The 130,997-nt window shown below is 61.0% G+C and overlaps 5 protein-coding genes across 6 annotated transcripts in view; 1 reads left to right on the plus strand and 4 right to left on the minus strand.

Moving 5' to 3' along the window:
- Nucleotides 1-10,598: 10,598 nt before the first annotated feature.
- ELF3 (E74 like ETS transcription factor 3) lies at nucleotides 10,599-13,448 on the minus strand (the record flags this gene model as incomplete). The annotated part of the gene is made up of 8 exons (XM_084302115.1): nucleotides 10,599-10,719; nucleotides 10,839-11,034; nucleotides 11,202-11,318; nucleotides 11,823-11,912; nucleotides 12,056-12,175; nucleotides 12,271-12,357; nucleotides 12,569-12,790; nucleotides 13,286-13,448. 8 exons carry the CDS (start codon nucleotides 13,446-13,448, stop codon nucleotides 10,599-10,601), a joined length of 1,116 nt encoding a protein of 371 aa, XP_084158241.1.
- A 9,173-nt stretch (nucleotides 13,449-22,621) lies between these two features.
- On the minus strand, nucleotides 22,622-50,911 carry KIF21B (kinesin family member 21B; the record flags this gene model as incomplete). 2 transcript variants are annotated; one of them, XM_084302106.1, is made up of 35 exons in its annotated part: nucleotides 22,622-22,714; nucleotides 23,866-24,065; nucleotides 24,524-24,694; nucleotides 25,247-25,364; nucleotides 25,623-25,787; nucleotides 26,064-26,244; nucleotides 26,475-26,611; nucleotides 28,106-28,144; nucleotides 28,630-28,743; nucleotides 28,910-28,984; nucleotides 29,403-29,608; nucleotides 30,007-30,064; nucleotides 30,344-30,404; nucleotides 30,594-30,759; nucleotides 30,869-30,970; nucleotides 31,462-31,656; nucleotides 31,729-31,876; nucleotides 32,155-32,384; nucleotides 32,749-32,817; nucleotides 33,143-33,250; nucleotides 33,428-33,627; nucleotides 34,114-34,305; nucleotides 34,574-34,691; nucleotides 35,051-35,129; nucleotides 35,378-35,584; nucleotides 36,014-36,077; nucleotides 36,172-36,361; nucleotides 36,825-37,020; nucleotides 37,159-37,274; nucleotides 37,695-37,862; nucleotides 38,185-38,319; nucleotides 38,539-38,688; nucleotides 39,389-39,571; nucleotides 39,843-40,065; nucleotides 50,874-50,911. In XM_084302106.1, the coding sequence occupies 35 exons, from the start codon at nucleotides 50,909-50,911 to the stop codon at nucleotides 22,660-22,662; spliced, it is 4,857 nt and encodes a 1,618-aa protein (XP_084158232.1). In that variant the 3' UTR covers nucleotides 22,622-22,659. The 2 variants fall into 2 exon arrangements, with proteins under 2 accessions (XP_084158232.1, XP_084158233.1); XM_084302107.1 differs by lacking the exon at nucleotides 28,106-28,144.
- Nucleotides 50,912-53,236: 2,325 nt separating this feature from the next.
- CACNA1S (calcium voltage-gated channel subunit alpha1 S) lies at nucleotides 53,237-86,946 on the minus strand. The gene is made up of 44 exons (XM_084302007.1): nucleotides 86,658-86,946; nucleotides 82,944-83,049; nucleotides 78,160-78,299; nucleotides 77,513-77,646; nucleotides 76,988-77,140; nucleotides 76,502-76,707; nucleotides 75,856-75,959; nucleotides 74,366-74,514; nucleotides 73,315-73,396; nucleotides 72,572-72,732; nucleotides 71,970-72,195; nucleotides 71,431-71,638; nucleotides 70,995-71,115; nucleotides 70,322-70,436; nucleotides 70,114-70,207; nucleotides 69,696-69,765; nucleotides 69,342-69,474; nucleotides 69,037-69,166; nucleotides 68,052-68,111; nucleotides 67,357-67,463; nucleotides 66,985-67,072; nucleotides 66,605-66,712; nucleotides 66,171-66,223; nucleotides 65,795-65,941; nucleotides 65,292-65,493; nucleotides 64,825-64,983; nucleotides 64,454-64,564; nucleotides 64,227-64,310; nucleotides 62,111-62,167; nucleotides 60,932-61,060; nucleotides 60,695-60,760; nucleotides 60,084-60,175; nucleotides 59,492-59,651; nucleotides 59,046-59,173; nucleotides 58,490-58,586; nucleotides 57,643-57,745; nucleotides 56,637-56,738; nucleotides 56,412-56,536; nucleotides 55,854-55,982; nucleotides 55,115-55,305; nucleotides 54,388-54,452; nucleotides 54,066-54,175; nucleotides 53,817-53,897; nucleotides 53,237-53,683 (listed from the first exon to the last, which is right to left on the minus strand). The coding sequence occupies exons 1-44, from the start codon at nucleotides 86,816-86,818 to the stop codon at nucleotides 53,429-53,431; spliced, it is 5,502 nt and encodes a 1,833-aa protein (XP_084158133.1). The 5' UTR covers nucleotides 86,819-86,946; the 3' UTR covers nucleotides 53,237-53,428.
- Nucleotides 86,947-87,068: 122 nt separating this feature from the next.
- LOC311219005 (lysozyme C-like) lies at nucleotides 87,069-92,293 on the minus strand (the record flags this gene model as incomplete). Its single annotated transcript, XM_084301951.1, is given in 5 exon segments — nucleotides 87,069-87,324; nucleotides 90,965-91,043; nucleotides 91,615-91,773; nucleotides 92,140-92,206; nucleotides 92,210-92,293. Coding segments are annotated over 5 exon segments (645 nt in total).
- A 35,537-nt stretch (nucleotides 92,294-127,830) lies between these two features.
- The window catches only part of PIM1 (Pim-1 proto-oncogene, serine/threonine kinase), a 4,050-nt gene continuing 883 nt past the window's right edge, over nucleotides 127,831-130,997 (plus strand). Inside the window, exons 1-6 of the mRNA XM_084301900.1 lie at nucleotides 127,831-128,034; nucleotides 128,158-128,264; nucleotides 128,384-128,434; nucleotides 128,982-129,348; nucleotides 130,132-130,308; nucleotides 130,498-130,997. The exon at nucleotides 130,498-130,997 is cut by the window's right edge and continues 883 nt beyond it. Of these exons, the coding sequence (XP_084158026.1) occupies nucleotides 127,953-128,034; nucleotides 128,158-128,264; nucleotides 128,384-128,434; nucleotides 128,982-129,348; nucleotides 130,132-130,308; nucleotides 130,498-130,655 (942 nt within the window). The 5' untranslated portion in view covers nucleotides 127,831-127,952 and the 3' untranslated portion in view covers nucleotides 130,656-130,997. The remainder of the gene's footprint in view (nucleotides 128,035-128,157; nucleotides 128,265-128,383; nucleotides 128,435-128,981; nucleotides 129,349-130,131; nucleotides 130,309-130,497) is intronic.

The following is a 130,997-nucleotide window of genomic DNA, read 5'->3' on the forward strand; positions in this document are numbered from 1 at the left end:
GGCCCCGTCTGATGGACCCACGCGGGTTCACAGGAGAGGGGGGAGAGCTCTCCGAGCTACGGACAAAGGTTGCAGGAGAAGTGTCCGGGAGTGTCTGTGGCCTTATTTCAGCTGGGAAAGAGAAAGTTCCCAAGCAGCGGGGCAGGGAGGAGCTGTGTGTTTCCCAGGCTGGAGCAAGGGCACTGCAGTTGTGGGGCAGCCGTGGGGCAGCCGTGGGGCAGCACAGCATCGGCAGGCCCCCAGGGCATCCTCACCTCTCCATGTGCCCCACTCCCCAGGCACTCCGGAGGGCTGAGGCTCTGGTTACCGAAAGCTTCGACCTTTCCAGCCCAAACCCCTCCAAGGGGACCCCCTGGGGCAGGTCCAAGACCCCCTCCAACACCCGAGCCACCAGCCCAAGGGGCAGAGCCGGGGGGGAATTTGTGGGGGGCACTGTAGTAACTGGGGTGCTCCCTCCCTCTTTTTCCCTTATTTATATGAATTTTATTTCAGAGAAGAGGCTCAGGCTTGCAGAAACCCACAGGGAGCTGCTTCGAGCTGCCCTGCCTAGGGCTGGACCCCCGACCCACGGACCCCGAGGGGGGGAAGTGGGAGCCCAGGGGTGTTTTTTTGGGGCTTTGTGCTGTTCCCACCCGGGCCAGCTCTCCAGATCTGACCCGAATGTGACCCCTCCTGACCCCAACCTGCTTTTTCCGGCCCGGGACGATAATTACGCCCCGCAAAACTGCTCAGCTCGGCCACACCTCACAGGTGGGGACCTCATCCTGCTCCCCCCATCCTCACCCCACGGCTGTGCCGCGCTGCCCGGGCTGGGGGTCCCGAGCAGAGCCGGGGAGGGGTGGGGGTCTCCCCGGGGCAGAGCCCTGGGGGTCCGCACGCTGCCTGCCTGCCCTGCACCCTCCAGCTTGCCCTGGGCCAGGCAGACCCAGCACAACCTGTTCCCACTCCTCCTGCCTCGTGACGGAGCAGCTGGCAGTGAGCAGGGAACCGCAGCACGCTGAGCTCAGCCCGGGGACAGCGGGGACAGCCCTGGGGGCAGGGGAGCTGCGGCCACCGGCCCCTCCACCTCGCCCCGTCCCCAGCGTGCTTTTGGTGCCTCTTTCCTCGGGATGAAATGGGGTTTGCTCTCGGTGTTTGGGGACGGTCAGGGTAGAGGCTGCTGTGGGGTCTACACCAGGATTCCCAAAGAGCGCCTGGCCTCCCCGCTCCTTGCACCACGCTTCATCCTAAAACTGCAGAATCACAGGACGGGTGGGTGGGAAAGGACCTCGAGGACCGTCTGAGGTTGGGTAGGAAGGGACCCTGAGGTCTCCATCTAATTCCAACCCCTGCCACGGGCACAACACCTCCCGCTGGAGCAGGCTGCCCGGACCACATCCAGCCCGATTTCAGATTCCAGAATTTCGGATTTCAGACCGCTTCACCCTTTGCTGCACCCCCAGCTCTCCTCAACTCCCCGCTGCAGCCACTTGCACCACGACGCAGAGCTGCTCGCTGCTCTCATCCATGCCAGCTCCATCACCAGGCTCCAGGACCCCTGTGCCCCACAGGACCCCCGTGTCCCACGGGACCCCCATGCCACCCTGTGGCTTCAGCAGCCTTCAGGCTGCTGGGGTGCCCAATGACCCCCTAAAAAAGGCTTCCATGCTGCTACCATGCAACGATGCAAGTGTGTCCGTGCACGCTTGCTCCACACCCGTGTGCCTGCACCGTGCTGCGCGTGCACCTGCTGAGCATCTGTGTTTGGGACTGTTCAGCAGCACAACACCCCGTGCACGTCCCTGCCTGCACCTCTACCCGTTCGTGTGCACTTATATCAGTGCAACACGCTGTGGGTAACACCCATAGGTGCAGAGGATCCGCGCCCCGCAGCCCCCAGGCTTCCCCCCCGGTGCCCTTTGGGGTGGCAGTGCTGTTCGGGGGCCCTGCTCCTGGCGTCCCGGTGCTGGAGCAGAGCCTGGCAGGGCGCGATGGGGCAGGGCAGATCCCGTCGGGTGCCAGCAGCCTGCCCCCACCCCTGCTCTACCTGTCGGGCAGGTGGGGCTGGCCGCCTGCCACCGTCACTTCTGGGAAGGGAGGATGCGAGAGGGATGGGTCCCTGTGCCGGCAGGCAACGGCTGGGCTCGGAGCGACCCTTGGGCTCTCCGCTCCCTCGGGGCTGAGGCCGCTGCGGGGTGCACCGGGGACAGCTTGGAAAGGGGTCCCGGCACCCAGGAGCCCCCTGGAGAGCTTCAGGGCTTGGAGGGGGCTCAAGGAAAGGGGGGCTGCAGCCCACAGACAGCCCCTCCGTGAGCACCTCTCTTCTCCTGCTGTGTCCCAAACTGAGCCACATCGCCAGCCCCCGGGGTGACCCAGGAGCGGGGTCTCCCATGGGGAACCCCCCTGCACTCAACGCCCAGCACCCTGTTGGGGTGGGGAGGGTGAAGGGCTGCAAGGTCAGTGCCCATCCACCCCTGCAGGCCCTATCCTGACCATCCCAGCCACCAGCAGAGGCTGACTCAGGACCAGACACCTTCTGTCCATCCCGCTGGACCCCGTGCCCGCTCTGACCCTGCTCCCTTCGACGGGGGCAGCACCTCGGGAAGGACCCAGGAAGAGCCTGGTGCCAGACAGGGCCAGGTCTGGTGCCCACTGGGGACACTGGGATTTGTAGAGGAGAGAACTGGGACACCCAGCAGCTGGAAGCTGGTGAAGATCTGCCAGGCTCTGGCCGTGCTGCAGCTTTTTGCTGTGCCAGGCTGTTCGTGTGCGGAGCCTCCAGCACGGATTTTGCCCTCGGTGTGGGTGCAGGGTGCCCCACCTGGGGCAGCACAGCTCCAGGGTCTCATCCTGCAGGTCCTAGCCCCCAAATCCTCATCTCCCCTGCAAGCTCAGCAGCACATCCCCAGGGCTCGGGCCGATGCCACCTCCAGCCTGCTGGCCCCAAAGCTGCGTCATGCCTGGTGGCTCCCTCAACGCGTGCTCTGAAACCCGGCTGATTTCAGAAAGCCCTGGAGCGATGAGATCCTCTCGTAGGACCCACCCTTTGCCCGAAAACAGGCTCAGGTCTGGACTTGCTCTCCTGCAGTCCTGAAAGCAGAAACCAGAGGAGCGCCCGCTGCCTGGGGAACCTGCAGATCCCACCGGGGGTGCCACCAGCGTGACCCCACCGTGACGGCACCGGGGCCAGCTGGGTGCGTCCCCGCTGGAACTGGGCACAAAAAAGCACCACGGCCACCCGAGCATGCCGGCAGGAGGGGCCCCCCTGCCCCGTTGTGTGCCCTGCCACCTTGGGGACCCAAATACCCCAGAGGGGGAAAGCCTCTGCAAGGGGATTTGCCCCCACAGGCAAGCTCAAAGAGAAGGGGCACCATAAAGGTTTGGTGTTGGGTTGACCGAGACTGAACCCACAGCTCGTCTCGGCCAGGACCTCCATCACCCTGTGTCACCCCAGCCTTTGGAAGCCGATGGAGCTGTGCCACCCCCACCCCGGCCGACCTTTGCTCTGGGGCTCGGCTGCCGCCGGCGCACACCAGGAGCTGGAGGTGTGCCGTGCTCGGCAGGGCACCACCAGCCCCGACCCCGAGGCACATAGGACACCCCATGTGCAGCAGGTTGGGCACTTCACTGTACGTCTGCCATCCTTCAGCAGCCCCCTGAGCCCTCCCAGAAGCAGCCAACAGGGGGTGGTGGGTGATGTCCCCTTCCATCCCCTGTCCTGACCGCCCTGGTCCACTGCAGATGACAGTTTCCACGTCCATCCTGTGGACCCTTACACCATCGGTGGCCACCAGCTGCCCCAAGCCACATCTGGCTGGTGGTGAGGAGCTGGTGCTGGAGTCCAGAGCCCCCCAGAGCAATTTTGGGGTCTCGCAGAGAGATATTGCGCTCTTCTTCCAGGTACAGTGGCCAAGACAAAACACTCAGCAAATCATCCCGTTTGGCTTCTGCAGACACCCAAGAATATGGCATTGCACTGGGGCAGCCAGCTTCTGCCCCCCAGTCATCTTCTGCCCCCCACTCCCATCTTCTCTCCCTCTCCAACATCTCTTTCTCCTCCTCCTTCCCCTCAGACTGCACATGGTTGGGGCACAGGGACGGCAGCAAGGCAAGGCCAGGCTGGGAGAAGAGGGGCTCAATGACCACCGCCTTGCTGAACAGGGGACCAGGACACAGCCAAAATAATTTTGTGGGCTCAAAAACCTTAATTTACTACTGGGTTCTCAGCTGAAAGCTTAGAGGGTGAGCATGAGGCCAGGGTAGGGAGATGAGCAACGAGTGGATCAGGGTCAGTGGGGACCTCTCCATGAAATGAATCTGCTCAAGGTGGAGGAAGGAAAATAGGGGCTGGGAGCTGCAGCCCATGAGTTACCACATCTCCATCCCCAAAATCCCGCAGCTGAAGAGGCTGCAAGTGGCCCCATATGAGCCCTTGGGGGACTCGAGACTTTGGGAGTTGCCTTGGCAAAGTTGGCTCAGCAGGAAACGGGGAGAAGAGCTGGAGGTGTGGGAGAAAGTAGGAAACCTCATCATGTCGAAGCGAAACACACGTGAGATGTGAATCGAGCTGCAGCAGCCCTGGGATGAGGTTTTTGTGTGTGCCATTCTGGTCCCAGAGCCTGGATGGGGCCGCGGGTCCCTGGGCTGCCCGGTGACCCCGCGTGCGGGCTGGTGCCGCGCCAAGCTCCGCGCGGTGCTCGGTGGATAACAAAGGGTAGAGCTGGCCGGGAAACAAGAATGCAGTGAAAATCTTGTTTTGCTACACAATGGAACAGAACTGGGGGGTTTGGTGGCAGTGGTGGAGGGAGGGGAAGGGAGGAAAATAGGGGACATCGGCCCAAAAAGGGCCACCAACGCTGCTCTTTTGGGGCCGCCAGGCTAAGGGTTGAGCATCCGTCCCCTCCTGGGGACTCTGGGCATTTTCTGCAGGAGGGGAAGTGTCTGAGCAGGGAAAGGAGCCGGGGAGGATGCAGGGGTGCAGTTTTGCCAGTCCTGGGTGGGAGCACATCCCACATCTGTGCCTGAGAAGCATGGCCCAGGCCCTGTGGTGAGCTGGAGACATTCACTTGTGGCACGGCTGAGCCATGGAGCAGCGAGCAGGGCACAGGACAGAGCACAGGACGGACAGACAAACCCCCAGGAGCTTGGGCTGGGGGCAAGGGATGGAGCAGCTTGGCACAACACGGGGCACAGCAAAAAATAAAAAAAAAAAAAAGGGGAAGGTGGGCACAGGGTGACGGAGACGAGCCGGCTGCCTCTGGTTCCAGGCAGCCACCGCTGCGGCTTCCCCGTTCCGACAGCGGGAACAGCCGCCCTCTTGTTTAACAACCAAACAGCCCAGGGTTTTAACAGAGCAGTTACCATCAGCGGGCAGCTCTCCTGGGTGAGCCAGACACCCCCGGGGCAGCGGCTGCTGGAGGCGGTTAGCAGGAGGAAGCGTGGGGCCGCGAGGCAGGGGGGAGCGTGGTGCGGGCACCCCGGTGACGGCGGCAGCCCCAAGGAGAGGGACGCGGCCCCGGGGACCTGCCCAGCCCCAAGCTGCCAGCCCAACCCCGATACCGGGCTGGGTTCGCTCCTGCCATGGCACAGCCCCCAGCAGCAGGTCCCCCCAGCCCCTACAGAACGCGCATCCCCTGGGCAATAAATATATTTTGTCTCCGTGTCACCCTAAATGTTTTTTTTTCTATTTAAAAAATAAATAATTACACAAATAATAAAAAATATAACCATTCGACGTCCTTACAGCGTGTTTCCCCTTCCTGCCCCCGGCACAGCCCCTAAAGCTGCACCCATCAGACCCCTCCCAGGACGCAGCCCTGCACCCCTTCCCTCCCCGCACACTTCTCCACGCACATTGATGCCAGCTGAGCTTTTCACCCTGCCAGAAATGCCCCCCAAAGCAGCTGGGCAGCCCAAACGGCACCCTGCTTTTGCCCTCAGGCAGTTCTCTCAGGGAACATCTGCAGTTTCTCGAGAAAATCTGGCAATTTTCTTGGGTGCTCCGGAGCCTGGTTCTGCCCGTGCCAAACCGTGCGCGGCTCCTCCAGGTACAGCCTGTCCTGGGAGGTTTTTGCCTGGGTTGCACGAAGCAAGCCCGGGGCTGGTCGGGGCCTGGGGAGGGCAGCGCTGGGTGAAATCCAGCAGGAAGAGTGTTTCTTATCACAGCTGGACAGGTCGAGCTGCAATAAATGTCTCTCACAGGTTTCCAAGGTTTTTTTCCCCTGCGTGCTTCCAGCAGGACCAACCCCAGTGCGTTACACGCCTTATTGCTTCTGTTCCCAGGGTCTGAAGGGCTGAATTCCCCCCGGATCAGGACCCTAGGGAGAAACACACCAAAGGAACATCCCACCAAAGGAACGTCCCACCAAATAACTGCTAAGCAGACATTTGGGGCTTTGGGCTTTTGGGTTTTGGGCCAGGTGCCGCCCTGGGCCACGGACCTGGGCCAGTCTCCGTCCCTGCACTACTGGGAGCTCCCTGGCACGTTGCAGGGGGAAGGCAGACGGGACCCCACAGCCTCCCCATTCCTCCCAGCACGGTTTCAACCCTCTCCTCTCCTCGTGCTGAGCCAGGGCCAAGAAGCTGGGAGAGGATGAAAGCCAGCAAAGGCTGCGGGGAACGCGGTGATGGGGCAGAGGGAGGCAGGGTTAAGGTCCCCAGGGGTCTGTCCCAGCCTCCCACAGGCTGTCCCCGTCCCCACCACGTTCCCCCCGGCCCTGATCCTCTCTGCAGGTGGCCACGGTCCGGCTGGGCTGGAAAATCAGGTCGTGCTGCTGCGCTCGGGGCCGCTTCATGGGCTGGTGCACGGGATGTGGGACAAAACCTCTGCCCTCTCCCCATTCCTCTGCCCCCGCGCTCGCCCCCTTTCAGCCACAGCAGCCGGCTTTGGGGACTCGGGGCCAGGCAAGAGCTGGCCAGGGCAAGCCGCCCTCCTTTTCCCCAGCTGGGATTTGGGGTCAGCACTGGCCCCTGCGCCCCTCTGGGAAGGTCTCAGGGCACAGAAAACCCATTTCCATGCACAAACATGAAGGGTGATGAAGGTATTTCTGTGGAAAATGGGTGCCAGAACCACGTTCAGCTCGGGACCACCTGGTAGGAAGGATCCCCGGGCGTCCCTCGGTGAGGTGAGGTGGCAAAGCTGCTTCTCCATTTTCTGCCAGGGCTTGCCACAGCCACGGGATCCAGGCACCTCCAGGGAGATTAAGAAAACAAATAAATCATCCCTTTTTGGTGCCAGGGTGCCGGGAGGCTCCGCGGGGTTGGCTCAGCACGGGCACGGACGTCACCGGGGAGGTCACCATGAGTGTGTTTGCACGCGTGTGTGTGTGGCCTTGCACACCCTGCTCCTGGCCCCCAAAGCCTCTTCCACACACACCAGCCCCACAGGAGGCTGCAGGACCCTGTCCCCAGCCCCTACCCGCACTCCCCTGCCTCCATCTCCTTGATCCCTGCCTTGGCACGGGGAAGATGTAGCCGGGGAGGGGGGGACATGGACCCCTGGTCTCCACCCTGAGCCTCCCAGCCAGCGGTGGCAGCGGTGGGGACACTGGGGGCACGGCGAGGCGATGGGGTTCCTGCTGCTGCCAGAGCTGGTTAAACATTGTCCCGGGCTCGTTAGGTAACCCAAACCGCAGCGGGGAAGAAATGAAACTGCTTGTGCAAACACGGCGCGCTTGGCAGGGCAGCAGGCTGCGTGACAAAGTGCTGCGCGCTCCCTGCCAGCCTGCTGGGGTTATCTATTGACGGAGAGCAAACACCTCGCCCTCAGCCCCAAACCCTGAGCGAGGGACGGCCGCCAGCAGCTCGGGGACTCCTGCTTGACCTGGCCCCTCTGCGGGCACCAGCCCCGGGTCCCTTCTCGCGCACACGGTGCTTGCGTGGGCACCCCGAGCATCTCGGCACGGCCCCCGAGCAGCCTCCGAGCAGCCCCGGGAGGTCAGGGATGGGCTGCAGCACCCTCCGCTCGCCGGAGCCAGCAGACTCCAGCCGGGAAAACCTGTTCCCAGGGGAGGTTACGCAAGGAGCGTGACAGGGCTCTGGCTGCTGCCCAGACCCGGGGCTGGCTCCCAGCTCACGCCCAGGGGCCGGGACCTCTCCTCGCACCACCGGGGAGCCCCGATGGCCACGGCTCAGCCGGGAGCGGCGCAGGTGCAGGGGAGGGATGGAGGGCTGGGCTAGGATGGGGTCAGCCTCGGGATTTTTGTGTGAGAGCAGGTTCCCCTGTGCAAGCTGCCTTGCTGGACCACAAGGGTGCACATGGCACGGCACAGCATGGTACGGCACAGCATGACAAGGTGTAGCATGGCACGGCGTGGCATGGCACAGCATGGCACAGCACCAACATGGCATGGCACAACACATCAGCAGGAGCCAGGCGTCCCAGCAAGGCACGTCCCTTTGTAAGCAGTGGCTGAGCACCCCCAATGAGGTTGGACGTGGCCCAAGGGTCCCTCCTGCCCCCCCAGCACAGCCTCCTGCCGGAGCTCTGGGCCCCTGCCGCATCTCCAGGAGGACACTGGGGGGTCCTTGGAGGGCTGCGGGCAGAGAATTGGGGTGCCAGGGCTACGGCCATCAGGGGGTTGGAAGAGAAAAGGGCTGCACCCTTGCGAGTGTCGGATGGGTGATTTTTCACCAAGCCACACCTCTGGCAGCAAGGAGGGCAGGCAAGGAACTGAAGCTTGGTCTCCCTGCCAAAAAAGCTTCTCTGGGGCTTTGCAGGGCAGCCTTACCGCCTAAGGCAGCCCAAAACCTACCCTCACCCCTGCTCCTGGGCTGGCCCCTTCCCTACAGCCTCCCTACCCCATAACCTGTCCGCAGGATGCTGCGTTGCTTCTGCCTGGGCATCCCAAAACTGGTCAAGCTCCAAGCTTGGCGTAGGGTTCCCAGATAAAACCTGGAGGGCGAACAGGAGCTGGGCACCCCCATCCTCTGCATGCCCTCGTCCAGGAGTGTTCTGTACACCAGCAAGGTGGCAACGAGCCCTGTGGTGCCCGGGAGGCTTCGGAAAGCTTTGCCATGAAGCATGCTGATGGGGAGTGAGGCACAGCCTCATATCTGCCAAGCTCGTGGTGGAAACACCCCGAGAGCCTGCCCAGCCTCCAGCCCACCGTGCTCCCTTCTGGCTGCCCCACAGACACAGCCCAGGGGTCAGGGACCCCCCCCCCAGAGCCCCTGGGTTCCCTCCGTGCCTCCCCACGGCCGGGGCTGCAGGGGAGGGTTGGTGTTGGCACTGCGCATGTGTGGGGTCCCCGCTGCCAAACCCAATGCTGAAGATTTGGCCCCCTTGGGAAGCCCCCAGATACCAGACTGGAAGACAAGCAAGCCTTAAAAAAAATAAAATAAGATAAAATTGCCGTGCCTTCTGCCTGCCTCAACCACCAGCCTGGCCGGGGACCTAATTATGGAGGGTGCTGAGGGACCTTTCACCAGCGACCGCTGCACGGGGGGCTGTGGGGCCAGGATTTTGCCCCACAAGATTTTTGGAACAGGGTTGGGGAGCTGGTGTAGGGTGCCCCTGCCCCGCTGGCTTGGGGACACGGCCTCCAGCTCTCGCTCTCAGCACGGGGACAGGCAGAGCCCAGGAGGACCCTGCCACCCCGTGCCACGGTGGCCAGCGGGTCTGGATCAGTGGGGCCAGCGAGTCCAGGTCACGGCAAGCAAGAGGGACGGTGGCAGAAGGGGATCAGCACGGGGACATCCCAGGTAACACGCGTCCGGCCCGAGGAAAAGCAAGCACAAGGAGACGGAGGTACAAAAACCCAGACAAACAATTTATTCCTTTTATCCTCCCGAGCTCAAAAGGAGGAATCCACTCGCCCCTGCCGGGCGCCCGCTGGGCTGGCAGCCCCCTCCTGCTGCGGGGCACAGAGCCAGTCTGCGCCCCCGGGACGTGGCCTCAGGCCAGCTGAGCATCACCGCCTGCCGCAGGACAGGGAGCACGCTGCCAGGCAGAACATCTTCCTCGTGAAAAAATAAATCTGTACATTCACTCCTTGCTGTTTTGTTGTTGTTTTTTTTTACATAAATTAGAAGCCACCCTCGGGGAAACGGCCTGTTCCTAGGCTGCTGGTGACACGGACAGACCCTGGTGCCCCGAGCGTCCCCTCTGCGGGCTCTGCGGGGTCGGGAGTTGCTCTCTGCTGTGCTCCCGTCGTCTCCTGGCAGGCGCTGCTGCTGCTGCTGCAGAGGGGCCCCGCTCACCCCACAAAGGGCATCCGGGGCAGCAGCACCTTCACGGCACCAGCAGCGGTGGGGAGAGAGCTGGTGGCTCCCATCCGATGGGCGGCGAGGCGCTGGGTGACAGCAGGACACCCACTCGGTGCCACCTCAGACTTTTTTTTTTTTTTTTCCCCCTTTTCTCCTGTCCAGGCTTTCAAACAGCCGAAGTCACTGCCTCTCCGAGTCGGAGGTACAAATCCAACGAGGGAAATAATGGTTTACAATAACCTACTGAAGCCAAAATATTAGCTTTAAACACCTCGGTGCCAGCGGTCGCCAGCACTCGTGAGCATGTTGGAGTTTCACAGGCTGCGTGGGGCAGCAGCTGCCGAATTTTCCTGCCGGGAGCCAGGCTCGGGGCTGGCCCAGGAGGGCTCCACGGCCCCCTGCGTCCGGGGCTCCTACAGCTCCTTGTTCCTGTTGAGCACCTCCTCCTCCTTCCAGCCGCTGGAGTTCTTCCCAAACTTGTACACCAGCCGGCGCCCGTCGACCCTCTCCAGGATTTCACGTTTGTAGTAATACCTGGGGGTGGGGGGATAAGCGTTGGGGTCAGGGCTCTGGGTGCAGCCCCGTTGGATGCGGGGGTCAAGGCTGAGCCCTGGGGGGGAGCAGGACCCCCGTTGGGGACGGGGGGCACTCACCGCATGGCCCGGCTCAGCTTCTCGTAGGTCATGCTGCTGTTCTTCTTCTTCTGGCCCCAGAGCTGGGCCACCGCCTCGGAGCGCAGGAACTTGAAGACGCCCTCCCGCCGGTCCTCCCACTTCATCAGCCCCTCGTTCAGCTCCGGGTGGATCAGGATGTCCCGGATGAACTCCCACAGGTGGGTGCCTCTCGGGGCTGCAAGGGGAGACGGAGCCGTCAGGGCACGGAAACTCCTGCCCGCGGCTCTGCCCAGCCTCCTGCCAGCGGACACGGTCCTTCCCCAAATTTCCCCAAAGCCCCGAGGACCAGGCTGGGGCAGGCATTCCCCCTGGGAGGCCGGAGGTGTTTGGAGGTGTACGTACAGTGCTTGCTCTTCCGGCCCTCCAGGCAGTCTCTGTTCTCCTTGCTGAGCTTTCGGGGCCGTCCCCGTTTCCTCTTGCCGTGTTTGCCGTCCCCTTTCTTGCTCCCAGCAAAGCCGTCTGCGCACACCGACAAGGGGATGGATGTGTTATCCCACCTGCAGGGTCTTCCAGCGTGCAGCCCCCTCCCCAGACAGAGACATCTCCCTCGGGAGCAGGGCAGAGCTGGCTGGGGGTGTCAGGGGCTGCGCCCACTTTTCAAGCCCAAGCACCAGGGACCCATCCCCGGAGAGCAGAGTCTGCCCCTTCCCTCCCACATCATCCCCCCCCGACACAGGGGAGCCTCGGTTTTTAGGGCAGCACACAGCTCCTTCCCCAAATCCCACTGCCTCCCTGCATCCCCAGTGTCCCCAGTCCCACCACCAGTTGGGCTCGATGCTTCCAGCACCCGGCACCTCCGGCTTCAGCCCTCACCCCGCTGCCATCGCCTGCCCCTTCCCACCCAGCCGCAGCTCAACGGGGAGAAAAGGGCCCAAAAATACCCATTCTGAGGTTGGGGATGGGTGTTTAGGTCTTGTCCCTAAACAGCTGGCACAAGCTCTGGGGGGGATGCCCGCAGCTCACCGTCAGGGAAGAGCTTCGCTTCCACGGGGTCGAGGTCGAGGTCGCTTCCACCGGAGTCCTGGGAGTTGGGGCTGTGGGACATGGCAGGCCCTGGGGGGCAAAGGGACTGGGCTCAGACCTCGAGCGATTTGCACCCGGAGGTGTTTCCCCTTTTTTTTCCGCCCCACCAGGCCCCCGGGGTCAGCCAGGTACCGGCCCCAAACCCGCCCGTGGTTCCCAGTGAAACCACTGACCTGAGACATCGGAGCTGCCTGGGGACATGGCATCGGGCGAGCAGGTGATGTCCGTGAAGAGGAAAGGGTTTGTGGGCTTCAGGTCCTCCAGGGAATCCTTGGCACAGGGGTTTGCCAGCTCTGGAAGGGGCAGAGAAGGGGACAAGGGGGTTAGCCCTGCCCGTGCCCACATTTTGGCCCCTGGGGGGTAGCCGTGGCCGATGCCCCTCTCGTACCCATGTGGCTGGTGTCCAGGAAGGTCTCTTGGGAATTGGCATCCTCTTTCTCCAGCAGGTCGATGATCCAGTTCAGCTCGTCAGAGGCTGTAGAGGTGAGGGGACTGCGATTAGTGATCCTATTTTGGTGCAACGGGGAACGGCGCCCGCCAGGAGCTGAGCCCAGCCCTGCTGCACGCTGCTCCCCGTGCCACCCCGAGCAGCTCCGGGGGTCCCGTTCTGGCACGGGGCGGGGGGGTCTCAGCCTTTCTCTGGGAGCTGCCAGGCCTGGGGACAAAGGGGACATTGGGACACTCACTGATCTCGTGCAGGCGGTCGTAGAGCTCGTCCCCCAGGGGGCCAAAGATGTGGCGCATCTGGTCCCGGCTGCAGTGGCAGAGCGTGTGCCCGTCCATGTTGCAGCAGGAGAAGTCGATGATGCTGGCGTCGTACTTGTTCTTCTCCACGTGGTAGCTGATCCACTCCAGCACCTGCACCTTGGTCCAGAAGTACGGGAGCTCACTGAACCACTCTGGCGTTTCTGCAAGGGACGGAGAGTGGGGCTCAGGGGCTGGGATTATGGGGCTGGGGCCGTGGGGGGTTCGGATGATGGGGTTGGGGTTTTGGGGCTAGGGTTATGGAGCTGGAGTTATGGGGCTGGGGTTGTGGGGCTGGGTTTATGGGGCTGGGATTATGGAGTTATGGGGCTGGGTTTATGGGGCTGGGGTTGTGGGGCTGGGATTATGGGGCTGGAGTTATGGGGCTGGGTTTATGGGCTGCAATTATGGGGTTGGGTTTATGGGGTTTGGATTATGGGGCTGGGGTTATGGGGTTCGTATCATGGGCCTGGCACCTGGTGCCACCCAGCACATCCTCTGGCAACCTTCCAGCCAACACCCCTGGGGAAACTGAGGCACGGTGCAAACCATCGACCTGCCCCCCTGGGACCCTGGGGGTGCTCTTCCAAGGCTGCCTCACTTCTCCCCTCCATGGGGGCTCCCCCCAAACATCCCACCACCGCTTCGCCCCATCCTACCTGTGGTGTCTACCGGGGGCAGGCTGGGGGGGAAGCTCAGCCCCAGGCTGCCGTCGTCCCCAGGGTGTCCCAGCACATCCAGGGCCAGCTGCGGCTCTTCCTGCTGGTACATGGTGCTGTTGTACTTGGACAAAATGTTGCTGATCTCGCAAGATCCTGCCATCAAGCTCTGTGCCGAGAGACCACAGTGAGCCCCGGTCCTGAACCCACAGCACCCGCGGGAGCCCCGGGACGGGGCTGGGTGAGGCCGGGCTCCCCCTCCCTCCGTGCGCCGCCGCCTCTCGGGTCACCTCTGCCGAAACGCCCGCCCGGTGGCCTCAATCCCTGCCACCCCGAGGCAGGGGACAAGGTGGCCTCGTGCTTGCTGCAGCCCCTTCCCCAGCCCTGCCAGCCCCTCTCACAGTAAGGGGGCTGTCGGGCCCACGGCACGGCCCCTGTGGGACCCTCGGCCACCAAATGTGCCCCCAGCCCCACGGGTGGGCGCATCCCCTGCCCCCTGCCCACGGGCAGGGCTGCTGGCAGCTCCCGTCCTCCAAAAAGCACATCCCGGTGACTCGGCAGCCCGTGGTAGAAAAGCCAAATCTTGCCGATCGCTGGACAAAGCCCAGGGGCCGGAGGGGGACCCCTCTGTGGGTCCCCAAAAGGGGCCGGTGGCCGCGCTGGGACAGCGGGCGCGCGGCGAGCGAGGACCAACCGAGCACATCCCCGACGGGAGAGGAGATGCAGAGGGAAGGGAGCGAAGCCGGGGGCACGTCGCCAGCGGGGAGCAGGTCCCGAAGGAAAAAGCTTTGGTACCTTCTGCGATGGCACTCGCTGGGCGGCAGCTAATCCAAAGGGGGGAGGCGAGGGGAGCCCTGCCCGGCCGCTAACCACGGCTGCGGGCCCGGCCAGGCTGTGCCGATGGGCAGCTCCTGCCCACGTCTCCTCTTTTATAGCACGGGGCGGCGTAACGCGATCTGGAGGCCCGAGGGGAATTCCAGGCTGAAACGTTCATGCTCCCAGATCCAGGTGATTTGCATAATATGAACCACCGGGTCCCAGCCCAGCGCTGCCTTGCCGGGAAATCTGGGTTGGCCAGTTTAATCATTGTCAGAGCCCTTGCCCTGCCGGTGCCCAGAGTTTCACCCGCGCCGGCCTCGCGGGGTGTTTTCTTCGCCGCCGTTTAGCCCGGCTCGTGTTTGTTTGCTCGCAGCAGCAGGTTCGCTCGGCTCCCGCTGCCAAGAAAACATGCCCAGGAGGGCCGGAGCAGCCCCGGGGGCCGAGCATCCATCCCGGGGGCTCTTCCAAGGGGGAAAGTGGCCGGGAAGGCTGCCCCAGGTGCCCCCAGGAGGTGCAGATTTCCCCTCTCCGAGCCCTGCTCCGAGGGGCAGCGCAGTGCTCGTGGCAGGGGGGCTCTCGGAGGGGTCCCCAGCTGCATTCGGAGCCCTGCCCGGGTCACCCACCCCGCGGGCACTGTCCCCGGGAACACGCGTGGCAGAGGCTGTGATGATCTGTCTGTGCAGGTGCCCTGCTCACCGTTTCGGGATGGGGCATTGTTTTTGCCCAGGGGTGGCCGGGGCAGGCTGCAGAGCCCATCCCCGGCCATGTCACAAGCGCCACTGCACGGACACACACGGATGCACGCAGGGACACACACCTAGGGGTAAAGCAAGGGATGCATTTGGGGAGTTGTTTTCTGCTGCCCCTCTGGCTGTTGGGCAGGATTTGGGACTCTTTTCTGGGTCTGTTTGTGCTGGTTTTTTAGCCCTGGGCCCATCCAGGCCAAGAGCCCAGCACCATTTACCCAAGGCCACCTCTTTGCTTCCCCAGCCACATCCAGGGGCAGGAGCAATCCCCCGGCACTGCGTGACTGCAGCTGACCCCAGCATCACCTCTAGCTCCTGCCTGGCACCAAACCAGCTGCTGTGGCTCGGTGCCGACCCAGGGTGCAGACGTGGATGCTGTGGCCCCATCCCTGCGGTCAGGTCCCTGTGGGGCCATGCGGTGGCCCCGGGGCCAACCTGCTCTCCGGGAGGCACCGGGCCGTGCGAGCTGCTCACCTGCCCCAGCTTCATTCCTGCATGGCACCGTCACGAGTGCTGGGTGCTGCCAGGCCCTTTTGTTTCCCGGGCACAGCATCCTGCAGCGCGCAGGGACGTCCCCACGCCAGGGAGCAGCCCCTGCCAGCTCCATCCTTTGGTAAACCAGCACCACCGGGGGATACGCCGGTGCTGGGCGCACGCAGAGCCTGAAACCCTGCATGCTGTGACCCCACAGTGCCCAGGGACCCCGCTGCCAGGCTGGGTTTCCAGTGTTGTGCTTAGAAACCTGCCCCTGGGGGAGCTTTTTCAGCAGTCCCAGAGCAGGGACACAGCGGGTCTGCGGTGCCCCGAGCCGGGGGGAGAAGGGGCAGGCACTGAGCACCAGGAGCCCTCAGGAGCTCCGAGCAAATGGGGGTGGTTTGGGGGGTGACCAGGCTGAGCATCCTCAGTTAGCCCAGTGGCCACCACTGCAGGTGGCCACAAGTGGCTGGATGGTGGCCACAGGACCCCCCGCCCCGGTGCAGCACTGATGGGTGCTGAGCGGTTCCTCCCCGAGCCTCCCTCCTGGGGTGGTGCCGGCGCCCTGCGCGGGGGCTTTTCACACAAATTCCCCCTTGCAAGGATTTCTCGGGCCCGGTCTGGCTCCTTCATGGTGACAAGGTGCACCCGGTAGGCAGGAGGGGGGTGCCACTGGTGCCACCAGCCCTGCTGGGGGGGAGAACCCAGACCCACATTTATTATTGAACCCCAGATCTGTGACCCCGCAGATCCCATCACCAGCAGCAGCAGCACGGGTGTGCACAGGACACGGGGCTGGAGCAGCTCCGGGCACCCTCCTGAGACCCAGCCAGGACCAGAGCAGCACCCTGTGCCCCCCGCCTGCTGTCCCCCCGTCCCCCACACTTCTTGGGGCCTCGTGGAGGGCACTCAGCACCGCCTCAGCCCCCCAGTCCCAGGGTAGCTGTAACATCACCCCCCAGTGCAGCCCCCCCAGAGCTGGCACCGCTCTCGGGACAAGCTGTGTCGGGCCACCCATGGCCAGGAGGGACCCCCAGCCCCCACGGGGTGCCCCATGGAGGGTGCAGGATGGGTGCCAGGAGGGGCTGCTCCCAGGCTGGGGGGTGCGGGCACAGCCCAGCACCAGCACCTCCCAGCACCCGGCTGCTCCATTCGACCAGTCTAACCAGTGCCACTGGGAAAGAGAAAGTGGAGGCTGCTGGGGCTGAGGTGCTGCCCTGAACATTTCGGGGTGCAGCTCGCAGCCCCCTCTCCCTGCCCTGGGGGGGGTTGGCTGCCCAACAGCCTCAGGGGGCACAGCTTGGTGCCACCATCCGTCACCTCCACAGGCACTGCAGGCTGGCGCTGGGGTCACCTCCTGCCCTGTGCCACCCCCAGGTCTTGCCTTCATCCCCTTGCCCCAGGGGACAGGGACACAGCTTGGGGACAAGACGCCAGCTTGGGGACACGACCCCAGCTCCAGGGACAAGATCCCAGTTTGGGGACATGGTCCCAGCTTGGGGACACCATCCCAGCTCCAGGGACACGATCCATCTCCATCCCCTCCCTGCAGCCACTTCTCCTCCCCACCTCCCGGAGCAACCTCTGACCCCCCAGAGGGGTTCCCCAAATTCATCCCCATCCCCTCCCTTTGCCCGCAGCCCCCTCCCCAACCCCCCCCAACCCCCGGGGCCGGGCGAGGACCCCTCTGACCCCAGCCCCAGCAGCTCCGCCGCGCCCCGCGGTCCCGCAGCCGGGGCTGCCACCTGCCGGCTGTCCCCAAAGCCACCCGCTCCTGGGGACACCGGGCTCGGGGAGGTGGCCCTGGGCAGCCGGGATGGGACACAGGGGTCGTGCCACGGCTGCCCGGTGTCCTGGGAGAACTGGGGTTGGGGCAGGTGAGGCGGAAGGGATGCGCAGAGCTCGCCAAGTCCCCCTGCGCACTGCGGGGCTAACAGCAGCTGAAGCAGGTTATCAATGCTGCCAGGATATCAACCACGGCGCTAGGAAGCCTCTTCCAGCATCTCACCACCCTCAGGGTAAAGATTTTTTTTCCTGTTGTCACGTCTGAACCCCCCCGTGCAGCTCGGTGCCAGCATCGGTCCCAGGGAGGAGAGCACCGAGGGCGCTCGGAGCCACCTCACCTCCAGCCCAGACCCCCCCAGCACCTCCAGCCTCTTCTTCCAGGACACATCTTCCACACCTTCCAGCTTTTACCAGCTGTGTAGTAAATAACAATCCCCTTAACATCCCCTTTACATTGTGCACACCTGCCAGGGCACGCTGCAGGCTGGTGCTGAGCACCCCCAGGTCCCTCCCGCTGAGCTGTGCCTGTGCCCAGCATCGCCCTGTGCCGGGTGCAGCACCCGACGGCCTTTTCCTTTGGTGCTTTTAATGCTAGATCCTCCTGCAAAGCCTCTTGTCCCTCCAGAGCTTTGTTCCCTGTCCCCCAGGACCCCCTGGAATGGGCAGGACCATGGGGACCAGCACAGGCTGAAGGCACCCGAGATGCTGCCCATAGCCATGGGGACATCCCTGTGTGCTGGCGCTTGGTGCCACCTCGTCCTGCCTTCCTGGGGACCTGCAGCAGGACAAGGAGGTGCTCCCATCCTCCTCCTCCTCACCAGGGAGGTGCTTCCTCCAGCTTGAGGTCCTGGGGGAGAACCAAGGGAGCCCCACAGCACCCACACTGTGCCCCTGAGCACTCGGTGCCCCTGAGGACGCAGGAGCTGGGCAGGAGCAGAAGGGCCCCAGCAGCACCCCTGCACCCCAGGGGCCCTGCACCCACCAGCCCAACTCCCTCATCCCCTGGGAGGCTTCGCCCCGGTGGTTTCAGAACACTTTATTCGTGAAGACAAAAAGGCCAGGAACAAACACATCCTTTGAAAAAAAAAACAAAAACAAAACAGAAAAAAAACAAAAACACAAAACCAAACCAACATGTACATCATGAGACCGAAATAACTTACACTATTTACAGGAACACATCGAGGTACAAAATATATACACGCGCCTTGTCCTCCGACAAACCCAGACCCCAGGGCTGGGCCGCACAGCTCAGCAGAGAGGAAAAAGAAAAAAAAAAAAAAGAAGCCTTCAGGAGAGCTGGGCTCAACGACAGCTCCGAGCAAGAAAAGGCACCTGCTGCTCGTGATTTGTGCAGCGGGAAGGGGCGATGGAGCAGGCGCAGGGCTGGGAGCCAGGGCTGGCCCCGTCCTGGTGCAGGTCCCGGGGGAGATGGGGTCGAGCCCCCCAGGGCAGGAGGAAGGCGCAGGGCAATGGGGTTTTTTAGGAACAAGGCCTGGGAGGGGGTGTCAGTGCTGTGCTGGGCTCCCTCCTGCTTACAGCTGGAGCAGCACGGGGGGGTTGGGGCTGGGGGACCCCTTCCCTGCTCCCCACAAAGGGAGAAGGGGGCTCTGGGGGGGGCTCGGTGCCTGCAGGATGGAGCAAAGCAGCAGCGACAAGGCAAGTGCTCCGTGGGATCGTACCTGGGCCCCATCCCAACAAGGGATGGGGAAGGGGGGCACGGGGAGGACACCCTGGGGGCAGGCGGTGGCTCTGTGGGACCAGGGCTGGGACCCCAAAAGCTGGGAGGTGGTGGGGAGCAGCCCCAGGCTGGGACACAGCACCCCAAAGCCCCCCAAAATTTGTGCCGTAAGAGCTGCGGGTGCTGGGCAGGGAGATGGGGTCCGGGCTCCCCGAGGGGGGGGGCTCACAGTGGTTTGGGGGCCTGGCATTTTGGGGCTCCTGCGTCATCTCCATCCCTGCTGTGCAAAGCTCAGCTCCAGGCCGGAGCTGGAGCCGGCCCCTGTGTGCTGGAGGGAGGAGATCCAGGAGCGAGGCGCAGAGCCCGGGACCAGCAGCACCCAGCTCCCCCCCCCCGGGCAGGGATCAGCCTGGCACAAACCAAGGCACCGAGGGAGAAGCAGCACGAGGAGGGTGGTGTGAAGGCAGCTCCGAGCTGGCCCCGCGATGGAGGGGCTGGGGGAAGGCTCAGAGACCCCCACAGACCCCCAGGGGAGCACCCAGCGATGTGCAAAGGGATTAAAAAAAAAAGGGGGGGTCGCTGGCTTCCTCCACCCCTCACCTGCAGCCCTGTCCTTACCCGACACACCCGGTGTATCCAAAACCACGGCCCCAGCCTGAGCCTGCAGGCACCGTCCCCCGGGACCAGGACAAGGTGGTGAATTTGGGAACGTGCACCCCAAAACCCGGCGGTGCCCGCAGGGACGCTGCCCACGGGCAGAGCTGAAGGAGCAAAGGGCAAGAGCTCCCCCCCGCCAGACCCCCAGCAGGGTGGGACCTTGTGCTTTAGGGTTTGGGGGACCTGCCCCCCAAAGCTGGGGGTAGGGCTAGGAGCCACGAGCCCCCCCCAAACCCCATGGGGCAGGGAGTGGGGCAGAGCCCTGGTTTGCGTTCAGTGCCTGGGACGGGATCTAGGCTCAGCTACATTTTGGGGAGGGAAACAATAAAATAGACATTACACAGGGGGCTCCCCCTCTCTCGCAGACCACCTCCACCCTGGGCAGAGGTGAAAGCACCGCTCCCTGCACCCAGGGCTCAGGAAAAGAGGGACGAGGAGCAGCTTGTTCCTACCCTGTGCTTTGGGTGCCATCACCCCACGGAGAGCTTTGCACCCCCAGAACCTAGCTGCGAGCACAGGGGCGGGGATGGAGGCTGCTTAGCCCTGCAGAGGATGCTCTCCATCCCCCAAAGGGACAGGAGGGACCTGTGCCAGGCTGCAGATCAACCCCAAAACTAATGGGATCGAGCATCCTCCAGCATCCAGAGCCGGATCTCAGCAGGAAAGCTGCAGCAGAATGGGGAGCTGGGGGGGGGGTTGGGTGCTGAGCTGCCCAGGGAGGGGGCTCAGAAACGCAGTGAGGTGCAGGTGAGGGCACACGTCTTTGGGACAAACTCAAGCATCAAAATCAGACCGACGAGGACGGAAGGCAGAGAAATCCAAACTTCAACCCCCCCCCCCCCCCCCACCCCCCCACCCCATCACCCCCCCCCCGACGAAACCCAACGACGACAGCACCCAGCTTGCACCGTGAGGTAGCTAAACCAGATCAACACCCCAAAAATCACTGCCCTGCCTGGGCAGCACCAACCCACGCAGGGACTACGACACAGACACACACACGGTATGGGATCACGGTCACCTCCTGCTTCACAGACCCCCCCCTCTGTGCCATGCTCCCCAGCTCCCCGCACCTCCAGGCTGCAGCCGGGGGGGCTCAGCATCAGCCAGGATCCAGCCCCCCAGCCCTGGGAAGCCAAGCAGGCACCCACAGCCTACGTGGAGGGGGAAACTGGAGAGAAAGGCGAGGCAGATCTGACCCCAAATGGCCCCAACAGGGTGGCCCTTCACTGATTCCAGCAGCGCGAGGTTTTAGGGCAGGCGCTGGCAGATCTTGGCACCGATGCACCGAGCTGCAGCCACACAGACACACACATCCCAAAAAAAAGTATCAAGGAGCAGGGAAACCCTCTCCGAGACAGGCTTAGAGGGCATCACCACCTCCAGCTCCGTACCTCTGTGCGCTATGGGGTGGCCGTGGGGCCCTTGTGCCTCTTGGCACTGTCCTGGGCAGGGTGGCACGGCATCGTGCCCTCCACCGAGGCATGCCAGCAGGATTGTTTTGTTGCTTTTTTTTTTTTTTCCCCAAAAACCCACAAAAAAAATCCCTATCAAGTCAGTAGAGATGCTCCTGTGCTTCGGGATGAGGAGGAATTGCCACGCTCCACCTGGAGAGGTTTCAACGAGGGCTGGTGGCAAAGGACTCGGGGCTGGCCCAGGAGTGGCTGTGGTTGCAGAAAGGAGAGGGAAAATGGTCTGTGCTTTATGGGGCAGGTCCTGGAGCCCCTGGCCTCCGAAATCCCAGTTCAGCACTGGTGGGATCACGTACAGAAATCCGTAAGTCCGAGTCCAAAAGCTGCTTCTTCTGCGACAAAAGTGAGGTGAGAGCAGGGGAGGAGAGGGCACCGCTCCTGGGGTCTCCTTGGCCATCCCACAAAACCTGGCATGGGGCAAGGGACGGCCCAAGGGACCAGGGGAGGGAGAAATCAAAGCTCCAGCATGGGACCGGAGCCTGGCCGACCCTTAAACCAGGGGAGGAGGAGGAGGAGGGTGGCTGCAGAGGCTGAATCCTCAGGATCACACTCCTGGATGGAGCAAACTGTGCAAGATCAGCCCCTGCAGGATTGTCCTTCAAGTGTGCAGGGAGTGGGGGATTTGTGCCAGCCCCAGCAGCCGACTCCATCCTCACCCCACTCCTGGTACTGAGCCCCATTGCCGGCACCCCAGGGCTCACGGGGAAAAACCGAGCTGGTCCCTCCCCAGGAAAGGGGCTGAGAGCGAAGCGTTGAGAGCCTCCAGCCCCCAGCTGTGCCAAAATGAGACGGGCCATCGGGGCACCAAACCCAGCCTCGGCTTCTTCAGCCAGGAACTTCTGGTCTCGCTTGGGGTCCTGAGCTCGAGAGGGGTTAAAAGGCTTCAGGGACGCACCAGAAACGCCTGCTGAGACCCGAGGTGCCAGCAGCAGGGCCGAGCAGCCCGTCCTGGCCCCGCCGCAGAGCGGAGCTGGGGTCTGCTGATTTGGGCTCAGAGATTTTCACAGATCACCACGAGGAAACGCAGCAGGTGGGGCTGGAAGTCGTGCGATGGATGGAGAGCTGCCCGGGCTCACCAGGCACAGCAGAGATGCTCAGGGCGAGCCGGGTCGGACAGGCTGAGGCTGGGGGATGATGGAGCTGCCTGGAAATCCTCCTGCAGACCCCATCGCAGCACGGGGGCCATCCCACAAGTACCGTCTCCGAAGAAGCAGCCCCTCCGTGCTCTGGTCCTGGCCAGCAGACCCCAAACGGCCTCGAGACTGGGGAATGGAGAACGACTCCTGCAGGAACCAGCCCTGGAGCCAAGAGGGACCAAAGGAGCACATCCAGGCGGAGGCTGCGGGAAGCCACAGGGACAGGAGGGAATTTGGCATCTCCAAATTCCTTTGGGAAGGAGCCAAGGAGCTCAGCCTGGACTCCAACCCCTCAGAGTCCTGACAGCAGGAGTACAGCAGGGTGGGCGAGAAGGGCGACGAAGTTTCCTGGTCAGTGGAAAAACCATCGAGAAACCGCAGCAGGAGGGGAGGTGGAGCTGCCGGTGCTCCACGGAGCTGCCTCTTCACAGGGAAAAAAAAAATCAGTGCTCAAAGTACCAGGTGGGGCCTCATCCACCCCGGCGGGCCAGCCACAACAAATCCCATCCCTGGGCTGAGCTCCTGTCGATGATGAGGTCTCGATAGCAAGGGCGAGGTACCCGGCTGTCGCCCTCCTGTCCCACCTTCCAGTCCTTGGCAGCCCCTAGTTGGACCCAGCGGGCAACCTCCTCCCGCTCCAGAGCTTCACTGTCAGGTCGCTGGGAAATAAAGGGCGAGAGGGGCGGCGTGAGAGGGGCAGGGGGCTCGGCACAACGAGGAGAACGTCCTCCACCCCCAGCCCCTGGCAGCATGCAGCCCCCAGGGCTCCCCCAAGCTCCTTCCCCTCGGCGCGAGGATGCCCGGGTTGGGTTGGGGAGCAGGCAGACCCGGTGGGGCTCAGCCTCCAGCTCACCCCACGGGCAGGGACCGGGGACAAAGGGGAGTGGGGACCCTGACAGCGGGACCCCTGCACCCCTCGGATGAGCTCTGACTAGGTTGATGCTGCAGGGAGCTGCTGAGCTGGGTGTCCCCCGGGCACGGGTTTGCTTCGGGGTGGCCCCGTCTCCATGCAAGGGTGCGGGCAGGCCGTGGCTGCCACAGGAGATGTGGGCACCGGGCGAGAGAAAAAGGTAAAAAGAAACCAAAAAACAAAAACAACGCAGGGGCACGATGGGGACCAAGGGGCCGAGTCACTCCTAGCAAAGATTTATCAAGTGGGGAAAAACGCAAAAGAGTTTCATACCGTCAAGAAGCAGCTCAGACCAGAGAGAAAGAGAGAAAGAGAGAGAGGAGCAAAAGCAAGCAACAGCGAGAAAGAGATGGAGAGAAAGGAAAAGACAGAAGAAGAGTGCATGAGCAAGAGAGAGTCAAGAGAGAGCAGGAGGGTCAAGGCAGACTAGTAGCACGGCCCTTTATGGCAAGGACGCGTCGTGGAAGGCAAGGGGTGAGCCCAGGCACGTAATTCCATAACTTTACCCGGCAGTCACTGTGGCACAGATGGGAGGTGGGGAGGAGGAGAGACAGAGAGAGACAGAAAAAGGAAGGGAGAAAAGGGACATGGTCGAAAAGAGGACATCAGAGTCTTGCTGCCAATTTGCTCCCCGAGAGCAGCTTGGGGTGCCCAGCCCCGGGGAAGAGGGGTCCCTGCGCGGGGGATAACCCAGGGCAGCGCCGGCACGCGGGCAGGGGACGGACTAAGACGGGCAAGATGAGATGAGGAGTGCAGGGACTGGAAAGCTGCGAGACCCCCCCCTTCCCTCCCTCCCTGCTCCCTGCAGCCCCCTCCCACCAAGGCCCGGGGATGCCAGGTCAACCCAGGGGGCTCCCACCTCCCCGGGGGCTGCGGGGGCGCAGAAAGCCCGCGGCTCACCTGGAGGCGGTGAAGATGTGCTTGGAGTTGGTGCAGATGGCATTGATGGGGCTGTCGTGCCCCTTGATCTCCCCCACCGGGGTGAAGTTATCCACGTTCCACACCTTGATCACGCCTCCTCGGCAGGCGCTCAGCACCATGGGGCGGCCGGGGATGAAGGCCAGGGCGCAGACCCAGTCCTTGTGCGCGTTGGGGATTTGCTGCACGCACGGGGACAGAGCGGAGGGGACGATCAGCATCACCTGCAGCCCCCGAAAAAGCCTCGTGCGCCCAGCTTGAGGGGCTCCGACCAGCATCGCCCCAGGGCTGACCTCCACAGGATGCCAAGGGGCTGGATCCGAGACCCAGAGCTCGGTTTGCCCCCTGGGCAGGGGGCACTAATCCTGTTTTCAGAGTGCAACCCAGCTCCCAGGGGCTCAGCACAGCAGCTGAGGCTGCAAAGCCTGCGTGCCGAGGGGAATTGGCAATGCTGGGTGCCAATCCACACACATAGGTGTTTTTGGGGGTACAGAGCCACCTGGCACAGGCACTGCCATATTCCAGGGGTGCCCTCCAGGTGCGTTCAGCACAGGACACCAGCACCATGCCCCGAACCTTCCCCCAATCCCCCCCCCAGCACTGCTGCTCTGCCCCACGTCACCCTGAGGACCCCCCAGACCTGGATAAGCTCCTGCTGCTCCAGGTCCCATTTCTTGATGCCGTTGTCCCTGGAGCCACTGAAGAGGACGTCCCCCTGGATGGCCAGGCACTCGATGCCGTCGTAGTGAGGGGGCTCGAAGTTGTGAGTGGGGCCGATATTGCCCACCATGCCCTCGGCAATCTCAAACACCTGGGGGGAAAAAAAAACAGCGGGTGAGGGACCCCAGGTGGATGCGGAAATAAACGGAGGTCACCCTGCCTTGGAGAACTTGGCATCGTCCTCTGAGGTGGGCAGTGAGGAGCCATTTCTGCTCAGACAGAGCGGGCAGGCGTTGGGACGGGTTGCCCAGGGAGGTGGGGGAGTCCCCGTCCCTGGGGGGGCTCCAGGAGAGGTTGGGGCTGGTGCTTGGGGACACGGCTCAGTGGGGACAGTGGGGGGGGGTGCTTGGAGCAGGTGACCCCAGAGGGATTCTCCACCCCTGATGACTCTGGGATCTCACTCAGGGTGAGCTTTTACACCTCTCCACAAGCCGAGCCAAGAGCTCACAGCTGTCAGAAGAGCAGGACCCTGCCTCCCTCCCCATCCCCCACACCCAAAGCTGCACCCCTACCATGGACAAAAGGCAAAATTCGAGGTGTGGAGATGCACAGAAAGCCACACACAGCGGTGAAAATAGAAATCTGGGCACGGAGGCACCGGGGGGTTGCCAAGACCCGGGCTCCCCGAGGTGCCAGGGCCCACCTTGACGTAGTGATCCTTGGAGCCCGTCACCACCAGGTCGTGGTTGCTCGCCGTCTGGTTTACTGTCAGACACATCACGGGCCCGATGTGGCCGCTCAGCTTCCCAACGGGCTGCAGCCTACAGAGACCGGGGGCTGGGGTCAGCTCTCCCAAAAAGCTCCCCAAAAAGCCTCCCCCAGCAGGCAAAGGTCTCCCCTTCTCCTGCGCTCACACCCCGAGGAGCCCCATCACTGTTCATCACCCCTTGGGTGCCAAAAGCCCTTATTATTATTCCAGGCACCTTCCGCTGCTAACGAGGCTTTCCCTTTCCCCGGGGGGTCCTTTTGGGTGCCTCCGAGCAGACAGCAGCCCCTCTGGAGAGCCGTCCTGCCCTCACCTGCTCAGCTCCCAGATGCGGACGGAGTTGCCGGTGGCGGCGTAGAGCGTGGTGCCGGTGGGGTTGAGCGCGATCTGGTTGATCTGGTGCTCCCCCTGCACGCTGGTGACCGTGCGGGTGGTGGTCCCGGCGCACGCGTCCCCAGAGATCACCTGGCCAGAAGATCTAGGGGAGGGAGAGGAGGAGGATGGATGGATGGATGGGGCACGGTCAGGGACCGGAGGCAGAGATCGGGGCTGCTGGGTGCCAGATCCCACATTGGGAAAGGCCCTATGGGTATCATCGACTGTCTGACCACCACGGGACCAGCAGGACCTTCACCTCCTAGAGGATCCCCTCCATCCTTGCACCCCAGCCCCCTCCTGGGACCAGCTTCTGCTGAGCCAAAGACACCCCCGGCGCCCAGGGACCCCCCCGGGACTCCCCCAACCTGCTACGTACGTGAGGGTGCGGATGCAGCGGGCCGAGTCCCGGATGTCCCACACCTTGATGTACGAGGTGGACACGGTGAACACCAGCCCCGTGTGGCTGCAGTACTTGATGGACACCACGTTGTTGGGGTGCCCCTTGAGGGAGGCGATCTCCTGCCCCGTCACCAGGTTCCACATCTTGCAGCTGCGGTCTGCGGGAGGACGAACGTGCCCATGGGGGGGGTCTCCCAAGGGGCATGGACGAAGCACAGCCCCCAGGGACCCCCCCAGGGCAAAAAAAAGCCAACCTGGGCAGCACGAGCTCGATGCTGAGGGCAGGAGGGTGGCCCAGGAGGGAGCGTCCCCGCGGTGCCCACCGCACCACCCATTCCCCCGTGCCGACCTGCTCGCAAGGCAGCGCCCTCCTCGCCCCCTCACGCACCTTTGGAGCCGGTGAAAAGCAGCTCATCGGTGGCATCCAGGCAGAGCACGGGCTTGGTGTGTCCTTCTGCCACGGAGACGCACTGCAGCGGGGCCGTCCGGGCGTTCTTGGTGCCCCCCACCGGGTTGATGACGCCCCTTGCGCGGGAGAGAAAGGAGAAGCGTGGTGGGGTGCGTGTGCGTGCAGGGGGGCACCACGTGTCCCCAGGGGCACCCCAAGCATCTTCCACCACCCTGCAGGGCGATGGGCCCCCTGTCCGAACCCGGCACATCCGAGGAAGTGTCTTTATGGAAACCCTGGGAATCTCCCCACTGCCTGGTGCCCCCGTCCTGGTGCCCAGGGCTGGGTGAGGGGGTGCCCAGCAGCCTCTGCCCTGCTCCTGAGCCTCTTGAGCCCGGCCAGCGGCGAGCTGGGGAGCCAGGAGACCCAGCTCACCATCCCTCGGGGCATTTCGGGACAAACTGCACCTTGTATGGCCTGAAGCTCTGCCATAAACATTTCAGGATGCTAATAGCCAGCACCTTGCTTCCTTACAGCCTGTCAGGGCTCCTTTTAAAACCTCAAGGGTGGCAGAGGGCAGAGCATCAGAGGTGCTCGGGGTGCTGAGATCCAACAACCCTACAGCTCCAGCCCTGTCCTGCACGGCCACCAACATCTCCTCCCCGCTGCCACCCCAAAACGTGGCCCCGAGCTGCGCTGCTCTCTTCTTACAGACAGGGAAACTGAGGCACGGGGCTGGGGAAGGGCAGGCCCGGGGCCACGGAAGGCTCGCGTTAGCCAGGATGGCTGCGGGCTCGTTCATCGGGGTTTGGGAATCACACGGGTGTGATCTTCCTTTCCCAATTAGCAGGCGCAACCACAAACTCTAATTAAGCAGCTCTCCCCTGACCCCTGGTGCCCCTGCCAGCCTGGAGGTGACAAATGGGTGGAAACCCCAAATCCCCGGGGCGAGAGGGTGTCAGGGGGCTTCGCGCCTGGCTGCAGAGCACCCACGGTGACAAAGGGTCTGGTGTCACCCCTCCAGCACCCGTGGGCGCTCAGGGCAGGGTGCTGGGGAGCCGCTACTCCTAAAGGGTGAGGGAAAGGTGATCCTGGTTCTGGGAAACCCCTCGGTGGATGGGAGGTGGCACGGGGACAAACCCAGCAGCACCTCGCTCCCATCCGGGCTGTGTTCCAGGGCAAAAAGCTCTGCCCCGGAGCCCGGCGCTGGAGATGCAGGGCCAGGCACGGGGAGATGTTTCCCGGAAAGCCGCTCGCAAGAAAAACCATGCCGGCAGCGTGCGGGATGATCGGCCCCTTCCCCAGCACCGCGCGGTCCTGCTGGAGAGCCGGGGGACGGGACGGGGCACGGGGGCATCGGGCAGGTGGCACGGAGCATGCTGCCACCGCAGCACGGTGCGATCCGGAGCAGGAACGGGGCGGATCGAGGTCCCGAGCCAGGGGACGGCGCCGTGCCCAGAGGGGACACGGCACGGGGACAGCAGGCACGGGCTGGGAGATGGGGCAGAGCAGCGAGGTGCAGGCGGAGCATGCAGGGACAGGGGAGAGCGACCTCAGGAGAGAGAGAGAGAGAGGAGGAGGAGGAGGAGGAGGAGAGGAGGGAGGGGTAATAAATAGAAAGTTGTCTATACCTCAGCACCTCCGAGACAGAGGAATCGCTGTCATCAGACCTAGGGGCAGAAAATTAGCAGGATTACGGGAGAGAAAACCCAGACTAGAAGAGGCAGCGGAGGAGTCAGAGGTGGAAGGGTTGTTATTGCATCCAAGCCAGCGCAGGGCGTAGAGGAGGAGGAGGAGGAGGAGGAGGGGAGAGAGGGAGAGAGAAGCACACACGGAGAGGGCAGAGGAGCAGGAGGGCACTGAGGGTCGGACAGATCTCCGTCAGGACACGGCGCTGCCGGCAGCTCTCCGAGACGTGGGCAGCCACCTGGAGCAGCTCTGGGGGGTCCGTGCCAGCCCCTGAGCATCCCGCAAGCCCCCAGCCCACCTCCCCCCTGCTGGGGGCAGCCGGGGACAAAACGGTGGCAGGAGGCCAGCAGGGAGCCCACCCGGGTGCTGCGCTCCCGTGCCCCGCTCTGGGACCCGGTAGGTGCCGCCGGTGCCACGGCACGGGTCCGCACCATGCAGCGCCCCCAAAAAAAAACCCCACACTCACTTGTCCAAGGCTGAGCCCTGGCTCTGGTTGCTCGTGAGCCGAGAGAAGACGTTGCGGTCGTTGCGCGGGCGGGTGGGGGGGGACGAGGGGGGCGTGAAGCCGACGTCTGGAGGCCTGAGGCAGGAAGGATTAGAGGGACGCGTGATTTGGGGACTACTCATGTGGCACCTGCCAAACTCCTCTTCCTCATACCGGCACCCCAGGGCCTGGAGAGCATCCCTCCCGGCTTGTCCGGGCCACCCAGCCTCCCCCTGACCGAGTCCCTGGCTCCCGAGCTCACCTGGCGGGTTGCCCACGGTCGTAGGATTTCCTCCGTGTGAGTGGCGACGTGTCCGAGACGCGAGATTGCCTGGGGCTAGGGGAAGCAGAACGGCACGGTGGGTGCCTGCTCTCCTCCCCGTCGGGGGGAGCTGCTCCGTGCTGAGCCCCTCGTCCTCCCCCGGCAGAGGAAACGGGGAAGGGGCTGCCCTGGTGTCCCCGGGGCACCATCAGAGTCATCCGGTGGGCACGGACACTTCTGGCAACCCAAGAAGCCTCCGTGAAGGATGGGAAGCCAGGGGGACCAGGATGGACCAGGATGGACCAGGGGGACCGGGATGGGACCCCCAGCATGAGGGGGTCCTTCTGGAGAGACCCACCACCGCGGGCAAGCCTGGATGGATGCAGGCTTTGGCTCGCCCTCGTTGCTCTGCCAATGTCACAGCTTCCCCCCCACCAGCCCCGACCTCCAGGAGCCCCCCACAGCCCCCCCAGATCCAGCACCCCCTGCTCACAACGTGCTGCCTCGCGTGGGCAGGCTGACGGTGCGCGACACCTTCTCCTTGTAATAGGGGTCTCGGATGGAGAAGCTGATCCCGTCCTCCTTGATCTCCATGAGGGACGCCAAGGACTTGGTGATGTTCTTGGTGGAGATGTCCAGCGTGGGACCCAGGCACTCGGCCGACACCGCCTTCATCTGCCCGGAGAGCTTGGGCTCTCCCTAGGACGGGACACGGGGCTCAGGGGAGCTGCGGGGCCAGCAGCTCGTGCACCCCGGCCACAGGAGGATGGACGAATTCCCAGTTTTCCATACAAATCTGACAGCCTGCACAGGGCAGCGGGCTTCCCTCCACCTTAGCCCACAAAGGATCCAGCACAGGGACACCCCGCTGGGTGCCCACCCAACCTGGAAGCCATCCCTGCATCTCTGTGCCCAGGGGACCACAGATCCAGGAGGTTATGGAGAGCTGACCCCATCCAGAGCCCAAGCCGTACCCCAAGGCTGGCTCCCCGAGGGCCAGGCTGCAGAGCAGACCCCAAAGCCGAGCCCCACGGCCCTATAAACAACGCCTCCCCCCATCCCTCCTCCCACGGCCGGCGGCAGGAAGGCCAGCTCACCTTGAACTTGAAGTCATCCTGGCTCGCTGAGCCCTTCATGGTGAAAGACTGGGAGAAGCTGCGAGGAGAAGGTGGCAGAGCTGGATCCTCAGGTCTGAACCCCTTTCAGAGAGACTGCTGCAGCCCCCCCAAGACCCCTGAGTCCCTGAGGTCCCCCCCCACTCCCCAGCTCCCTCTCTCCAAAGAGCAACCCCATCTTCGCTCCCACTGGGGGTCTACGAGACATCTGCGCTCCCCAAGGGCTAAGAGCCACAGGAAAGCTCAGGAGGGGACTTCTTCATCAAAACCCACCCGTGAGAGGCCCCGGACATCCCACCCCATGGGGCTGGGTGCTCACCTCCCATCCGAGGCCAGGCTGAACTCGGAGACCTCCTCATCCGTGCTGGTGTAGCCGTTCTCTGCGCACAGGGGAGAGGGCACGTGAGCGGTGTGAGGGGGGCCACGTCCCACCACGTCCCACCAGAACAGCACCAAGGGGCACGACGATGCCAGTGGTGGCACCTCCGGGTGCTCCCTGGCACTGGAGGCCCGGCCTCACCCCACAGAGAGGACCCCAACCCCAAGGGAGGCCCCGGGCTCGTGCCCACCTTGCTGGACGTTGTGGATCAGCGCCTGCAGCTCGGGGTGGGACTCAGCCTTCTCCCGCAGGGCATCCAGGATGAGGTGGTTCTGCGAGGAGCCGGTCACATCCGTCTGCCTCAGGCGCCCCTCCAGCAGCCGGATTTGGGCCTCCTTCTGCGCCACCTGCAGCCCCTGGAGGATGGGGAAAGCCACAGCCACCTCAGCATCATCACGCTGCTCGGGAGAAACCCCCAAGGTGGGGGACGAGACCCCTCCCAAGGAGGCGGCGCGGCGCCCGCACCTTGTCAATGGATGCCTTCAAGAAGTTGTCCAGCAGGAGCCGGGCTTCGGCCAGGGAGCAGGAGCTGATCACCACCGAGGTGTCCGTGGAGTCCAGCTCCTCCTGGGAGGGGAGGAGAGGGAACGGGATGGGACCGGGGAGCATCGCAGCCAGGTAGGGTTGGGTGATGTGGGCACCACGGGTGGCACAGGCACCACGGGTCCTGCACCAGCACCACCCCGTCCTGGCTCATGCCACAATCAGGGACAATTTGGCACAGCCAGGGACAGGCTGGGCACAGCGCAGAGCCTCCAGCCCAGGCTGCAGCCGCTAGAGGGGGCGAGGAGCCGCGCATCTCCCCGCCGTGCTCGGTGCCAAAACCGGACACCAGAACCCGTGGGGTTTCTCTGGGAAAAGAAGCCGGGTTTCCCAGACATTTTCCAGCATCCCACACATGTTTGCAGACGCCCACGGAGACCAGAAACCGGCAACCCCATGGGAAGGCTGCGGCTTTCCCATGTCCTGGGGCAGGATGCTCTGGGGTGCCCGGGTTCCTTCCCCAGCCTGGTGTTCCCCTCGCCTCCCGGGGACCCTCCCGCTCCCTCTGTGCCCACCTTGGTCTCCTCGATCTGCATGATGGTAGCCTGGCAGTCGGAAATGCTGTCGTTGATGTAGTCGATGTTGGCCCCCAGCACCTCGATCTCCTCGTTCAGCTCCTGAAGCCCCTTCTGCTCCTTGGGGCTCTCGGCCTGCAGCTTCGCCCTCTTGCCCAGCAGCGCCTCCTGCAGCAGCGCCAGCTCCTCGCGTTTCTGGGGGAAAAAAGAGGGAGTTTGGCACTGCTGGCACGGCCAACCCTCCGCCCCCAAGCCCACCACCCTCACCTTGATGAGCCGCTCCATGTCGGCCTCCAGGTTGACGATGGTCATCCTCTGCATCACGATGTCGAAGATGCGCCGCTCCAGGGACTGCCACTTGAGGCGGGCGGCCTTGCTGAAGGTCTGGCTCGTCCCCTTCTTGGGGAACTTCTTCCTGCAGCGCGAGGGGACCAGAGGCACGTGGCTGCACCGCCTCTGGAAAGCTGGGCTTTCCCCAAAAGGACGCCCAGGCTCTGGCTGCACCGCTTCTGGATCGCCCAGCTCCGCCACCACCCCTCCCTGATCTTTCCAACGCAGCTCATGTCTCACGTTGGAGGTTTGCCTCCAGCCAAACACACCATAAAAACCCTCCAGCCTCTGCCACCAGCCTAAAACCAGACCCGGGAGCCCCGGGGACACCTCCCCACCCATCCGCACGGCCCCTGCCCTGACCTGGGCGGCCGAGCCCCGTTGGCAGCGGGCGAGGGGTCTCCCAGGAAATTGTTGATTTTCCGATTCCACTGGCGCACGATGCTGGAGACGGAGCGGGCGCCGGATTCGGGCTCGGAGGAGGTGGTGCTGGCCGAGACCTCAGCGCCCGAGTCCAGCATGGGCGGCTTCTGGCTCGTCCTGCCCGCCACCCGGTCCGACATGGGCTTGGCGAGGCGGCGCAGCGCCGACACCTGCCCAAAAGAGGGGCCGAGGGTGTCAGACGGGGTCCCCCACCCCAAACCTGTCGCCAACTCCCTCGGCTCCCCAAAGGGCTGAGAGCAGAGCTCTGGAGCCCCGAAGCCGTTCGCACAGCCCTGCAGACAGCGGGCAGCTCTGCCCCTTCCCCTCACAGCCCTTTTTCTTGGCTCAGCTGCCCCAGGAGATGGGCAGTTCGGTTCCCCCGCTGTCTCCAACCTTCCCCAACCGGGCTCCCCGCAGCCATAAACCCCCTCCCATCCTTTGGGGGTCCCACTCCCAGCCAGTACCGCCTGAGTGAGGCCGTGTCACTGAGCCACAGCTTGGCTGGCACCCCCACAGAGATGCCCCTCCCCTCACCTCCTGGGTTTTCCTCCGCAGCACGATTTCCTGCTGCCGCTTCTGAGACTCCAGAGCCCGGATCTGGAACTGCACGAGAAAGACAGATTTGGCTCCTGATGGGGAAAGGAGAACCGCCCGGACCCCCCAGCGATGGCCACAAACTCCCCCATCACCTCAAGGAGTTGCTTTGGCACAAATGGGGTCACTCCTGATTTTATCAGCCAGCAGGTTCCCAGCCAGGAGTTATTGCTCCAGGTGAGCCCTGCTGGGGGCTGGCACCCCCTAAAGAGGCCACGGGGACAGCAGGGACCCCGAGCATCACCAGCTGGTATTTACGAGCACCTTGGGGTGCCGGAGCAGCACAAACACCCCCTCCCCAGCGCAGGGACATGCAGAAGGGCCGGCTCCTCACCTCCTGGCGCCGCTGCTCCTTCTTGAGCTGCGCGATCTCCCGGTTCCTCTTGGTCTCCGCCAGCCGCCTCCGCTGCTGCTCCTCCCGCATCTGCTTCATCAGCGCAACCTGGGGAGGGGAAAAAACACCGGCACGGCGTGGGCACCCGGCACTCCCAGTAACCAAGGTGACCCCCCCAGGTCCAAAAACCATCCCTCCTGCCCCGAGCAGGGCCAGGATTCAGGCTGGTCCCATGGAAGCCTTCCCGAGGCTGGTCCCAAGGGGGTGCCCTCCGTGCCCGGGTACCTTCGCCTTCTTCATCTCGGCCACCTCCGCCTGCAGCTTCCTCAGCTCGCGCTCGTAGCGGGACTGGTTCTTGAGCAGGCGAGCGTGCTCCTTCTGGGCCGCCTGCAGCTTCTGCAGGTCCCGGTTCATCTCCTTCAGCCGCTTCTCGTAGTCGGCCTTGATCTTGTTGGCTTTCTCCTCCGTGTAGCACTCCATGGTGCCTGGGGGGAGCGCGGGGAGGGTTTGCAAGGCTCGCTGCGCCCTGCCTGCCTTGCCGGAGCCTTCCCTCCACCCGCAAGGGGCTGGGGTCTGTATGGGGTACCCAATGGGGCGATGGGTGGGGGCTGAGCACAGGATGGGGGCTGTGGGGTTGCACGGCAAGGGCTGAGCTGGGAGGAGCTGTGGGTCTGGACCTTCAGCCACAAGCAGTCTTTGGGGTCCCCACATGCCCCGCAGCACCGCAGCTCACCCAGAAAGGGGTGTATGGGACTAGAAGGGGCTTTGCTTCCCTGTCCTCTCCAGCAGCAGTGGGGCCAGGAGCTCTCCAGCTCCCATGGTGAGACACGCACGGCCTCGGGGTCCCAGGGGCAGCAAAGCCGTGCCATTTAGGGCTGCTGGATGCATTGACCCCGAGCCAGGAGGGCAGAAAGTGGGGGACGGGGACCCAAAGCTGCAGGAACAGGGCCCCTGGGGGAGGCGGCTCTCACTGAGGTTCTGCAGGACCCGGTCCCGCTCCAGCTGCGTGTCCCGGATCTTGTTCTGCAGCAGGATCAGCTTCTCCTCGTACTGGTGCTTGAGGGTCTGCAGGCGCCGCTGGCTGTTCTCCAGCTCGTCGATCAGCTTCTGCTTGATCTCGATCTCGCAAGTCAGATCCGCCAGGTCGGCCTGGAAATTCACGGCTGGAGGACGAGGGGGGGAGCAGTCAGGCCAGGAGGGACGGGGACAGCATCACCCCCACAGCCCCCCAGAGCCAGGAGAGAGCTGATGGACCAGGGCACGTTCCTGGGAAGTGGCAGCACTCCTACGAGCCCTGGACACCCCCTGCAGCACCCCTGGGGCTTCTCCAAGCAAGAGAGGAGGTGGCCGGGGGTCCCCGTGGACACCCCCCGTTCCCAGGACTGGAGCTCAGTGCCAGCAGACACCAGCACGCACCCCCCTGCTCTTTACCCTTCTCCTCCGCGTCCGAGTCCGAGTCCACCAGGCTCTCTTCGCTGCCCGAGTCCTCGTCTTCATCCTCGCGCCCATCCTCTTCCTCGCAGCCGCTCTCGTCCTGCTCCTCCTCCTCCTCCTAAGAGCCGAGTGCCTGACCTCAGCTTGCAGCATGGCCTTGCCCTTCCCTCCGCGCTCTCCCCCCTTCCTCCAAACCTGAGCTCACCCCGCAGAAACTCAGCCTCTCCCCGAGGGGCTGCGGCATCATTTCTGGACACCCCCCCCATACACCCCATGGTGAGGAGCAGCTCCGTGCCCCATCCATCCCCGCAGCACCGCATCCCCCAAATCTCCTTCACCTACCTCCACACCAAGCCCCTGACCCCCCCAGACTCCTTGTGAGGCCAGACTGGCCTCTGTCCCCCTCCCAGGGGGGGGCTACGACAGCCCTCTGTGACCACCCCCCCTTTGGCACGAGCATGAAGCCCCCCTCACCTCTTCTCCCTCGTTCTCGTCCGTCTCCTCCCCGTTGTCCTGCAGCTTCGGTCGCTTCTTGAACGCCTCCTTCTCGGGGCTGGGGGAGAGCAGGGGGGGGCTGCTGGGTCCCAGCAAGGGGCAACACCGGGATGGGTCCCCCCAAGCCTCCCTTTGGGAAAATCAGCCCCTGGGTGTCCACGGTGGGCGAAAAGGAGCCGGAGGATGGGGCAGTGCCTGGGGGGGACACCCAGGTGCCCAGGTTTTGTCCGGGTGGCTTTGGGTAGGATGGGGGGAAGCAGCCCCAGGAGGGATGGCAGCCTCGCCTCACACAGCTGCTGCCCTCACCTTTTCCTCCTCTGCCTCCTCTCCTTCTTTTTCAGGCGCTCCAGGTCCTGCTTGGCCCGGCGCAGGACGTCGGACGCCTCCGTCTCCGCGGGGGCAGCCAAACCGGGCACCGGGGACGAGCCCACGGAGTAAGGGGGCCGGGCAGAGACGCGCGAGAGGCTGCGCCGCAAGGACTCGTTCATGGATTCGCTCTCCAGGAGTTTGGTCCTGGGGGAAGGCAGGCACAGGATGCGGTCAAACTGGGGGACGTGCCACCCTCCCCAGGGTTTGGGGTGGTGTGAGGCAGGGACAAGCACCACGGAACCCATCTCAGGCCATAAGGTCGGGATGCTGCAGACAGGGAGCGCCCTGGGGTCACCAATGGACCCGAGTCTGGGGGGCCAGCAGCCCCTGGGGAAGGCCAAGGACTCCCCCCAGCATCTCCCCCATCCATCAGCAGCCACACAAAGGATGATGCTGGCCACAGCAGCACCAAGGCAGCCCCACGGGTCTCAGCTGCTGCCCCATGGGGGTCTAGGAGCCACCCCAAGGATGCTGGAGGCACAGAGCTGGGCACAGCACACGGGCTCAGACCCCACAACGGCACCCACCAGCCCGGGGACCCCGGTGAGCCGAGAGCCCCGGTGCCTGGCTCACCTCAGCTCTTCGATCTCCCGGATGTAATTCTGGATGAGGGCGCCGATGGCTTCGTTACCATCCCCTGCAGGAGGAGCAGAGCCTCGGGTGGGTCACGGGAAGAGCCGTGGCGCGGTCCCGACCCAACCCCAAGGCACCGTGCATGCGCCCAGCCTCACCTGCCTTGGCCAGCATGAGGTTGGCCTCCTGGCTCATCAGCTGGGTGACCCTGTTGTTGATGGCATCGATGGCCTCCTGCATGGCCTTCACCCGCATGCGCAGGGCGCTGTTCTCCTTCTGCAGCATGGCGTTCTCGCGGAAAAGGTCGCTGTAGCCCTCCGAGCCGTCCTCCCCGATGACCCGCTTGCCCTGCGGGGACAGGGGGCAGCCCCTGAGCGCGGGGTGCGCCGGGACACGGGCACCCACACACGTCCACGCAGGGGAAGGGTGAAATCTAAGGACCAGGAAGGGCTGAACCCATCGGGCAGAGGGCGAGAGATGCTCCAAGGCTCTGCTCTGCCTCGGCATCCCTATAAGACTTGCCCGAGGTCCTCCTGTGGCAGGGCAGGAGCTGAGCCATCACCAGCGATGCCAAAGCACCAGCTTCACGATTTCTCAGTGCCACGCCACCTCCCCAACACCCCGGTGCCACCAAGACACAGAACAGAGCTCGGCTGGGTGGTGGGACACCCTCCTTGGGGGAAAGGGCTGGAGACAACCAGGGGAGGGGGCACAGTGGGCAGGAGGGTCTTGCTGGCTAAAATCACCCCGATGCAAGCACGGGGAAGCTCCCGGCTCCATCCCTCCCCACAGCCTTTGCTCGGGCACTCACCGCCTTGTACTCCATCAGCTCCATCTGCAGCCGGGCGATCTCGGCCCGCAGGGCACTGATCTGCTGGCTGGTCTTGTCCTGGTTCACCACCACCTTGTTCTTGATGTTGCGAGCCCGGTTGGCGTACTTGAGGGTGTTCAGGGTCTCCATGAAGTCGCGGTCGGAGGGGCTGACGCAGGCGATCATGATGGTTTGGCTGGGGGAGGCGAGGGCTGGGGTCAGGGGAGATCACGCTCTGCCTGCCACGAGCACCCACCCCATGAAGCCCTTGAGTCCCGAAATACCTCCCCAAGCCCCCCGGACCCTCACCCCGTTTGCAGAGGGACCCCCGTACCTGTTGCCCCCGAGGGAATCCTGCAGCAGGCGGGTGAGCTTGGAGTCCCGGTAGGGGACGTGCACCACCTTCTTGCTCTGGTCTCCCAGGGCGCTGATGACGTTCCCCAGGGCCAGCTGCCAACACCAAGCAAAGCCCCCACCCCAAATTCAGCCCCTGCTGAGAACACAGCCACCCCCACGGCCGGCGTTTGGGGCCTGGGGTGCGTGCTGTGGGGTGCCAGAGCTGGAGGCTTCCCGGGTCAGGCTCAGCGTTTGCCCTCAGAGTGGGTTTTAAGCTCAAATTAGCAGACCTGGAGCTTTTGGGGGCTTGCACCCTTGTGCCCAGCTGGACCCCCACCCCACACCCTCAGAGTAAAGCCGTGCCCTCACCACTGCTCTTTAGGGTCACAGATAATCCAGGGCCAAGCCACGTAACCCACGGCACAGAGAGCACCAACTCAGGAGCTCGGAGCAGCCTCGAGCAGGACCCAAAGGTGCCCCAGGGCCCCCCGCAGCCCCCATCTCCCCCTGCCCCTTGCACGCCCGGGGCCGTACCAGCCCGCAGTTGATGGAGATGCCTTCCTTCGCCCTCTCGCCGGTAGCACCCGTTCGTTTCAGCCTCTCCGAGCCCGCCAGGTCGACGAAATGGAACTTGGCCGTGAGGGTCTCGTACTCGGTGGTGGGCTGGGCTCCGTCCAGGAGGCCGCTCACCTCCCCGTTAACCTGCAGGAAGCACACACAGAGGGGTCACAGCCACGGCCCCCGAGCACCCAGAGACCCTCTCAGCCATCTTCAGCCACCAGCAAAACCCTGAGCACCCACCCTCAGCTCTCAGCCCCTGGAGGATCCCGACAGAAACTTGCTGTGGGTCACCCCGCCCGGCACGGGGCTTCTCATCTCCCACTAAATGTTAATAATTGCAGTAACAGGAGAGAAGCAAAACAAAAACCCAGCTCTCTGCGAGACTTCCAACCCCTGCCCCTTTCCAGGGACCCCCACACAAAGCTGGGGGGGGACACAGACTCCCCAGGCCCCCTTTTCTCACCAGCTCCGGGCGGGCGCAGACCCTCATCTGGCACAGGTGGATGGTGAAGATGGCGTGGGAGCGGGAGCTCTGCACGTTCATCTGGGTGCTGGCAGTGGTGCGGGACAGAGCCCCCTGCTTCAGGCACTGGATCAGCTGCAACGACGCACGGCAGAGAGGAAACAAAACCTTTGGAGCACCCTTTTAGAGATTTAGGACAGCAGCCCTCAGCAGCCCAGCGGGCACCGGGCAGCCCCGACCTCCCCCTGCACCACCCTGAGGCTGCTCTGCTCCGGTCCCTCCTCACCTTGCCCCTCTTGTAGGGCATCCCTGGCTGCGACCCCCCTTCTGCAGCCCCCCCGGTGCCAAACCCACCTCGTCCTGCGAGCTGATGAGCCGCGAGGTGACGCCGGTGGTGTAGATGCTCCCGCTGGCGTCCTCGTGGATTTTGATGTTGGATTTGCGGTGCCGCGCATCGGGGTCGCGGGCGCTGTCAAACAGGTCCAGGATCTCCTCGTTGTAGAGCTGAACGGGGCGAAAGCGGGCAGGGGGGTGAAACGGTGAGCGGGAGGCTGCTGGAGCCTGGCATGGAGGGAGTTCAGGAGCTGCCCTGTGCCCTTCTGCTGCTGCAGTCCCAGAGTTAGGACGGGCGGCGCAGGAGAGCCGGGGGTGCGTGCACGTGGATGCACACGTGTGTGCGCACAGGGAAGGGTGACCAGGAGAGCTGGCGTGCATACAGGTGCAGGAGAGGATGCACAAAGGGTGCACAAACACGTCCAGGAGGTGGTGCAGGGGTGAGTTCGGATCTAGGTACATGATTTCACGTGCCCAGAAGGGATGGGGTGCAGGGGGGCATGCGCCCCGGCCACGCAAGCAGCAGGGCCCCTTGGGTCTCGAGGTCAACTTCACCAGGTGGAAGGGGACACAGGAGGGCAGGGGAGTGCCAGACAAGCAGGGACAACCCCGAGGAGTCAGAGCTGACAACAGTCAGACACCTCAAACAGGAGTGAGAGAGCCCAAAGCACCCCAAACCTCCTGGGGACCAAGGCACAAGCTCCCATCCCTCAGGGGAGCTCCCAAGGAAATGCCACCGCAGTTTGTGGCCACCATGAGGCCAACAGCACCCGGGTGCTTTGGGTCTCCTGCGTGCTGTCACACCTCCAGGAGCTCAGGACAAGGGCAAAGGGACACCCCAGGGTGCCAGCCCAGCCTTGCTGTCACCCACCTCCAGGAACTGGGCGCTGACTTTGAACTCGGGTGCCGCCACGCCTTGGCTCTGTGCCGCCCGCTTGCGCTCCTCGATGCCGCTGAAGAGGTGGCCGATGGCCCGCGGGATGATGCCCTGCTCGTCCTCGGAGATGTTCATGTCGAAGCCCGTCCCCATGGTGTACGTCTTCCCGGCCCCTGTCTGCAAAGGGGACGCAATGGGGGGGCTGCCTGGGTCCTCGACGCCCCCTTGGCTCCCCAAACCCCCCAGACCCCCACACATGCCCCAGCCGTGTCCCCGCCTTCTCCCAGCCCAGCCCCTGCCCCAGCTCCCACCCAGCCCAGGGCCACCTCTGTCCCCTCTGCACCCAGGACCTTTAACACCTGTGCCTTCCCCTAACCTCTGCGAGCACCAGTGGCTCAGGAGAGCCCAAAACCCACAACGGAGCCCAAAAAGAGGGCAGAGCAGGTACCTGGCCGTACGCCAGCACGGTGGCATTGTAGCCCTCGAAGCAGCCTTCGATGAGCTTGCCCACGCACGTGGTGTAGATCTGCTCCTGCCACGTGTCCAGGTCGAAGACGAAGTCGTAGGTGAAGGCTTTGTCCTTCCCCAGCAGCACCTGGGGCTCGCCGGGCGTCACGGAGGTGCAGATGTGACATCCCTCGATCTTCTCTTTGGACAGCTGGGGACGGATCCTGCAGGAGGAGGAAGAGGCTGAGGACAGCCTCGGGGCTCACCCCGCTGCCTGCTCCTGGGGACACCGGCGTGCCCCACGCTGGGGCTGGGGCTGCTCCAGGCAGGTGACAGCAGTGCCACCGCTCGCGGTACGGAGCGCGCAGCTCACAACAGCTTCCCTTGCACCAACAGCTGAATACAGCCCGGTCTCCCACTCCTACACCAGTTTATTCACCATGTCCCCGGCCAGGCAGCAAGCCCCGGGCTGCAGGTAGACACCAATCAATTCCTCGAAGCAGCCCGGAGAGCCAGGGCACAGGCACGGGCACGCCGAGGGGACGCATTGCAGCCAGCCACAGCGTGGGCGCACCCGCTCGGGAGGCAGCGAGATCAAAACTGCACTTAGCAAAGTGACAAAATTAAAAGCACAAAATGAAATGCAAAGCGCAAAACCCGACGAGACGGTGCCAGCACCAAAACCTCCGAGTGGACCCAACCCTCCGCCCAGCCCCGTGCCTGCCCCAGGCTGCAGACGGGACCAGGGCAGCTCCGGCTGCGGGCACGACCAACCCGCCGCGTCCCCACCCGCTGCACCCAACGCCCCCAAAACCCTTGGGGTGCACCACACCGACGTGGATCTACTGCACGAGAGGCGCCGGGGCCGTGCAGCAGCTCCGGGTTTCAGGGGAAGCTGCCGGGTCCCCGGGGACTTGCGGAGAAAGAAGGGAGCGCGGAGCCAAGCGCCCTGGCAAGCGGCTCTCATTAGAGCTAATGACTGCAGAGCTCCCCTCCCTCGGCGCTCCATCAACGCTCCTATTAATTCCTCCCAAGCCCGCAGCGCCCGCAGAGGAGGTTTTGCGGGACGGGGCTCACCAGGAGGGCTGGGGGGGGGCAAAAATCCCCCCGGCGTGGGAGGCGGGTGGGCCGCGAGGCTGCGCAGCAGACGCGTGGGAACAGCGCGGTGTCCGCGGGTATATTTAGCTCAGCAGCCACAATAGAAAGCAGCTTCTGATGTGCTCAGCCCGAGACTCGCTGCCGTCGCCTTCCCCAAGGGCCCAGCCTCCTCCAGGAAAATGAACCCCAGTTTTAATTACTTTCTTTTTTTTTTTTTTTTTTTTTTTTTTGACCCAGATGAAGCCCTCCCCATCCCCAGGCGTGCGCACGGCGACAGCGTCCCCCAGGGAAGGGCAGAGGAACAAGCTGGAAGCAGGGCACTTGTGGAAATTTTTCCCTCTCCAAGAAAGAGCAGAGCAGGGCCTTCAGCAAAATCCTTAATTCTTTTTTTTTAATTGCTCCAAGCAATTAAATACGTGCCTGTGGGTCTGGGAGAGAGGCTGTGCAGAAGTGTTGGGGTGACTGCACATGAGTTTTCCGTAGGATTTTCAGGGACCCACCTGGAGCCTGGTGCACGGGGCTGTTCCAGATCGCCAACACCACCATCTCCCCACCCCTGCTCCCCAAATCTCCCATCCCAACACCCCGGTCCTGAGCACCCGAGCGGGGCCCATCCCTCAGTCCAGCTCCTGCAGCTGTGGGACCTGTGGGGGCTGGAGGGGACCCAGGTGCCCCACAGGAGGGTCCCAACCACAGCGAGGGGCTCAGTCCCCAGGCAACTGGCCAAGAACCACCCGGGTACACCCTGGGGAGCTGCTGCAGACAGCAAATATCAGCCCCCCCATTACAAGAGCAGAGCAGAGGGCAGGGATGAGCACAGCGAGTGCCAGCAGACACAGACGGGGGACGCGGCTGTCACCAGCAGCCCGGCCACCCAGCATCAGGAGATTTATGAGGCCACCAAGACTCACCACAGAGGTGTCCCCAGGCCAGTGCCACCGTCCCAGCTCCCAGGCGTTGGGCAGCCCCAGCTCTCTGCCCCTCGGGGGTCTCAGCCCAGCCCAGCCCTCCCAGGGGGGCATCGCCACGCCAGGCACTGGGCGTGGAGGCACGAGACCTCCTCCTCCCAAGCCCTATGGACCAGCAGAGCCAGCACGGGCTCTCTCCTCGGCCCTACTCTCAGCCCCACCAGGTGCTGCCGGGGGAGCCGGCAGCTTTTTGCCTTGCCCTGCCTCAGTTTCCTTCCTCTGCAACACAGAGCAGCGACCGTGGGGTGCAGGAGGTCACCGTCTGGGTGCGCTCTGCCTCTCCGTGGCCCTGTCCGACCAAAAGGGATGCTCACCACGTCCTGCCCACCCAGCAGAACTGGGGGGGTGCCAGCAGGGCCCACCCTACAGGCTGATGGAGCTGCTCCCTCCCCTACAATCCCAGCAGTGGGATGCAGCCAGGCTGCTCCGCACCCCACTGCCCCGTACAGCTTGTGCCCAGCACCGTGCCCAGCACCGTGCCAAATGTGCCAGGGTGCCCTGCCCCAAGGGGCTGGGACAAGCACAGAGAGCAGAGCCCGGATGATGCCGGTGCAGGCTCCTCCAGCTATTTGGCTGTCCCCCTGCCTGTCCCCAGCTGCTTCGGTGCAAAGCCACCAGCGCGGGGAGGACACAAACTGTCCTGGGGCCCCCAGGGCACCACCAGCCCCATCTCCCTCGTGCCCATGCGGATAAACCGAGGCACGAAGCGCAGAGATGGCTGCAGACGGATGCACAGACATAAGAAGGTACAGGTAGGGGGGGAAATCCCAAACCAGCTCCTTCCCAAAGCAGCAGCACTCGCCGAGGGGATGACAGGCGGCACGGCAGGAGCCCACCCGCTCCGGCATCGGCACGCAGACCCCGCAGCACGGGCGGTGCGACGCCAGGGAAAGCCCGCATCCGCGCGGGGGGACACAAGGGGACACAAAGGCTCAGCGGCAGCACGGAGGGGAGCCTCTCCATCTCTCCTCCCCTTTCCTGCCGGGCTGGCAGGCTGTGAAAGCTCCCGTCTCCATGGCTCGGCTGCCAGGGTGACCGAGCATCTTGGGGAGGAAGCGGAGAAGCGGGGAGCGGGTCCCGCACCCCCAGGGGCAGGGAGCGCCGCGGAGCGCCCCGCGGCACGCACAAAGGTCGGGTTGTTCGGTGCCAGGCTGGGAGCCAAGCCCTGGGCGGGCAGCACGAGGCTGTCAGCTCCCACAGGCAGCCCTCAGGGCCCCCTCCAGCTCTGGAGCAGGAGCAGACCCCATGGGGAGCCCCCCAGCACCTCCAGCCTTGCAGCCAGCGGGGTGGGCTTCGACGCAACGGGAAGGGATCCGTCCCTCCCGCAGCATCGCCCACTTCCAACCGGGGCTGTCCCAGCCCTCGGCACTCCCCAGCAAGGCCAAGCACACGTCCACTCGCCACCAATTCCCAGTCCAGGGCAGCTGCTTCAGACTGGGGGTGCAAGCAGCCCCCCCAGCGCCTCCTGGGCATCCGGGGGTCACCACCACCCTGGCTGCCGCTGCCTCTCGCTGCCTGGTAGAGCCACTCCTGGGCACTGCCCCGGTGCAGCAGGGAGCTCCCACCTCTCCGAGGAGGCTCTGGCAGGCAGCCCTGGCGGCGAGGGCTGGCTCAGGGTGGAGCTGGCAGCCCCGGGGCCAGCCGAGCAGCCTCCGATTTACCTGCACAGACAGTGCCGGGCGAGCCCAAGCAGCTCCTGGCTGCGTTCCCCACGGTGCCTGCGGTCCCCCGGCTCCCATCCCCGCTCCCGTCCCTGCTCCCAGGCTCTTTCTGACCACCAGCAGCACCAGGGATAGGTCAGAGCGAAGACCCCCCGTGGTTTTCCCACATCCCCAGGCCAGCACAGAACAGGATCTGTCCCCCCTCCCCCAGGACCTGTCCCCGTCCCCAGAGGACGAGCCCCCAGCCAGGTCCCCGCGTGCCCAGAGCCGGCTGGTGGCACGCAGGTTGCTCCGGACCCAAATCAAGACAAAGTCGAGCATTTAATTACGGCGGCAGGGAAGCAGCTCGGCAATCAGAGAAAATTGAATAAGGCTCCCCTGGGACTGCCAGGTCTGGTCGGAAAACGCTTAGATTAAGAGATATAGCGGGGCATTTCCTAGCGGCAGCCAGCACAACACGGGCGAGCGCTGGGCTCAGCCTGCCTCCGTGCCGGCTGAGCACCGAGGGCACAGCAGGTCCCTGTGGGGCAAACCCCGCTGCCTTCAACCCCAGAGCCCCCCGGGCCTCCTAATCCTCCTGCTCCAGGCTTTCCCAGGCTTAGGGAAACCTTTAAATCAGGCCTTGGCAGCCGCCATGTGTTGCTCATTAGCTCTGGCAGGAGCACACCGGCCCCGAGCCGCGCCATCTGCTCCGCACCGAGACCCACCAAGGGCCAGGGGACGTGCGGCCCGCACGGGGACCTGGCACCCAGCAGACCCCAGCCCACGGCTGCAGGCAGGGCTCGGCAGGGCTCGGGGGGAGCAGGGGATGGCGTTTTTCCCAGCGCATCGCCTGGAGGGCAGCGGGAGCACCGAGTTCGCAGTGCCTCCGGGCTCCTCCTCCATCCCAAAGGCGCTGGGGATCCCAAAAGCTCCTTGCTGGACCTGCCTGGAGAATGGCTGGGAGATGCCACGAGGACGTTTGCGGATGGCAGACCGGGGGCAGTCACACACAAAGGGCCCCAAAACCCTGGGGTGGGCAGCGCAAGGAGCACACGTGAAGCGACCAAGGCGCAGGGCACCGCGCGGCCCCGTCCGCTCCAAGCACACGGGAATGGCACGGGCAGGCTGAGAAAGCTCCAAAACCACCAGGAACAAAGCTGGGCCCACACTGGGGATGGCACCAGGCTCCTCATGGCCCCGTGTTCCCTTCTGGAAGGTCCAGCATGAAATATGGATGAGCAGAGGCTGCAGCCCCACAGCCCGGGGGATGCCCTCCTGCTAACAGGGGCTTGCTCAGAGGGAACGCGGCCACCCTCATGCCCCTGGGGGATTTTCTCTGCCCCTTTCCCCTCCAGCACAAGCAAAAAGTCGGCTGCACCCATGCAGGTGGCACATGCCTTGGTCACCCAGGGGCTCCCCTAGGACATGAAGGGGTTGCAGACCCGGAGCCCACCCTAAATAGCCCCAATTGTGGGGTGATGGGCACAACACCACCCACGCTGCTCCTGGGCTCCTCCACCCCATCACCCGCACTCTGTATCAGGTCTGGGTCACACACAAGAACCAGAACCCCAAATCCACTCTTTTCCCAGCCTTTTTTCCCCCAACACGAGCCCCTTCCTCCTTTCCCAGCACTGCTCACCTCCCGGAGCACAGCGGGGATGGAGGCGACCCCCTCGAGCTGCCCCCAAGCGACACGCACCCAGGGCGAGCTCTGGCAGTAGGTGATGGCGTTTTCACCCTTCAGCAGCAGGAACCTCACAACTTCTGGCCAAGGGCACGGTGAACGGCCCCACCACGTCCCACCCTGCCCACAGAACCCCTCAACCCCCCCTGTCCTGTGCTCGAGAGCCCCCGGGGGCTGCTCTCACACCCAGGTCCTTCGGCTCGGGCACTCGCACGTGCGCCAGGTTGGGGAGGGAAGAGCCGAGAGCATTCGGGTGGCTTTGGCCCTGGTGTTTCTGATCAGGCAGCACCAGGGAAGGGGCTGAGAGCCTGTGGGGTCCTGACTGCTGTGGGTGGGGGCAGGAGGACACTGATAAAGCCTTTCACCCCCCCGGGAAGGCTGGGTTGGCACGGCGCTGCCCCAGGACACATCGGCACCAGTCTCCGGGCTGTTTGCAAGAACAAACCCTGAGCTTGGGGAGGGGAGCAGGGCACCGAGCACCCCCCCCCCGGCACCCACCGAGCCCTGGGCATGAAGAGCAGCCAGGCAGGACCCCCCCCAAGGGGTTACACAGGTTATAGGGCCAGGCTCAGCTCTCCACGCGATCCAGCACACCCCGAGCCCGCCGGCTGTTTAACCCAGCAGCTGGGGACTGTTTTGACAGCCTCCAGCAGGAAAAAACCCTCCTGGGACCACCGGGGCCAGCCCCCGCAGCAGGAACAGCACAACACCGGGGAGGGGGGGCCGGGGCAGACCCCTCGATCAGCACGGGCTCGGTGGGGGTATCGCCTTCCCTCTCCGGGGCCGGGGCCGTGTTCCTGACAGCTTTGTTTGGAGCTTCACCTCCTGCAAACCGCCCTCATTCAGAGCCTCGTCTCCTGCCCCTCAAATTTCGCTCCTGGTGCATTGAAGGCACCGCGAGCCCCCGGTTCCTGGTTCTTCGTGGCATCAAGCAGTTCAATCCTGTAGGGTGCACACACCAAAAGCCACCAGGAGCCACGGGCTGAGACATCCCCACGCCGTGCGCGGCCCCGCTCCCCTCGCAGCGCCGAGGTTTCCAGCCCCTCTCGAACATTTCCGCTGTAAAACCCAGCAGGCGCACGCCTGATTGAGGCCAGGCACGGAAAAACCCCTCTCGCCCACACACCTGGCCCCCGGCGCTGCCCCCAAGCATGGGGCCCCCACACCTGAACCCCGCTCGGGAAGGGGATGGGAACGCGCACGGCCGCGGGATGCGGTTTTGGGGCTTGGATCCCGATCACCAGGGAGCCCCCCAGTCCCTGCAGATGGGAGAGACACCCCAAAAGGGATGGGAAAGGGATGTCCCAGTGTCACCCTGGGGGGCAGGCACATCCCCAGGCAGCGGGGTTGAGGGTCTGGCAATGTCCCCATGGTGTCCCAGAGCGGTGTGGGATGGAAGGGACCCTACAGAGCATTAGAGGGACACCTCCCACTAAACGCACACCCCTGGGACCACATCAAAGGGCTCGGAGCCACGGCAGCACCAGGATGGCAGCGAGCACCGGGGACGGGGCTGTGCCACCACCCTCGGGTGACAGTGCCGTGACACCGCTCAGGCTGATGCCACCTCCCCACCTGGACCCAAAACCAGCCCCGGGAGGAGCCAGCCCCCACGGCCCCGTGCCCTCCTGGTTCAAAAGGGGGCACAACCACCCCACCTCCTCGGCACTGACCCCGGTCCCACAGGCTTTGTGTGAGTGGAAAACCCCCACTGAGCCGTGGAGCCCCAGGCAGGGCAGCAGGACGCTTTGCCCCCCCATGGTCACACCACGCTGACCCCCCTGGGAACACCACGATGGCTGCGTGATGCCGAGGACCCCAAAAACCCCGTCCTGCCTCCCGGGCACGGGATGGGAGCAGCTCCCCGGGCAGCACCCAGCCAGCACCCAACGCCGCCGGCACAGGGGCACGGAGCATCATCCCTCTCGGCGGGAGCGTTTGTGAGAGCAGCGGAGGACTGGAGGTTGCAGAGTTTAAATAAACTTGAAATCCGACTCAACTTCCTTCCCCAATTTCACAAGCTCTGCTTCCTGCGTCTCGGCAGCCGGCCGGGCGCGCTGGGGTGCCGCAGGCAGCTCCGGCACGGGGGGTGCTGCTTTCCCCCCGACCAACGCCGCGCTTGGGGGGCTGCAAAGAGCCCTTGGGGGGCTGCAAAGGGCCCTTGGGGGGGCGTTTCTGCAGCCAGCCCGGCTTCTCAGCCCCCCCCCCCAGCCAAGGAGTCAAACAGCCCCGGGTTCCTGCTCACCACCAGCGCTCCCTGACACAGCAAAACCACGCGTGCAGCGGGGCCGGGCGCCAGCACCCTCCAGCAGCCCCACGGCCCCGCTCCCCCCGCAGCACCCCCGGGTGCCGGAGCCCACCAGGAGCCCACCAGGAGCCCGGTGCCACATGGAGAGGGGGGGCCCCGAGCCCGGCCAGCCCCGCTGAGCTGTGCGGGGAGCCGCAGCGAGCTGCTGTGCAGCAACCACGCTGTGAAGGTCACCTGCAGAAGGACAGGGGGAGGTTGTTGGTGTCCCAGGGTTGCTGAGCGAGCACCCGAGGTTTTGAGGTCTCCCCGCTCAGCACCGCGGCGCTGCGGCGCGCAGCACCCGGCTCAGCCCCTCGCTTCCTTCCCCGGCGGCATCCGCCAGAGCCGGCGAGCTCCGACGGGCCCACGAAGCGACCCGGAGGGCTCGGGACTGGTGGCAGGGGGAAGGCAGACCCTAAAAATGGGGCAGGAGCACAGTGTGGGTCCCTGCTGCAGGGACCCGCTGGGCGCGGGGCCGGGAGCACCCCCAGGGCTGCGTTTCTCGCTGCTGGCGGCAGCGCTGCAGCAGGCATCAGCCATTGCGCTCGTGGCGCACCAGGAAGCCCAAAAAACACCCCCGTGCCCTAAATAACCCCCTCCCCCGGCACCCAGCTCCACGCAGCCCCGGTGCCAACAGGGCCGCCGAGGCTCTCAAAGGGGAAGGAGGAAAATTTCTTTCATACGTGAAGGCCGAGGGTGACACTGCCGCATCTCCACGGCCTCCTCCTGCCAGGGCAGGGCAAGCAGAAGAACCAGGGCCCCCCCTTCATGATCCTCCCAACCTTGGGGGCTCCACGAGGCCCCAAAGATCTGTCCTGGTGGCTGCAGCACCTCTCGGCATCAGTGGGACCGTGCCCACCGCCCAGCAGCTCCCAGCACCTTCCTGCCAAGACCCCCCACGTCCCCCCACACCTCCCCTCGCTCCCACCAACAGCAGGGATGCAGAAACCCAAAGAAAGGGCACGGTAACACAAAGGGACAACAACGTTGGGGCTTTTGTTCCCATCCTGCCGCACCCCAAAGGCGTTCGACCTCCTCCGCAATCCTTCCCGGAGCTGCCCTGTCCCCAGACAGCCGGGGGGGCCGGGACCTGCTCCACACAGAGGGTGGGGGTCCGGGAGGACCCCGCATCCCGGCTGCTCCCCCCCGCAAGGTGTCACACAAAGAAACCCACAGGGTGGGAGGGGACCCGTGCCTGTGCTTGGGCACAAAAGCAGCAGGGAGAGGAGAGGCTCGGCCCTCCTGTGCCAGGAGCCACGCAGCCCCCCCCCCAAGCACTGCGACCTGCCTGCTTTGTCTCGCAGCCTCCTCGCCCCCACCCTCCTTTGTCCTGCCCGTTCACCTCCCCACAGCATCGCCCCCGCCACCCGCTGCCCACCAGCGGCACCCGGGGGGGACACGGGCACCCTTCCCCGAGCTGGGGGGGGGTGGGAAAGGGATGGGCGCCTTCCCACCCCACCCCGATCCTCGCCATGGATGCCCCAGCCCCACCACGACGATGCCGTGGAGGGGAGGATGCGCGTTTCCATCACCTCCTGCTCGTGATCCCCTCCCCGTGCACCCGCCAGCAGCGCGGGCAGGGGCTGAAGGGTTCGGCAGGGAACAGCCCTGCAGCACCCTCCCTGACAGCACCCGCTCATCTCCTGGGGAAAAAAGGGACCGGCCCTGAGCCGGGGCCTTTGTTCCAAGGCTCCATCCCAAGAGAAATGCAGGATGGAGGACGGGAAGAGTGCGGCCAGCAGGAAATCTCCACCCGCAGCCACCGGCATCGCTCGGCTCCCGGGTCACTGCCCTGGCACGGCCACCCCTGACCTGCCCTGCGCAGGCACCATGGGAGAACCCACACGGGAGGGATGCTGTCCCCTCCCCGCTGCTCCCCCAGCCTGCCGGACCCCAGCCTGGCCCCAATTCCCAGCCTGTGGGGTGGAACGAGGCAGAAAACCCCGAGCGGGCAGCACCGGGAGGTGCCTGGGTGCACCCACACGCAGGCGGCGGCGGCAGGCGCAGCCACACAACCCCCCCATTTCCCCCTCCATCCCTGACGCTGCACCCAGCATCTTTTGTGCTCTGCCCAGGGCACTGCCTCTGCACCTCCCTTCGAGCAGCACCGCACCCCCCTTGCATTCTGCCATCCGCACCCCATCCACCTCGAGCCTTCGTGGGCACGGGGCCGCGGCACCCCTTGGGTCACCCCCTGGGTCACCCCCTGGCCCTTCCCGCAGCCCCGCGGTGGGCTCCGAGGCAGGAGCAGTGGGATGGGGAGGGTCTGAGCCTTCCCTCGCCCCACTCCGGCAGCCTGCGGGGAGCTCGGTGCACCCAGGGCCTGACCCAGGGCAGTGCGGAAGCCGCGGGCTGAGCTGGGGCAGGCACGGGGCGAGCGGGAGGAAGCCGAGCACCCGGCCCCTGCCCCACGCGGGGTGGCAGCTCCAACCGGGACCTGCTTCACTCGTGGGCTTCCACCGGGGTCTTAACCCCCTTCTGCTGGGTTTGGGGACGTGGGGGCTCCTTCCTGGCAGGGAGAGGAGTGAAGAAAACACCGCGGGTCGCAGGACCCCAGCGGCTGCGCTCAGAATGCACCCAGCCGGGTACGGCGCTAACAAAGAGCCCCCGCTCGGCTCCCAGCTCCATCCATCCCCTGCGGATCCGCAGCAGAGGTCGGGGATCTGCAACCCAGCCCCGGGCCCCATCCCTATCACCCCCCCGAGCCCCCACCCCAAACCAGGCATGAATTCGGTGCCTGGCAGCTCCTTTATGGAGGTGCAAGACCCGTGAGGGGCATTGTTCCCAGCTTGGAGACAGCACAAAGGACACGGAGATGCTGCATCGCCCCCCCAGCACATCACAGGGACCCCCCCCCCCGTGTTCCCTGGACACCACCGGGGGTCAAACCCGACCCCAAACCTGCCAGGAGCCCTTTGGGGGGTGGGCAGCGAGGTGCAAGGGAAGGGTCTGGGGTCCCCCCTGCACTGCGGGGCCGGGCAGCAGAGCAGTGATGGTGCTGATGGGGGGGGGCAACCCCAAAAAAGATGGGGGGGGGGGCTGGGAGGGGCTGGCACGGCTCTGCACCGCTCGGGGGACCCACGTGCTGCCCTGGAGAGGGGGGTAAAACGGGGGGGGGGGGGAAGCCCAAGGTGGGTACAGAGCCCCCGGGGGCGCACCGAGCTCCCCTTGGGGGTGCACCGGGTGCGCCCCAGAGGCGCACGGAACCCCCCCGGGGATGCACCGAGCCCCCCACAGGGGTGCACCGGACCCTTCCCAGGATTGCACCGAGCCCCCCCGTCCCCGTCCCCGTCCCGGGACCACCGGGACCCCCGGGACCACCACCACCCCCCCCCCCGGAGGCGCTCACCTCACGGCCACCTTGACGCAGCTGTCCGGGGCCGCCATGCCCCCCCCGCCCGGGCACCGCGGCCGCCGCTGCCCGAGAGCATCCGCGGGGGGAGGAGGAGGAGGAGGAGGAAGAAGAGGAGGAGGAGGAGGAGGAGGAAGAGGCAGGGGGAGGAGGAAGGCGGCGGCGGCGCCCCAGGTGCCGGGGGCGGTCCGGGCGCTGCCGCCGGGGTCGGTGCCGCCGGGGGGGGGCTCCGCAGAGAGCGGGGCCGGGAGGGGCGGGGGCTGCGAGATTGGGGGGGGGTCTGGAGGGGGCGGGGCTTCGATTGGGCGTGTCTGGGCGTGGTCACGATGGGCGGGGCTTCGGGGGCACGCCTCCGACCAGGCGCGCACACGCGCACGGTCGGGCACGCGCAGCCCCCCCCCCCCGTTTACACGCGCACCCCCCCCCCCCCCAGCACCCCCAGTCTGTCCCTGCTGCCCTCTGCCGGGCCGGCGGCCCCGTTCCTGGGTGTACTGGGTGTACTGGGCTGCGGTGGGGGTACTGGGAGGACTGGGTGTAACTGGGATGTATGGGGCTGCATCAAGTGTACCAGGCCATACAGGGATGCAGTGGGTGTACTGGGAGTACTGGGTGTAACTGGGATGTATGGGGCTGCACCGGGTGTATCCGGGCCATACTGGGCTGCAGTGGGTGTACTGGGAGGAGCGGGTGTAACTGGGATGTGTGGGGCTGCACCAGGTGTAACTGGGCCATACAGGGATGCAGTGAGTGTACTGGGAGTACTGGGTGTAACTGGGATGTATAGGACTGCACCAGGTGTACGGGGCCATACTGGGCTGCAGTGGGCGTACTGGGTGTAACTGGGCTGCAGTGGGGGTACTGGGTGTAACCAGGACATATAGGACTGCACGGGATCATACGGGGCTGCACTGGGTGTACTGAGCCATATAGGGCTGCACTGGGTGTCCTAGAGTGTGCAGGGCTGTACCTGGCCATACAGGGCTGCACCAGGTATACTGGGCCATAAGGGGCTGTGCTGGGTGTACTGGGCTGCACCAGGCCGTGCAGGGCTGCACTGAGTGTACCAGGTGTACCAGGCTGTACTGGGCTGTACTGGGCTGCACTGGGTGTACTGGGCCATATAGGGCTGCTCCAGGCCATGCTGGGCTGCACCGAGCTGTGCAGGGCTGCACTGAGTGTACCAGGCCATACAGGGCTGCACGGGGTGTACTGGGCCATATAGGACTGCATGGGGTCATATGGGGCTCCACTGGATTTACTGGGCCATACAGGGCTGCACTGGGCCATACAGGGCTGCACCAGGCAGTACCAAGCAGGTACCAGGGCCGTGTGGGGCCAGCTGCCACCCCAGCCGTGGCATCACCCCACTGAGGGGGCAGCAGGGTGTTGGGTGCCCCCACCAAAGCCCCCTGGGGCTGGAGGGCTGGTGACACCGTGTGCTGCTCTACAGAGCCCACCCCGTGCTCCATCCCAAGGGAGAACCCCCCCAAATGCAACTTTGGGGCAGAGCAGCCCCCCTGCAGCCCCAAACCCCAGCAGAGGGTGCAGAGGCATTGCCCCATCGCTGCTGTAGGACCCCCTCACCGTGTCACCCTTCGTGTTTGGGGGCTCCAGTGAGCTCCCCCCCACCCCTCCACCCTCAGAAGGGGGCACACGCAGCCCTGCACCCCCCGTGGGACCCACAAACCATCACTGCCCACCTTGAGGCGCATCCTTGACAGCTCTCCCAACAAAAACACCGGGTCTATCAGCAACCCGCCCCCAAAACCCTCTTCAGGAGAGGGCAGAGGTGTTTAGGGTCACCTAAGGGGCTGTGTGCTCTGCCCTAGGGCAGGAGCAGGGGATTCCCAGGGCTGCCCCTTCCCGATCCCACAGCCCCTGGGGGAAGGGGGCTGCTCCAGCACATCCCCTATGCCAGAAGGGCTCCCCAGAGCTCGGGCTGCAGATGGAGCTCAGCAACAGCCGTTTCCCTTTTATTAAGTTAACAAAATGCCCTGCTGGAGCGCAGACAAGCGCTATTGATTCAATACCTCTCCTGGGACCTATCGGTTTGCTGCATTTTAATATATATTAGGCAAGGAAAAGCCTGAATCACCCACTTTGGAGGGGCTGGAGGCCCTCTGAAGCAAGAACCCTACAGATGCCCGAGGGAAACGGGGCTGTCCTGGTGTCTGGCACCCAAATTCCTCCTGGGGCACCCAAAGTCTGTAAAACCAAGCTCCGGGGCAGACCCCTTCCTGGAGAGAAATAAATCCGGCTGCTGCCCCAATTTGCAGTCCTCTCCCCAGGCTGAGCAGTCAGCAGCCCTGAGCTGTGCAGTGGGGCTGGCAGAGGAAGGGGGGGACAAGGAACGCAGGGACTCACACAGCAGGGACACTTTAATGACCCGTCCGGCTCTTCCCAGACCCTTCTGGCACAGCATTATCCTGTCCCGTCAGCAGCACCCCGGAGCCACAGCCCCAAAAAAGGTGGCGAGATGCCTGTCATTGCTCTGGTAGCCCCCGCAGGGTCCTGAAAGGGGCTGTGCCCAGGGGGCCGCAGTGGCAGGAGGCTCACGGGTGAGCAGCAGGGTTGGATTTTTGGGAGGCAGCTGCGCGGAGCCCCGGGGAGCTGGCTGGTGACGAAGCCGAGGTGTCCCAGGGGACAGAACCGGCGTCCCGCGGTGCTTCTCTTCCCTTCAGCAGCTCCACAGCTGCCTTCTCCACTTCATCCACCTCCAGCTGGCTGCTGGCTGCCATCTCGGCCCTGGTCATTGCCACGAAGGACGGGTCCCGGGCCAGAGCCTCAAGGCCCCCGGAGATCAGAGCCTGCAGCAGAGGACGGGGTCACGCTCGCTGCCTTCGTCCTGCTCCAATCCCCCTCCGTGCCATGAGCAGCCCCCCGCCAGCCCCCTTCCCTCCCCGGCAGCTCTGCCTCTCTCCCCCCCAGCCCCTGCCTTACCTCCTGGATGAGGAAGGTGATGGCCGGGGTGGAAGAAGTGCTGGGGACGCCGTTGTCACCCTGATGCTGTTCTGAGGATGGCTGGGTGAGAGGAGCAGAGAGCCGCAGCTCAGCCTCGGGCAGTGCCCACGGAAAACCTCTCCCACATAAATGTGAGGGCTGCAGGGACCGTCCCCAGCCTGTACACGCAATCCCATCCCTCTGGAGCCCCTGAGCTTCACCTCCTCTGCCCCACACCGTCCCCGTTACCTCCTGGGGCAGACGGTGCTGCCCTGACGCTGGGAGATGCCCAGAGGCGGCTCCTCGCCTCCTGCTCGGCCTCTGCTGCAGCCTCTCCGAAGGGAAAGGAAGGTCACAGCCTAGGAGAAGGGCAGGAGGGGACATTGGGGGGGCACAAGGGCAAGGCCACAACAGCCACCCAGAGGAGAACAGCTGGGAAAGGGTTATCTAAACTCAGGGAACCGTGTGGAGGGGTTTTGGACTGCTGCAAGTCCCAGCTCCTCCTCCTGCCTGCCACCACCACCCCACAGCAGGCTCAGGACCCCAGGACAGGGAAGATGCCGACACTCACCCTGTGCTGGAGGCCTGGGTGCTGCCGGCGTCGTCTTCCTCAGCACCTCGTCCTCGTACTGCAGCCTGGCAGGGGCAGGCAGACGGGGCAGCTGAGCAGGGAGCCCCACTCTGCACCCAGCTCCAGCCACGGCCGCAGCCCTCCCCATCTTCTCCACCCCCGAGGACACAGCTGGGATGGATGAACAGGGTGAAAACCCCAAAAAGGAGAAGTATGTTCTCCTACACGGGTAACCCTCATCCCTTGTACCCATGTTGGGCACTGGTGGCCCCTACCTGGGCCTTGGCACTCAGAGATTGTGATGCTAACAGCGCCGAGATGAAGGAATGGTGAGAAGGACAAGCTCAGGGACACATGCACACTGCGTATGGGGCCTCACATCAGCCCTGGAGCTACCCTGAGTGTCCTGGGGACACCTCTGGACGTGCAGACACCCCTACCTCGCACCCCAAGGGCTAAATTTCTGCACAGAGCTCCTGCACCTATGGGACTGCTTCTGCATTGGCATCCAGCCCTTGGTTCCTTCCCACAGTCCGCAGGGAGCTCGCTGCTGCAACCTTTCCCCTTCTCCTCAGATCTTTCCTAGCCCCATGAGGATCCCCTGGGCACGACCAACACACAGCATTTACACCAGCACAGCCTCACTGGGAGCTGCAGGGCTGCAGGGCACGGCCCCCAGCTCTTCCCCCAGCCCTGCCATGCCCACACGAGGCTCAGCAGCCCTTACCCCTCCGGCCAGTTGCTGTTGTTGGTGTTGGTGTTGCCTTCCTGGGGGAATTCGTCGAGGAAGACAGGGGAATCGAGGTCTTCGCTGCCCACCTCTGCAAACTGCAGGGGTCTCTGGCTGGTGACGTGGGGCTGCAGGGGGCTGCTTGGCTCCAGGAAGCTGTCGACCTGGCCAAACAAGCCGCCTGTCCTCTGCAACCAACGGGGAGGGCGTCAGGGGAGGCCTGGAGCTCTGGGAGGCTTTGGGGCCATTCACATTAAAGGAAACATGTTTGGGGGCCCGTGGGGCAGCAAGGAGAGAAGTGGATCTGTCCCCGTTGTGGTGGCACCCTGCTGTCCTGCCTTAGCCTGGCAGGAGGGGTGGATGGGGCCCTCCAAATCTGGGGGCCAATGTTCACCACATCTCTGCCAGGCATGTGAGCATGGTCTGTAAAAACAGAGGGGGAAACTGAGGCGAGTAACACAGAATCATAAAATAACCCAAGTTGGAAGGGACCCATAAGGATCATTGAGTCCAACTCCTGGCACTGCACAGGTCTACCCAAAAATTCAGACCATGAATGTGCTGCTCAGGGCGACTGGGCCAGGATGTCCCGATGCTCAGGGAGAAGGAAGACAGAAGCACTGATATAATCGTGGTGGCCCACGCTGCCTGTCATGCTCAGGCTCATCTCTGAGGCCTGCTGGTCGCCACATTGAGCCCCCATCAAACAGTGGGGTGCCCCACAGGCTGTGCTCACCCTGTATATCCCTTCCTCCATGGCAGCCTCCACCATCGCTCTTTCCAGCTCCTCCTCAGCCATCAGGTCCCCAGAGATGGCTCGATGGATTTCCGGAGCTGCTTCTTCTTCAATGCTCCTCAGCCCGGCCTGGTGGGGACAAGAAAGCATGGCTGGAGCTGGCCTGGCCCCACAACCCCTCTCACGTGGAGCTTTGGAGAAGGAACGGTGATGGGGCACGCTCAGGAGGTCTCCAGGCTTTGGCAAAGGCCGTGGTCACCCTGCTGCTGGCCCCGTGCTTGGTGAAACATCTTTGGGCTGATGCTGCCCCACAAAGGGGTTTGCTAAGGGCAGCCCATTAATGGGTCAGGCCGGTGGTGCCCAAAGGGGAGACAGAACTTTGTCCCTCACCCACAGGTATCTGAGCTGGGGCCTGGCTCATTCCCTCACCCGGCACTCTTGGGACATGTTTTATTTCCACCACAAAGGGATTTCCTCCCTGTAAGAAGGTCAGGAGAGGCTGGGGGCATCCCTGCTGCTCTGACCGGGCACAAAGATGCCTCTGCTAGATCCACTAACCTGGATCTCTACGGGGTTCTTCTTGGGACGGTACCCGTAATACTCCTCCTGGCGCTTCATGAACTTCCTGAAGTGCTCCTGGATGAGGAACGTGGCGTAGAATTTGCCCACTGTCACCTCATCATCTGGAAAGGAGGAGAGCAACCTGATGGCACTGCCCCGAATTGCCATAGCTGAGCCCCAGGGGTCGTTTGGCCCCCCGGGAGGCACCACGGGGTGGGATACCTCCGATCGGTGGGATGACCTGGTCCAGGAGCTTCATACTGGTTCGCTTCCAGATTTTTTTGATAATAGCTCTGAGCTCCTCGTTGGCCTGCTCGAAGTTCCCTGTGAGAAAACCGAGCGGGACGGGTTGGTTGGTTCCCAAGGGAAAGCGGACATGGGGGAAGAAGGCAAAGCATGTGGAAACCTGGCCAGGCTCTTCCAGGGTGTGACAGCACCCATCAAACGGCAGCTTTGTAGGAATAAGGCTTTGATTTTAGCAAAAAGGCCTTAACTACAGGGTGAGTCACAGCTAGGAAACGGGTGGAACACGAGTGCCGTGGTCTCTGCTGTGATGATCAGCAGCAGGCTCCAACCCCCCCCCTTCCGTGCTCTCCCAGGCTTTACCGCTCCTGCTCATTTGCACGCCCAGCCCGTCCTCATGCCTGCTCTCAGATCTCCTCTGATCCTCCCAGTGCTTCCTGCACGGTGCTGGAGGCCGTGTCCCCCACCCCGGCTGAAGGGGAGGCACCGCGCCGTGCTGCTGGGAGATGCTGCCTGACCCACAGGCACGGAAACAAGCTGGTGTGGTTTCTCACCAAGGCAGGGCTTTGCAAACCGCCCTGCTGGCGAGGAAGAGGGTGAAAGCAACTCCACCCCGGCACAGCCGAATTCAAAGGGCAGCCAGCCTCTTCCATCCCAGTCTGAGGTTATTTGTACCCGGGGAGATGGAAAACTGGAACAACCAGCGCTGTGTCAGGCACACGGGGAGATCAAGCTACCCTCAACGGTGTAGGAAGGGTGGCTGTGCACCGAGACAGGGCTTGGAACTGGGTCAGAACAGCTCCTGAGCTGTTCAGAGGGAAGTCACACAGCTGGGGTGCCAGTGGTTCGCTCTTCAGGGTCACAGCACACAGCTCTGCAACTCATAATGCCCTCCAGGCTTTGCCCAAGCAGCCCCATGCGCGTGCACAAGGAGAGAACCCCCCCCCCCTGCTGTGCCGTGGAAGCAGACCCGAGCACCCCGCACCTTCTGTCTTGATCTTGAGGGCTGTCCTCACCAGCGCAAAGAGGGTTGCATTGAAGGTGACGGTGCCGTCGCTGTTCAGGGGCATGTTCATGCACACCAGACGCTGCGGAGCAAACCGATAGCCGTGTCCCCACGAGGCAGAGCAGGCTGGCTGCCCTCCCCAGCAGGAGAAACACGCCGCTGCTCTCAGGGTGCATTCCTGCTGCTTTGCCTTCCGTCCTCCACAAAGCGCACCAGGCTGCCAGGAGGGGCCTGGGGATCAACCCCCTACAGGTTTGCTCAAGACCCCTGCGGGTTTATACCCGTGGAGGTATAACGCTGAGCTCCTGCCCACGTGGTTTTCCTGGGAGCCTGGTACAGACCCTGGTTTTGTGCAGAGAGCCAAGCGTGGAAAAGCGTGCTCAGAACTGCAGTCTCCAGCTCCCTCAGTGCTATCAGCCCTCGGAGACAAACCTCGACAGCCCAGAAGATGTGGCCGTGTTCCCAGCCCCAGCGCTGCCCCCTTGCCCCAGGTGCAGATGTGGAGCACCCAGCACAGCTTGGAAACCTCTGTGCAACGAGGGCTGCAGGAGGGCAGCCCACGGGTGTCATCCCCTGGGTGTGGAGGTGAGCACAGGCAAGTCCTTATCTTCGGGACCCTGAAATGCATCAGCTCCATGCAGGTTACAGCACCTCTCCTTGCCTCTGAAAGACTCCTCTCCATTAAAAACCAGAGGTCAGAGCATGAGCATAAAGCATGAAAGTAGAAAGCTGGCTGAATTCGTGTCCTCAGCCTCCCCGGGGAGGATGCAGGGATGGCCTGGAGAAGGTGCCCCGTGCCCACACACCCACCTCTCTTGGCTCTTACCTTACAAGCTACACGGTGCGGGCAGAACTTCCCGAAGCCCAGGGGAGGCTGGATACGTCTCAGCAGCGTCACCACGTCCAGGTGTTTGATCCTGCCCCTGCAGAGGCAACGAGCTGCATCAGCAGCGTGGTGGCAGACAAGGGGGGGCAGCGGTTTGGGGAGGGGCTGGGTGGGTTTGTCTTCGTGGTCTGCGTGGTGGGCAAATCCTTTTACTTCCCTGCACTCCTCCTGGGGAAAACAACTGTTCCCCGAGGCAAGGTGGCAGATAAAGGAGGTATGGGAAGAGTTGGCAGCACCACCAGGGCTGGACAAGGAGGGAAACGGGAGTCTTGTGTCCCCAAAGCTCCTGATGGCTTGTGCCAACACTGGGACATGCTGGCGAGCCCAAACCCACCTCTGAGAAGCCAGGATCTAAATGCCAGACAGTGCTGAGGCTCGCATGGCCCTGCCGACCCCAGGTTGCAGCACAGAGGGCACCCCAGCCCCCCGACACGGGTCCCCACGGAGCATCCCCTCCACGTCCCTCACCCCCTGCCACGCACACGCAGTCACTCACTTGGCCTCGGGGTCGTACTCAGCCCAGATCCTCTTGAACTCATCCAGGTGGTGGGGGCCGAGGATGGACCAGTCCCGTGTGAGGTAGTCAAAGTTGTCCATGATGACGGCCACAAAGAGGTTAATGATCTGGGGGCAGAGGGGACCGTGACCCCCCACCCCACGCACAGCAGGGCAGGGCAGCCCACGGGCTCCATCCAGGGGGCAAAGCACAGGCAGATACACATCGGGTCAGGGACAGGAAGGTGCTGGGGTTCCCTGGAGCCAGGGGATGCTGTTGGTGACCCCACACAGAGGCAGGACCCCCACCCCATGGGGTTACACGGCAGGATGCGGCCGGCACACGCAGCTCTTCCCTCTCAGGAGGAGCCAGCACCGGTGCATGGCTGGGCAGCAGCACACGGGGGATACGGGGAGGAACTAAAGGGGATGCACGGCCCCACGTACCAGGAAGGCACAGAGCATGTAGAAGCTGATGAAATAGAAGTAGGCGAAGCCCGTGCCGCAGGTGTACTCCTCGCCCTCGGCAAAGTCGGACTCGGGGTCGCACAGCTTCCCGTAGCTGCAGTCCAGCAGGATCTCCTGCCAGGCCTCCCCTGTCGCACACCTGGGGAGAGGGGGATGCCCGCTGAACCCAGCCCCTCCTGGAGGGCTGCTGGGCCTGCAGGGACCAGCCCCACACACCAGGGAGCAGGGAAAGGAGAAGGCAGGGTCCTGGGCTCGCTGCGCTGCTGCAGGGAGGGCGTGGGAGCCTGCTATTGCGAGCTCCAAAGCGAAGCATTTGGGGTCAAGGAAAGCCTTGGGCTGAACTCTCCCTTCCCCTTGCTTTTCCTGAAAATTCACTAATTAAAATCCAGTCTGGGAAGGAAACATGCAGAACAGAAACGCCACGGTGCCCCCAGACTTTTTTTTCTGTAGGGCAAAAAAATCAATCAGCTGCGGAAATGCTGGCATCCCTTAGTCCAAGCCGGGAGGCTCCCGTGCCAGCTCGGAGCCCAGCTCCATTCTGGAGCTGCCTGCTCCCTGAGACAGTACCGACCTGAAGAGCAGCAGCACAGCCTGTGGGAAGGTTTGGAAGTTGTTGTTTCGGTTGATCTGGGTCCCGTCCACCATGGCGATCTTCCCAAACATCTGTAAATCAGACTGTCAGCCCCCAGCACCCTGTCTCACGCACCCCCGCCCTCCAGAGCACCCCAGCCCAGGAGTTCCTCTTCATCTTGGTTACTTGGTTTTGATTTTCCTCAAAAGAGAGCGTGAGACCAGGGGGGACGTGGTTGTTCTGGGGCTCGTGAGCAGCTCGGACATCCCTGCCTATGCCAAAAGCCCCCTGTCGATGCTGTGCTGCACCTGAGACAAGGAGATCTCACGACCCAGGCACTGGTGACAGCGTGTCTGCGTCATGCTGTTGACTCAGAAAGTGCTATTTGGTGTGTGCCTGGGTTGCCTTAGCTGCAGCCTGAGGATGGGAGGAGGTGCTCAGGCTGTGTTAATTCTGGGCATCCTCAGAGACCAGGGAAAAGCAGTCCCACTGTGCTCAAAGCCCCCAGCACTGCCGTGCAGAGGATCCAGTCCCCCCCTACCCCATCTCCCCCGCTGCTCCCAGGCTCAGGTCCCTGTTCAAGACCAAATCCCCCCCCCCGTGCCTCTCACCTGCATCCCGATCACAGCATAGATGAAGAACAGCATCACAATCAGGAGGGCAACGTAGGGCAGAGCCTGCAGCAAAAGGATCACGGCTCGGGTGAGAGGCAGCCCAGCACCAGGGGACGCCCAGGGACAGCGGGTCGGGGCTGGAGTTATTGGGGGACAGCACCATGGGGACGGGACAGCTTGCTGCTCAGAGCTTGCTGCCAGCCCTGGGCTCGTGCTGGCGTGTTCCTCACAAACCTGGAAGGATTTGATGAAGGTCCACAGGAGGGTGCGGACGCCTTCTCCCCGGCTCAGCAGCTTCACCAGCCGCATGACGCGGAACAGGCGGAAGAAAGTGATGGAGACGCGGGAGTTGTCATCGGGGTCCTGCAGACAGAGGGGAGCAGCAGTCACAGACCCTACAGGAGTCCCGTTAGGTAGGGATGGGACACGGCGGGGGGAGAGGCATGCTGTAGCACAGGCTGGGGGAGCCATGCTGTTCACAACATGCCCCAAGAGGTGGGTGATGCCTGGAGGTGTTCACGAGGCATTTGGGTAATGCCCTCAATCCCATGCGTTAATTTTTGGTTAGTCCTGAGGTGGTCACGCAGTTGGACGTGATGAGCTTTGAAGGTTCCTTCCAACTATCCCATCCCATCCCATCCCATCCCACCCAGGGCTGCCCAAGGACAGGCTCACTCTCTGCTCTCTCACCCTGCACACCCTATATGTTGCGCTGCCACCTTGGGGTCTGCTGGGGGCTGTGGGAGATGCTGGGGGCTCAGTTACCTGCTGGGGAGGTTGTTTTGGCACGGCACAGCCCCAGCCTTGCTCACCAAGTGGCACGAGCAAATGTCCATCCCGTCACACCTCTGCTACCCCTCCTGCTTCCCCTCGGCTTCCCAGGGCTTTCGTGCTGACCCCCCTCAATCCCATCACCCAACCCACCTGCTCCCAAAGGTGTAAAACCTTCAGACACTCCCGGGCCTTCCAGCAGATCCAATTTCCCCGTTATGGCATTTCTGAATCCCCGGGGCTGCACTGGAAGCCACCACCTCTTCTTCCCACCCCTCCTTTCCTTGCCTTTCTCCTTCCTAGCACTCGGCAGCACAGTGGCCAGGGAAGTGGCCACATCCCCACGCAGCAGCACCAGGACAGTGCCCAGGGCCCTGGGACTCGCTAGAAGATGCCCTGGGGGCACGGAGATGTGACGGGTGTTGCACGTGGGACCTGCCACCGACCTCTCCCCATCTCTGGAGCCTGGCCCTTGGGCTCCTGGAGGCGAGATGTGCACAGCAGAGGGGAGCAGCAGGGCTCGGGGCGTCCTAATGCATGCAGGACACGCGCAAACGCTGGCCGCGGGCAGGCTGGTAGGGTCCCAGGCAGCAAAGGGGAAAGGGGTCGGGTCCACTGCAAGCACGTGCAGCTGGTATTTACGATGTTCTCACAGCCCCCGCCGAGGCAGTACAATCCGCCGCTGGAGGCAAGAACGGTCTGCCAAGAGAATAAAAAGAGTCAGCAGGAGGGAGGGAGAAACGAGAGACGGGGAGGGTCGCAGAAGGTGGCGGCACAGGCAGCAGGAAGATGGAAATTGGGGACAAGAGGGGAAGGACGCAGGCGGAGGCACCATCAGTGGGGCTCGTCGGATGAGGAGATGGCTTTTGGGGGGCAGTGGCAGCAGGCAGATGGCCGGGAGAGCATCGTGAGCACGGGGGCACAGTGCCCACCTCCACGCTTCACCCGCTGCAGCAAACACACCTGGGGTGAGGGCAGAGGGACAGGAAACCTGGGCAAACGCTCAGCACTGCCTGGTTCAGCTGCCTCCCATAAATCACCCCCACCCCAAGCAGGCACAGGGCCACGGCAGGAGGCAAACCCCTGCCCAGCACCATTCACTTGCCCTCCAAGAAGGGGAAAAGCAGGAGCTGGTGCCGGCGCACACCCACACGCCCCAGGCACACTCATTTGCACGCAGAGGAGCTCTCGGTCACGCTCACGTGTGCACACACACAAAGCCTTGAAGCTCCTGAAAGCTGCCAGGCTCCAGCACCCAGCCCTCGGTGGGGTCCCCAGCTCCCTCCCGGAGCCTCGGTGCCCTTGCAGTGATTTTGGGGGATTTTCAGGGCTGGAAATCTTGCAGCGGTGCTGAACTCCCAGGGCAGCACGGACGCTGCCGACCCCAGAGCTTGGGGTGGCACCACCAGAGGGTCTCCCACCTCCGTTGCCCTCTTCCTGCAGCCAGAACTTTCCCAGACCCCTCAATAACCCCGACGAGAACTCGGGGACTGAACAACCGTGAGGATTTGGGGTTTGGTGAGGGGCAGAGGGCTCCTCATGGCACAGCCTTCCCCACATCCCCATCCCTGACAGAGACACGAGGGAGGAGAACAGAGGCAGAAGGGAAAGAGAGGAAGAAAAGACAGACTTTGCAAACCAGTCACATGCCTCAGTGCCCTCGGGAATGGCTCAGCTGTTGAGGGGCATCCCCCCCAAAAAAAGCTGCAGCCCCCAAGGTGTGCCCACACCTGCATGGTGACCCGTGGGGTGCAGCGACTGCAACCAGCTCCTGGGGACCAAGAGGGTTGGAGACACCTCATCCTGACCCCTCAGGTCCCAGGATGGGGTCTTGGGAGGCTTGGTGGCAGCTGGAAGCTGCTGGGACTGGCAGGAAATTTGGGAATCATCAAGGCTGAGAAGCCCAGAGGCACAGAGGATGGCAGTATCAAGGTGTGGGGCATGCAGGGAGGAATGTTTTGGGAGAAAGATGGGTGGTTTCTCTCATCCAAGGACCCCTGAGCATCTCCTCCTCTGCATGGGGACGGCTGCAGGACTCTCCCGAGGGTGGCCGTGGCAGCAGCTCTGCCAGATAAAGCCCTGCTCCCGAGGGGAGACGTGCAAAGTCACCAGAGAGGGTTAACCTCATCCACCCGACCCTACAGCTGCTTCTCCAGTTACCGTCGGGTCTGCCAAACACAGCGCATGACCTCCCGGCGCACAGGGGCATTTTCAGAGCTGGTTGTGGTCTGGGGAGGTCCCAGTGCTGTGACACGCTCTGAAAATGCTCCCAGTGCTCCCAGTAGAGCATTTATCAGCATACAGCCACTGGCTGCAGCCCCCCGGTGGGTATGGCACAGAGCACAGACCACATTTAGGGGAGACACACGCACACATGCACGGATTGCTGTGTACAGGGACACGCACAAAGCGATTTCATTGAGGTTTGATGTGCCCGACCCTCCCGTGGCATGGGTCAGCGGCACCCTGAGGGTACAGGGAGCTGCAGGGGAGCCCTTTTTCTGCCCACCCGCCCCAATCTGAGGATGGACACCCGGACCTGTCGAGGTGGGAGCACACAGCAGACAGGCAGGGTGAGTGGGGCAGGGGCTGGAACACATCTTGCAGGCTGGGGACGGTCCCCTGTGTTTATAGAGAGGCCACCAAAGCCCCATGGAGCTGGGCATCACTCCAGTATCCCCAGCTCGCCCTGGGGCAGGTGCCAGAAGCCCCAGGCGGGCGTGGGGACACCCTCGTGCCCGAGCAGCCCAGCACTTACATCGATCTCACTGAGGATGACATCGATGATGCTGCCGATCACGATGAGGAAGTCAAAGACGTTCCAGGGGTCCCCGAAGTAGCCCTGTGTGGGGAGAGCCAGAGAGAAAAGGGATGAACATGCAAGAATGAAGCCAAGGAGGAGATGGATGCTGGAGCCCCGGGGAATGAGAGCCCGATGAGGGAATTAATCAGCCCTCTGATCTCCAGGCTGCGCCCTGCCCTCACCTTGGCTTTGAAGGCCATGAGCTTGAGGATCATCTCCAGGGTGAAGAGGACGGTGAAGGCCACGTTGAGGATGTCTGAGATGTGGTTCATTTCCGCAGACTGGTTGTAATGCTGAGAGAAGGCAGGAGGAGCCGTGTCAGCCCAGCTGCAGGGAGAGCAGCTTCCCCCAGACCTGTGGCTGGGAAAACTTCCAGCAAAACCGAAAAATCCCCCCTGCTGCAGCCCCTCCTCTGGGCACCCCACATCCAACCTCTCCCCCTTTCTCCCCAGGGCTGCAGAGTGCACACCCTGAGCCCAGCCTGCCCGGTGCCACAGGCACGGGGGTCTCAGGGGGGCACCACCACCCTGAGGTCAGCACTCCCCCCCTTTACCTGCATGCCCAGGCAGATGGTGTTGAGCAGGATCAGGAAGAACATGAGGTACTCGAAGTAGGAGGAGGTGACCACGTACCAGATCTGGTACTGGTAGGGGTTCTTGGGGATGTAGCGCCGCAGCGGGCGAGCCTTCAGCGCGTACTGCACACACTGGCGCTGGGGAGAGCAGGAGAGGTGTGAAACCAGGGAGATACAGCAGGGACGGGGGCACGAGCACGGAGCCAGCACCACCAGTGACAGTGCACAGCCCCACCAGCACCAGCTGGACCCCCCCTTCTTCCTCAGCCCTGTGTGCCATGAGCCAGAGACAGTGATGACCAACTACCCGCTGTGCTCTCCCCACCCAGGACCACGTTCCCAAAGCCACCCCTTGCCTCCAAAGGTTGCCGTGCTGCCCTGCTGCTGATCCCCCACTGAGCACTACGGGCTGGATCCACCTCGCCCCGTCCCAGCAGCTCCAGTACCTGGTTCTTGTCCAGCTCACAGTTCTTGTACTCGCTCTCCCCCTGCTCCTGGAAGGTGACAATGACAAAGCCCACAAAGATGTTCATCATGAAGAAGGCAATGAGGATGATGTAGATGATGAAGAACATTGCGATCTCCACCCGGTAGTTGTAGATAGGGCCTTTATTCTCATCATTAGTGTCAATGGCCCTGTATAGCAGCCTACAGGAGGGAAAGCGAGGCAACAGAGACCCTAGTTAAGGGGAGGAAGACCGTCTGCCTTCTTGCAGGCTACGGAGAGCTCTGGAGAAATCCCAAATCCAGCAGGGGTAGAACTGGGCTGCAGGGATCACCCTGCTGGCTCTCCAGCCCCTACCAGGATGGCTAGCCCTGCTCCTCAGCCCGGGCAGCTCTTCTTTTCCTGGCAAAGGCTTTCCAGCTCCCGGCTGGCAATCAGCCTGCGGGCAGCGACCTGCTCCCAGCACGACCCGGCCCTCGTTGGGCCCACACACACCGGACTCACTCTGGCCAGCCCTCGAAGGTGGAGACGGTGAAAAGCGACATCATGGCCGAGAAGACGTTGTTGAAGTGGAAGTCGTTGTGGAACCAGACGCGCTTCTTCAGCTCGATCTGCGTCGGGTCCCCGTCCACGTAGTCGATGAAATCGCCCCTGCAGCAGAAGGGATGCGGCGCTCACCTGGCACGGCCCCCTCCTGCTGCCGCGCTGCCCCAGGGCTGCCTGTCCCTGGGAGGGGAGCACGGCCTTGGGCTACGTTTATCCTAGGGTGAGGGACAGCAGCAGGAGACCTCCCAGCCCCTTCTTGCTGGCTGCAGGATCCCCTTGCAGGCACGCAAACAGCCACACACCCCCTTCCCCTCCCTGCCTGCTGCCCTCTTACCTGCACTCCTTCTCCGTCAGCTTGGATGGATCTGAGCAGCTGTAAAACTTCCCCTGCGTTTGAAAGAGAGGAGGAGGAGCTATGATTTTGTGTTTTTTCCTGTGATTTTTCACAGATTGGTTGATTCCCACCCTGCCTCCGTGCTGGCTCTGACCTCTGCCAGAGGGGAAACTGAGGCAGTGAGCAGGGGAAGGGAGCTGGTCCCTCTGCATGTGCTGCCTGGAGCTGACAATGTCCTGGGTGTTTCCTGCCCTCCTCCCACTACAGGCACTTCTGCTGGGAGGTCTGCTACAGGCAGGCATCCTCACAGAGCACAGACAGCACGTTCTGTGCTGACCTCGGCACTGGGAGACATCAATCCCAAAGCCCTGTGACTGCAAGACCCCAAACCCCTGGGCAGCACGTCTCTCCTGCCCACCCGAGACTTCTCTCACCTTGAAGAGCTGGACCCCAATGCAGGCAAACATGAACTGCAGCAATGTCGTGACGACCACGATGTTGCCGATGGTCTTGATGGCCACGAACACACACTGCACCACGTGCTGGTCAAGGACAGAGCACACGTGAGCATGCCTGGGGCAAAGTTCTCCCATGTGCCCCACACTCAGAAAAGGAAGAAGAAAAGAAAAGAAAAGAAAAAAAAACAGGCAGGTGAAAGCAGGAACCTGCCAAGAGCAATGGGATAGGGCAGGCTCCTTGCCCAGATGGGGAGTGGGAATTGTGTTCCTGACCCTACAAACCCCACAGGGCATTAAAACCCACATAACCTTCCATGGGGACTCCCATGGGCCGAGGATCCCAGCCTCGCTCTTACCTTCAGCCCCTTGGCCCTGTTAATGGCTCGCAGAGGCCTCAGCACCCTCAGCACCCGGAGGATCTTCACCACCGAGATGGTGCTGGACCTGAGGAGGAGCACAGAGCTGAGACAGGGCAATTCCCAGATGGAAAAAAAGGGACTCCCAGTTGAATTCCCACCCAGATCTTCCCCTTTGTCACCCAAGGGGTTTGCCTCCCAGCCACCCAGGCCATGTTTCCCTTAAAAATACAGCCAGGGACACATTTTGGGGGCCCTAACACATGGGCTGGCAGCTCCCATCCCACCCAACCCAAATTGCTGCAGCACCCCCGTTGCCCGGCCAGGCTAAACAAGAGCAGTGCCCACCCTGGGAAGCGTGGAGCTGCTTACTCGATTCCCATGGAGATGAGGGAGACGGCAACCACCAGCAAGTCGAGGATGTTGAAAGAGTTCCTGCAGAAGGAGCCTTTGTGCAGGAAAGCGCCGTAGGCTGTCATCTGGGGAGCAGGAGGAGTTAGGGGAGAGGCAGGGCAAGGCTCAGGGCACAAACCCTCTGCAGCTCCAGGGCAGGCAAGGCACAGAAAGCTTTTCCCATGGCCCAGGGACCTCATCCTGCTCAAAGCCCTTGCTTTGCAGCCAGGCAGGCAGCTGACTTCAGCTGGAAATCCTTTGCACTGCACTGGTGGAGAAAAAAACTCTGCCCAGTCATTCAGCAAAGCAAAGAGAAGAAGAGCAGAAAGACTTACAGCAGGAGCAGCTCACAGCAGCTGCTGGAATATGGTTTTACTTCACAGATTTTCATTGCTTTCTCTTTCCCAAAGCTTTTCTTATAGACATGCCAGGACAGAAACGCTGGTGCCACGGCCCATCTGTCCTGGTGTCACAGCACAGCTGCCTGACCTCGCTGAAAGGGGACTTCTGGTCTCTGGGGCAGGGCACATGCCCTGGGGCACCCAAAACTGGGGGATGTTAGCCTCAGCTGGCAGCTGCTCCCTGCCTGCTCCTGGAGCTCGTGACCACGGCCAGAACACAGCCCAGACCTGGCTCATGTGCATGGCCAGGACCACGGGAGCGGATGGACTCACCTTCAGGACGATTTCAACGGTGAAGACAGAGGTGAAACCGATGTCAAAGTATCCAAGAATCTGGGGATGTAAACACCAGAACTGGGTGAGATTTGGGTGACGTGGGAAATGCACCAGTGTTTTCAAACGTTCTGGCCCTGTGGTTTGCCATCCACCCTGCAAAGCGGGGAGCCTGTCTAGCTCAACAGAGGCTGCAAACCCAGGGCTGAGACCACGCATGAAATTCCCTTCACTTTTTTGATTTCCCCCAGTACACGACCCAGCTTCCAGCCTGGGACCAAGCTCTCAGTCTCCAAGCAAGTGATGATTGCCCAATTCACCTGAAAGACTCTGGTCCCCGAAAGCAGTGGGCACCCCGAAAGCAATGGGCACCCTGAGAGACCCCCTTGTCCCTACCAGGCACCACACAAGCCTAGACCAATGGGGCTACCCCTGCTACCCCCCAGGCAGTGTTTCAGGCACTGCACACACCACTTGTCCAGTCTGAATGGGATGTCCCTGTCCCCAGTAAGCTGCCACAGCCCTAAACCAAGGTAATCTCGCTCACCCTAGCAGGTACATCTCTTTACTGAGAATAACCTGAGATACAGAGCAGTAAAACTTTGTCCCGCTGTTTCCCCTGGATGGGAAGCACAAGCAGCCTCCCCTCCCCGAGCATCCTGCCCTCCCAGAGGCAGGGATTAACCCAGGAGAACCCAGTCCCCCAGAATCATCTTCCTCGGATTCAGAACAAGAGCAAAGAGGTAGGCACAGAGACTTTCCTCCTGGAGACCAGAAGAGCAACAGGGGGCCCTCGGTGAGACTCCCTTTCTCTGATTAAAATTCCCTTAGAGGGGAAAAAAAAAAAAAAAAAAAAAAAAAAAAAAAAAAAAAAAAAAACTACCAAAACTCAGCCAGGCTCAAGACCTGGCAAGCAGGTATCTGCTCACAGGGGAGCTGGGGGTCTCCGTGATGTCTCCCCCACCCACCCGAGTCATCCACGCACCTGGTTGCGGAATGACTCGGCGCGGATGGGATCCTCAGCCGCCAGGGAGATGCTGCTGAGCAGAATGAAGAGCAGGATGAAGTTGGTGAACCAGGTGGCATTGACGATTCTGTGGCACAGCATCCGAAACCTGCCGGGGACAAAAACAGCGTAAGACACTGCGAGAGGTCAGAAGGACATCAGAGGGGGCCGTGGTAGCCTGGAAGAGGGTTATGGCAAAACAAGTAGGGTCCATCTGGGAAGGGTTGGTGCCTGAGGTGCCCAAAGCAGAGCTCCACAAGGCAGGGGGAAGGCTCGGTGCTTACTTGTTGGTTGGGCTGAAGATGAAGAAGGAGCTGGCTTCAGGCATAGGCACGGCCTTCTCTTTCAGCTGTAGCTCTGCCAGGGGACGTGGCCGAGGACTCAGAGGGATTTCGGGCTCATCTTCCTCATCATCACCTGCAGGGGGGTCACAGGGAGGGAAGAGGAAAGGGTCACCCAGAGACAGAGGAGCAACGTGACCCTGTGGAAGATCTTCTGATGCTGTGATCCTGAGCTGGCCTCTTGGCCAGACAGACCTCAGCACCCCCAGGCTGGTGAGGGGCCACCACATCCCTCGCTCAACACACAGCCACCAGGGCTGTGGCACCTTCCCTACAGTCTTTGGGGACAAGTCTTACCTGGGAAGTCTGCAGATGGGTAGGGGTCTTTGATCTCGTTGACGTTGGACTCAAATTCATCCACTTTTAACTGGAACAGGGGAGAGACAGAAAGGAAGACACGCAAGTGAGCGTGCCAGTATCACTGCCAAACACCCCCGTCAGCCTGGAAGCCCTGTGGGGTCGGTGGTGTCTACATTCAGCCTGTACAACACCAAGCACGTGGGGTCCTGGCCCAGCGTGTGGTGGTCTTGTTCCCCCACACAACAGGCCCAGTCTGAGCACAGAGAGCCTCCATCACCAGAAGACACCAAGGCAAGGAGCAATTCTGGCCCAGTGGAGACCAGACCTGAGCAAGCTCCAAGCCTCTGTCAGCCCCCAAGGAGGCACTTGATCCCTCACCAGGGCTTCCCCAAGGCCCAGCCCCACCAGCACCGACCTTGGCTGTTGTGGGAATCCCTTCTCCCTTCGCTTTCTGCTCAAGCTTCTTCGCCAGCATCTGCTTCTCATCTTCTGACTTCTCTGGGTAACCCCTGAGCGGAGAGCAAGGGCTGAGCCCAGGGCAGGACCACAGACGAAGCCGTTCTGTCCCCTTACCCCAAAATACCCGGCCTGGGAGCTCCCCTTGCCAGGACTGCAGCCCTCACCTGGACATCTTGCGCCGCTTGCGTTCCTCTGCTTTGGCCTTCTGGGCTGAGGTGAGGCTCTCAGCCTCAGCCAGGTTATCAACTGCAATGGCCAGGAAGACATTGAGGAGGATGTCTGGTGGGACAGCATTAAGGACATGAACTCGGTTCCCATTTGGATGATGTGGCTGCGGCTGCCCGTGGTCTGAGAAACCTTCCCGGAGATGGGCCTTGAGACAGCCCTTGCCAGGGAGGTGGTGGAGTCACCGTCCCTGGGGGTGTTCAAGGAAAGGCTGGACGTGGTGCTTGGGGACGTGGTTTAGTGGCTGACAGTGGTGGTAGGGGGATGGTTTTCCAACCTTAATGATTCTGTGATTCTATGATTCACTCTTGCACCCATCCTAGTGAGTGCTGAGCTCTGGGATGACTGCCCCATCCCTGCCTGAGCTCAGTCTGGACACAAACACGTGCACACACACACACACCACACAACACACACAACACACAAGACACACACAAGACACACACAAGACACACACAAGACACACACAAGACACACACAAGACACACACAAGACACACACAACACACACACAACACACACAAATACGCTGAGCCTTCAGCCTCACACAGCCGGAGCAGTTTGTGGGGCTGGGCACAGGGCGCCTGGGCAAGGCTTCGATGTCAGAGGATACAGTTCCCACAAACGAAGAGGATGATGAAGTAGATGCAAACCAGCATGCCAGGGAAGGACGGGCCTCCATAGGCCATTATCCCATTGTACATTATTGAATTCCAGTCCTCTCCAGTCAGGATCTGAGAGAAGAGCAGAGACAGCATAAGAGGAAACAGGGATGTGAGAGCGCCTGCAGCAGAGCAGGGCAGAACCCCACAGCTCCATCCTGCTCCCAGCTCCAGCCCTTTGCCAGATCTCACCTCCCTCCTCTGGTCCTGAACCCCCACTGCCACCCACGACCCCATCTCCCCTCCCCACTCCATCCTCAGAGCTGCACCACCTCCCACAAACCCACTTCTCTCCTAACCCCAGCTCTTGCCAGGAGACCCCGGAGGTGAGAACCCAGGCTGTGGGGGTCCACCAGCCCCCCTGCCCTACTTGCCACAGCCCCGTACCTGGAAGACACTGATGAGGGCCTGGGGGAAGTTGTCAAACGTGCTGCGCCGCACCTCCATGTCCTCGAAGTCGTACTTGCCCCCAAAGAGCTGCATGCCCAGCAGGGCAAAGACGATGATGAAGAGGAAGAGGAGGAGGAGCAGAGAGGCGATGGAGCGGACCGAGTTGAGCAGAGAGGCCACCAGGTTGCTCAGGGATGTCCAGTACCTGGAGAGAAGAACGTGCAGGAGGTGAAGGAGCAGGGCAGGACCATGGAGAAGCGGGGAGCACACTGTCTGCCCTCTGGGATGTCCCAGAAACCCAGCAAGGGGGACTCTGAGCCAGCACCACTTGCAAGGAGGATACTGGGACTTCTCCAGCCTGGCCCCAGGACTGGTGTCAGGAGATACCAGACCACACCCTGGGGACACAGAAATCGCCAGGCTTGGCCTTGTTCATCACCCCAGGAGCTACCAGCTCTGCCCGTGCTGCAGGGACAAGGCCAGTGACGCCTGGGGGGCAGCCAGGCCCTGGCACCCAAAATTGCTCCCGTCCCAACCTGGTGATCTTGAAGATGCGGAGGAGCCGGATGCAGCGCAGCACGGAGATGCCCAGGGGTGACAGGGTGCTGAGCTCCACCAGGATGGTCTCCAAGATGCCCGCACACACCACGAAGCAGTCAAAGCGGTTGAAGAGGGACATGAAGTACTGGCGCAGGCCCAGTGCGTACATCTTCAGCAGCATCTCGGCCACAAAGAGTGCTAGCAGCACCCTGTTGGCGTTGTCTGGGGTGGGAGATCCAGCCCATCAGAGCACGGGCCTCTTCCTCTCAGCATGGCACAGCAGGAAGGAAGGAGGGCAGCGCTGCCCACATCCCTTCTCTGCCCGCCACCGAGCCCTGAGCTGCAGCAAATGCAGATTTATAGGGAGCACTCGGGAGAGGAGGATGAGGAGAAGGGCAATGTACAACTGTGTGCTTGCACACATAAGAGTGTGAGTCCACGCAGTGTGTCCAGGTGGTGCATGAGCAAGGCTGTGGGTGTCTAACAGGCCCTGTGCTAGGCCAGCGTGGCTCTGCACGCACAGCAAGAGCTCCTCGTGCACGTCTGCATGGCAGCAGGCTTTCCCAGGCCCTCCCTCTCCCTGGGGCTGTTTGCTCACCTTGCACCACCGTCAGCCACTCGGGCTGGAAGTGATGCTCAGAGGCAATGGAGAGGGTGTTCAGTGCCACCAGCAGGATGACGAGCCAGTAGAAGAACTTGGACTTCACCACATCCCTGCACTTCCTACGAAACATTCGGTTCCAGCGCCTCCACTGCCGGCTGCAGAGAAAGCCAAAGGGTCAGTGGGGTCAGTGGGGCTGACCAGAGGGTCCTGAGCAGCCCAGGGCAATGCTAACAGACAGCCGGGCACAGCCACCCCGCTCCCTTCTTCTGGGCCCTTCCCTCAGAAAGGCTGAGCTGGCCCACCACCGGTGCTGGGGCAATGCATGGTGTCACCCCATTTATGAACTGGGGGCATGCAGGAGCATAACCCTGACCCCAGACATCGTCCCCAGTCTCTCAGGCTTTGCTGTTCATTCACATGAACGCCTCCCAGCTCCTTTTTGGCCTACGTTGGCTTCTGGTTTCCTGCCACAGGCCCAGCTTCTGAAGCACACGATGTGTTGCACGGGCTGTGAGAGGATGCCAGGAGTCTAGACCCAAGCCAAAGAGGTTTTTCCCCTTGCAGCAGCTTCTTGCCAGTACGAAGCACTCTTCCCTATTGCTTGCTGTACTCCAGGAGAGCATCTGGCTCTCAAAAGCCCCTGGCTCTCCCCACAAAACTGGTGGCTGAACAGAAAGCCTGGCCCAGCCACGACAGCAAGCAAGAGACAGCAGATGGTGCAGCCCAGGAATACTCACAAGTAGAGAATCCACTTGTTCATGCCCTCAATTTCATACAAGCTCTCCGTCTCCGACCCTCCTTCATCCAAAGGCATCATACCTATGGAGGGAACGACATCCCAGGCTTTCCTTGGAGCCCTTGGGAAGAGCGTACGGGAGGGGACCTCTCCCAGGAGCACAGCTGGGAGAGCTTCCCCCACAGCAGTGAAATCAAGAAACGCCATCCCAGGGAGACAGCAAAGGGAGCCTGAGCTGGAAGGTTTAAATGTCAGGCGCAAAGCCTTGGGAGGCCCTAGGAACTCCTGCAAGGGCAGCAGCAGCCCAGGGAGGCAGCCGGAGCAAAGAGCAGCACAGAACTGGGCTCCCCGCAGCTCCAGACACCCCAAGCACAGAGAAAACTGGGCTCAGCCGGGATCTGAGCAAATGCTGAACAACAGGAGGTGGGAGAAAGCACTGGCTACAGGTGTGGTCTTTCCCCCTGTTTTACAAGGCCCTTTCCACACATGTATCAGCTCTCAGAGTTACTGCATTAGGCAGAGTGGCAAAGCACTCGTGAGAGACATGAGTGACCCACAAATACAGAGGCTCAGTGGCAGAGCCCTTGCCTAGATGTTCATCTCCTTTCCTGAGCTACTTCTAATCCCCCAAAATAGTCAAGCAGTGGCAAGAGACTCGTGCATCTGTTAGGTGAGAGCTAGCAGCCCTGCTGACTACCCCTGCACACACACATGTGGCTTCTCGTGGCCATTTCGAGTGTGTTCTACCAAAGGGGACCTAGGTCTTGTCAGCAGCTGGCAAATGGTAAATACAGTGGCTGAGGTGGAGGTGTTAGCTCAGTTGCCAAGTTATTTACTAGTTTGGGTCAGATTCAGCACCATGAATCAGGAAAGCCCAAAAAAAAACAGGAGGAAGGAAACTGTTCTGCACAAGCCAAAACACTTTGTTTCACAGCTTTTCAGGCAAAACAAGTCTGTGACTTCTCCAAAGCTCTCCCCCTTGTTTCTTCAGGGTGCTCAGTGTCAGGAACCCAACCCTCACACCAGTGTCCTCGCCCAAGCAGAGCCGGTACCTTCTCCTCTGGCCCGGTCACTGTCCATCACCTCAGCGTGGGTGATCCAGTCCATGTAGCCCTTCAGGTCCTCCTCCAGCTGCTGCTTCTCCCGCAGCTTCTGAAACGTGCCCCGCGACTTGGCCTTCTCGCGCTCCTTGGTGAATTCACTGGGACGAGGCCAGGAGCAGAGTAAGGTTCAGGAGGCAGCCAGAGGCCACATCCCGCAGCTCTGTCCCATACCAATCCTTGTAGAAACCTAAAAGCCCAAAATACCCTCCCACCAAGAGCTTGCTCTGCTGACTCCTCGCTCTCAGCCCCATTCCACGACACAAGATCATGGGAGATCATGTGTTGGCAGGCAGGGATTCTTCCCCACCACCGGCTGCTCCGTGGGACCTCCGTGCTGCAGGAGGCTGTGGCTGGGCAGGCCAACTGCCATGAGATGCTGCAGAGGCCCCCAGCCCTGCTAAGGATCAGATCCCTTGGGGCACAGCCAGCGGTGGGCCCAGAGGTGAGACCTCACCTTGAATATTGCCCTCAGTTAAGGGCCTCTCATGACAAGGACACTGAATTGCTTGAGGATGTGGAGAGAAGGGCAGCAAAGCTGGGAAGGGATTGGGAAAGAAGTAATAAAACGCAAGGCAGCAGCCTCAGGTGGCACCAGGGCAGGATTAGCTTGGATATTGGGAATAATTTCTTCATGCAGAGGGTGGTTCAAGCATCGGAACGGGCTGCCCAGGGAGGTGGTGGAGTCCCTGTCCCTGGAGGTATTTCAGAGACGTGTGGATGTGGCACCAAGGGACGTGGGTTAGTGACAGGACTCGGTAGGTCAGGTGGATGGTTGGACTTGGTCCTGAGGGTCTTTTCCACCCTAAATCATTCTGTGGTGCCATAATTAAAGCAAGCAGAGTCTCCCCCATCTGGAGACAGACAGCTGGCCCCACGTTCTCCATGTGGGGAAGGGGAGCTCATCACACAGCAAATAATTAGGATACTGTCTCCATGGCAATGGGGATGAGATCCGTCTGCCAGTGGGGGGGCTCCCAATCTTACCATTCTTTTTCAGTTTGTGCCCATTGCCTCTCGTCAAATCGCTTGTTAGCCCTGAAAGAGGGCTAACATATCCAAATAATTAGCATATAACTAATTGGTGTCTCGACACAGCTGTAGGGTAAGGACAGCTGGTTTGAGCTCTCTGCTCAGCTCCTTTGGCTGCAAACCACACTGCAAACACCTCAAATGTGTTTCACGGCTGCATCTGCTGACAGGTGCCAGTACTGCAGGGAAAAGGTGTCTGTGTGTTAGGTGCTGAGCTAAAACCTCAGGCAGCCACAGATGCTGATACGAAAGGCAACTCGAGGTTGTGTTTCCAAGCATGCAAAAAGAAAAGGAGTGGATTGGAAGAGGAGAAGGAACACTTTTCAAGGCTTTTTTCTCCTTTTAGAGTTAAATGTCCACACTGCGCTCACTGATCTGCTGGCAAAGAGAAGGGGCAGGGTGGCACTTACCCGCTGAGCACCCCCAGCACCAGGTTGAGAACGAAGAAGGAGCCGAGCAAGATAAGGCTGACAAAATAGATCCAGGGCCATTCGTTGCCAATGGCATCGTTAACCTGGCAAGGAGAGAAACAGAAGTCTGCCACCTGGGAGCCCCCCAACAGCTTCTGGGAGCTTTGTCCCCTCCAAAGGGAGCACCTGGGATGGCAGCAGATTAACCTGGCTGAGCCCTTACCCTGCACCACTCTGCATCTGCTGTTAGTGGAGGAAAAGCCAGAGCATTTAGGGAGCAGATTTAAACACCTCATGCCTAAGCCTCAGCAAGACAGCCTCCTAAGGACTGCAAAACGTGGGGTTTTGCTGGAGAAACACCCACCAGCCCCTCACTGCCTGGTCTGCACCCCCAAAGGTGGGAGCTGGAGCTCCCTGGAGAGCAAAGGCACGGTAGGCAGTGCCTGCAGGGCAGAGATATGGGTTATGTGCCCCATGCACGATGTGCTGTGCATCATAGCATGAAGCTGGGTGAGGGCAGGGCGTCTGCCAGTGGGGGAGAGACCTAACCCCATGAAAGGGTCCCAGGGGGAGTTCCCTGCTGCGAGGCACAACCAGTGGTCACCAGTGCCAAGCTGGGCACTGAGCCCAGGCTGCTGGAGCCTACCCAGTAGAGGACCTCGGTCCAGCCCTCCATGGTGATGCACTGGTAGACGGTCAGCATGGCAAAGCCGAAGTTGTCGAAGTGAGTGATGCCGTTGTTGGGTCCCGGCCAGCCGCTTCGGCACTCGGTGCCGTTGATGGTGCAGTGTCGCCCGTGGCCAGAGGTAGTGCAGGGGGCTGGCTTCTCCGCCCCCACCGTGGCGATCACGTCTGAGGGATGAAGCCATGGTCTAAGCAGCATTTTGGGCCAAGGTGAGCAGGTCCCAGAACCTCCCAGCCTCCCACAGAAGCTTTCCAAAGGGGGCTCCTTCCACCACCTCCTCCCACCATCTACATTTCCCGGCCCTGTAGCAAACATCCTTCAGCCCTCATGCTCTCCCAGGCCTGATGTTGGCAGGACCGGACTTTCTGCTACCTGCAGAGGCTCTGTGGTCCCCACAGGAGCCACACAGAGACTTCTATACCACATCCACCCCTGACACAGTCCCACCTGTCCCAAAGTAGTAGCAGGTCTTGTGCATCTTGCCCTTGAAGAGCTCCTGCCCGACAATGGCGTAGATGATGATCATGAAGAGCACAAGCAGGGCGATGTGGAGCAGGGGCACCATGGCCTTGATGATGGAGTTCAGGACGACCTGAAGGCCTGCACCGGGGAGAAGAGAGAGGAGCTCAGCCACTCCCCAAACTGCTTTGGGGGCACCCTGCATTCCTGCCAGACCCTCCGACAACCAGCCTGGAAATGCAATTTCTTGCATTGAAATTGCAGATGACAATTTCTTGCTCCTTTCTCTACCCACCCTGTGAGCACGTGGAAGACTCCAACGAGTAGTGCTGGAGGATACTTCATGCTGTCCCCCCATCCACTCTTGTTCTCTTCTTGTATTTACACGGCTTATGGGAAAAGGAGATCCCTACCAGAAGCAAATGAAGCCTGCTCTATGGCCTCCACCCCAGCCAGGCCCAGGGCCCCATCCACCCCACAGCCCGTCCCGCTGGCAGGGAGCCCGGCACCCACTCGGCACTCCCGACACCAGGCGCAGCGGTCTCAGCACGCGAAACGCTCGCAGGGCCTTCACGTCGAAGCCGCCTTTCCCCCCCGAAGACCCTCCCTGCTTCGCATTGATCTGCTCCAGGGTCATGGTGAAAAGCCTGAAAAGGCACAGAAAAGGGAGGGAAGGGGAGAAAAAAAGGAAGGACAGGGAGGAAGAGAAAGGCGTGAGGATGAAGGCCAAGGATCTGTGATGGAGTCAGAACTCTGCAGGCAGGAAGGTGAGGGACAGGGCTCTGCCAGTTCTTGGCTAAGCCCAGCTCCTGGATGCACTCAGGGCTGGGCACAACCTGCTCTTCCCATCCCATGCCCAGGGGACCCATTCCCCACATGTCAAGCACGGGAGGACACCCTGCCACTCCTACACCCCAGAGCTAGGAGGTCCGAGAGGCATTAAGGAGTCAGACAAAAAGAAATGGGAGTTACAGAGACTTCCAGGGGAGGTCAGGGCAAGAAAACGTGGCCCTTGGGAGAAGGCCATAAACTGACTCTACAGGTTGCCCTAAAACCCACTGTTGTCACTAAAATAAAATAGAATAAAACAATGTAGCTGATGGGCTATGGACCAGGCCTGGTGCAAGCCGAGTGCCAGCAGCTTCCCCTCCTTGCATTACCCGAGGGACACGATGGAGAAGTCGAGCACGTTCCAGCCATTTCGGAGGTAGGCGTCCGTATGGAAAAGAAACCCGTAGGCAATTATCTTGAGCATCGCCTCAATGGCAAAGAAGATCAGGAAGGCATACTCGATCTTCTCCTGGGGGTTGCAAGCAGCAGAGGACGCCCCGTTAGAGCAGCCTGTCACCTCCCTCAGCCCCACCGCCATGTGTCCCTGGCTCTGCCCCTGCTGCCGACCCATCTGTGATCTCCCCGGCAGCACCGTGGTTGTCCCAGGCAGGACTCGGTGGCACGCTGAGCCACCACATGCCACCCTCTGCATCCCTTCAACAACGTGCTGACAGGATCCTACCCCTGCTTCCTACAAACTACACCGGGAACGCCGCCACCTCCCAAACCAGCACCCTGAGGTGCCCGACCTAGGGCACTGCATGTCCCTGCCTCACCCTCGCACTTCCCTGGGGCCTTCATCGCACTGCTCCTCCTCCTCAGCCTCCCCAGCAGCAGACACGCTGGGTACGTGTTGGAGACACCACACAGACCCCGTGGTGCGAGTTGGCTGCGTTGTGTTTTCCCTCACGCCCTGGGCTCCCAGGGAAGCCAGGCCTCGGCCTCCAGCCTGCTCCAGACATCTGCACGGCGAGAAGGAGCCTGGCCTGGGGGTTTTGCCACCATGCCCGCTCCCCCCGACAGGGCCTGGTGCCCATGCAGGGGCTCGGCACCGTGCCACAGCCACAGGGCCTGGAATAGCTCCGTTTTCCATGGAGCCCGGCCAAAAGCTGCCTGTGCCCACCTGGTTCTGCCCATCACCGCGATCACCGCTGCTGCTGGCCCTTTCCAGGCTGGGATTAAAATGCCGCTGAAGCGGTCAAATGGATGGGGATATTTATATTTCTGGTTTTCCGTGGCCCCTCTCCTCAATTTGCACCCCACAAAGGGCAGGGAGCATCCCCCACACTTGGGCTCTGCAGGGAATCACACCCAGAAAGGCAGGGGGAGGCAGCAGCACCGAGGGCACGCTGCCACAGCGCTGCTTCCTCACGGGGCCATCTGGCTTGCCAAACGGAAAATGCTGTCCGTGTATGAAGCCAAGGCTCAGACAGACCCATTGCTTGCTCAATTACCGCGGCCAAAAGCGGCGGGCATGCCAAGTGTCCCTGTGTGACTGCCACCCATACCAGTGCCAGCCCCTTGTTAGATCGGTGGGAAGCAGTGGTGAGAGCAGAGACCTAAGCACTGCAACTACGGCTGTTATTGGGCTGCATCTTAGTGAGTTTTCACTAAGGCAGCGCTGCTTGCCTTCCGCACTTATCAGTGACAGATCCCCTGTATCCTGTCCTTATTAATTCCCTGCCCTGCTCCACCCAGCAAGGCAGGATCAGCCTCCAGCGTCTCCGACCAGCAGAGCTCCCCTTCTAAAAACCCCTCGCACAAGTTCAGATGATGACTTACTGATCCTTCATGATCCCTTTGAGAAGCCCACATCGGATGAACTGCCCTTTGGCCACCTCCAATGCCATTTGGAGCCCAGCACGTACATCCAGCCAGGGAGTTTCAAACCCAAAAGTCCCCTGCTGGCTGCATCACCTCCCTCCTGGGAGGCTGCAGACATCCTTACAGCTCCAGCTCCACGCAGTGCTTTGCAGACCCAGCCTCATATGTAGAACTGGATCATCCTGGTCTGTCCTGCTGGTCTAACTCCTCCAGTGCAAAGAAAGCTTGTGGCATCGTCTGTATGAAGGTGCTATGCTGGGATCCATCAGTGCAGGCTGGAGGAATCCCCCTCATCACCTGTCCTGCAGCTGTGGGTCCAGTTCCCCCAGCCTTGTCTGGCTGTAAACTGCAGACAACCTCTGATGTTAGCAGAGCAAAGGAAAACCAGGCCCCTGCCTATAAAGATATCAGTGGGCTGAGGTGGGACAGCTTTAACTAGGGCTGTTACCTCTCAGCAAACTCTGAATTCCCCAAATAAGTGTAGAATACCGAGAATGAAACCCATGTGGCCCCAAAGAGATGCCCTGAGCCAGGGCGAACTTGCTGCTGCTGATGGAAACCAGCAGAGAGAAGCCAGGGGTGTTTTGCCCTGAAGATCTGGGGTTGAATGTACAAGGCCAGCCCTCGAAAAGCACTATAAAAAGATGCGGATCTTTATAGCGCGCTGGCTGCTGCACATAGACATGCTTCAACAATGCTCGGGGACATGGGGTAACCTGACCTGCGGGCTCTGAACAGGACACAGCACAGCAGAAATAACAGCGTGCACCACGCCGCTGCGATGCAACATGACACAGCTCCAGCCTGCTGGGCAGCACCGGCCCCCAGCCCTGAGGGCACTCAGGACCCTCCAGAATGAGCCCCGATGTCTCCTTCCAGCAAATAGGGGGAACAGAGGCTTGGGCTGTGGGGCATCCCAGTGACATTCCTGGGGCTGCCCCAAGTGAGATGCTTTGAAATTTGGATTGGCTTGAAGCCAAAAAACATTTCAGTGTTGAAAAAGTTTGATGTCATTAGAACTACACGAAGTTTTCAAAAATCTGCATTGCAAAACAAAAACCTGTGGCAGATGAAATCTAATCTATAAGGAATAAAACTTAAATACATTGAAATTAAGCATCTGTATTTCTCCCAGGATACAGGAAAACAGACTCATAGAACATTTATGGGTCGTCAAATATTTTCCATCACCCTAAATGAGTTTTGACTGAGGAAGCTTCAATGAGACTAATCCTGTACCTAGTGCAAATTCTGTATGCAAGTCTTCCTTGGGTGGTCCTGGAAAGACAGCCACGAGTGTGGCTGCTCACAGGGTTTTCCAGCCACATGGTATTAAAGCAGCAGAAGAGGTGTCCCAGCAGATCCCCCCTTCCCTGCACTGAGCCCCGGGGAGCCCAGATGGGAGCCTTGGTCCTGCAGGAGATCTGGGGTAACATCCTCACTGCCCTGCTCTCTCCCCCTTCACATATTTCCCCTCCTCACCTATTTTAAAGCCTTCAGATAAAAGCAATCCTCCCTGGAGACAACTGGGCAGTGAGGAGAGGCAATCAAAATTGACAGGGAGACACTAAATGCATCGCAGCATCCCTCTGCTGCGGGAAGAAATGCATCCAAGGAGCATTTCTTCCAAGAAATTTCATCCAAGGAGCACCCGAGGGCTGAGCCTGGCCCAGCTCGTAGCAGGGGATGTTCGCCAATGCCACCAGCACACGGGGACAAAGGGACAAAGAAATGTGTGGAGCAGGGCTGAAAGAACGGAGCCCCGGGGCTGCCAGGCTGCTGATAGAGCGGGCCGTTGGCATGGCAACAGGCTGAAAAAAATCCAAATCAGATATCGTATAAATAAGCTAATATGTAATAAATACAAGGAGCTGAAATGGCTTTGTAGACGCAGTTAGGTAGCACGTGTTGGGATCCCACCTGGCTGCCTCCTGTCCTGCTGCTGGGCTCGGGCTCATCCTTTGGCCGATCCCAGCCAAATCCCAAATCCCTTCTCAGTGGGAAGCCCCCATCACCCCTGCCCCCTCCTCTTGCTCGCCACGCTCAGCTCACCCCAGTTCTGCTTTGCCTCTTTCATCTCCCGGCTGAGATAGTGGCACCTTCCCCATCCCCTCGAGCCCCCACAGCCAGGGGACAAACCCAAAGCAGCGCCTCCTGCTCTGAGCACACCAGGGCTCAGAAAATGCTCAGGGATCATGCCAGGAGGCTGAACGAGCCCCAGGTGTCCACCACACATTTAATTCCCCTCCTCTGCCGACCTCTCTTGGTTTTATTTTTAAAATCATAACGCAATCACAACAGCATCCCCTTCCCTTTCTCCAAGGAAAGGAGCAGCAAGCACCATCTTCAGTGCCACTAAAAGCCTGTTGAGAGGGAAAGAGCTAAAAGCAGCTCAAGGAATTAAAACCTGCTCAGATGAAAGCCTTGCTTTGTGCTCCATACCTCAAATCTCATGACTGCTTTGATATTTTTCCCTGCAGAGCCTCTAAGGAACGGTCAAAACACAGAGCGGTGTTTAAGTCACAAATTGTCAGCAATACCTGCACACAACACCCCACCCCAGCACTGACGAGTCCTGAAATTAGCAGAAGAGAACATTTAATTAAAAACAACATATTTGGATGCCTTGATTCAGTGCCCAGACTCAGGCTCTCAATGGAAATCAATGTGGATTGAACCACGAGAGGGATTTGAAGAGGGGGAAGGTGGTGGCAAGCTAAAAATAATGAAAAATATTGATTGGGATCACAGCAAAATATTTTATTCCAGGCAATACGGAGTGACTGGAAAAAAAATTGAGTTACTGATTGGAAAGGAGTGACCTCTCTGCTTAACAGTGTTTTTTTCCCCCATTAAAAAGAGGATCCCAGAGTTAAATATACAGTTTAGAAATAAAAGGTCAGGAAACTTTGTTCCAAAAATGCTAAAACAAAACATTTCAGCCTTTCTGGAACAGGATGTTTCCTTTTGGAAGCATCGGGATAAAAAAAACTGAGGGGATTCTTTCCTTTTTTGGCACCAATTCTTCCTTCCTGTGCTCTTCACACACCAGTCTGCTGCCCTGGGTGCTGACCTGGGGGCGGTTTCAGCCCCTCTGAGGACCCATTTTGCAGCAGTTTCTGCACCGCTTGCCCCTCTCTGTCTCTCTCCATGCAGTGCCAAGGCCTGATCGCATCCCCCAGGGTGGCAGCAGCTCCCCAGCACGACAGATACCCCGTTTTGCACCCGGGGGGTGCAACGTGGGGCTGCACATGAGAAGGATTGGGGAACACACCGGGCTCTGCCTTACCAGGCTGGAGTTGGCGACGTTGGTGTCATCCTCGGGCATGGGCAGGTAGATGGCCAGGGCGACACAGTTGGCAAAGATGGTCAGAAGGATGATGATCTCGAAAGGCCTGAGAGGAAGAGTTAAGGAAGGGGGACGGGAATGGAGAAGCAGGCGCAGCCCCCACCCTGTTTGGGTGCACAGGGGGAACCAACCTCGCCCTGGGGCAGGGAACTGGACAGCAGCCAGACCTCACCCCCTGCACACCCCCAGTTCCTGCCCCTTCCTGAGGTCCTTGGAAAGGGAAGGAGTTCAGAAATGAGGATTTGGGATGAGATGCAGGACCTGGAGACCTCACAGCCTCAAGGTCAAGCTCCAGCTGCCACGTCCCTGAAGTCCCAAAAATGGCCCAAAATTCATCTGCAGGACCTCACCCACGGCAGGGCTCTCACCCCCGGGACCCCAGCTCCTCCCAGTGTGGTTCAAGCCCACCACCTGCAGTACCCTGCAGCAGACGTGGTCAGAAGAAGACAGACATCATCTTTTCCTGTCCTTTTTCTGGTCACATCCAGGCCCTGCTGCAGCTCCGAAGAGCTCTAACCACTGCACCACGGGGCCGTGCACATGCCTGGAAGCAGAGGGGTTTTTTTGGTCATTTAGCGGCCTTGTGCTGGCAGAAGACAGCTGGGTGCAGCATGGCACAGAAAGGGACAATGAACACTTTTGGTCAGAATGCTCACATCAGTTCTCCTTGATCTATTTGCCTCACCCGTGCCCACCGGGAGCACTGGAAGCCACTGAAACCGAGTGCAGATGGAGAAAGTGAGTCCCATCCATGGAGCCAAACTCACCAATGGGTTATATCAACAAACCGCAACACGAACCAGCACCCCCCCTCCAGCTCCTTCTCCACTCCACTGCCCCATCAGACAGCATCCAGTGGTCATGACCCCCACGGACTGTTTTTGAGACCTCTCATCCCAATCTGCCCATACCAACCTGCTATCACCCTCAAGCAGGCTTTCCCAGCACCCCCATCCTCACCTCGGGCAGACCCTACAAAGGACAGCCCGTGGGCACACCAGCAGCTCAGCCACACAGAGCGATACCGCTGCAGAGCCCAGCACAGCCCTTGAAACTCAGCCCTGCAGCCATACCGACACTTCCCTGCACCACGGTTAATTAACTACTTAGCTCAGCTTTCCAGGTAATTATATGGCATCGGGCTGCCTGATTCAGCATCATGGGGTAAGTGGCACCTGAGTTTTTTTCCTCCGTTTTGGCATGCTGAGCTGGCTGAGTGCTGTCAGTCATGTCCTCTGCTTGTCATGGGTTACTTTGCCATATCTGGACCCATCTATCTATAAACTTGATGACGTTATAAAAAACAAAGTCTGCTGGATCTTATGAGGATCTTATGGACTTCTGAATGTCCAGTCTGCTGAAGTATTCCCTGACCTGATCCTCTTCCACCGAGGGTACATCTTCCTTGACCCAGCCTTTCACCCTGGTCTCTGGCATCTGGACTCCCGAAGGCTGGTCTTGCTGGTAAAGATCGAGGCAAAGACCTTCAGCACCTCAGCCTTTTCACCATCCCGTGTCCCATTTCATTCAGCAGAGGACCCACGTTTCCCCCAGTCTTCCTTTTGTCACCGATGGACTTGTGGAAGCCCCTCATGTTGCCCTTGACATCCCGGCTTGTTGGGTTCCTAGAAGGTGGTTGGGGGATTTCTCTCAACTTGCCTGCTAATCCGCAAGAGCTGGAGGAGACCCAGTTTGATCCCCACTTGGTTGATTTGGTGATCGGTCCCTACCACACCCCCCGTGCCCTTTGCTCAGCAGCCCTGTCCTGGTTACCCTCTCTCTCTCTGTTCCTTCCCCCTGCTCTGGGAAAACAGCCACGGGCTTATTTCTGCCTTCCTGGAGGGTGAACTCTTGTAATTGGAGCTGGAACTTGTTGCATGCAAGTGTGCGAATCTGGCACTGTAACGAGGTAGAAATGCAACGGGCCAAATCCAGCCAACCAAAACTTCTGCCTTGAAGTCCCCCAGGCTGGGAAATGACCTGAAATACCACAGTGGCACCACAAAGCCAGGCACATCCCAGTAGCCACCAGCTTGCTGGGCCAGATGCTGAGCGCGTGATGCCGTGCCAGTTCGCAGAGTACCCCAATTTCTTTGTACTAACAAACATGGAGTTTGAGATGTGAGCAAATTTCAGCATTAAAAAAAAATAAAAAAAATAAAAAAATAAAAAATGAACCCACCCCTGAGGCATTCCCCCAGCAAACAGACACAGCTCATCTCCACTTGGCCTCTTGCCTGGCCCTGAAGCCTGCAGCACCCTCAGGAGCTGGAAAGGTCCCATCAGACCCTGTAAATCCCAACCCTGCAACAAGGGTGGTCAGGTGCATTGGGGTACAAACACAGGCAGGCACACGAGCCATGCCAAGGAAATGCAACGCCCTGGATTTTTTGTCCTGCACGGGGCAGAAGCACCTGCACCCTTCCTGGTGGGACACCTGCCTCGTCCCCCCACACCCCTCTGTCAGTTATGTGTTCTCCAACCTGTGTTGGCCCAGGATGAGGAACGTGTTTGAGCACACTGGAGGATGTAAGCCCTATTTCCAACTCTTCCCCTGCTGCTGGGATGTATGGGCAAGGTTATTCCATGCTCACTGCGCGTTTGAGACAGGCACAGCTCTGGGAATTAGTTTCGAAAAGCCAAGGAGAAGCAGAAACGGAGAATTCCCCAATTTTGGCTCTGCTCCTCTACTCAACAGTCAGAGAGTCCCTTTGCAGTGTAGGAACAAGGCGACCAAGCCTCCTCCTCAGTTTAGAGCAAAGCCTGGCAGGGCTGGGACACCCCTGCCAAGGCTGGTAATGTGCATGTGAATCCAGTGGGTGAAATGAGAAAAGCTGGGGTAGAAGGACTGGGTTTGCTGGAAATGTCCCCAAATCCCACCACTTGATCCCAGATGTTTCGCTGCACACAAAGTGAAATGTTTCCTCTCCCACTACGGTAAAATCACCCTCTTTCCTTCCATAAAATGCAGTTGAACAAGACCACATCTAACGGCCTGGAATAGTTGCTGGCCGGGTGGCAGAAACACCACATTTTACATTTTCCAAGCCAAAACATCCCAGCAAAAACATGACCAAGGAGCAACCACCAAAAGCCCATCCCTAAATCAAACCAGGGGTGCGGAGAGATGCCGTCCCCCTGAGCAGTCACTCACAAAAGCCCTCACCTGCGGCAGCGGTGCCAGGGAGGGATGGGAGAAAGGGGTGAGGGGTCACCAGTGCTGGCAAGGATTTGGGGGATGCTGTCCAGCCTCCTCCTCCCCCCCTACGTCAGGGAGCAGCTGCAGGACCAGGCAGGCGGTGACGCACTCAAGGAGCCATCCCAAGCAGCTCGCCGTGGCCTCGCTCCCCCCCAAACCTCCCTCCCCTTTCTCCTTCCTCGGCTGCTGCTCCCTGTCCCTGCCCGGCTCTGCCTGGCCCCGTCCTCACCCCGTGACGGGCACCGTGCCCCCTCCTCACACACCACCCCCCTAATGTTCCTGGAAGCCATCCTGACACCTCCTACAGGGGTCCCCGATCTCCTTCTCGCTTTGTCCCGCTCCCTCCGAGCCCTTCCCTTGCTGCCGCAGGGTGAGGGTCCCAATCCCCTGCACCCCTGCCCACGGGCACACACAAACACGTGCGCTCCCCATCCCGTGCACACCCCAAAAGATACTTCCACTCCACGATGCTGATGCATGCCTTCCGCAGCGGGTTCTGCAGGGTTAAGCAGAACAGAGCCCGGGGCGGCCGGGGGGCTGCTGGTGGCACCGGCTTCTTGGACTTCTCCTTCTGTTGCCTCTTCTTCACATCATCCTGGGGAGAAGCGGGCTCCATGGTGTTCGTCCCCAAACCTTTTCTCGCCCCCTTGCCCGGGTCGCGGCCAGCTGGAGCCCCCCGGGAGCCCCCTTCTTGCGGAGCCCGTCTCCTCCGCGCGCCGGGCGGAGTGGTGGGGCAGTGGGGGCTGGAGGCTGCGCTCGCATGTCCAAACACACAAAGCAGGGATTTAAATTTAGATCCCAGCCTGGCTCCCGGGTGCTGTCACAGCTCCTGAGGCAGCAAAAGGCCCCCAGCAGCTGTCGCTCCTTCACCCGGCGCATTGCGAGGCGGGCGAGTGCTTCGCATGCCGCGGACCCCGGCTGGGGGTGGCGACAGGCTGCCTGGCCCCGGGACACCCTTCTGCAAAAAGAAAAGTGCCTTTGTCCCGGGTCACCCCCTCCCCTGGCTCCTCCGGCCTCCCGTGCCCAATCTGGGAAGCCAGGGGGATGCATGCCCCCATCACGCTTTTGGGGCAAGGTGGAGAACCGGTGGGGGGCTTCCCAAAGAAGTCACTGGTCAGACCCCTAGATGGGGGCAGCCACAAGTGAGCCAGCCCTACTGGGAAAAATACTATTAGTGCTATTCCCTCAATATCTACAACATAAATATATTCACTTCCTGGCAATATTTGTGATGGCTTACTATCCAGATACATGCCTGCCTTTTTTTTTAATCATAATATATTAGTTAGTGGTGTATATATTGGACATATATTGTATACAATACATACTGTATACAATATATCGTATATTGTGTATATATTGTATATATTGCATATATGTTGTATATATATTAGTTAGTGGTATATACATGTATATTAGTTAGTGGTGATTTCATAGAATCACAGAATCATTAAGTTTGGAAAAGGCCTCCAAGATCATCTGCTCCAACCATCACCCTGCTGTGATTTGTGGTCATCTGTAACAAATAGATGTTTTAGAAAATAAAGCCTCCTCGTCCTTGTGTGTGACAGAATGCCATGAACCCACTGTTGTGACCTCTACACACCAGCAGGCCGGGAAACCCTTTAGACCGTGACAGTCCTCCCCCTGCAGTAACCCTACCACCCTTTTGGGGCATTTTGTGCAAAGCAGTCACGCTGCTCCTGCTGAGGGCTGCGGACTCGTCTCTGTGCCACTGGCAATGATCCCTTTTCTCATTTCACCCTTGTTTTTCCCTTTCTCCCTGGTGAAAGCCACGAGTCTATGCTTCTGGAGCCATGCACAGCAAGGGCTCGGGGCCCATCTAGTGGCGCTGATGCTGAGAGCAGCAACAGGCTGACAGCACCCCAGGCACCCGCAGCCCCTCACCCTAAGGATGCTGCAAGGGCACCCACGGCACCTCCTCAGGAGGTCTCTGCAAGGGATGAAGAAGCATCTGCCCCTGGAAAAGCTGTCTTGGTGAGAAAGGGCACGGCGGGCTCGGTGCGAGCAGTCCCTGGAGAGGATGCTCAGAAACCTCTCAGATCTCTGCGCCCGCGGACAGGAGCTGGGAGCTGGGAGCTGGGAGCTGGGAGCTGGGAGCTGCCTTCCTGCGCCCTGGGTTTTGCACAGGAGCTTGCTGCAGGCCCAGCCTGATGTGGCATTAGCACAACACCATTACAGAGGGGTCCCTGAAGGCTGAGACTGATGGATCACAGAGGCGTAACAACGCACAGGCTCTGCTTTATAAAACCAAGCAGCAGCAAACCCTACAAAGGACCCGAACTGGAGCTGCTGCTCGGCAAGGGATGGCAATCGAGCTGCCACCACCATCAGCTGCTTCCCCCCAAGGACTGAGAGCAACTCGTGTCTGAGTCTAGATTCTGAGGGTTGCTTTGTGTGCTGGTTGTTAAGAATTCGACCCAATCTGCAGAGGGTTCATCTGTCTGAAAAATCCAGGGAACAAGAACTGTGGATAACAAGAAGGCAATGCTAACTGCTGGGAGCTCTGTGTGACTGCAGGCTGTGCTAGCTGCTAGAGATTGGAGATAACACTAAGCTCTGCTGATTGCTGACTTTTTTATGTGATAATAAAGCTCCAATTATAACCACCAGCCTGTGGCCAGTCCTCATTCTGCTAAGATTCCCTACAAGAACCTTACTGCCCTCTGTAGCATAGGGTGAGAGCAGGGAACTGAGCAAGCAGGAGTGTGGTGCTCTGCTGCCACCACGGATAAACCACAGCAGCCGTTTCTGGTGGCCGATGTGATACTCACAGGGTTTGAGGTAATGGCAGACTCGATTGGCGTGTGCTAGACTGAATTTCCAGCCCAGCAGCCCCTAGCAGGGACACGTGTGGTTTGCAGCCTTCACTTCCCCTTAACTCTTTTTGTTGAGAGTGTCCCTTAACTATCAGCTAGGCAGAAAACATCCCTTCATCAGAGTTCAACCCACAAGTAAAAACCCCAGATAAGCTTTGTTCAAATCCCCGAATGGATTGAAACTACCTGCACTGAATACAGTGACAAGGTCAGGCTTCAATTCAAGTTCTCTTGAATTTTCTCAAAACGTTAAGGACTCCCACATGTGAAATAGTTCTTCTTTGAATTACTTAATAAGGTCATGAACCCTGGTTTTGTCATGGGAGAGGAAAGAGCCACAGGTCTGCCCTGTAGACAGGGAGAGAGTCTTCTGCAAGGCTACATTAAATTGTTTTTTTGGGGGGTTGTTTTGGTTTTTGTTTCGTTTTTTTTTTTTTTAATTTTTTAGCCACCTGAATAAACGTACCTTTCATAATTGGTTTATACATCAACATACACTCTGGAGACAAAAGTGAAAGCATCTCTTTATTGTCTAAACATGAAAGCAGTCACTGCTCACCAAGCAGCAGAACAAAGCGTACAAAGAAGCAAGCGTGGCTGAAGGCTGAAGTGTTGTCCCCTTCCATTTGTGCAGTTCCTGGATTCAGCATTCATTTGGAAAAATTACTCATGATCTAAATGGCAAAACATTTCCCTGCCCTAATTGGCTTTCCCATCCTTTATTTCCTCACTGAGAGAGGAACTCCCTGCATCTTTCCTACACTGTATTTGATCTGACACCTCGAAAGATGATAAGAAAAGCCATATTCTGCCAGACCAGATGTCCATACATTTCAGTGCCCTATCTCCCACATCAGCTAGGAGCAGATGTTCAGGACAAATTTAAGGACAAGTTTCTGTTTCAGTGCAGTTCTGTCTCTGTACTTCCCACCTCAGCCAGGGACTGCCCTAGATACAAGGCAGCTGCCATTATGCAGCTCTTGTAACTAATGCAGCATTCGTTAAGGATCTTACTTTCTTCATCTCAGATAAGAAGGAAGAAAAGAATGAAAGATAAGGGAGGGAGGGGAAAGGTGGGAAGAAGGGAGGAAGGAAGGAGGAGAGAGAAAGAGAGGAAACCAGAGAGAACATCTAAATGGTCATCATTCAGGACAACTAAATCTTGAGACAGGACTATGCAAGTAAATCGCTGAAAATCCGCCTGTAATGCTCTCACTGCCACTAAGTTTCATTTCTACTACACCATCAGCCTTTAAATTTTCTCTACTTGCATTGTATTAGCACAAAGCCTCGTTGCATTAGCTATACCCAGCAACCCATCCACCTTACGCTGTGTTCAATTCCCTGCACCCATCCATTTTCCTAGTTGCTCTCTGCACAACCCCGCTCTTCACCGTTGGTCATCCTGAGAGCACAGCCGCTGCTGGCAGTCGGTTAGCACCCCTTGACGTAGGAAACCAGTTTTTTGCCTTTGCAGTGTTTTTTCCAGGCAACCCTGGAAAAGAAATGCATAACGTAATTTGAGGAGTTAGAATGACATTTGAGGAGTTAGATAATGATTGAATTGGTTATAAAAAGAGAATTCATTGCGCTTTTATAGTTTTGGAAGAAGAAAGCAAGGTTATCCTGAGAGATATGAATTACTGAAAAGCCTGGTGGACTCAATCTGGGAGAATGTGAGGGAAGAAAAACAGAGGTGTATCCTCACCACGGAAAGGGGAGGGAAATTTAGGGAGTTAGGGTGGGTGCTGGGATCCAAGACCCCTCTGTTCTCCCAGCTCCAGGATAAAGGGCTGTGCTAAACTTCTACGAAATACACCCCCGTATCTAGGGCTCCCCCACTACCACCACCAGACCACAGGAGGATTTCTTTCTGTCTCCTCTGCTCAGCCTTCCCCAGTTCCCTCCACAAAGCTCCTTACCAGCGTGAGAGGCCATTAGCCTCTTTAGCAATTATCTTGGCACACCGAATATCATCTTCAATGTTATCATCTAGAAATTCTGCAGAATAGGGAAAAAAAAGGTCAGCATGGAGGGAAGGGAGGTAGAGAAACAGCACGGACAGATGGGCAGAGGGTAAGGTGCTCATCAGGAAGGGTAAATGGGATACTGAGGAGCTGGATGAATAGAATCATAGAATCACACAATCATTAGGGTTAGAGAAGCCCCCCAGGATCATCTGTTCCAAGCACCCCCCCACCACTGTCCCCACTGAGCCGTGTCCCCCAGCACCAGCCCCAACCTCTCCTGGAGCCCCCCCAGGGACGGGGACTCCCCCACCTCCCTGGGCAACCCGTCCCAACGCCTGCCCGCTCTGCCTGAGCAGAAATGGCTCCTCATTGCCCACCTCAACCTCCCCTGGCACAACTCCAGGCCGTTCCCAGAGCCATGAGCTCTGCCCTGAGCCTCCTCTTCCCCAGACTGAACACCCCCAGTGCCCTCAGCCGCTCCAACCAGGACAGACACATGGACAGAAACACCCAGAGCAGCTGCCTGGACAGGTGGCATGGACAGAGCAGGGTGCTTTCACCAAGTGGATGAAGAAGGCTCTTTGCTCTGCCCCAGCACTTACTCGAGCAATTGATACGACAGGTATTTGAAGTTCCGGGGGTTTTGCCATCATCACACCAGTACTTGCTGTTGATCTGAAAGATTCCGTAGTCCCGGCTCTTACCCTCATCACGAAAAGCGTGGGTGTTGTAATTGCTCTGATGTTGCACCAGGCAGACCCCTGCAGGATGAGGAGAGAGCCCAGAGGAGGAAGATCAAAGTATGCTCAGGGTAAATAAGAGGAAAGAGATGAAGGAGTCAATGATGAAGGAAGACCTGGAAGAGTAATTAAATTGTGGACATTGTAAGACTGAGATACGGATGCACAAATTTTTGGAAGGAGAAAGGTCTGGGTGGGCAGAAGCACGAGCAGGGATGTGTTGTGTTAGCAATAGGAGGCAAGGAAGAGGATGAGGAAGAGGAATGATGAAAGACGGCTTGCCAAAGGAATGGTTGGACAGAGTGGTACAGCTGGAGGATTACAAGAAGCTGAGAAAGACAAGGGTGGTATGGGCAGAGAGGTACAGGGGGAGCTCATTATACTCACAGTCAGCTACAGTTTTGCCCACGAAGCCCTGAAAGCCATGGTTGTGGAAGATCTTCACCAGCTCACATCAGGGAATAGTTTTTCCCTGGGTGCCTGGCAGAGTCAGGCCAAGGAAGACAAGAAGAAAGCCGAAGAAGAGAATTGACTTTGTCATACTGCAGTCCCTGCGAAGAAGTGCCAAAGCAACTTTAGCCTTTGCCTCGAACTCTCTGTCTGCCAGGACTGCCCTCAACACCAGCCTTTTATTCTCGCTGGCAGGAGGAGGGCCAAATGGCTCATCAAGCGTGTCCGGTTAAGCGTGGGAGGTTTTTGCAGTAATTAGCAAAGTATTGGGCCAAAAGCCAAAGACAATTTTTGGAGGATGCTAGTACCTATCTCACCAGCCCAGTGAGGCTGGGGTCATGGACAGAGGTCAAAGCCAGAAGTCGTGGACAGGGTTGTTCCAGGGATGAAATTTAGGGTTAGCATTGAGATGATGGTTATGGTTGCCACAGGAGTTGAGCTGGGATTTACCTGTGGATAAAGGCCAGGAAAACTCTAAGAGTCTCATTTCCATCAACATAAAAGACTGAGTTTAGGGTTAAATTACAGTAACCCATGGGTTAGCCTTAGGCATATTCTGTTGATATGATTTGGTGTTGTCCAATGGGGGCAGGGTTTCCATAGGGACCATTTTAGGGTAATTACAGTAACTGAGGTCACCCCAAGTTACTCTAAATTAGGGTTTGGCTACACATTCATTAGTTTTACAATAGCGTAGGTACCAATTCATGAGGCATCCACCATGGACACTTTACGGAGCACCTTGGGTGGGTTACTGTCACCCTGGAGCTGGAAATGGCATTGTCCTAGAAGCTGGGCTAGGATGGAGGCTTGTCAAGGGCCACATTTTAAGGTATATTCAGTGGGAGTGGGGAAAAAACCTTTATGTTTGTGTAATGAGCTTAGGGAAGGGCGCAGAGTCCAGTAGTTCAGAAGAAGGCAGGACGAGGAGTCAGAACACCCGTGTTTGTTCCCATTGTGGGAAGCAGCAGTTGACAGATGGGGGCTCTGGGTTTGAAATACCTACTAAATTGGTCAGGTTTTTTTGTTTGTTTGTTTGTTTTTGGGTTTTAGTCATTTCTTTTTAAAACATTAGCACTCTGGTTAGTGGGGCAGAAAACAAACAAACAAACAATAACAACAACAAAAATTATTTGCATCTCCAATGTCATAGACATGTCCACAGCAAAACGTCAACACCTCTATTTGCAGATGCTTCAAAACCCACTGCAATTTCTACCAAAAACTCACACTGCCAGCCCTGTCTATTATGAAATGGTACACGGGAAACTTTCCAAAGCAGCTGGTGACTGTAGATGCCTCGTTCTGCAGGTGTCGTCCTTCCTAGTTTGTTATGCAGCACTGCTCATCAACGAGGGCTAAACGTGTCAATCTGAAAACCAATCCCTTCTCAGTCTGTTCACGAAGGATCTGACCAGGCTTAAACAAGAGACATGCTTCTGCAAAAAGCATCTGGCACAGGGTGTTGGACACAATCTCAGGGTGATAAAACAACGTCCTCCTGCCTGTAATTACGTTTCCAATTTGGTCCCATTGTGGATTGAATCCTAATCCCGCAGACACTCCTGGTAAATGCGGACAGGAAGGGGACACATCTTCCAGCTGACCGGGGTTGGTCTTCTGATGCTGGGTCATTGTTTACCTGAGCCTTCAGGAGTCCAAAGATGGCACGGAGAGAAGGAAACGGCCACAGCTTGAACCCGTGCATCCTCGAGCACCTCTCTTGTAGACAGGGAGGTGCCAAAATGGTGACAAATAGGAATTGATTTGAATCAGTACCGGGAATTCAATGATGCAGGGACCACATGTATGAGAATTAACATGATTAGTATAATTGCAAGACATGCACAGGTAAAATCTCTGATTGTGTTTACGTCTCCAGCAAAAGCTCAGAAGCAACAATAACACCTTAGGGTTTGGCAGGTCACGATTCTGTTTATTTCTGTACCTGAGAAGATGATGAGAAAGCGCAGTTCCCTCTGTCTTCACGTCCTCTGCCTTCGACCACAAGGACAGGGATCGAAAGATGCCATTGCAGTCACTTCCGTGGGACCTGCTGCCATCTGCATTGAAAAACAACCTGCCCATTGGGCTGCAGAGGGTCAGGGCAAGGTTCAGATACCAAACACGTGTGTCTTGAAATGTCTGAGGTACCCAAAGTGGCCTCTGGTCACTGATTCAGGTTTCCTGTAAGTGCTGTTCCACGTCTGACAGATCCACGCTGATGCTTCAGGCATCCTGTCCCAGATGGACCCAGACATCCTCACGTAGACAACCGAGCCTTGCCCAGCCGTCCTGTCCCCAAGGTGCTGTCAGGTTGAGCTCTGCCATCCCACCTCAGCTCCAGACCTGGGAAATCAGCCTTCCAGCCGCCCTGCTCGCAGAGACTTAGCCTCGGCCAAGCCACCACCCTGCTGCTCACACGCTGTCCATCTCAGCAGGACAGGGGGACAAAATAGGAAGAGTGGGACAAAGAAACCTCGTGGGTTGAGATAAACACAAGGAGGTCACTTATCAATTATTGTCCTAGGCAAAACAAGCTTAAATAGGGGAAATTTCTCTTTCGTTCCTCTCCCCTTTCCCAGGCCCACGTTCATTCCTTCATGCCTGGACACCTCTGCCTCCCCCGAGCAGCACAGGAGGGATGGGGCTACAGTCGGTGCTCCTTCCTCCTCATACTTTTCCCTCACATGGTTTCCCCTCTGGCTGCAGGAATATCTGTTCCACCACGCACCTCCTCCTTCTCCAATCTTGGTATTTCATCCAGGATACTGTGTTGGAAGGGTAAATAACAGGCACTGCTTTCCCTTCATTCGTGGGCTCATCCCAGAGGCTGTTCAGCCACAATTTAAGGTTTAATCCACACTGATGGTTTCCAGTCCCACTGGAAGTGGTTTCCAGGAGGGCTGAATCCATGATTTTCCCAGGGACAGAGGTGAGGCTCGCTGCCTTGTTGTCCTCCTGCCCTCCTGCATTTTGAAGATGGACATTGCATTTGCTTTTCCTTTCCAATCAATGAGAACCTCTCAAAGCACGACTGCTTTCCTGCGATGATATTGGCCATATCCAGTAGCACCTTCAGAGGCATCCCACAGGGATCAGGGACCAGTGCACCTCCAGCATCTCAAAGTCGTTCCTACAGGGGCTTCACCCAAGGGATGGCTGGGCACTGGCACAGGCTGCCTGGGGAGCTGGTGGAGTCCCCAGCCCCAGAGGGATTTAAAAGACGTGGATGTGGCACTGAGCAACACGTTTAGTGGTGAACTGGCTAGTGTCAGGTTGCTGGTTGGATTTGATGATCTGAAGGGCCTTTTCTGACCCAAAAGAGCCCAGGATCCTATGATGCAGCTCCTGTGGGTAGTGCTGCTCTCCTCCAGGTTTCACCAGCCGATGTGGAGACCTGCAAGCAGCTGTTTTGCCAGTGAAGCACAAAGTACAGGTGTCATGGAATACCTCCGCCCATCCCGTGTCCTAATGAAAATATTGGAGCTCCAATTATAAATCTAATAGTTTTATTATGATTGTGCTTACTCCATATTAGAAAAATAAAAGAGTCATTGTCTATTAAGTAAATTCTACTTCTGCGTTGTTACCTTATTAAAATCCCTTTTCCAGCAAAGTCACTCCCTTTAGGTCAGCCATCAAATGAAACATAAAGGAACGCTCAACAATCGGCTCGTGCACTGCCACCAGCCTTCTCCTTCCTGTAGCGTGGAATTTCTTGCTTTGAGCCTCCCCACATCCATCCTGGAAGGCCAAGCCCTGCTCAAAACTGGGGGCTTCTCTTCCTTCCCAGCACCCTGCGTGTCTTCCCGAGTCCTCAGGGACAGCATCGCCCCCGTGCTGGAGCAGCTCCATGAACCTCACAGGAGCTCGCTTGTCTGCAGCTTTCAGCCCTGCGGGATCCATCTGTGCACCAGCAAAGGCAGAGCAAGACCCCAGTCCTCAAGAGGAAAAATGAGGGAAGTGTCGATGCCATGGAAAGGTTATGTCCAGCAGAAATTGCTCACCTATCCACCTCACAGTGGGCTACTCAGGTGTTTAGGGAAATTCTAACTACATCATCGCCTGCAAAGGCCCGATTCCAGGTCTTCTGATCCAAGTAGAAGGGGAGGCAAACCACAGAAATGAAAACAATCGCCTCTGCTTGCTGAGATAGTAATGTTTGGGTGGTCAGGTCACGGATGTGGTTAAAGAAGTGATAAAGTAAACAGTCACGCAAAGGCAGAAATGTCACCCCAGTACTGTGAGTCGTACGCTAACAGATCAGTGAATGCTTCTCAAGGTCTTCACAAGCAGACATTTTGTATAGTCCGTGTTTCATTCGCAGTTTCCCCAGTATTAGCTGATAGAGGCCAAACTGTCCTAAGACACACGACAGAAATACACTGCACCCGTGGAGCTGACCACAGTGATAAACAACAGGCAGTGTATCCCTCATACTGTGGCAGCTCTGCCCTTTGGGGGGCTACGACACAGCTGTCCCACCACTATGGACCTGGTCCAGCCTGTACCAGAGTTGTGTGATTCAGAAAGAGGCTTCAGGACAAAGTTTTCCTCCCTGTGGCTCACTCCCATCCCTTCCATCAGCGACCGAGTGCCACCAGCAAATACAGGAACTGCCTTGCTTTCAGCAAGGTCCTTTACTCCATCCTGCACTTGCTAACCATGGGACTATACAGAAAATAATGCACACTTCCACCTGTCTTTTGCCAGTTGTTTTGCCCGTGAAGATTTGCTGACACACAAATAGGTTCAAGGAAGCAAAATGCCACTGGACTGCTGTGGGAAGGGAAATAGGCTGAACATAACTAAAAGCAAACATCTTCAAGCAAATATTGCTCCTCGTCTCACCCAGAGTTTAGAACTTCATATGAGAAAAGGCTAACAGCAGAAGATACTGATTCTGCTCTGCACATCCTATTCAGCTCTGCTGACTCCTTGTTAAGTTTCCTGGCGCTCCATCACACCCAAAATTAGGTGGCTGGGTGTGGAGGTCTTGCCACAACTTGTGGTGACCTGAAATACACTGCTCATAAGCCTTGACTCCAAACTTCTGCAAGAAACTAGCATCTCACCTCACCTTCCCTCGTACCTGCTCATCACATACGGCTTCTGCTGGGCAACAAGAGTGGTACCAGCCAGTCAGAAAGCCAAGTCACGTCCATGATCCCCTTTGAGAAGGAGAAAGACTTAAAGTGTTTTGTCTCCCTCTTGGCATTAAAATTCAGTCTTCAAGTTGCAGCATTCAGTTAGGAATGGTGCCTGCTGCAAGACCCAGGAAGAGTTTGGGATTGCCTGTTTGATGCAAGTAAAGCAAGTGGAGCGGCAGATCGGCCTGGCTGAATGGGGAACTCCTCCTGAAACTAGGGCAGAAAAAAAAAAGTATATGACCTCTGGAAACAAGGCCTGTCTTCATGAGGAGAGGACAGAGCTGCAGTTCTCATCTGCAGGGAGAAAATGACAAAAGCCAAAACTCAACCTTGAGATGACACTGGCCACTGCGGTGTCAGACAACAAAAAAAGGCTTTTTCAAGTGTGCCAACAGCAAGAAGAGGTCAAAGGAAAACATTGGACTGATATTTTATGCAGATGGTCACCTAAGGAAGGATGAGGAAAAGGTGGAGGCATTAAACGCCTTTTTTTTTTTTTGCCTCAGTTTTAAATGGTAGTGACAGATCTTGGGCTGCCTGCACAGTCAGAGAACCATGACCAGAGGAGCCTTGCCATCCTAAGGGCCAGCAGGAGGATCCAGGGAACCACAGCCCTGTCAGTCTGACCTCAGTGCCAGGGCAGCTCATGGAGCAGATGATCCTGAGTGCCTTCACGCAGCACTTCCAGCATAAGCAAGTGATCAGACCCGGTCAACATGGGTTTATCAAAGGCAGGTCCTGCTTAATGAACCTCATCTCCTTCTACAACAAAGCGATGTGCCCAGTGGACGAGGGAAAGGCTGTGGATGTGGCCTACGAAGACAGCAGTAAGGCTTTTGACACTGGATCCCACACCAGTCTCCCAAAGAAGCTGGCTGCTCGAGGCCACAGATGTATGCTTTGCTGGGTTAAAAACTGGCTGGGTGGCCAGGCCCAAAGAGTTGTGGTGAATGGAGCTGAATCCAGCTGGAGGCTGGTCACCAGTGGTGTCCCCCAGGGCTCACTAGGGAGGTGACTGTGCCCTGTACTCAGCTCTGGTGAGGCTGCACCTCGAGCACTGCGTTCGTTTTGGGGCCCCTCACTACAAGAAGGACATCGAGGTGCTGGAGCATGTCCAGAGAAGGGCTACAAAGCCAGTGAAGGGTGTTGAGGAGCTGCTGAGAGAACTGGGGTTGTTTATCCTGGAGAAAAGGAGGCTCAGGGGAGACTTTATTGCACTCTACAACTACCTTAAAGGAAGCTACAGGGAGAAGGGGATCAGGCTCTTCTCCCAAGCACCAGGTGATGAGGGGAAGTGGCCTCAGGTTGCACCAGGGGAGGTTTAGGTTGGATATTAGGAGAAAATTCTTTACAGAAAGGGTTGTGCAGCATTGAAATAGGCTGACCAAGGAAGTGGTGGAGTCACCATCACTGGAGGTCTTCATGAAACATGTAGATGGAGAATTTAGTACCATGGTTTAGTGGTGGACATTAGTACTAGGTTAAAGGTTGGCCTAGGTGATGTAAGAAGTTGTTTCCAACCTGAATGATTCTATGATCTGCGGTCACTGACAGTGTAAGAGACCAGTTGTATCAGTTCAATGTTCCATATCCATGGGGCCTGACAGGATTCACTCCAGAATGCTGAAGGATTTTTGTGCTGTAGCTGGATCCCTCTCACCAATTTACCAAAGGTCTGGGGAGTCCAAGGAGATCCCCGCTGACAGGAATCTGGCCAACGTTAGCCCATGTACAAAAAGGGTATGAGAAGACCCTGGAAACTACAGACCCATTAGTCTAAAGTTAGTCCCTGGAAAAGTTACATAGATCATCCTGGAGCATACTGACATAAAATTAAAGAACAAAGCTATAGTCAGGCTGAAACAAGGGTTCTTCAGGAGAAAGTCCTGCCTTATTAATTTGAACTCCTTCTATGATAAAGTCACCTGCTTGGTGGATTAAGGGAAGGCAGCGGGCATAATCTTTCAGGATATTAGGAAGGCCTTTGATACTGACCCTCACAGCATCCTGGGCAAACTGTCCAGCTGTGAGCTAAGCAGGTTTATGCCATGTGGGGTGATGGTGGGGTGGTGGCACAGCTCTCAGGGTTGTAGCAAACGGGGCTACATCAGTGCTGTTCCCCTGGGATGGTTCTGGCCAACGTTTTTATTAATGACCTGGATGCGGGAGTGGAGTGCATCCTCAGCAAGTTTGCTGGTGGCACGAAACTGGGAGGTGCTGTTGACTCCCTGGATGGACAAAAGGCCTTGCAGGAGGATCTAGCATTAGGCAATCAGCACCAGCATGAAATTCAACACAGGAAAATGCCGGGTGCTGCACTTGAGATGGAGCAATGCTGGACACAGGCACAGATATGGGGGCACCTGGCTGGAGAGCAGCTCAGCAGAAGGGGCCTGGGGGTGCTGATGGCAGCAGCTCGGCACCAGCCAGCAGCACACCGTGGCAGCCACGAGGACAAACTGCATTGCGGGGAGAATTAACCACAGCATCACTGCAAAAGTTGTGAAAGCAACCTCCGAGGTCATACAGTATTCACGTGCCTCTCCCATGCTGCATCTGCAAAAACAGTACTTATGTTTTTACTTCCAAATGTACTAACTTCCCTTTTCTTGGCATTTCTGACCCTGTTAGGGCTCCATCTACACTGCAAATGAGCAGGTCAGGAGGCTAAGTTCTTACAGGCGTGTTTTGTAGCAAAGAAACACACTTCACCATCTGTAATAAACGCAAAACCCTCCACCAACAAACCTAAGCCACATAAACTCCCACTGCACCTTCATCCACAAGCAAAGCCAGAGTAACATGTCACAGCAAGGGGATGTGGCAGTAACACCTGGGCCAACACCTCCTTGTCCCTGCCCTGCAAAAACAGGTACATAAATCTGACAGCTTTGCAATGGGTTGTAATGTTTTATGAGCCCAAGGGTGCAGCTGGAAAAGTGGGAGAGGTACTGCAGGCCGGGTATGGCACATGGGACAGCTGGGGGAATGCTCCCCATAGGTGAAGCCAGGCAGGTACAGAGCTTTCCTTGCCTGCACGTTTCTTCAACATTGGAGGTAGTTGCTCATGCCCAACCTGCAGGAAAAACCCTATGTGCAGGTCCCTGGGCAGGTCCTGGTGTCCCCAAACCCACTGGGCCACAACAGCCTCTACCCCAGCTCCCTGAGCTCTAAAAGGGCCACATCCACCCTGTCACCCCATGACATTTGGGGTCCTGTGACATGGGGTCCCTACGGTACAGGGTGTCCTCATCCCTGCCACTTTACAAGGGCCCCCAAAACCTGTCATGTGAGTAAGCCCCAATTCCTAATATAAAGGAGTCTGCACTGTAATGGTGGCATTTGTTGCTCTATTACATATTCCCTGTCATACAGAAGGTGCCTGTTGCAGAAGGTATCCTCATCCTATTATACAGCACTCCCCATTTTATAGGTGTTCTCATGTCCTTCAGTACAAGAAGGACATCAAGGCCCTAGATTATGTCCAGAGCAGGGCTACGAGGCTGGTGAAGGGCCTGGGACACAAGTCCTGTGAGGAGCGGCTGAGGGCACTGGGGGGATTTGGGCTGGGGAAGGGGAGGCTCAGGGCAGAGCTCATTGCTCTCTGAAGCTCCCTGAGAGGTGTGGGGAGCTGGGGGTCGTCTTTTCTCGCAGGTAACCAGGGACAGGAGCAGAGGGAACGGCCTGGAGTTGTGCCAGGGGAGGTTGAGGTGGGCAATGAGGAGCCATTTCTGCTCAGACAGAGCGGGCAGGCGTTGGGACGGGTTGCCCAGGGAGGTGGGGGAGTCCCCGTCCCTGGGGGGGCTCCAGGAGAGGTTGGGGCTGGTGCTTGGGGACACGGCTCAGTGGGGACAGTGGGGGGGGGTTGCTTGGAGCAGGTGACCCTGGGGGGCTTCTCCAGCCCTAATGACTGTGTGATTCTGTGACTCTAGGGGTTCTACTATGCATATCCCCCACTGCACAGAGGTCCCCATAAAGGACCCCCAGCTACAGAGGGACCCCATCACAGGCTGTCCCCATGCACCCAGGTCCCCTCACAGACCCCATGCACATGGCGCCCCCAGCCCCACACGGGGAGGGCCCCGCCCCCCTCCTCACGCAGCCCCCCCGCGGGGTCGCCATGGCAACGCCACCGCCACCACCGCGCCTGCGCCCTCCCCGCCTCACACGTCATCACTCCGGGCTGTGCTGCGTTGCTGGGGGGGGGGAGCGGGCGGGACCATTGTGGGAGAGACGGGGGGGTGAGGGAGGGACCATTGCGGGAGATGGGGGGGGAGGAGCTGTGGGAGGAGGGAGGGCGATGGAGGCGCTGGAAGAGGAATCTCCACAGCGGGGCGCACCCGGAGCTGGCACGGGGAGGCTGTGCCAGGGCCAGGACAGGGTGTCTGTGCTCCTGGCATGGAGTCACTGAGTCCTTAGGGTTGGAGAAGCCCCCCAGGGTCACCTGCTCCAGCCACCCCCCCCCACTGTCCCCACCGAGCCGTGTCCCCAAGCACCAGCCCCAACCTCTCCTGGAGCCCCCCCAGGGACGGGGACTCCCCCACCTCCCTGGGCAACCCGTCCCAACGCCTGCCCGCTCTGTCTGAGCAGAAATGGCTCCTCATTGCCCACCTCAACCTCCCCTGGCACAGCTCCAGGCCGTTCCCTCTGGTTCCAGAGCCATGAGCTCTGCCCTGAGCCTCCCCTTCCCCAGCCCAAACCCCCCCAGTGCCCTCAGTCACCCCTCACAGGACGCTGGCCTCCCCCTGGCCTCCCATGGGCCCACAGTGAAGTCTTTCCTCTGTTCCCTCCATCCTCTGCAGCCCTGTGGTGCAAATCCTCATCCCCAAACGCTGCCGGGCCCCAAGGAGACCTTGGAGAGGGAGGACAAGTCTCCTGGGAGCCGTGGTCACCACCACCCAGCCCCACAGTGCCAACACACCCGTGGCCCACGCCATGCCAGGCGATGGTGTCGGACACGGTGCCTGTGTTTGAAGGCCTTGGGGAGCATCGTGGGTGCTGCAGGTGCACCAGGGCTCCCCGTGGTGCGGGTTCAGAAAAGAAGCCCCATGGTGGAGGTGGTTTGGAGGCTGTGGGGAAGGAGTTGGGGTAATTTGCTTTTCTTCAGCACCCAGATCCGGCCGGCTGTCTGCCTCCTGCTGCAGGGGGAGATACCTGAAAACCCCAGCTGGGATGTGACTGACTTTGCTTTTGTTTTCCGTGCCGGACTCAGGTGTAGGCAGTGGCACATTTCGCAGCCAGCCTGCCTGGTGAATATTTTCTTTCTCTGCTGCCTCTGGGGAAGAGGATTTTGGTCTGCAGACATGCAGACTGTTCTCACCCGGAGGCAAGTGCAGCCACGGCAGCTCCACCAGCACGCCTCCTTCACAGAATCACAGAGCCATGAAGGTTGGAAAAGCCCTCCCAGATCATCTGGTCCCACCATCGCCCTACAACCACCATCACCCAGCCCTCCGACCACTGCAGCCCCACCAGCTCTGTGCCAGGGGCACCCATTTGGGCTCTTCACAGCCCTTGGGACCGGACACTCAAGTGTCTGGGAGACCCCAAGCCTCCAGCATCAGCTTCAGCTGTTTGCAGCGATGTGACTCCCAGGAAGGGGAATGGAAAGTGTCTCGTGAAGGGGGAGTGAGTTCCTTCACAGCTGAAATTCCTCCTGGTCAGTTGGATCCAGGTGAACCCGCTCCACACTGCCCTGCTCCTCGGGATCGCTAGTTTTGGGAGAAACAGGGTGACCCAGGAGGAGATGAGCCAGGCCTCCCCACAGCTTAGTTTTTGCCCCCAGTTTTTCTGCATGTGGCGTTGAGGCCCTTCCTTTGCCCTCACCCAGAGCGAGATCCACTTCAATCCCACCTCCCTGTGCTTTGGCTTTTTGAGGCAAAAAAGGAGCGAATTGGGGGCACGGTTGCTACCGCACAGACAAACTGGATCCCCTTTCCCCTCCCTCCTTGCTCTCTACAGGGGATGTGGAGGCTGAGGGGACCCCAGGGGACGAGCTGGATTCCCCTTCCCCTCCCTCCTTGCTCTCTACAGGGGATATAGAGGCTGGGGGACCCCAGGGGACAAGCTGGGGACAATTTGGGGACCGACCCCCCCCCCTCGGTGCTGTGCTGCCTGCTGCCGCCCGAGGGCAGCAACGCCTCAGCTTTCCTCCGAGCCCGGTGCCGGCTGCTGCAGGGGAGATGCCCGGGTTTGTGCAAGGATCGGTGGAAATGAGGCCATAAAGCCTGCCCTAAACCCTCCTGCCAGCCCAGTGTGAGCCCCAGGAGCCTTTTTGGAGGGTGTATTTTCTGCGGGATGGGCACCAGGGGCTGTGCCCCAGCGGCATCCCGCCCGTCACTGCAGAGCCCGGGCTGGTAGCTCGCCCTCACCCAGCTCGGGGACCCTAATTAAGGATTTAGGATGCTGCTCTCCCAGCCTGTCACGGTTCCTGGATGCAGTCCCGTGGTGTGGGGGCACCCCGTAACCGCAGACACCCCCCTCTGTGTCCCTGCACGCCTGCCCAACCCAGACTTTCCCTGGATTCATTCTGCCCACAAATGCTTTTCACCATCCTCTTTATTCCCCAGAAGGGTTTTTTTGTCCCCACCCTCTTTAGCTCCCCAGAAACGTTGCCCAGGCAGAAGTCACCACTTTGAGCCTGCCGGGGGCTCAAATGGGATGCGGGGAGGCTCTGGGGGCCCCAGGAGCCTTGCATCCCCCAGGGATCTGGGGGTCCCCGCTTACCCATCAGATGGGGACAGCTGCAGAGCCCTGCAGCAGCCCCAGCCCCAGCCCCAAGCCTCAGCCAGGTCTCAGGGGTGTCACAGGTGGAAGGGATCTGCAGATGGAAGGGATGTGGGTCACAGCCCAGTATTGCAAATGGGGACAATGCTCGGGGAAAGAATGAGGGGCAAAAATAAACCTCAACCATCGCCACCCTGGGGGTCTTTGGGGAGGTCTGTATGTATTTTTCCCCCCTTCCCCAGCCTAACCAGCTCAATCCATCCCAGGAAAGGACAAACCCTGGTGGCTTTATCTCCTCAAAAGCAAGAGATCGTGTCGGGAAAGGGCGAGAGGAGCTCAGGTGTGGGGGGCAGAGCCCTGCCAAGGCGCCCTCCAGGGTGCCACCGACCGCACGTGTTCCCCCCTCGCCCCTGCACCTCCTGCCGCTGCCTCACGCAGGGGAAACCCCAGCACCCCTGGAAAAGCCGAGGAAGCTCAGGGTGCTGCCGGGGGTGGGAGGGAAAGAGCAAGCGAGGGGGAAGCCCGCGGGGCTGGAACATCTGCGTGGCCGCCTTCCGCCCCGGCGTCACCCGTGTGTCAGCGAGGAACAAAACAAGCCCGGAGCGGGGAGCTGCCGTCAGCCCGCAGCTCATGAATGGGCCTAAGAATAGATTTCCTGTTTACCCAGCGACAAATCGCTTCTGGGGCAGAGGGCACCTGCTTGCTATTTTTTGCCAAGCCCCTGCCCAGCTTGCTCCCCGGCCCGCTGGCCTCTGGCCAGCCCCGAGCTGCCCCCTGCGCTGCTGCAGCATCCACGTGAGGCAGGGGAAAGGGCCCAAAGAGGCTGCTGAGGGCTGGAGGAGCAGGGCAGAGTCACGGGCACAGCCGTGCCACCAGCATCACGCCGTCCCCGAGCATGGCTGCAGGGTGAAGCAGTGCCAAGGGCACAAAACCCATGGGCCATGAGCGCCAGGGAGGCACGGAGCCAGCTCCTGCCCCCGGCACCGAGCGTCCCCCTGGTGCTGGGGGGCCAAGCAGGGCAGGATGAAGCCCCCAGGATGTCAGCAAGGAGGATTTCCAGAGGTGCACGGCTGCCTGGACATGGATCCCTTGTCCTGCTGGGGTGCAGCAATCACTTGGCTGCCCTGAGCACCTCCAAAACAGGCTGGGAAACCCAGCGCACGGGGCACCTTGTGATTCCCCACTGTGTTTTCCCATAAGAAAATTATTTTACACCCAAAACCTGCAGCAAAAGCCCAGCGGGACCACTGGGGAACTCTGGGGGAAGCAGGGTCCCGTCCTACACTCAGCGAAACCCATTTTGAATGGGTTCCATTTTGATAACTAAAAAATCATACAAATATAACTTTTCATGATTTTAAATCATACGAGTTTATTGCATTTTGCCTCCCCCTGCCTTTTCAGCCCCCTCGCAGCAATGGCCACGCGGAGCGCTTCACCTGCTGGTCTCCCCACGTGGAAAGCGAAACCCCGTGGAGAAGTCGTGCAGTTTCCCATTCTTGAGAATGAGGAAGGCTCGGGGGCCGTTTACTGGAATCCCCGCAGCCCTCCCCGCGGCCTTTTCTTGTAAGCACTGACCAAAATACATTGTGAAACCCACACGGCTGCTACTCTGGGGGGCCGGGCCACCCATCATTGAGAAAACGCAAACCGCGGCAAGGAGGAACCGGCGCTGCTGCAGCAGCCTCGCTGCAGAGGCTTCGCTGTCCTGTGCTCAACCCAAATCCCAGCCAGGTACCCGAAACCTGGATCCCAAAGCCCAAATTCTGGCTGGGGAGCACGGCCTGATGCTGTCAGGAATGGGATGCAGGAAGGTTCAAGGGCCTGGAGCCAGCAGGAAGGCGTCCAGCAGGTGCCAGCCGAAACGCACCCTGCGCCCGATCCTGTCCCGCAGCACGTTGGGAGGCTGCTTTGTGGGGTGGGGGCTCTTGCTGTATAGGAACAGGCTCCATAGCGGGGGTCTCTACAGGGGAAGCATCCCCCTCCCAGTAGGGACTGCTCTGTTGGGTAGATTCTCCTGCAGGATAACTGATGTAGGTGCTGCACTGCACCATAGGAGATGGGGTTCCTTGCTCTGTAGGGCTGGTCTCCAGCCAACTGCAGTATCCCTCGTGCTATAGTGGCCAAGGTTGGGCTGTATAGGACCCAGGCTCTGTAGGGGCTGGCTCCCCACAGCAGGATCTCTTGCCCTATAGGTGTTGGGCTCCACAGGTGCATTCCCAGGAGCTGCTGGAGCAGAGCCAGAGGAATCTGCGCCACGTGGAGAAGGGTTGCTCCACGTGCCCTGCCCTATAGGGGCTGTAATCCTGCCCTATAGGGGCTGCAATCCTGCCCTATAACGGCTGCAATCCTGCCTTATAGGAGCTGCAATCCGCAGGGGCTGTGATCCACAGGGGCTCTGCTCAGCGCTGCTGCCTGCGCATCCCCGTGGGGCCCGTTCGGGAGCATCGCCCGCGCCGTGGCGCTGGGGCTGCACGAGTCGGAGCCTCCGCAGCGTGGCCTCTGCCTGCCTGCAGCCTCTGCAGCCCGCGGGGTTTTTGGCTGTGCTCGCGGGCTGCCGTGACAGCCAAGAGCTCCTGGTAGGAGAAGGCCGAGGCCGAAGGAGGCCACGGGGGAGCCCTGCCCAGCGCAGCCGTCCCTGCGGCACCCAGGGTCCCGTGGGACTCGCATCTCCCCTCCCACCCCGGCTGTGCTGGGGGCACCCCTAGGTGCAGGGATTTCAGATGGGAAATGCTGAAAAATGATGCAAAAAGGTTACAATTTCCCCCCCAAAAAAAATAATAATAAAAAAAAAAAATTCAGCTGGGACCATGCAACCCCCCAAAAAAACTCTCCAGGGAGCAAGGCAAAGCTGGAGGGGTCCCAGCACCCACCCGGCTGCACCCCATTCTGCATCGCAGCGGCAGGATCCGACTGCAAACCTGGGGGGGATTTTTTTTTGGGGGGGGTGGGGGGTTGCAGCTTCCTCATCCTTTGCAGGGCCCCCGCAGGCTGCCGGCAAAGGGCGTTTCGTGCAATTGAGAACCAGGTCGTGCATCGCGGCGTCTAGCGAGCCGCGGGCGGGAGGTGTTTCCCGGCGGCGCAGGAATTTGCTGCTTGCGCCCGTGTTGCAGGAGAATTTCGGGGGAGAGGCGGGGACGGGGAGCGTGTGATGGTGAGGGGTGGGGGGTGGGGGGGGTGGTTGTTATTATTTAATTTTATTTTCCTGCCTCCATCCAGGAATCTCTGCAATGTGCCGGCTGCTCCCCAGGAGGCTGGGGCAGCCGTGAGTCACCGCTGCTGCTGGAACGTGACTCAGAGCTGCTGCTGCTCCCCGCCAGGACATGACCGGACTGCCAAAACCTGGGAGAAGCCCAGCGCCGCCGCCGCCAGCCCTCGCCCACCGGCGGGGAGGACGCGGGAGCCCCCCCACATCGCTCAGCACCCTGCCGGGGCATCGCCCCACTGCCGAGGGGCAGAGCTCAGCGTGGGAGAGCTCAGCATGGGGGGCAGATTGTTTTTTTTTTTATTATTATTATTATTCATTAATAATTTTTTCCCTCTTTTTTTATCTTTTTCTCTCTTTTTTTTTTTTCCTCCAAGCCAGGAAAATCCCCTTCATCCGCTTTGCTTCGCCCATCTGTGGGGCCGTGGGTGTCTCCCCAAGGATTTTGCTGCCCCATCCTCCAGGCCAGACCCCATAGGGGAGCGGAGAACACCTTGGGTCGCCCCCGCTCCCGGTGCTGCCCCCGCCCCAGTTCCCATGCCTCAGTTTCCCCATCTGAAGGGGGAATGGAGATGTCCCCAGGCAGGGGGGAGGAGGGGTGACTTCAGGTCCTGCTTTGAGGTCTCGGAGCAGCAGCGGGGTGCTGTGATTAATATTAATGGGCTCAGGTGGCAGGGAGGGACGGGGCGGATGTGGAGCCGGACGGAGCCACCGCAGCCCTGAGTCACCGGCGGCCCCGTGCCGAGCCCCGGCACGCTCACAGCACCCCAGGGCTACCCACCCATGGGACCCCGCTGCTTCGCACGACCCCTCCTCATCCTCACTGTGACAGCTCCCGGGGGGGGACACGACGGCACCGGAGGGGGCCGGGGGCTGAGCTGAGCACTGGGACGCTCATCACACCTCAGGCCATGGCTGCGGCCGCAGCTGCCTCTGTCAGCCGTGATTGAAAGCCCAGCCGGGCTGGCAGGCCTTCTCTGTGATCTTGTTAATTAAGAAATACATTTAATTAGCAGCACCCCAGCTGTGACTCAGCTCATCATCATGATCGAAACACAAGAGCTGGACTCCAGCGCCACCAGGCCCTGGCCCTGATGTGGGACCCCAGCGGGTCCCACGCGGGGTTTTGGGGTGATTTCCCCCCGGGATGGAGGCAGATTGGGGCTGGGGCCATCCCCACGCACACTAAGGGGGCAAATTACCCATTGCCAGGCTGCAAAGAATCCTATTAATAACCCATTTACTATAAATAGCCTCGATAATGACACCCCGAGCTTTCCAGGAATAGCTCTTCCGAAAACGTGGGGAAAGCCGCTCCCCCGCGCCGCGATTTCCAGGTGGGGAAACTGAGGCACGGCCGGCACCGGGCTCGGCCCTGCTGCGTCCCCAGTCACGGAGCCGTCTGCCAGGCAGCTGTGGAATTTGCTCCCCGAATAAACCATCATGGAAATGAGCCCTTATGTATATTTATGGGCGCCGTCCTGCCAGCTGGAATCTAATAGGGGAGAAAATAAACCGGGAAACCGCCGGGAACGGGGCGGGGGGGGGGCTTCGCTTCGCACCTCAGCCCCATGCCCCTGGTTTGGGTGCCCAGCCCCGGTCCCTGGGGTGCCTGACCCCGGATTTGAGTGCCCAGATGTTTTGGGGTGCCCATTTTTTGGGGTGCTCGGGGTGGGTGCCGCCGGCTGCTCCGCAGGTCCTGCAGGCTGCGGGGGCTGCAAAATGTGGGGCAGCACCGGGTCGGGGCTGTGTGGGGTGGATCTGTGGAGCCTCACAGCGCACGGGAAGGGGGGGAGGACGTTGTCCCCAGCCCCACATCCCAACCCTGCACCCTCTGTGGGGCCAGGAGCCAGCTGCAGGCGATTCCCCACCCTGCTGAAGCATCCGCAGCGTGGCCCCCGCCGGCATCTCCATCATTATCTCCCCGAGCTCTCCGCAGGCGCTTTCCTCTCCACTGGGGGGGGGCACCCACGGTGGCACCCACAGCGGGGACCCAGAGCTGCTCCCCGGGGTGCCCTCACCCCCCTTTCTTTTCCCGCAGCCTCCGCAGCAGCGCCGGAGCTGGATGGGGAGCGGGAGGCGACGGCGGAGCGAGGCCCATTAGGGATGCAGACAGCGGCGCGCGGAAATGTCTTCCTGTCTCGAGCAGGCGGCAGCCCCCCCCCTCCCTCCATCCCTGCGCAGCCACCACCGCCACCCCCTCGGCCTCCGCAGCCCCCTCCTCATCCTCGCGTCCCCCCCCGTGCGCCCCTGCCTCCAACGGGGGCTTGGCGGAGGTTTTGGGGGGCCACCAGGTTTCGGCCCCTCGCCCTTCATCCGCTTCGCCGGTGCCAAGGCTGGGGGCGCATCCCCTGCAGGGAAAGGGGTGGGGGTGGGGGGTGTTCCAACCCTCGAAAAATAAATAAATAAGGGAATAAAAAAATGAGAAATAAAGGGGGATTTGGGAGCGAGGCTGCGGGCAGGGCTGGGGAGGCTCGGTGCTGCGGCACCTCCCCGCCTGCCGCCCGCCCTCGCCCCGCCGTGATTCCCTGCAGCGGGCTAAAAATAATCGCCGGGAGCTGCCGCCGCACACCGGCGCTGGAGGTGGTTATAAATAGCCCGGGGGCGGCTCGTGCTGTCCCCGCGTCCCTCGTTGTCCCCAAGTGTCCCCCCCCTCTACCCCCGGTCTCTGCGGGAGAGGCCGGAGCCCCCCCTGTCCTCGCTGGGTGGGCGGACGGAGAGGGGGATGCGGGGAGATGGGGACGGAGCAGCCTCTGCCCCAGGGTGGTGCGGGGAAACTGAGGCACGGGGAGGGGGTTGGGGGGGGAAGGGGAAAGGGAGGGGTTGGATTTAGGGGGATTTGGGCTCTGATGGCAGCGCTGGGTGGGCAGGGGGGTGACAAAGCCCCGCACTCCCCCTGCAGCATCTCCAGCCCCCTGCACTGCGTCCAGCACCACGATGGATCCGTGCCCCCCCCCCCGTCCCTTCCCCGCTCCGTCCCCGCCGCCTGCCCGCAGCCCGGAGCTGCCAAAGCGCAGGGCAAACGGGGACAAGCCGGGGGGGGGGAGCGGCAGAGGCTGATTTTTGCCAGCTCTTCCTTTCCTCCATCCAAATCCCCCAGCCGCAGAAAAAAAAAAAAAAAAAAAAAAAAAAGCAGAGAGGGAGGGGAGGGCGAGGAAACCCCCTGGGGGTCGCTGGGGGGGGGATGCTGCCTCCCCCCCCTGCTGCAGCGTTTTGTGTTTGTGTTTTTTTTTTTTTTTTTTTAATTTCTTTCTTTCTTCATTCATCTCTTTATTTTAACGTCTCGTCTCAGCCTCGTAACGAAGCCGGGGAATAAATATCAGCGTTCTGGTAAGCGGTGAATCACCGCCCGCTCCCGGCGCTGACAAGCACACGGCGCTTCTGTCCCCGACCCTGGCCCCCCGCCAGCCCCCCAGCTCCACGCCAGCCGGCCACGGGGAAATTTCGGCCACGGCACAAACATGTTTGGCTGCATTCCCCTGGCTCCCGCCCCGGGCTGGTGCCGGGAATCGGCTCAAAAATCGTGTTTTGTGGGAAGGCGCCCGCTAGGTAATAGGATTTTGATGGGAGGCTGCGGGAGACCCGGGGATGCTCCTGCACCCCCCCCCCCCCAGGACACGGTGGGGATGTCCCCGCTCCCAACCCCATCACTGCTTTGTCCCTCACTGCTCCCATCAGGTTCATCCTCCCCTGGGGTTGATCTCTGCTGTTTTCCAGTCCCGTGTCCCCAAAAAACATCCCTGGCACCCTCCAGCCCTGCTGCCTCCCCACAGCCTTCCCCCATCCCGCTCCCCCCAGCCTTGGCCAGGTGGTCCCTGCGGGATGGAGGGGACCCCAACCCCACTGCAGTCCCCTCACCGGGATCAGCACATCCCCAGCTCCCCACCCCGCTGCTGCTGGCTGTGCCGGACCGAGGACCCCAAACAGCATCACCGGGCACGTCCCCCAGTGCCACCACGGGTGGGACACGGTGGCGGGGGGACCCCAAACCCAGCCTGGGCCCCGCTGCTGCAGTGGGGCCGGCACATCTGGGAGGCACCCCTGGGGCCAGGTGCCACCACCGCGGTGTCACCCGTGTCACATCCCGGCCCCGTGCCAGGCGCTGTCCTCATGGTCCCTGCGAGCGAGGGGTGCCACCGCGGCGAGGAGCCGGAGCGCGAGGTCCCCCCAAGTGGCAGATCCCCTCCACAAGTTACAGAAGGTCCTTGGACCTCGTGAGCAGCTGGTGTGAAGCTGTAATTACCTTAATTAGCTCTGGGATTGCATTCCCTCCCTGTGCTAATTTCGTTTCTACAGTAACCAGCCCAAGAGGTGTGCACGCGCTCGGCCCCGCGGCAGAAAGCGAGGCAGAGGCAGCAAAGCCAGGAGCCCCAAAACCAACCCAAAAACGGGGACCCCCCCACCCTCCCTTGGCCACCCCCAAACCCTGGTACCCCACGTGCACAGGGAGCCCTTCTGTCCCCTCGCAGCGCTTCCAGAGGGCCTTGGGTGCTCCCCAAGGTCCCAAGGGGGGGGCATTTGCACCGATCCCCCCCCGGGTGTAGGGCAGGGGCACACGGGGGGAGCCAGCGCCCGGCTGTGGGGTTAGGAGCACGCCGAGCCTGGGCTCGTTCCTCGCTGCGAGTGCTTGCTGTAACCCAATATCCCCCTGATGTAAGGGCCATTTGGGAGGAAACCATAAAAGCTTCAGGAAATGGGTATTAATTCACAGCCAGGCAATAAAGGGGAAGGAGGGCTCCCGGGCAGAGTGGCAGCCCCCAGGGAGTGCGGGTGAGAGCAGGGCTGGGGAGCGGCCGTGCCCTGTTGCAGCAAATCCCCCATACACCCCCCCCCTCCCAATTGGAAATTCACCCCCCTGAGAGGTTTTTGGACTCAAAAAATAAAATAAAAACGGGGGCTGCAAAATGGGAGCACCGGCTGCGGGCAGAGCATCGCCAACCAGGCATTAATTTGCCATCCAAAAGCGACCGGAGCGAGGCTCGGGGCCGCTTTCTCACCCTGCAAATTCCACGTGGGTCCGGCTGTTGACCTGGAAATGCAAAAAAAAACAAACAAAAAAACAACAACCGAGCAATAAAAAAAAAAAAAGGCCTCGGAGCAGGGCAGGATCTATCCACCCCGCTGCCTGCCATGCTCCAGGGCCTGCGTGCGGGGTGCCCCCCCTCCGCCGCACCCTGTGCCGGCTGCGCCGTGTGCGTGGGGCTATAAATAGTGCAGGAAAGCAGGTTGCAACGCTCCCGTCGCTCCAACGAGGCTTTGGCAGCCCAAAAAGCCTGCGGGGCTGGGGGGGCTGGGAGGGCGCAGGGCAGGGACCGCGCTCCCCGTCCCTGTTCCAGGCATCCCCGAGCCCGAATCCCGGGCTGGATTTATCCCCGGCGGCGGGCAGCGGCTGCAGGACGGGCGGCGGAGGCAAATTTCGCTGAGTGGCTGCTTTTTAAAAATAACTCTGCCTTTGTCAGCAGGTCAGGGCTGCTCCAGATTGAAGAATCGCAGCCGCCCCAGCCCTCCCCGGGCGCGTGCACGGGCGGCAGCCCCAGCTCAGGATGCTCTGGGTGCCGCTGCACCACCGACGTCCCCGCGCCCCCTGCACGGGCACCGCTGTCCCCAGGGGTCCGACGTGCCCCAAGGTGGGGGGACACCGGGCTCCGCATCCCCCAGACCTCACCTGGCAGCCCCCAGGTGTCTGCAGGGCCAGGGAGGACAAGGGGGGGAGCTGCAGGAGGAATCGGGGCGCGCGGGCACGGAGCCGCTGGCGTTGGGAGCGGCTGAGTCACGCGGTGAGCGCGCCTCGGATGGGAGCGCGATCGTGCGGGGATGAAGGATGCTCACGGCTCTCGCACGAGACAACGCAGGGAGCTCGCTTGCTCTTCCCCCCCCCTCCCCTGCAGCTAAAGGCTGTGCCCCATCCGCCGCTGCGGCAGGAAAGGAGCAGGCTCAGCCGCAGTTCGGTGGGGCCGGGGGAAAACGCGCCGGCTGTGGGACCGCAGCCCAAGGATGGATGCAGAGGGGATGAACAGGGAAGGAGGGAGAGCGGGGGCACCAGGGGGCACCCAGGGGAGGGAGGACAACAGAGCATGACTGAGAAAGAAGGAGAAGCATTGCAGGGAGGACTGTGATGGCAAAAAGTGGATGGAAACACAGGGCTCTGAGGCTGCGAGGGAAAGGGAGGTGGCCACGAACGCCCAGACTTGGTGCGTGTGAACGCGGCAATGCTCAGACCCGGCCACGCAAACGAAGCCAAAGCCACCGGCACGGAGCAGCCGGTGCAGGCTGGGGATGCTGGAGGGAAGGGCTGGAAGGAGCCGAAGTGGTTCAGCCCCACGCAGCCTCTGCCTCGCCGGGCACCCGCTGCATGGGGAGGGAAAATGAAGCAGTGGGAAAGAAAAGCTCGAGCGCAAAGGGCAAAAGGGTCCTGGCATGGTCAGTGCCTGCCGGTGGTGCTGGCTCCATCTTTTTGGGCTCACAGGTCATTGGAGAGGATTTTGATGTTCTTGCAGTTGGAGAAGTAGTGCCCAGTGTGGGGGAAATGGCAATGAGCTTGGTGTGGGTGGCCAGAAGAGGGTTTGGGGGGCAGGAAGGAGGCTTCCTCAGTTTGTCCCTGTGGCAGAGGAGCAGGGATGCTGTGCTGCGTGGGGGTGTGCTGGACCTAACGGGCTCCAAGGAAAATGGGGACAGCTTAAATGGAGACACCCCACAGTCCGGTCTTCCAGCAGGGATGGGGACACGGGGACAAGCCAGACCCCTGCCACTGCCCCGGCCACCCAAGGGCTCCCTGTCCCCACCCCGGTCTCCCTTTCTGCACACCTGGGAGCAAACGCCTTGCACCAACACCCCCTGTCCGTGCAGGTATAGAAACCACCGAGGCATCACAGGCTCCCTGCAAGCACCCAGGGGGCTTGGCCGATCCCCCAGCAGCAGGATGTGGGAGGGAGGGCATCAAAAGAGGCACTGAAGGAGGCTCCGAGCCTGCTGGGCACTGCTGGCCACAGCAAGGTCCCCACGTGCCCCGACGGTGGTGCGGTGGCAGCTCAGCATCCTCACCCAGCTGCTGTGGCCGCGAGCTCTCCACCCCCTGCTGCCACAAGGAGCGAATGCCACCAGCGAGGCCAAACCCTACAGAGAAATCCCTGGCCTCGTTCGGGTCTGATTTACGCCCCGGCGACGCTGCCAGGCTCGGTGAAGCCGCTGCTGATGGATGGCGGCGCGACAGCGTCCCACCCTGCACCATCTGCATCCTCCGCCGGCAGCCGGGGACGGCCCCACAGCACCCGCAGCCCCATCTGCCCACGGTGGCATCACCCCACGGAGCCGTCCCCACACCAGGGCCCCCCTAGGAGACTTTGGAGCCATGCATCCTCCCCAAAATCCCCACCACGGTGCCCGGCTGAGCCCTTTCCCCTTTACAATCTGTCCATTGGGGTTTGGGGTAGACAGCGGGGACAGGACGGCGGGAGGTTTTGGGGTCCCAGCCTTCCTCCTCACCCCACTGGCGTTTCAGGGGTGAGAAGGGGAATTGTGGCCTCGTTTTTTTTTTTTTTGAGCAATTTTTGGAGAGCGCTGCTAGCAGAGGCTCCGGCTGCGCGCCGGCGCTCTGGGGGCCGGCGGGGAGAGCGGGGAGGGGGATATAAAAGGTTTCATGCGGTGAGACGGGCACTCAGGGAAGAGGCTGAAAGGAGGCGGTGAGTGCTTTGTATTTCATGCTTGAAGGCACCGAGGCTTTTACCAGCCTGCCTGCAATGATTTAAGGCCGGCTCTGCACTTCGGGAAGGGAGCGGAGCCGTGGCCGGTGGCTCCGTGGGACCCCCCGGGTTTGCCCAGGTTAAACCCAGATTGGGCTTGGAACAGCCCTACAGGGCACGCACCCAGCTCGTGTGCTCCGTGGGGACAATTTTGGGGCATGAACCCAGGTTGGACACATTCCCTGGGACCTGGGAAGTCCCGGTCCCCACCGTCCCCATGTCCCCACGTCCCCGTCCTGCTCAGCATCTCCTCGTCCAGCAGGGGATGGACACGGGTGGCAGAGTCCCTGAGTCCTCCTGCTGAGAGCCCCCTAAAGGAAATCACCCCCAGGGGCTGTGCAAGGGGACGTGGGGGGCTCCAAGAGGTGAGGACGTCCCCTTTGGGTGCCCTCACCCTAAGCAGAGCCACCTCAACCACCAGGCCACCTCCCCATCTGGCCTGGATCCGACCCCGTGCCCCCCACCCCACCTGCCTGGGGCTGTGCAAGCCCCGAGCAGCCCCAGCTGGCTCTGCTGGGCTCTTCTCTTCCTAATTCTGCCTCCAACAGGCCCCTTGGAGGGCAAACCCTACAAAAAGCCCACAGAGAGTCCTGGAGGAACGTGGAGAGGTGAGGAGGTGAGCCACGGGCGGGCTGGAACTGAGATCTGAGGGGAAAAGGGGAAATGGGGGGCCCTGAACCCAGGCTGGGGGTGAGGAAACGGGGCTGGAGGCAGGGACGGAGCTGGGAGCCTCGACCTGAGCGTGTGGGGAGAGCATCGAGGCAGCACCTGGGAGGCACCAGGACGGGGAAGGGCTCGGGATCACGGGTGCTGTGCCCCCCGGGGTGGGGACGCGGGAGGGCAGGGCAGATAACCCCGTCCCGAGCAGAAGGACCCGCAGATAACAGCGGTGTGCGCAGCTCCTCGCCTGCACTGGGCTGATACCAGCCCCGAGGGCGACCTCTCCCTGGGGCTCGGTCCCACTACCTCTATATTTCACCCCAAAATTCCCCCCTGGCCAAGCGGGTTGCATGGCTCTGATTGACGGTGGTGCCACCCCCGGTGCGCTTCCCCCCTGGCTTTCTTCGTAGGTTTGCTCAGAAACCACTTTGCCTCGTCTCAGACCCCACGCTCTGGGGGAAAACATCCCCTTTTATAGGGCAGGAGCACGGGGCTGGCCCCGAACGGTGCCCAAACCCTCCTGCAAAGCCCAGCGAGAGCCTTCGGCGTCGCAGGTCGAGGAGCGAGCGCGCCGAGGGCCGGGGGGAAGCAGCTGCTTGGGGGATTATTAATGAGCAGCGAATGCTGGGAGAGGCGAGGATCAATCGAAACAAAGGAGTTCAATGGGAAAAAGAAAGGGCTGCGGGGTAATGGGAGTCCATTTCTCCAGCCCCGCCTGTCGGAAACGCATCCTGTTAAACATCCATCAATTATCCCGGCTCGCGAATGCATTAAGGTAATGAGGAATTATCCATCAAATACACTTAAAGGCGGTGCCCCCCTCTGCCAGCCGTCCTGCAAAGAGCCACTTCAGGCAGGGAAAATGGCCTGGAGGTGGATGGAAGCGCAGAGGAGCCTGCGAGGACCCTCCCAGGCTCGGCTGCCTCCTTTGGGACCCGTGTGTCTGGTGACACCGACCACGGGTGGCTCCGTACCCACTCCGTGCCTCGGTTTCCCCGTTTGGTGCCACCAAGCTGCTGTCCCCGTGTCCGTGCCGTGCCCCCCATCGCCTCTCTTCCCAGGAAAGGAAGCAGCGGTGAGCGCGGTGCCTGGCTGGGTGGCCAAGTTCCCCAAACCCCGTCCCCTCCTGTAGCACCCACAGCCTGGGTGCGGCACCCACAGTGGCCCCGCGGTCACCAAAAAGGTGGCTCGAGGGTAGGAAAGACCCCGTGGCTCCGCTGCAGAGGGGCTGTGGCTTGGAGCCAAGGTGGATGTTGTGCTGGATGCGCCCAGGAAGGGGAATAAAAGCATCAGGATCAGCTTGAGCCCGGGGTTGCCATCCGTGGGGACAGGACGGGCTTATCAGGGCGTGCCCCTGGCAGCAGGATTTGGGGAGCCAGGGCTGCTCCCGGGCGCTTTGCTGTGGATTCTCTGATGTCTGGCGCTGTGGTTGAGGGCAGGCTCCTGCCTTTCCCTCCGTCTGGGGGAGGATGGAAGAGGGAGAGAGCTGGGGCTCCTCCTGCCTGGGCTCCTGCAGATTTTCTCCCCCGTGTCCCACGCTCGGTTTGTGGCTGGATTTGGCCGGCGGGTCCAAAAGGAGGTGAGCAGATGAGCAGCACGATCACAGCCGGCGTTTCCCTAAGGAACGGGGGAAAAATCCAGCTCCTGGGCTGCTCTCCCCTGGGGCCCGGATCTCTGTTCCCCAAACCTTTCTGCTTTTGGTGTCCTGGAGCGTGTGGGAGCACCTGGGGCCGGCCGTGGGTGGCTATGAGAAGTCGCTGCCGTTAGGTGTCACAAGAGCATCGGGGCTTTGCCCGTCCCAGGAAGAGGGGTGGTGGCGTGGGACAGGAGGGGTGGGACGAGGAGGTGGCAGATTGGAGCTGGAGACCCCCAAGGGGCCCAAAGGTCCCTTTGTGCCCACCTCCACCAGCCCTGAAGCCGGGCTGTCCCCGTCACCTCCGTGCACCTCCAGGGTCTGCTGCCCTGGTGCTGGGGACGGGCAGGAGGTGGCAACAGGTCCCTGCAATGAGCCGTCACCTTTTAGTGCACGGAACCCAAAGCAGCGGGCTGCTCCCGAGGGGACAGCTCCAAAAATGGGCTCCTGGATGCTCCCCGCAGAAGGATGCTCCCAGGTTCGTCCCCTCCTGGGGTTCCTGCCCCGCGCCCTCCCCGCAGAGCCCCCGGGGCAGCTGCGGAGCTCAGATAATCTTCCAGGAATTTTGCAATTGTTCACCCAAACGCCGTTTTCCACCTTTAATTGTGCCATGGGCTGAAACAAAGCGTGGTCCAGGGCTCAGCGCCTCGATAAGGCACTGCTGGGAAAAACCTTTCTCTCCAATGCCGGGCGCGAGGCTGCAGCGAGCTGATAAAGCCCAGCACGGCGGCGGCGTTCCCAGGGAGGGAGCAGGAGGAGCCTCGGGGAGCATCCCTGCCCCTTTCCATCCCTCTTGCCAGATGTGGAGAGAGCCGGAGAACGGCCCCGGCTGGCCTCCCAGCCTCGAGTCACCTCTCCCTGCTCGGAGAGGCTGAGGTCACGTCTGGGCTCCCCGGCTGGGGACCGCGGCCAGGAGCTGCGGTGACGGCCACCTCCGCGGCACCAGCGGTGGCAGCGTGTCCCCAAGGGGCTCTCCCCGCACCCTGCGTTTTCCCTGGGTGCCCGTGCGGGATGTAATGGGGAGGGGGGGACATGGGGCACACCCAGTTCACCCAGTTCTGTCCTCCCGAAAAGCCTGGAGCTGTCGTTCCCGGAGCGTGCCGGAGCGGGGATGCCTTCCCCGTGACTCACGGCATTCCTCGCAGGTCAGCAGCGCGGGGGACACCCCGGCGGCCCCCTCCATCCCTGCCCTGCTGCTGAACTCCCCTCCCAAAGGAAAATTGCCCCTAAGACGGGTGCCAAGGATGGAGGATGCAACGGGGACCCCCCCCCATTTGGGTGGCTCTGGGCAGGGAGGATGATGGGGACGGATGACGAAGAGCGTGGGTAGTTAGCGAGAAGCGCGCTGCCAGCCCACCGGCCTCTCCGCAACCTGCGAGTTTCCTCTTCGGCTGTTTCTGAAGAAACCCAAAGAGGAACGGCCCCAAAACACCCCCCACGTGCCCCCAGCCCTGCCCCGCTCTGTGCCTTGGTTTCCCCGGGCACGGAGCCGGGGGCAGCGGTGCCAACCCGGCGCTGCTGGGCGCGGAGGGTACCCACGCTTTCTTTTTTTGGACACCTCGCATCCGGCTGGGTTGCCCCCGCCCTAAACATTTCCCTTTATCTTTCCAATCTGAGCCCTTTGAATCCACTCCCAGAGACCTTTTTTTGCCCTTTCAAAGGCTCGGAGAAATCTCTCTCTTTTTTTTTTTTTCCCCCTAAACGAGCCCAATCCCGCTCCTGCCCCCATCACCAGGCTGTTTCCCCTGCTGGTCTTTGCGCAGCCCTGCGTCTCGCTGCATCCCTCTCCCACCACCCTCAGCATCCCCAGCCCGTCTCCATCCACGTCACGAGCGGGGCCGTTCTCCACCAGCGGGTCCCTTCTCCCCACACGGCCGGGACCGGAGCGGGGCAGGCTGAGCGCGGTGCAGCGGGGCCACGGCCGGCGGCTGCCCCCGGGCTCAGCACGCAGGAATGCTGTGAGTTTGCAAAGTGGTTTCAGCGAGACGTTATCTAATGAGGGAGGAGGAGGAGGGCGGATTAAGCCAAACCCACAGCACCGGCTTTCAATTAAACCGGGTGAATTTACGGCTTCTCCTTCTGACACAGCAAACACGGGCTCCGAGCAGCTGCTGGGCTCTCCCCAGGGTCCCGACCCGCCGGTCCCCTCCTTGTCCCAGCAGGGGAATGGAGCAGCAGCACTCAGGCGCTCGCCCCGTGAAGCCAGAACCCCTCTGGGCTCTGCATTTACCCACCAGCACCGTGCCAAGCCCAGGGACCCACGGGCGATGCCGCGGTGGGTGCTGCGCCCCAGAGCTGGCCCCACCTCGGGGGCATGGGCTGCAGGATGGGGAAAGTAGCGAGGATGAGGAGGTGGAGACCTGGAAGGAGAAACCCCACAGCAGCATCTGATGGATGGGAGAGATGCAGACGGCTTCGAGCAACACCTCAGGACCCCAAGAGGGAGGACGCCGTTGTCTGATGGATGGGGGATGCTTGGAGGGGGCTCAGCCTGCCCAGGTGCTCCACCTGCCCGGTGCCCTCCCCTGCACGTCCCTGCACCGGTCCCGCACCGCCCGCTGCCTCAGTTTCCCCTATGGGGCTGCCAGGGGTGGCAGGAGGAGCCGGGTGAGCTGGACGAGCCCAGCCAGGATCTCACAACCGGGGCTGGGAGCATCCCACCGGTGCTGCAGGCCAGGGCTGGGCACGAGGCGCAGCCACACGTGTGCCAGGGCACGCTTGGCACCTGCCACTGCCAACCCACCATGGGGGAAAATGCCCCAAAACTGGCCGGGGGAGGGTCAGGACCTCTCATCCTGCCACCCCCCACATCCCAGCACTACCAGTGCCCATGCGACCCCAAAAGCACCCCGAATCCTTCTGGCCACGGCATGAGCATCACCCTGAGCACCAGCTCTGCATGATGCAGCACCTATAGGGTCGTGGTGCCACGCAGCACCCCCTGGCCCCACGGAGCCACCCTGGGTGCAGGCACCCGGCCAGGCCAGTGACGGGAGAGCCCGGCCGGGCTCCTGCGGTGACGTCCCGGCCCCGCTGCTGACGTCCGACGGAGGGAAAAGCCGTCCCCAGAGCAAATAAGTGGCCAGGCTGTGCAAACCCGGCTCGGCGGGTGTCTCCGGGCAGGTATCTGGGCCCCATCTGGTTGCTGTTTACCTGCCTGCTGGAATCCACCCTGCAAACTTCCTCCTCGCTCGGCCCCGATAAGGCGGGGGAGCCGCGTTCAGCCCGGCTCCGGCCCCACGGGGAGGACGCCAGAGCCGTGGCCTCGCCTCCAGCCTCCACCCATGGCATCGGGGGCGTCGATGCCCTCAGGGGGTCCCTTGGTGCCGGTGCTGCGGGCACCAGAGAGGGTTTAGGGCGGACGTGAGCCGCTCAGCACCCAGCACAAGCGCAGGGCCAAACCCCACTGTCACCAGCCTGGCTCTGAGCTGCCCCAGGAGCTGCCAAACAGCGTCCAGGGAGCAGCCAGGGCTCGAGGTCTTGACCTGGGGGTGCTGCCCCTGATCTGTGCCACCAGCACTTGCAGGGGCTGCTCAGCCCCGGCCCCAACCAGGAGCCACCCGGCGATGGCACGGGGACACCACGAAGCCCCCGAGCCACCCCCGTGCCATCCTGCGCCTTGCAGAGCCCCTCGCAGCCACCCACGGGGCAGGGGAGGACCAGGGGACGGCCGAGGAGACAGAAGGGGGAAACTGAGGCAGGGAGCGGGTGCCAGAGGGCGCCGAGCAGGAGCAGCCCCGGCCCCGTGTTGTGAAAGCAGCCGGTTATCAGCGCGCGAGCGTCACGCTCGGAGCGAGCGGCTTCCAAGAAAGGAAGGAAGTGTGGGGTCACCCGGCCCCGCTGCCGCCCTTTTCCAGCAAACAGCCCGCACCTGCTGATAACAGGGCCGCGCCGGTGCCGCGCAGGAATTCGGGGCCGCCGGCCGCACGCGCTGCCCCAAAAATGCGAGATTTTCCCCCGTTTCCTCTGCTCCAAAGAGCGGCCGCGGTGCCGGGGAGGAGGCGGCCCCGGGTGGCGCATGCGGCGGCACCGCGCAGCTGAGGGGTGAAGCCCCAGCGCCAGCCCTGCGTCCTCTTACTGGTGGAAACTGGGATCACTGGGCTGGGTGTGCTCCTGCTGTGCACCCAGGGAGCCGACCCGACGCCGCCGCGGTGCCCCGGGAGCGAGCAGGGAGCAGGCCCCGCTCCGCCCCGATACCAAGAATAATTGCGTGATTATGCGATTGGGAAGCAAAGCGCAGATTAATCGCTGATCTCGTTAGGGCTGCGTTTTGCCATCTGCTTCGTGCATGCAGGAGAATCCCTCGCCGTGTGGCCGGGCGAGGGAAATCTCTGGGTGCCGCAGGAGTCCCTGGGTGCACGGGGAGCCGGGTGCATTGGGACACGCCGATGGCACCGCAGGCGCCAGATGTCACCCACAGCCCCGATTCCTGGAAGCCAGGCGGGATCCGGCTCGGCGCGGGGCAGGGCTGTGCTGGGGACTCCTCCTTTGGCCAACAAGCAATGGCAAGAGGACAGCGCCGGTGGCCCCGGGGGCTGCGTACGGCCCAGGTCCTGTGCCAGGGCTGCTCCCAAGCCCTGCTCCCAACCCGCAGGCTGCCTCGCGGACACGGGGCTGGATTTCCAGAGGGATTTCTCCGAGCAGTGCCCTGCTGCAGCTCCCCCCCAGCACCTGGAACCCCAGATTTGGCAAAGGGACGGAGCCGAAACCTCAATAACTGCCCAGCACCTCCTGCATCCTTCCCATCGCCTCTCCAACCTCCCCACGTGGCGATGCAGCCTCCCCAGCCTCCAGCCTCGCAGCGGCTGCAGACAAAACCCTTTCCCTCCCTCTCTCCTTCCCTCCCTCCTCTCCCGGCCGCGTGTCCGCCAAAACCCCGGGAAGAGATGAAAGGGATTTCCCCGCTGACCTCCTCACCCCGCGCTGTTTGCACCTCCGCTCCCGCGGGCAGACGAGGCATTTTTCCCATGCTCGGAGGGTCAGCGCCCTCCCTGCCCCCCCGGCCGGAGCAATGCCAGGAATGTACCTGGGGATCGGCTGGGCAGGGTGGCAGGGGAAGCGGGGAGTGGGATAAAATCACCTTTATCCCCTTAAAAAAGCGCTGTCCCCACAGAAAGGCTCCGCGGAAGGGAGCAGTTCTGCTGGGACAGGCTGCGGGTGCAAGGGCTGCAGCTGGGGTTTTGTGTCCTTTCCTCCCAGGTGATGCCACCGGGACGGATCCTGGGGCTCTGGGCATGGTGCTGGGTCCCCCTCCGTGTGGGACAGAGCCTTGTGGGGTGTCCCTGCCACCCCAGGCTGATCCCACGGCTGATCCCACCCCGGCACCGTCCCTGTGTGGCCATCGTGTCCGAGGCAGAGGCTACCAGGGGCCAGCAGCAGGAGGATCCATTTCCTTCCCCTCCATTCCACCTTGACCTTGCACCACCCGAAATAGGAATAAAAGGGAAATGAAACCGAAGGGAATGGGGACAGGACCCGGGGCATTGCCCACGGGGCTGTGGGGTGACCCCAGGAGGTCCTGGGGCTGCTCCGTGCCCCGGCACAGCACAAACCCTGCACCCAACACCTCGGGTGCTGCTTCCCGGCTCCTGCCTCTCTCCTGGCCCCATCCCAGGGCACCCAGTGGGTGGCAGGAGGATTTTCCCCTCCGGAGGGGCCACGGCCCCAGGACCCCCTCAGCACGTGGCTCCGTGCCCCGCGCCGCCCCGACGAGCCCCTCGCTCCCCTCCGCTCCGCTCGGCGAGAGGGTTTTGCTTGTAAACAGCAGTCCCCGGGTAACACTTTTAATCCGTCGCCTCTCGGCTATTATTCATCCCCGGCTAACCTTAAAGCCTCCCCCTTTCTCTGCGAGGCACCCCCAGAGCAGAGGAAATTCCTCAGGCCTGACGTGATGTGAAACACGAGCGGCTCGGCCCCAGCCGCCCCCTTCCCTGCCCCAAATCTCGCCGGGGCCATTTCCCAACCCAGGTTTCCCTGTAGCATCCCCCCCCCCCCCCCTCCCAACACCACCTCCCAGCCACCCTTTTTCTGCTTTAGACATTGTAACCCGAGAGGCTGGAAATGCAGCGCCTTTCATCTTCCATTTCCCACATCCTGAGAGTCTGGGGAGAAGGAGCCCACCCAGCTGAAGGAATCCCAAAAATGTGGCTCTCTCCACCTCCCCATCCCCTCCGCCGCCCCCCGCGCGGCTCCATTCACAAAGCAGATTAGCCATGCTGCCGGCTCCACGCGCACCTCTCCCAAAAAGCCCGCGCTAAAAGCCAGCAGCGACAAGGGGAAAAACTCAAAAAGGGACGAAAAGGCCAAATTCCCGCGTCCTCTCCTCCTCCCAGCCCGGCTGCTGGGGAGCGGCACCCAAAGGTGCTGGTTTAGCCGGGTGACGCCAGCCCCGGGGTGGGATCTGCGTGTCCCAAGCTGTCACCGCGGCTTTGGGGTCCCAGAAGGTGTGGGGGACCCCAGGACCCAGAGGTTGGGTGGGGAGGGATGCGGCCCCCAGGCAGTCCCATGGACCACATTTTTTTGGGGTATCCGCGCTCCCACGTGCCCCGGGCTCGGCTGCATCCTGCAGGGCAGTGCCTGTCCCCACACCACAGTGGCACCGGGATCGTGCACACATCTCATGGCACTCCCAGCATCACCGCTGAGACACCAGGGCACGTTTTGGTGACCTCGAGAAAGTGACAGCCGGCTGGGGATGCCCCAAACACCAGGGGGATGCCCCAAAAGGCCTGGTTGAGGACAGCTCCCGCACCCTTTTTGGGGCGGAATCGCTCGCTGCGGGGTGCCAGCGCCCTTCCTGGCCCCGTGCGCGTTGGTTTCAGGCTTTCCCAACGCCTGGCGAGGCGGCGACGCCGCTGGGAGCTGGGGCTCGCCCCACGCCCTGGGCCAGCCGGTTCTGCGGGCAACCGAGCCCCGGCGGCCGCGAGCCACGGGCAGGCGCAGCAGCCAAGGTCACGCCGTGACTCAAAGCTCATGCGAGGGAAACCGCAGCCTTTCTGTGTCAGGGCGCAACTCGTCCTCCCCTCCCTCCTGCAGGGATGCCCCCGGCCGGCCCCTCCGCGGGGGGATGCTCGCGGGGCTGATATGGGGTTGTGCTCCCTGCCGCCTGCCTCTGACCCCGTTCTTTTGTCCGTGCTTATGGGGGAAACCTCCTAAAGGGTGCGGATCTGCTTCCCCCAGGCCCCAGGGAGAGGAGGGAATTGCCCCTCTCTCACCCTGGGCGCTGCCCTGGCCCTCCCCATCGTCACCTATTTGCTAATTGTGCCGGCGGGGAAGGGCGGGAGGCGAGAGAGGAGGAAATACAAAAAGTAAACTGAGAAAGCCAGGCTGCAGCTCCAAGGGCCCGGCACAGCAATCAAGCGATAAAGCAGTAATTAAGCCTGATTATCATGCAAGGCAGCCCTGGTTAGACTGGAATGCCGCTGAAGAGCCCGAAAGCTGCCGGGATTGTTTGCAGGCTGAGAACTGATCTTCTGATGTCTGCTGGGAGCTGCTCTCCCCCAGCCCTGCCACTAGCCCCACGTGCACCCTGGGGTCCTGCTTCTTCCCCGGGCATGGGTCCCTCGGGTTTTTCATCCTTGCAGCCCCACGAAACTTCCTCCCGGAGCTGCACCAGGGCTTGTGCCGAGCCTCGGGTTTGAGCCAGGGGTGGAAAGATCCAGCATGGGCTGGGGGTGCTGCTGCCCAGCTCTTGGGGCCACCTGAATAGGGCCAGCCGTGTGCCCGTGCACCCCAGGAGGTGCGGGGTGCTCTGCTGCACCCGATGGCTTTCAGTAAGCGGAAGAGGATTTGGGGGAAAAGGTGATTCCTCCGGAGGAAGGCAAAGCAGGATGAGGTTGGCTTTGTCTTAACCTGAATGTCTGACACATCCCAATTGCATCGCCTGGGGTTGGCGGAGGGAGAAGTCAGCTCGCGGGCCGGGCTCTGGGGGAACAACCGGCCGCCAGCCCTGCTTGGGGTCCGCTGGGAACCGGGGATGTGGCTTGGGGGGGTTATTCTGGGGGGAGATGGATGTGGTTGGGAAATAGGGCAGCGTGCTGTGCCCCACATGGGGAAATGCCTCCCCAACGCCCCCGGGATGGGGTGCCAGCCCTCCGTGCCCGCAGGAAGGGGTGCGCTCAGCACCCAGGAAATCGGCGCTTGGGCAAGGCTCACGCACGGCGATGATCTGGCCCCAAAGCATCTGGGTTGCGAGAGAGACGCTGCTCCCCTCCACGCTAATGAGCAGTTTGGGCAGGGCGAGGAAGAGGCTGAGCCTCCCCGGAGGAGGTCAGAGGAAGGCAGCCCCCAGGAAAGCCCTGCTGCTCCCGGGGTGAGCCCTGTTTGTAAATACAGAGCCTGTTTCCAGGGCAGCCCGTGTGGCACCTTTCATCATCGGGGCAAGGAATCTGGTAATGGGTTTGGGGCAGATGCTGAGTCACTCGGTCCCATGGCTGAGCGCTGACTTGCAGAACCAGTCGTCCCCAACCTGCCCGGGCTTTCGGGTGGGAATGAGGCAGGAGAAACGCGCCACCCGCCCTCTGCTCCACCCCGAGCTTGCATCACCCCAAAAAAAACAATAACAACAACAACAACAAAAAATAAAAACAAAAAAAAAAGGAGAGAGGCTGTGACGGGTTTCTCCGCACTTTCCCGAAGCAGGAATGTCACCTACGGGGTAGGAACCAGGCTCAGGGGGTCCCACATGTGCAGGAGGATGCGCTGCATCGCCCAACGCGTCTCGGCGAGGCAGCGAGCATCGCCCGCACACAGCCCTTGGGTTGGGCTGGGTGGCGTCCGGGTGTTTTTATTTTAAAAGAAGTACAAAAAGAGCCCGGCGCTCACCAGCATTTCCAGTAAAACCCATTGAATTTCGGCAATTCATCCCACAAGTATGTGTGGGATGCTGGGAACTCCTCGGTCCCGCTCGGGCGCAGGAGCCCAGATGGGCTCCGGCTGGAGCAGCGCAGCTCCCAGCGGCCGGAGCTCTTTGCTCTACATGCTAACAGAGTGAGTAATCAGAAACCTCCATCCAGTAAATTATTTATCTTATCTCTGGAACTCGGCGGAGCATTGCAGCCAGTGACTTCTGCGGAAAAGAAAAGAAAAAAAAAAAAAAAAAAAAAGGCTGTTAGTCAAGAGCCCCCAGCTGGAACCTCCACTTTTACTAGAAAAGGGAAAAGTTCAGGCTCTGGTTCGCCCGCAGTTCGTAGGAAGCGGTGAAGGAAAGGCTGGGATGGTGCGGGGCGGCCGGGAGAGCCAGAAAATTGCAAAATTTAATGCAAATAATAACATTATTAATAGGCTGGAGCTGCTTTGGGGTTTTTCGCTGGAATTGGAGAAGGGGAAGAGCTGCGATGCCGCCGGATGGATGGGAAGCGAGCGGGTGGGCTGCCAGCATCCCAAATCCACCCCACTGGGATTATTCCCATTGTACAGATGGGAATGGAGAGGCCGGGAGGCCAGATGGGTGCCTCTGACCCCACGTGTCCCTCAAGTGGTCCCGTCACGGGCTGGTGGCACTTGGGCACGCATTGGGTTCCCAGTTGGTGCAAGATGCTGGGGGCAGCACCTGTCAGCCCTGCCACGGCTGGGTGTCACCGTGTCACACCTGAGGATGCCCTGTCAGCCCTAGGGTGCCATGTCAGCCTTGACGATGCCCTGTCAGCCCTCAGGATGCCCTATCCCTGCTAACGCCATGTGCCCCCTGACGATGCCATGTCAGGGCAGAGCTCATTGCAGCTCCCTGAGAGGAACCCGAGGGAACGGCCTGGAGCCGTGCCAGGGGAGGTTGAGGTGGGCAATGAGGAGCCATTTCTGCTCAGACAGAGCGGGCAGGCGTTGGGACGGGTTGCCCAGGGAGGTGGGGGAGTCCCCGTCCCTGGGGGGGCTCCAGGAGAGGTTGGGGCTGGTGCTTGGGGACACGGCTCAGTGGGGACAGTGGAGGGGGGGGTGCTTGGAGCAGGTGACCCTGGGGGGCTTCTCCAACCCTAATGACTGCCCTAATGACTGTGTGATTGTGTGATTGTGTGATTCAGGACACCAGGCCCCCCTGAGGGCACCAGGACCCCCTGAGGGCACCAGGACCCCCTGAGGACCCCCTGTCCCCCCTGAGGCCGCCCCGTCCCCTCACAGCTCCCCGCGCGCCACGGGGCCGCCCGGCCCCAACCCGCAGGGCCCCCTCCTCCCTCCTCACACATCCCCCCCCCCCCCCTCCCCTCCCCTCCCCTCCCCTCCCTCCTCCTTTGGCGCCTTTTCCTTCCCGCCACGTCGTTGCCCGCCGCGCTCTCCCCTCCGCCCCGGGGCCGCGCCCTATTGGCTGCGGGGGCCGCGGGCTGGGCGTGGCCTCGAGCTCATGGCGCGCCCCGCTTTCAGGCTCCGCCCCCTCCCGCGGCTCTCCCGGGACCGCCCCCGCCTCCCGCTACTCCCGCGGCCGGCGCGGGGCCGCCGCCGCCACACCGGAGCCCGGCACCGCGCCGAGCAGCCGCCACCCCCCGGCCACCCCCAAAACCCCCCCTAAAACCCCCCTTTACCCTTCCGCCGCCACCCTCCCGGAGCTTCCCCGGTCGCCGGGAGCAGCCGCAGCCCCGGTTACCGGAGCCGCCCCGCTGGCTCCCGGTCAGTTTCGGGCCCTGGAGGGGGGGGACGGCAGCGGGATGCTGCTTTCCAAAATTAATTCCTTGGCCCATCTCCGCTCCGGGCCCGGCGGGGAGTTACACACCGGGAAGGTGCCGCCAGGTGAGCCCCCGGTTAGGGTCGGGGGTGGTGGTTGGGGGGGGGGGGGGGGGAGCTCGGTTTTTTGGGGGGCTCCGGTGTTTGGGGGGGGAGCGGCGCGGTGATGCCCGGTGCCTCGCCCCGCAGGGAAGGAGAAGGAGCCGCTGGAGAAGCTCTACCAGGTGGGCCCGCTGCTGGGCAGCGGCGGCTTCGGCTCGGTGTACTCCGGTATCCGCCTCTCCGACAGCGCCCCGGTAAGCGGGGGGACCGGGGGGGGAGCGGGGGGACGGAGGGGGGGGCCGTGGTACCGGGGGGTCGGTGGTGGTGGCTGGGGGGCGAGCGCCGTGCTCAGCCGCCGGTCCTTGCCCCGCAGGTGGCCATCAAACACGTGGCCCGGGACCGCATCTCCGAGTGGGGAGAGCTGGTGAGTGAGTGGGGGCACCGGGGGGGGGGCACCGGAGGGTCCCCGGGGGGGTGGGGGGGTCGGGGAGGGAACTGGAGCATCCCTGGGTAAGGGGGAGTGGGGAGGGAGCCGGAGCATCCCTGTAATAGGGGAGATTTGGGGGGTGGGAGGGGGAGTGGAGCATCCCTTGTTTTGGGGGGGGAGTGGGGAGGGAACCGGGGCAGCCCTGGTTGGGGGGGAGTATGTAAGGGGAAAGGGAACATCCCTGGCTTGGGGCATTTTTGGGGTTGGGGGGCACTGGAGCATCCCTGGCTTGGGGCGTTTTGGGGCTTGGGGGCCACCGGAGCATCCCTGCCTTGGTGTTTTTGGGGTTGGGGGGCACTGGAGCATCCTGCCTTGGGGCACTTGGGTGGGCACCGGAGCGTTCCAGCTCTGGGGGTGCCGGGGAGGGAACCGGAGCATCCCTGGCTTGGGGGGTTTGTGGGTTTGGGGGGGGGGGGTACGGACACCGGAGCCACCCCAGCCGGGAGGGGGACACCGGGTCTGAGCGCGCCGTGCGTCCCCGCAGCCCGGCGGCACCCGCGTGCCGATGGAGATCCTGCTGCTGAAGAAGGTGGGCTCGGGCTTCCGCGGGGTCATCCGCCTCCTCGACTGGTTCGAGCGTCCCGATAGCTTCGTGCTGGTGCTGGAGCGGCCGGAGCCGGTGCAGGACCTCTTCGATTTCATCACGGAGCGCGGCGCCCTGCCCGAGGAGCTGGCGCGGGGGCTCTTCCACCAGGTGCTGGAGGCCGTGCGGCACTGCCACAGCTGCGGCGTCCTGCACCGCGACATCAAGGACGAGAACATCCTCATCGACCTCTCCACCGGCGAGCTCAAGCTCATCGACTTCGGCTCCGGCGCCCTCCTCAAGGACACCGTCTACACCGATTTCGACGGTGAGACCGCGCCCCGGGGATGCTCAGCGCTCAGCATCCCGACCCCCGCCGCCGGCTTTTCCCCTATTGCAGCAGCTCGGGGAGAGAAGGAGGAGGAGGGAGGGGGGGTGGGGGGGCAGCAATTATCCCAGCCGCCCGGCCAAGTTGCTGCTTCTATTTTTTTTTTTTTTTTTTTTTAAATTATTTATTTATTTTTTTTTGGCACGGGGTGGATGTTGTGAAATGGGAGCCGGCTCCCGGCGTCAGCCCAGACGCCCAACCAACCTGCTCCGGGCTGGGGCGGGAGGTTGGGGTTGTTGGGGGGGGGGGGGGGGGGGGGGGAGGGGGGCGGCCCTACAAAAACAAACAGCTGCCGGGGGGGGGTTGCAAAACCTGGTTTGCAGCCGCAGAAGGGCTTGCGTTGCTCCGCTCCCCTTGTTTGCTTTGCTTTTTTTTTTGGCAAGGAGTGTGTGGGGGGGAAAGGCGTGGTTCCCCCCCCCTCCCTCCCTCCCTCTCCCTTGGGTTTTTATTTTTTATTTTTGCGTGTAACGGTTGGCTCCCAGCCTTCCCCGGCCCCGTGCTGCCCCCTTTCGGCACCGGTGGCTTTTTTTTACAACCCAAAGTTTGTAAACAAGAGTCACGTGCTGGCGGCGCGGGGGGTGGCGGGTCGCACGGTGACCCCCCCCCCCACCTCCACCTTGCTGCCACCCACCCTAAAGATGCTCGGGCGAGGAACCGCGGTCCCCAAAAAAGGGATTTGGGGCGGGGAGCATCCTTGTGACGAGTGGCACCGTCCCCACGCAGGTACACGGGTGTACAGCCCGCCGGAGTGGATCCGCTACCACCGCTACCACGGGCGCTCGGCGGCCGTGTGGTCCCTGGGCGTGCTGCTCTACGACATGGTGTGCGGGGACATCCCCTTCGAGCAGGACGAGGAGATCCTGCAGGGCCAGGTGTACTTCAGGCAGAGGGTCTCTCCAGGTGGGCACCGGCTCCGGGGCACGCGGTGGGAGAGGTGGCACCACACCCGGGGGGAAGGGGGGCGGTGGGATTTGGCGGCACGCGTCGCGCCGTCCGTGGTGATCCCCCAAAAGTGGTGCTGGGTTTGGGCAGAGCTCGGAGGAGGAGGACAGGAGCTGACCTCTCCCCGTGGTGGTTTCTCTCCCGCAGAGTGCCAGCACCTCATCAGGTGGTGCTTGTCCCTGCGCCCCTCGGACAGGCCGTCCTTCGAGGACATCTTCAACCACTCCTGGATGCAAAGCGTCCACCTCCCCCAGAAGGCCACGGAGATCCACCTGCACAGTTTGCTCCAGGAGACGGGCAAATAACAGCTCCCTGCCTCTCCTGGCCCTGAGAAGCGAAGGACAGCGGATTTTCCTCCTCGTGACCGTAGCCCCGGGTGGGGACCGTCGCGGGAGCACGCACAGCTCGCTCCAGAGCCCGGAGATTTGGTCCCTCGGTGGCCGCGACCCAACCCAGCTGTCCCGGACTTGAACCGAATGGTCCTGTCTCACTTGATGTTTTGCCAGTAAATTTTATTTTTATTTTTGGATTTTTTTTTTTTTTTGTCTTTGGGGGCTCCCACGAGTCTTCCTGGCCTGCTGAATTTGGGACTGCGAGAGGATCGGAGCCCTGACTGCGAGAGCAGCTCCAACCGGGGGACCTTGGGG

The sequence above is a fragment of the Netta rufina genome, assembly GCF_964035555.1.
Source record: "Netta rufina genome assembly, chromosome: 26".
Classification (NCBI taxonomy): domain Eukaryota; kingdom Metazoa; phylum Chordata; class Aves; order Anseriformes; family Anatidae; genus Netta; species Netta rufina.

Excerpts from the sequence above, each read along its gene's own strand:
- CACNA1S (XM_084302007.1), bottom strand. The coding sequence starts at position 86,818 with ATGGAGCCCGCTTCTCCCCAGGATGATGTGAAGAAGAGGCAACAGAAG. Across the intron at positions 74,515-75,855 it reads GTGCTGGGGGTGCTCAGCGG|TGAATTCACCAAGGAGCGCG; the intron begins GTAAGTGCCACC and ends GCCTCGTCCCAG. Across the intron at positions 60,761-60,931 it reads CCTTCATCAAATCCTTCCAG|GCTCTGCCCTACGTTGCCCT; the intron begins GTTTGTGAGGAA and ends CTTTTGCTGCAG.